This window comes from Acomys russatus, chromosome 7, assembly GCF_903995435.1.
Source record: "Acomys russatus chromosome 7, mAcoRus1.1, whole genome shotgun sequence".
Lineage (NCBI taxonomy): Eukaryota > Metazoa > Chordata > Mammalia > Rodentia > Muridae > Acomys > Acomys russatus.
The window spans coordinates 50,527,360-50,671,538 of record NC_067143.1 but is presented as its reverse complement, the minus strand read 5'-3'; the positions used below and the strand labels follow the sequence as shown (position 1 = coordinate 50,671,538).

Here is a 144,179-nt window from a genome sequence, read left to right as displayed (position 1 = left end):
TACAGAAGGCAGTGGCGTGATCTAGCCCACATGACTCAGCGTTGCACCCATATAGTCCCGCTATAGTCATCACCCACCCACTCCTCCCCCAAGGCGAGCTAAGTATGTTTCATTCTCCTGTTTTTTGGTTCTTTTGGGTGTTCCTTCTGCCACAGAGAAGGATTTGGCCCTTAAAACATTTTAGCCATAAGACCAGGGCCAAGACCATGATGTCAGATGAAGAGACCAGGTGATTGCTCAGGCCCTACATTAAGAGAGTCAGGCACAGTGTCAATTCACGTACCTGAGGCCCCAGTGGTGTCACGTGTGTGTTGAGCATCAACAGTTTGAAGCTCTGAAGTGAGATCGTTGCGGGTGGGCGGGGTTCATGGAGGAATGGATCTTTTTTAACTGTGTCCATGAAGGGTAAGACGAAGGCCTGTGAGATTAGAGGAATTCCTAGGAGGTGGCGCAGCATGAGGCTTGGAACCAGGGTAAATAGAAAATGGTGAGAGTTTCCACTAAAATAGCAAAGTCTAGGGGGCAAAGGATGGTGTTACAGACGACTAATTTGAAATATTTGGCTTCCTTTCCTCTGCCCTTAATTTAGTTTATAAATTGCTACCCTTGTGTCGTCAGATAGGGTTTGTTTGTTTGTTCTTGGTTTTTTGAGATAGTTGCTCTGTAGCCTTGGCTGTCCTGGACTCACCTTGTTAGACCTGGCTGGCCTCAAACTTACAAAGATCCGGCTGCCTCTGTCTCCCTGAGTGTTGAGATTACAGGTGTGCACTACTGAGCCTGGCTTGCAGATAGGTTTATAATAACTCAACTTGTTTAAGTAGCTAGTTTTTCATTGGGCTTCCCAAAAGCAGGCTCTACAAGTTGAAACAATCTCTTCATACCTCCCTGCCAGAGTACATGAAATGAAACTTGTCTAGAGTGGCTTGCAAATACTCAGTACAGATCGGAAGCCTCTCAGAGTGCCTGAGAGGGAGCAGAGGACAGGAAAGCAACAGCATCTCATCACTGGCCAGTGTCTGCCCTACCCAAAGGTTCTGACATTCAGTGTTTCCCTTTACTTGGTAAAGAGGAGTTGCTGCCAGTGTTGAGCAGTCTTTACTGTCTTGCTGGCTTTCAGAATGTTTCGAGGCTGGGCGTGGTAGCACTTGGGAGACAGAGGCAGGCAGATATTTTTTCTTTCTTCTGAGACAGGGTTTCTCTGTGTAGCCTTGGCTATCCTGGACTCACTCTGTAGACTAGGCTGGCCTCGAACTCACAGCAATCCGCCTGCCTCTGCCTCCCGAGTGCTGGGCTTAAAGGCGTGCGCCACCACACCCGGCTAGATCTTTAAGTTAAATAACCTTCTGTTTTGAAGTTCCTTGAAAGCTGGATCTTGTTCAAAAATGTTATCTAGCAAAACTCTTAAAAGGGAACTGGAGAGCTGGCCCAGTGCTGGAAGAGCACTGGCTGCTCTTCCAGAGGACCCAGATTCAATTTTCAGCACCCACGTGGCAGCTCACAACTATCTGTAAGTCCAGTTCCAGAGGAGTCTACCATCCTCACACAGGTAAACATGCAGGCAAACACCAATGCACATGAAATAAAAGTGAATACATTGAAGACATACATAAATAAATATAAAACCAACCCCCTTAAAACAAGTAGCAGCTTACAGACTTCCACCTACTTAGTAGTTCCAAGACAGCCCACTTCCAGAGCCTTGAACTCCTATGAGGTGAAGTCTTGGTTCCTCCATAAGTGCTTGCCACCTTTGCTCTGGCCTTTCTCATCATCGTGGCAGAACTGTGTGTTCTCCGGACCAGGCCAGGATCCCGCCACTTTCAGGTCTTATCTCCATCTTATTTTTTTACTTCATTTTGGCTTTTGTGTGGCTGTGGCTGGCTTGGAGATCACAGACATCCCCTTGTCTTGGCCTCCCAAGTGCTGGCATGAAAGGCATGTGCCACCACTCCGGGATCTCCCTTATAACACAGGTCTTGAGAGAGCTTCTTTCTGGGTTTATTTCATCCTGTCAATAGTGCTGGACTGAACCTGGCAATGGTACTCGACTAAGATCCATGTTGAAATACAAGGTGCCAGAAGTAAACTGGCCCCAGTTAGGATTTAGACACAGATTACCCAGAAGCAGGTAAGAGAGTTGTGAATTCTGATTGTTCAGCCTGGTGGGGTGGCGCACGCCTTTAAGCCCAGCACTCAGAGGGCAGAGGCAGGTGGATTTCTGTGAGTTCAAGGCCAGCCTGGTCTACAAAGCAAGTCTAGGACAGCCAGGGCTGTCACACAGAGAAACCCTGTCTCCGAAAACCTTTAAAAAGGAAAAGAAAAGAAAAACAGATGGTTCTAAGTAATTTCCAAAAAAAAGGGGGGGGGGGGACTTGGGACTTAATTTATTAGCCGAAGCCATGCCCCATGTAGTAGTCAGATTAAACTACCATTTCAGCCCATGACTGCTTTTCAAGGCTTTCCCAGAAACACTCAGCAGGGGCTGGACACCTCCAGTTGAGGAAGTGAAATTTAACTTTAGTCCAGAGCAAAGCACTTTGATATGGCTGTGCAGCACCCCTGAACCTGATGCTAGAGCAAGGGTCCAGGGAGCAGGATAGTTTCTACCTAACAGTGTTCTCTGAGTCCGCATTGTCACTGACCCAAGCTTTGTCCTGGCCTGCACCTTTCTTCGCAGTTGTCTGGGGTTCCTAGTCCTGTAGACATGGATCCAGCCATGACCTCATGTGACAGCATTTTTCCCTTGTCCCTCCAGACACTCCTTCTATTCTCTTCTAGCTTGCTGCTGATTCTCTGATTCCCTGTTGTTTGTTTCCTGATTCTGGGCCACACCCCTGGGTGTGCCTTCATTGGACCTCAGGTTGTGAAGATCCCTGAATTGTTGGTGTGCTTTTCCACTGGCACAACTCTGCTTCCTGCTTTTTTTTTTTTTTTTTTTTTTTTTTTTTTTTTTTTTGAGCCCTTTTTCCTGCTCCTGACTTAAGCTCTTGGACCACTGGGAGTAGAGAGTTCCTCAGCCTTGGCTCCAAATTATCTCCCTGTAGTGAAGAAGAGGGCTAGGGAGGGTTGATAGAGGCGCTAGCAGCCAAGCCCTCCCACCATTAGCAATGTCGGTATAACCAGTATTACCAGTTCCTCAAGGATTGGTTACCTTTGGTCTCCGGAGTCATGAAGCCTTTCGGAATTATAATATCTAAGTCCTGTTCTCCCAGCAGCTGTATTTTACTTGGGTGGGAGATCAGGCCCGGCTGTCAAGTGAGCTGGCCACCTGCATATTTTAGCTATTTCTCACGTTTAATAGTCTATGACTCTTTCATTGACCTCCCTCCATCTTTACCTTCCCTCCTATTCCACTTCGTGTCCAGTGCCCCAGGAGGAGTAGACGCCGCCTGAGAAAGACCATCACATCTCTGGTGTTGTCTACTTTTCTCCATCGCTCAGCGTCTCATCTTGCTTCCTATGCTACCTAAAGTAATGACCAAAAAAGTCACATGTTCAGCCAATCTGTGACTTGGAAGAAACATGAGGATGGTTCTGTAGTCTCCTGAGTTCTGTGAGCCATCGAAATGGTCACTTCAAGGCGAACATGGTAGTGCATACCTGCAGACCCAGCACTAGGGGGCCTGAGGCAGAGGTGTGGGTTCGGATCCATTCTGTGCAGCATAGTAAAGACCCTGTCTCAAAAAGAGGAAGAAAGAAAGAAGGAAATTCTCTCATTTGAGTAGGAAGAGTGTGGACCTACACCCTGTTTTCTAGACTGTTCCTTTCAGATCCATTTCCTGTTCTTGGTCCACCCTTGCTGTGGAGATGCCTGAGAGCATCTGGATGAAAATGACTTGAAGACACTTAATAAAGGAGTAGAGTGCTGTGGGGGAGCTGCCACTGCCCTGCACACAGTACTCAGTCTGCCTGCGGTTTCCAGATATTGTCACCAGCGTGTCTCACTAGGCTTTGGGGACAGCGTCTCAGCAAATCCCAGGTTGCTCAGTTAGCAAGAGGCTCTCCCAGCTCCTGAATTGTGTGCCCACTTACTCTGCACTCTTCAGCCAACGCCCTCCTTAGCCTCCAGGCTTTTGCATCTTATCCCAGGCAGCCATGCATCGGTGGTCTGAGGCCTTGTTCAGTCCTAGTGTTTATGCTGCAGCCTGCATCACACTTCAGCCCATATTAATGTCTACAAGCAAAGCTGATAGGGATCTTCCCGGGATCCACTTGGGCCCAGGGCAGTTGTCAGCAGACTGGGATAGGAAACATGCTATATTTTGTGAGCCTTCCAGTCTCTTAGTGCAAAAGCAGACATAGCTCATATGGAAACAGATGAGCGTGGCTGCGTTCCAGTGAAACTCTATAAATGGCTTTTGGAATTGGAATTTTGTAGTTTTCATAAAATATTTTGATTTCCTCCCCTCTAATCATTTTTAAATGCAAAAATAAAAACTTTAAATGGGGACCAGAGGAAAAGAGTGGTAAACCACATTAGCCTGCAGGCTCTAGTTTGTCTGTCCTCATCTAGTGCACATAAAGTATGTATATAAAAATGACAGGTGATTGATTGTTTTCCATTAATAATAATGTTCATGCCAAGTCAGCCTGGCATCGTCTCACAACTTACTCTCTAGAAAATGTGGCATGTTAGAAAGAGTATGAGACCAGGAAAACAAACCGAGGCTTGGCCACATTCTGATTTGCAAAATGAATTTTAATCTCTATTTCACTAAAAAATGGTATTAAACAAACTACTGTCTACACTATTCCTGTGATTTATCTTAAAACCTACTTGGCAACCCTGAAAATGATGCTGTGTTTCAGTGAGCAGTAAGGAAGAGAACTTTAGCTGTTCCTAAAATGCCTTGACCATGGGCAGCATTAGAATGCGCTTATGTGGTCACCTATTAAAATATGCACTGTAGAGGTGACACGTTTCAACAAAGTATATTTTTTGCATGCTTACTAGAACAACAACGGCAGCTATGCATAAGTATGTGGGACCAGCGCTACCGTACTTTTACATGAGTCTGTTTTGATTTCTGCTAAGCAGGTCTTAACTGTGTTGTCTTCATTGCAACTGCTTTTCCATCGCTGTGGTGGAGTTTGAGGACCGAGCAGACCTTTACAAGACTGCTTGATCAGACAGTCAGTGTTTCCCAGGAACCAGAAGGGACCAAACCCAATGGCAGCCATCTGACAGAAGAGTCTGTGTTAATTCACTCAACAGATGTGCACCAAGTAGTGCATGTGCCAGGTACTGCCCCGCACGCTGGAATACGGACAAAAACCGATCCAAGCCTTGGATTTGGCCATGTGAAATCTGATTGTGTTAGTGTTGAAATCTCTTGTCACGTGTGTTCATACTGACTGTCAACTGCATCCCTGGCAATAGGGACGACCCTTGCCTTAGGCCTCTGTGCCAGAAGTCACTATGCCTTTCCAACTGCATTAATAACTGAAGGACTGTATGTTCCACTTAAATTTTATTATCTTTTACACAGATCCATATTGGTAGAAAAAACATGCTGGCAATGTTGGAAGTGTAAATTGGCAACAGCTTTCTGAAAGGCAATTTGGCAGTATCTGTGGGGAGCTTTAGAAATGTTTGTATCCCCTGATCCTCTAAGTCCACTTCTGGGAATCTGTCCTAAGGAAACAGTCTAAATTATGGGCAAAATTTATGTTAATAATCTGAAAGCCTCACAGTAGAAGCTGGTTAAATACATTACAGTCTGACTATTGTAGGCTAGTATGCCGTCATGCTAATGAAGAGTGTTTAATGGCATAGCGGAAAGGCATGTGATGTTTAAAGAGATAAAAATTATATGAATGCACCCAAAAATGTTTTTAAGTGACTAGAAAGGATTTGTTAACTTTTGAGTCGTTGAAGTTTAATTTGGGGGTGGTTTATATGCTTCTAAAAGATATTTTTCTAAAATCAGTGCAACAATTAAAAAAAAAAAAAAAAGCATCCAGACTTGGCAGTGGAGAGATTCAGGCTCCATTGCTAGCTTGATCCATGGACTGGCTTGGTCACATGGTAGCATGTTGGCAGCCAGAGTGGGACAGAAAGAAAAAGGATCCCCAACTGCACCCCTGTAGGAGTGTGACTGGGACCCCTGCAAAAAGCCAAAGCAGTTACAAAGACACAAATGGCACACTTCTAGTATGTGACCCCAGGTAGGAAACAGGCTTTTCGGAAAGCCCTTGAGCCTCCCATAGGATGTCTTTAGTGCTAGGAATAGCTTTTACTGTGCTAACCGGTCTACTGCCACCCATAGTGGGACATGCAAGCAACATGGCTGTGGGCTATGATACTTGTTCTATATTGAGAAAACTACATAAACTACATAAAACATTTAAGGTTGTAACTTAAAGAACTCTCGAGGTTCAAGACATGTTACTAAATTGCTGTCTGTAATTCCTGTACATAATTGTGTTGTGTTGTTTTTTAAAAGATTTATTTTATTTTTTGGCTGTTCGAGACAGAGTTTCTCTGAGCAGCCCTGGCTGTCCAGGACTTGCTTTTGTAGACCAGCCTGGCCTTAAACTCACAGAGATCTGCCTGCCTCTGCTTCCCAAGTGCTGGGATTTAAAGGCGTGCACCACCACACCTGGCTTTAAGGTTTATTTTTCATTATTTGGGAGTGAGTGGATAAGTGCTTATGAGCATGGCTGCGTGTGACAGGCAGGGTGGGGGCTGAAAGGGAGGTCAGACCCCTCTGGAAGTGCCTGTAGTGGGTGCTGGAAACCAAACTCAAGTTCTGTGCACGAGAAGCAAGCGCTCTTGCCCAGTGAGCCATCTCTTCAGCCCCTATGCTGTAGAATTTTAAGTGGCAGGGTAGCTGATGTCTCCCCACGGGTGAAATTAAAATGTGCACATGCCATTATTGCTTTCGTAAAATATGAGGATGCTTGGTGTGTCATCTTAGTAAAACTCCAAGCCTTTAAATGAGAACAGGAAGTGAAAGGCTAGGGTTTAGCGTGGTGGTGGCAATAGAGTCTAGGAAGTCAGTGAGTTCCTCACTACCTGTGTTAATCCCTCTGTGTGGATGTAAGAGCGGGGCCCAGGCTTTGATTCTGGCTCCTCAGCTAGCCCTGTGACTGACTGGCGGTTTATCTGCACCCTGAGCGCAGTAACTCGTCTGTAAGAGGGGGAAAATACCGCATACCTTATGGCATTGTCCATTTCTCTCATTCAACAAACACTCAGTGCTTATATGCACTTGACACTGTTCTAGGCAGCACATATGGTAATACACAAGACAAAAAATAGAATCTGTGTGGATATACATTTAAGTGAGGGAAATTAGTCAAAAACAGCATCTTTGTGGTTATTAGCTGTGGCTCTTACACTGAGTAATATGAGGTGCAAGGCAGAAGCCCTGGCATGTGGCTCAGCGCTCCACTGTCTCACCGACAGCTCCTAGGTACTCTACACAATGGTAGAGAGCAGGAAAAAGTGGGACCCGCTCATTTCCGCCTTGTCTCCGGCTAGTTAATACCTAAGCCAGTTTTTGCTCAAGACAAACAAATTCTTTCCCGTCCTGTGATTCTTCCAGTGTTCTTCCAGAGTGACAGATTAATCCGGGTGGGACTCAAGTCTTTAAAAGCGACCTTTTCTGGAGCTAGTCGTTAGGAGTCCTTTGCCAGATGGCAGGTGCTAGGCCCGGAATGCAGTGTTGTCCTCTAATCACCTTACTGTTTGTTGTTCTTCAGGAAAACTGTACTCTTAGGTCCACAGCAGGCATGGGAGGAGCACACAGTGCTGGCAGTGTAGAAGAGTTGGCAAGGGCACTGACAAAAAGTCAGGAGAAAGAGGCATTAATGTGTGCTTTGTTTGTGGTGTTGCTTGTTGAAAATTTAGAAAGTTGAGCCAGAAGTTTGCCCCCGGCCCTGGAGCCCTCACAGCCCTGTCACTGCCTCAGTCTCCTCCCTCTGAATCATCTAGCAAAGAGCCATTCGCGGAATCTCCTTGGCCCTGGCCTATAGACACAGATGCCATAGTCCTCGTGCTTAGCTCCTGCCGACCTTTGTGGGATGGAGGGAAAGTACCAACTGTGGAAAGATGGACCCACTGTGGGCTCTTGCCTTAGAAAGCTAATCTTTCCCGAAATACAATTAGAAGAACCCAACTGTTCTAAAGAAAACAAAAAGCTGGAACTGTCACATTTAAAGTAATTGTATAAATAAAATGGATATGAAGAGGCAAAATACACAGTGAAATGATAACTGTTCATGCCATGTTCTTCTTGAGTAGAAGGGCTCCAAGCACTGGCCACAAGGAACTGGTTTGAAATGCTACCTCCTGTAAGAAACTGGACATTGGCCTTGCTTTACGAACCTAGTAAGTGGGCCTGATGAGATGGCTCATTGGGTAAATGGGTCTGCTGCCAAGCCTGATGACCTGGGTTCAATCCCCGGGACTTCCATGATGGAAGCAAAGAACCAACTCCCATGACTTGTCCTCTGACCTCTATAGGTGGGCCATGCCATAAACATCACACAGACACACACACACACGCACCTGCACACACGCATACCCACCTGCACACACACACAGAATAAATAAAAATGTAATAAACAAAATTTTAAAACCTCATAAGTCACAAATCTGAATTAGAGCCCAGATTAGATCAGGAATAGGCCCAGGGAGGTTAGACAGCATCTTGAATCACACGTCTACTTCATGGCAGAGCTGGGATAACAACAAAGACCTGAGCTTATCCCACTCAAGCCAGTGAGGTGGGTTTTTTCCCTATTATACCCTTGGTAAGAATTTCTTTTACTAAAATGTTTGTTCTTAAGGTATCTTGCATTTGACAAATGTCTAATAAGAGTGATTTAAAGATAGTTTTTAAGGAATATGGTCATGGCACAGAACATGGTACAGAGGTTTCCCACGATCCTCCGGGTGTCCAGGTCCCCAGTCCTGTCACAGATGGGTGTTTATGAGTACGGGCTGGCATTCTGTCATTCGCCTTTTCCAGACGTTCTTCCCAAGTTGTGTGTTGCATTTCCATGTTTTTAGTATTTCTCATGGATATGTCCATGAGAAATTTAAAACCTGGGCATATAAATCTTGATTAAAGCGCCCAGCTCTCTCCTCAGTACTGGCTTGTATTTCCATGTTTGTATTTATGACAAGGTATATGAAGTCCTGAATACTGTCGCATAATTGGGCTTATATCCCCCAAACTCCCAACATTGCGTTTCTTCAGGTTCTAAAAATTCTGAACACTTCACTGACAAACCCCACTATAACGTGCCACAATGTTTCCATAGTAACACGTTTCAAACAGAAAAACAGGAAGCCCCAGGAAGAGAGATGGTTTCAAGGAAAGGGAGGGAGGACTAAGGAAAGGAAGGATGAAATCATTAGAACACATGAGGAGGGCTGGCATAGTGCGGGGAGTGAGTTCTCCAGCCTGGTTAGAAGGCTCCTGCTTACCGCAGGGAGTTGGGTGGGGGATGGGGGTTAGGGGGTGGGCCCTGCGTGGTGCAGACTTCTCACTGAACCTGGAAGTCACTGATTGGTTCCTGGAGATTGACATTTGACTATCTTGGAACTCATTATGCAGATTAGGCTGGCCTCGAACTCACAGAGGTCTGCCTACATTTACCCCTATGAGTGCTGGCATTAAAGGTGCTCAGCTTACCTACTATTTACATTTACAGTGTGTGTGTGTGTGTGTGTGTGTGTGTACATTCCACAGTGCACATGTGAAGGTCAGAAGACAGCTTGGGGAAGTACGGTGGCTTCTCTTCCTTCACCATGTGATTCCTGGGGCCTGAGTACGTCGGGTTTGACAACGAGCATCTCTGCCCACGGAGCCATCTAGCTGACCCTATATACACTTTTTTTTTTACTGTAACTGTAAGTATTATTTTTATAATTATAACTTTATGCATAGTGAACACTAAAATTACTTTTTAGCAAAGAAAAAAAATACACATTTTATGACAGGAAAGTGATCTGCCCCCAAGCAGCCGATGACTTCATGGGAGGCATGAGATACATATAGAAATAAGTTTCTTACAAGACAATAAGGACGATAATGGAAATCTTACCAAGTGTGGGTGGAAATATCAATTGCCTGGGAGAGCTGTCCTTTGCTTTAAAAAAAAAAAAAAAGGTGACATTTGTACAGGGTCATAAAGACGGATAGAGTTCTCTAGGGCTTTGTAAATTGTTAAGCACTGCATAAATGTAACTTAGTCTTTGGCCTTTATTATTACTGTCAAGACTTACCTCATATAAAGATCTCTTTCTTGTCTCTTTCCCATGCTCCCCAAAGCCCAGGATTCCTGGGCCAGGAAACGGCCGAGTTAAGCAGTCACACATCAGTGCTACAGCAAGTGAACTGAGGTGCATCCAGAAGATACAGATTCAGGACCTAAGGACATAAAGTCTCAGGCGCCAAGCCAGGAAGGTCTGAGTGGGACGCAGTCACCCTACCCACGCCCCATTGCCATGCTTTGCAAAGGCCTTTACTTGGGCCTCCACCCAGACTAATCCGGACAGCTATACCTGGGGGACAGTAAAATCTAAGAGCAAGTATCACACAACAGTCCATGATTTACCCTGGAAGGAAATGACACCGTAAATGTCTTAGGTCCTCCAGACAGGGCGGAGTAGAGAGCAGGGTATGAGCCAGGGGACAGGATGGGTGGGTGACAACAAATGATTTGTTCTAGATTACTGTTTTCTGATTTAATCCTCCTGGTCCCCTCCCTAGGTTCCCTATCACATTGTCACATTTCTCTGCCTTCAGGGTGGGGATTAGAGATCTAATACCTCTTTCTTCAATTTCTCTATGGGAAAAATGATCAAAGCTTACTCTATGCCAGAGATAGGACTTGTATTAGTCCCCTGGTTACAATGTGTCGTCCTGTGGCTGTTCTTATTCAGTGACACCCTTACTATAACTGGACATTCACACTATGTTCTAGATGTAAAAATGGAGGAAAAGACAGCCAAGACCTCATGCTTGCATAGACTGGGTGTTATATTTTATTTAGTATTTTGTTTTGTTTCAAGACAGGATTTCTCCATGTAGCCCTGGTTATCCTGGAACTCACTGTAGACCAGGCTGGCGTTGGACTCAGAGATGCGCCTGGCTCTGCTTCCCCAGTGCTGAGATGAAAGGTGTGAGCTGTGCCTGGCTTTATTTGGTTTTTGAGATAGACAGACTTTCATATTTCCCAAGATGGCCTCTTATTTTCTGAATAGCTGAGGCTGATCTTTAACTCTTTTTCAATTTTTTAACAATTTATTTATGTATATACTTGCCTGCATGTATGTATATGCATCATGCTTGCCTGGTACCCACAGAAGCCAGGAGAAGGCATGAGGTTCCCTAGAGCTGGAGTTATAAATGCTTGTGAGTGGCCATCTAGGTTCTGGGAACCAACCCCAGATCCTCCATAACAACAGCACTTGCTCTTAACTGCTGTGCCATCTCTTTAGCCCCCTGAACTACTGATCTCTTGATACTCCTGCCTCTGCCTCTCACGTTCTGAAATGACCAACATAGTCCACTAAGCCTAGATGGATCAATCTTTTTTGTTATGGGAAATACAGAGTTTAAAAAAAAAAACCTATTAGCTCATAAATACCAAGAAGGAGACAGTATTCTACCATTTTTTCCTTCTGTGTTAGGGACCTTAGGGCATGCTGGCAGTTGAGCCCCTAGTCTCATCTTTTACTTATTTATTTATTTATTTATTTATTTATTTATTTTTTGAGACAGGGTTTCTCTATGTTATCTCGGCCATCCTGGACTCACTTTGTAAACTAGGCTGGCCTCAAACTCTCAGCGAGCCACCTGCCTCTGCTTCCGGAGTGCTGGCATTTAAAGGCGTGCGCCACCATGCCCGGCCATCTTTTAAAGGTGTACACTTCTAAACACCATACACTAAGGGCTACGTTTCTAGCACAGGAGCCTTTGGGAACCCAACACATCCAGCCACACCGAAGGGTGCCATGCTGTCATGCATGGGGTGCCTTTCTTTCTTTGAAATTACACTATTCTCATCTCTCAGGCTTGCCTCAAACATCACCTCTTCAGGAAAGCCTATCCTGCTTTCCCGGGTGAATGACCAGTCTTTCCCTCCCTTTTAACCCTGAGTGGGCTAGTGTCAGTAGACCTGTAATAAATTGCAACTGTCTTTACTGCTTGGCTGATCGAGACAGTCTCAGTGGTAGCCTAGGCTGGTCTCAAACCTGTCTGATGTCGGCCTTGAACTTGACTCTTCTTGTCTTGGTGTTGGGGTTATAGGCACCACCATCATGCTCAGCTTGATAGATCACTACTACTTTCCAGTAGGCAGTGGTCTCATCCAAGAGTGGTCTGAGCTTCCCATATAAATATTCAGTGTCCAGAACAGAGGCTAGCAAGGGGCCTCTGACCAGTACACATTTGTTTCAGGAACATGTGATTCCTTACATAGCACTCTTATCAGAGCTTACTGGTGGTATTGTTTTTTGATTATTTTATCTAAGTGCATGAGTGTTTTGCCTCATGCATATATGTGAACCACATGTGTGCCTGGTACTCACAGAGGTCAGAAGAGAGCACCAGACCTCCTCAAACTGGGGTTATAGGTCACTGTAAGCCATCATGTGGGTTCTGGGAATTGAACCCAGGTCTTTTGCAGAATAGCAAGTGCTCTTAACTCCTGGGCCATCTCTCCAGCTCCCTGGTGGTGCTTATGAAGTTTTGGCCTGATCAGTGCTCAGTCCTGCGCTGTGTACTTTCCAGCCTGCTAGCTCTCAGAAGCTTTATGACTGCCATTGTACAGGGTTACATACTATCCTCAGAACTCAGACCAAGGAAGGTCAGAAATACGAATAAGAGCTGAGGTGTTTTTAAAATTTTTTTTGCTTTTATTTATTTTTCTTTTATGTGTATGGATTATGGATGTATGCCCGCATGTGTATCTGCACCACATGTGTGATGTGCCTGGAGAAGGAACCGGATCCCCTAGAACTGGAGTTACAGATGGTTGTGAGCTACCATGTAGGTTCTCAGACTCAAACCCAAGGTTCTGGAAAAGCAGCAGTGCTTTTAACTGCTATGCCATCTCTCGAGCCCTCTGAGGTTTCTTTTTTTTAAACAAGTAAAAAAATTTAAGATGTGTTATTTTCTTTTTAGTTATGTAAATGTACATCTGTCTGTCCGTGTGTCGTGCATGCATATGTGCAGGTGCCCAGGGAGGCCAGAAGACTGCCCCAGATCCCCTGGAACTGGAGCTACAGGTGGTCATAAGCTTCCCGGTGTGGGTTCTGGGAACAGAACTCAGGCCATCTGCAAGGACAGCAATGCAGCAAGCAGAGGCAGAGGCAGGCAGATCACCGTGAGTTTGAGGCCAGCCTGGTCTACAAAGTGAGTCCAGGCTAGCCAAGATAACACAACAAAACCCTGTCTTGAAAAACTGAAAAAAAAGAAAACAAAACAAAACAGTGAGTGCTCTTAACTGATGAACCATCTTTCCTGCCTCTGGAAGCTGAGATTTGAACCCAGATCCTCCTGGTACCATATCCCAGTGCTTCAACTTCTCTGTGATGGGATGCTGCTAGGCACACATCAGTTCGTTTTGTGGAGACCCACCCTCTTTTCTCCTAGACAACCAGTCCCAAGGGAAGACTATATTGTACTCCGTACTGTAATCCATGTGATACCAGAGCAGTGCTTGCTAGTTAGTGCACACTCAAAGTATGTGATAGTTAGTTAGTTAGCTAGTTAGTTAGCTAGCTAGCTAGTTAGTTTGAGGCAAGGTCTCACTATGTAGCCATGACTGGTTTGGAACTAACTTTGTAGACCAGGCTGGCCTTAAATTCACAGAGAGCTGCATGCTGCTTCTTAGGTGCTGAGATTAAAGTCATGTACCACAATACCAGGATGCAGGTGAGGTTTCTGTGAGGTGGAGGCCAGTCTGGTCTACATAGTAAATTCCAGTACAGCCAGGGATACACTGTGGGACCTTGTCTCAAAAAATAACAACAAAATATTTTTTTAAAAAAAGACAGCATCACTTTAGGTGCTGAAATTAAAAGCATGTACCACCATGTTTATCTTACTTAAATCTCCAAGGAATAGAAAAGAATGGATAATCCTGCCATCATGGGATGGTGATGGGCTGGAGGCAGGGAGCTTTTGAGGGTGGGCGCCTCCCAGTTACCTCCAGGTGTCTTTAAGAAGGTTGAGGAAACCTGAGGATGCTCTCAGTGCTAAAGCACTTTAGAACTGGTACCTTTTGCTCAACTGTACGTCTCAATAGACAGGCACACAGGCAGGTCGGGCCGAGGGAAACATGCCTAGTTTCCAGTGAGTTGGGAAAATGAGGTTAGGTTTTGATTCGGATAATTATTTGTGTTTTCTAGGTCTGCATGGTCCATAAATGTTCAACGAGCAGTGATTCTGTCCCTCATCTTTCATTGCTTTATGGGACTTCAGGGAACGAAAGCATAACATCCTGCTTTCCCATAAGTTCCCTGGCTGCTACCCTGGCACCGATTAAAGACATGTCTATGTGATTAATCAAAAACCAATGTGGAAGCACTCTGGCGCTGCTCCTGTGATGTACAGTAGTTCCTCAGCTGCAGTGGTGGAGCCAGCACACAGGGGCTTTTGATGAACTGGCTATGCCTGCCTCAAGTGTTAACTATGTCATCTGACATGACTAATGAGGCTCCAGATTTGATCTGTACGGAGCGGCCCTGCTGTCTAGAGGAGGCTCCCGGTCCACAGCTAGCCTGGGAAGAGGCTGCAGCATTTGACTACACTCTCCATCATGTCAGCTGCAGTCTGGGGGGCCTCTAGTGTTGGAGCTGGGAGTTGTCCACCAGGAGGGGGAGAGGAATTATGTGCTAGGCCCTGGTGTGAACGTGACCCATTTCAACTTCTAGCTCAGCCTCCATTTATAGAAATGAAAACCAAGACTCAGTGAAAGGCCTGAGCTCTGGGCATGGAAGTAGAGGAGTGGACATACATAAACATGTATGATGTTAATGACTGGGGCCCAGGGCAAACACACCACATAGTGGGTTTGAGTGTGGCCTGCCTTATCAAGGGGTAGAGTAGGCAGAGTCCCTGTCATCTCTAGTTCCAGAGGAAGGGGTGTGAGGTCAACAGAGCTGGGTTTGAATAGCAGATTGCTTCATTTTTCTGAGCATTTCCTCAGCTGGAAGAGCTACTGCCCACCCGGCTACTTCTGAGAGCTCCGTGAGACATGGCAGAGTTAATGGGTGTGAGGGAGTACCAATCCGCATGTGTTAGTTACTACTCCATTACTGGGCGTCTCAGGAGCACTGGCTGCATGCCGGCACACAGAGCCACAGATACCTTTCTTTCTCTTCCTTGTCCTGCATCTTCCAGAATGCACAGGAAAGCGAGGGGCAGAACACCAACTGGTCACTTGCCTAAATTCTCAACAATTTTCTCAGAAAGTCCATGACACACAGAAAAAGATATAAATGCCTCAGGAAAAATACAAACCAAGGGCTTTGGGGAAAGGGGAGGGAGTGATTCGTTCCGCAAAAGGAGACTGGAGACTGGAGCATGAACTATGTGGTTCAGGGGCAAGGGATGGAACCCTGTCCACAGTGCTCACCTGGCACTTAGGAAGCCTACTTTCTACCCAAAGTCCCACATAATCTGGGTATGGTGGCGTACACCTGTAGCCCTGCTACTCTTGGGTGGAAGCAGGAAAATTGGGAGTTCAAGGCCACCCTGTGCTACACAAGACCCTGCCTCAGAAAGAAAGAAAGCTAAAGGACGTGGCATCAGAGTACAGGGAGAGGTCGGCTGAGTCAGGGGCCACAAGAAAGAGCAGGTTGGGGGAAAGGTGTGTGGATGGATAGCATCTGTAAAGTGTTGGCAGGCAAGGACAGAATAAAAATCAAGAAACTCACAACACCCACCTAAACTTCCGGTGGTTGGTGCCGTTTCAGTATCTGCTGAGGTCACCCTGGCCTCTGCCCATCAGTTAGAACCTCACACAGGCCCTTCCTTGAAGAGCCAGCAACAAATGCCCAGACCAGGGAAAAGCAATCACCATCAGATGCAGAAACTCCTAGGGAGGCAACTCCAGATGTGCCACTAGCGAGCCACCCTAGGGACTCATACCTTCCCATGTTCCCCACCCGTACTCATGAAGTGTTCTTACTGTATACACAGCACTGTGAAAAGAAAGTCACACGATAAGGCGGCCACTCGTGTGCTGTGTGTCTGCACTCCTCTTTTCCCTCCGTCGGTTGTGGCCCTCACAGCTACACACGGTGCTCTTGCTGCTCAGCATTATATCTATCAACATGGCTTTTCCTAGTTTACTACCCACTGCTAACCACTCAGGCTCAGTCCCCTGAGACTGAACTATGATACTGGCATTACACCAAGTATGGTGGACCTTTTTTTTTTTAAATAATCCTGCCACTTGTGAAGCTGAGGCAGGAGGATGGCTAGGTTGAGGCCAGCCTGGGCTACATAGTGGGGCACTGTGCCAAGAAAATAAAATGTGAGGCTATGATCCTAGAAGAGGGTTGTACTCCCATGGTCATCGTGTTCAACCTCAGCTCAGCTCCTAAGGGAGCAAGTTGGCCGCAGACTGAAAAGAACTGGTTTCTCTCTTGACATTGTTCTCAGGCATTTTGGTAACAGCCATGGAAAGTTCACTGACATGGGCCATCTTTACTGATGGCAGCATCATGTCACAGAGGCAAAGCGCTGCTCTACCTTCACACTAACCTCAGTTGGGATCTCAGCGCCTCTCCTCTGAAGCTGCCTGTTTCTAGGCAGATCATGCCATCTCTTTGAGCCGCTGGCCCTTATTTGTAAAATGAGGATGGTATTAGTGCCACCATTGTGGGATTTCTGGGACAGCTGTGACATCAGAAGGGAAGTGCTGGGGCTAGAGTGGCGGTTCGGTGGTTAAGAGCAGTCACTGCTCTTAGGAGAGGACCCCAGTTCAGTTCCCTCAGCCCACATCTGGCAGCTTGCAACCACCTCTGACTTCATCTCCAGAGAATCCCATGCCCTCTTCTGGCTTTCATGGGGACTGCACTCACATTCACACATACACATAGATAAAAATAAAAATATAAGTGCCCTCTGGTGCTCCTCACTCACCTGCCCCAGCCAGTGCCCTGCCTGAAGCTTACCCTGGTCATGCTGGCTGCAGGCCTTCTTTACAGCACCACAGCCACAGCCTCCTGAGTTTCCTGCACGCCAGCTCTGCTGTCTTATCAACTTGACTTTATTCTCATGGGGAACAGGAGACAGATGAGTTTTATGCCAGCTGGGCGACACCTAAACAAGCCAGACAGATGCCTGGGATTGAATAAAGAACTGAACCGACTTGTTGGCTATGATCTGGCCCCAAGCCCAAAATCATTGATGACACTTCGCAGGCATTCTGACAACTATGTTGATTTTGCTAGTGATGTTTGCATCCTGGAGTTTGTTATGGACAAATAGGCCCTCATAAGGAGCTCTACTTGCTTGGTACTGGGCCTCCGCACAGTGAGACTGCCCTCAGTGGGCTTCCTGACCATTACTGCAATTGCTATTAGATGGAAGTGATTGCCTGGAAATGCTTTAACAAAATTGCCTTTGAGGAACAAACCATGTAATAGTAACTTGGACTTTAATAAAAGGGAAATTAGTCTGAATGGGGGAAAACTTTCATTGGAAATGCTCAGTAGATGGGAACACCCATTGGTGGGACTAAGGAAGGGGGCCCTGGTTTTTCCTCTCTTGTGTGACTTTAATTTTCTTCTCATCACTAAGTTCAGGAGGTCTCCGGGGTGAGTCTGCTTACATTCTGAATGGCTTTCCAGTCATATTCATTGGTAAATGTGCTGCTTATCAATGAAGTGTTCCCTGATGAAATTTTGTTAATTCTTTTTTCCCCTTTGTTAGCATTTCCAATAATGATGCAGGAAACGCCTTAATGACCTGGCCCAGAAGTTAAGAGGGTTTGTCGTTCTTGTGTAGGGCACTGTGTTCTGTTCCCAGCAGCCATGTTGGGCAGCTCACAACTGCCTGTAACTAGCTCTAGAAGATCTGATATCCTCTTCCAGACTCCACAGGCACATGCACTCACATGCACATACCACTCACATGAACAGAATTTAACATTTTTAAATATTCCTTTTAAAAAGGAAGATCTTAAGCCCAGTCATTGCGAGGGTGTCCAGAACTCTGCCCACAAGGCCAGCCTCTGTTTAGCCGTCAGCCTCTGCCAATCCCGGCCAATCCTCAGCCCCTTGCCATCGGCTCCTGGAGAAGCCCTTATGATAGCATTGCTTGCTGCACCCACCTGTCTTGGAATTCCTGTATAGACACTATCCGGGGCTCTTCCAGGCCCACTAGCCAATAGCCAGCCCATCTCGCCTCTCACATATCAGGCTGTGTCCCTAAGTGTTTGTTCCTGCTCACAGCAGGCTCCAGTGCAAGACCTCATCAGGAGACAGTGGTATCGCAGAGGGCAAATCATTTCAAAGGTTATCCTTGTAATATACAAATGCTGTATAATGACATAACCCAAATGTGATAGGAGAAGATGATATCAGAGAAATCTTTGATTGTACAAAGTCAGTACATAATGTCTGAACTTAAAATCAAGAAATAGTGTTGCCAGGTGTGGTGGCGCACGCCTTTAATCTCAGCACTTGGGAGGCAGAGGCACGGGGATCGCTGTGAGTTCGAGGCCAGTCTAGTCTACAAAGGGAGTCCAGGACAGCCAAGGCTACACAGAGAGACCCTGTCTCAAAAAACAAACAACAACAACAACAACAACAACAATAATAGTGTATGTATCTCTTTTGGAAAATGAAAGTACATGCCAAAAGACAGCTGAAAAAGTTGAAAGTGGTTCACTGTCTCTGAGGAGCAAAGGTTAGCATGGAGAGGGATGGGCAGGAACCTACCATTTATTATTATTATTATTATTATTGTTTTCATTATTTTATAAGTTTTAGAATTTTGACCTTTGGAACACATACATATTACTCTCTTGCATCATTGTCATTGTCATCATATCATCACTTTAGGAGACTGCTGCAGGAATCCTGATGAGAGGAGATGACCAGTAGTAATGCTAATGAGACAGATAATCAGCTGAAAATATTTAGGAGATTGCACTAGTTTTTTTTTTTTTTTTTCTCATGGCTGTGACTAAAAAGCTCTGACAAAGTAGAGGAAACAATGGTTTAGTTTATTTCAGCTTATATGTCTACAGAATGTAGTCCAACCATTGAGGGGAAGGCTTGACAACAGGAGAAGGAGGCAGCTCATCACACTTCACACACAGTCAGGAATGCCTGTGCTCGTTCACTTCAGACCAGACCTCAGTCCATGATATGGTACTACCCACAGTGAAGGTTGCTCTTCACCTTCAATTAACCTAATTGAAATAATCCCTCCCAGACACGCCCACAGACTTGTTTCTATGGCGATTCTAAGTTCCATCCAGTTGACAGCCATGATTCCCACCACAGAGGTTAACTGTTAAACCATACGAAGGCTGGTGTAAAGGATAATGGAAGATGAAGAGAAAGAACCATACAGACTGCAGTGCCGCACACAGCTGGGGTTAGAAATGACTGCTGTTTAGGGATGAGCCCCTCTAGGCACCACACAGCAAGAATGACTAACCCCTTCTTGGGAGAACTGGAAGGAGTTCACAGAGAGACGGTGTTTGGACCGAGTCCTGGAGAAAGTTCAAACGTTCTCAGTTCCACAGAGCTGAGCTCTGAGGTGAGAGGGAATCTGTGGACCGGCTTGGCAGAAAGTGGTAAGAAGTAGAGGCACAGAAGCATGTGAGCATGATGCTGTGGGGTGAGGAGGGCCAGTCACGCCAAGCAGTCTGGGGGCTTGGGGAGGCATGAGAGGAGAGGACAACAGTGGGAAACGAAGCGGAAACAAGAGTTTGTCAGTAGATCCCAAAAGCAGATAGGTAATGCAACCCAACTGCCCTTCTCTCTTGACGTGAAGAAGCCGTGAAGAGGATTCTGGCCCGTCTGGAGGGTCCTATTCCGGGGAATGTTCCTGACTGATATGTTCTTAGAAGAAAAGATCAGCAATGTATATTAATATATACAGTATACAATGATGTCCTGCATTTGTTTGTTTTGAGACAGTGTTATTATGTAGACCTTGCTGGCACAGAACTTGCTATGTAGACCAGGCTGACCTCGAACTCATAGAGAACACCTGCCTCTGTATCTTGAGTGCTGGGTTCTTTAGTTGTGAGTCCTGGAAGTTCTAAGATGTGGCACCAGGGATATGTAGGGAGCTTCGGGTAGCTACTAACTAGCCAGAGCTGTTTCAGCTGTTTAATTCGGTTTGAGTAGCTAGCAGTCCTGTGGACATGGACTGTGTCTACATAAACGCACTTCTAGGTTGAGCTGTGTACAGTTATGATTTCAGTTCCATTCCTGTTCAGATTTTAGTTTTTTTTTCTGGAGGTAATAATGTCTTGTTTTGTTTTGCTTGGTTTCTATGTACCCATCACTAAATCTTTTCCTAGACCCTTTGACAGTACAATGTGCTAACTGAATCTGTCAGGTAGTTTATTATATTCAGTTATATTGCAAGTACTGTGCTGTGCTGGCTCTGGGGATTCATCTAGGAGAAAGACAGACATGGTCCCTACTTTCACTGAGTTTATGGTGTAGTGAGGGGCAAAGTACAAAGTATAGCATCCTCTTGGTATCCGTGAAGGATTGGTTCTAGGATCCTCCCCCCCAGAAGACATACAAACACAAAGATGCTAAGATCACTTAATTAATATGGAATAATATTTACACACAGCTCACACACATCCTCCCACATACTTCAGATCCTATCTTAGGATGCCTACCAGCATGGAAGTGCTGTGTAAACAGCTGTACTGTATTGCTTAGGGACTAATGACAAGAAAACCATGCCTGTACATTTTCAGTGCAGATGCAGCTTTGTTCCCTGTCTATTTTCAGCTCTTGATTGGCTGAATCTGTAGGGGTGGACTTTATAAACTTATAATGTGAGTGAATACAGAGACCATGTCTGCCTTGCTTGTAGCTGAATTCCCAGTGCCAGCCTTGCGTATGACTGGGAATGATAAATTACCCAACAGCTTCAGTAACCATGGTGTTCTGTCAAAGGGCCAACTGTAATTGTAATTAAGTGTTATAATGAGAGAATGTGTGGATCCTCTGGGGACACAGCAGAAACACCTCACCCAGGGAGACAGGAAAGAGTGCATAATTGAAGAGTAGATGGAAACAATTTATTCAGGCAATACAGTTATTAAGTACCACTCTAAACCCTGAGAACACAACACTTAGCAACACAAGACAGCAAGCTGCCTGCTTTTCTGGACTTAGCATTCTAGCAAGAGCAGAAGGAAAATAAGCATAGAAGATGATTTTCAATAGAAACAAAACCAGTAAAATTAACAGTGGTGTGACCGGGAAAGCTGGAATAGGATAGGAAGTGTGCAGTGAGGCTAATTTAGGCATGTTGGCAAGGTCAGGTCATGGAATGTTTTTCTGGGGAGAAGATGCTGAACGTGCTAGCTGAAGTTTGGAAGCAGCTAGCTGCATGAAGAGAAAGGGACCAGGAATACAAGATCCTCAGGTGGTGAAGCACAGTGAGAGGTGAGCAGTTAGGGCTAAGGTAAGTAGCAGTGGCTAGCCCTGCGGAACAGCATCACTGATGCAGCTCCTCTCCCATAGGCCATTTGTCTACTTATTCTAAGATTCATTCCTGATAGCTCGCGAGGTCCCATCCCTTCCAGAGGAGCTGTTGGCAGTTAATTATTGCTGGGGTTTGGGCTGAGGGAATGCCAGCAGGTCTTTTTCTTTAGTGGTATAGCCACTGGTAAGCTGCTTATGTTCATGCAAGTAACCCTAAGTAACATGGACCAGAGAGAGAGAGGGAGGGAGGGAGACATTGGGAAGAAAGGGCTCATTGGAAGTGAGAGGGGATGAGGTATAATAGATGAATATGATAAAAAAATATATGCATGAAGTTATCAAAGAACAAATAAAAATACTCAACACAAAAGAAAAACTCATTCCCACTTTTTTGCCCTCCTCCATATACAAGCAGTATAGAAAACTGGCAAATTAGAATGTTTTTCCACATCCCCTTGCTAGACGGCGGTGCTGGCAGGAGGCTAGAAGGCATATGGACAGAAGAGGCTCTGGTTTTGTTCTGCCTCTTTGGTGGCATCCCTGGAAGCAGCAGCAGCAGCAGAACAGCCCTGGGGTTCCTCCTAGGATATCATGTTCTTAGCAGTGGTGCCCAATGGACCAGTGTAATTGGAAGCTGGATGGCTAGACAGATGGCTGGATGGTTGGCTACATGGTGGCAGCACCTACCCCATTTCACTCTTTTCTAGCCACATTAAGTGTTTTGGGGTCTTTTCCCACACACCTGGCATCTTTGAAAAGAAGTTCCTAGATGAACTAATATATAGCTGCATTACTCAGTCGAATGCTCTGTGGTGGTAGAAATAGCCTGACGGCTGACCAGTACAGTTCATCATAGCCAGGTGTGGACAGCGAGCTCTTGGAACAAGTGGTTAGTATTTTAGATATGAACAGTCATAGTGGTTGCCACAGTAGAATACACAGTCTGCAATGATTTGTTGAGACAGACACTGGGTAGGCAAAGCAGTTGTTTTGCTCTGACCCACAAAGCTAGGACTCTGAGAGAGTGATGACTACACTGCCAGTGTAGACGAGATGCTGTGTTGGGGAGGAGCCTCCACCTTGTGATGATACCAGGGAGCCCCAGGACCCCAAAAGCACAGTAGTCACCAGTGGCGCAGCCTGGTAGAGCAGTTTCATTCCCTGAAAGTCCTAGGGAGCAGTATGGGAGTGCTGAGGAGCCCCAGGCCAAGAGCTCTGAAGCTTTCCTGGCAAGTCATCAATTAGCCTGTTTCCTTCCTCCAGGGGAGTGAACTGTTAGCATAGAAGTCATGACCTACCTAATTCCTTTATGCCTAATTATAGAAATGACTCAAGCATAGCGAATAGTTAAGTCCTACCCATTTGGCACACCTGGCAAGGACATATGACAAATTTGGAGCTCTGTCGAATGGCATTTGTCAACAGTGAATGGTCTATGGCCTGCAACAGGGAAGACCTGCTTAAACTACCACCTATGAGTACCTGGGACAAGATGCCCATTGGAGACAAGCCTTTGGGAGACCAAGTGATGACTGAAAGGGACTTTAAAGATAAGAACTATAATTAAATGGATTTTAAGGTGGATTGACTTCTGACTGTTGAAGGTCTCACCAAAATAAAAGTATAAGCTAAAAGTTCTAAAATCCCACTTTTAGGCATGTTCTGAGAACCAGAGTTTTGTTAGTGGCTCTGAGAACTCTGTGTGTGTGTGTGTGTGTGTGTGTGTGAGTGTGAGAGAGAGAGAGAGAGAGAGAGAGAGAGAGGGAGAGAGAGAGAGAGGGAGAGAGAGACAGACAGAGACAGAGAGAGACAGAGACAGAGAGACAGACACACACAGACACACACACACACATGGGGCGGGGCGGGGGGAGATATGTTGGGGTTGAACCCAGGGCCTTGTGCATAGTAGACAAGCTTTCTACCACTGAGTCACAAGCCTAGACCTAATTAACATTTTGTAATACCTATAAAAATCTTTAGGACTAGTACAATTGAAACTCGATCTAAACTTTGATCCTGCTGGTACGGAATTATTAAAGCTAGCAGAGTCACAGATGCCTCAGGTTTCTCATGTGAAAAGACATGGAATGGGAAAGAATTGGACCCAACATTTTGAAATGAAGGCATTCAGTTCAACTCAGCCAAACACAAGCATCTAGAAAACATAAATCCATAAATATCTAATTCATTTGTGGCAGAGCATGAGAGTCTGATATTTAAAAAAAATATGTGTATGCAGACATTCATGAGGTCGGGTATGCATGTACACAGAGGATGTGTACAGAGGACAATTTCAGGTGTTGGTCCTCAGGTACCCTCTACCTTCTGTTTGAGACAGTCTCTCATTGGCCTGAAACTTCACCCAGAGTCGCTGTCTCTGGCTCCCATATCGCCATTGTTAGGATAACAGGCACACACCACATTGCTTGGCTTTATCCATGGGTGTAGAGGAATTTTAATTTAGAAGATGTCTGCTTTGGCAAGAGATCACATCCAAAGACCTTCTAGGTCTGTGTGATCCCTCTGGAATACAGACATACCTTTAATCCCATAAGACAGACAAGCAGATCTCTGAGTTAAAGGTCAGCCTGATATAGATCAGGTTTCAGGTAAAGAAAAGCTTGGGTCCAGGCATGGTGGCAAATGCCTTTAATCCCAGGACTCAGGAGACAGAGGTATGCGGGTCTCTGAGTTCTAGTCAGATGTTCAGAAGTTCGGTTGAGTCAGTGGGTTGAGAGGCAGTGCAGTGGAGTTGAGTTTGTGGTAGTTCAGTTCATGGAATTCAGAGACAGTTTTACAGGGAGAATTTTACAGAGACAGGTTGAAGAGAGAACAAGCTGGACACAAGTGAAGATAGAATTAGAAGGAACCAGAAGATTAGAACAGATTGCTAGAGTTTAGTTTGAGGCCAAGCAGAGCAATTCAGTCAGAGGCCGAGAGAGAAGCCAGATTGAATCAGTCAGCTTGGAGAGGCGTTTGAGCTGAGTTGAACAAGACAGACAGAGTTCAGAAAGAGCTAGAAAGGGTGAGCTTATTCAGCCGTAAGTCTCAGAGGCTGGAAACATTCTAGGCCTAGATTAGATTGTATGGAGGCTAGACGCTTTCAGGACTAAGCTTAGGTAGAGGAGAGAGGCAGTAAGCCTCCGAGACAACAATGAAATCAGGTGAATAAAAGTTCCTTTAATACAGGCTGGAGAGATGGCTCAGTGGGTAAGAGCGCCACCTGCTCTTCCAGAGGTCCTGAGTTCAATTCCCAGCAACCACATAGTGGCTCACAACCACCTATAATAAAATCTGATACCCTCTTCTGCAGATAAAGCACTCATATGCAATAAATAAAATAAGTAAATCTTAAAAAAAAAAAGTTCCTTTAATACACGGGCTCTAGGGATGCAACTCAAGTCCTCACACTTGCAAAGAAAACCCTTTACCTGCCGATCACTGAAAGATGGTCTCTGCATATCAGGTGTGGCATAGCTCAGGCATAGGGACATATATAGGTGGGAAGCAGGGGGCTGTGTACATTCTAGGAACTGCAACCCCACAAGACTATTGGAATGTACAAACTCAAAATTCTTTCCAAGTAAAATGAATGCAGGTATCCTAGCTCCTCCAAATCATTCTGGCACTGTGTCCTGTCCTGTCTGGTAACTATTGTGGAGCAGGCAGGTCCATGTGGAAACACAAAATTCCCAGTCATAAATTTCAGGCTTTGAATTCTTCCCAGCTTCTTGCCAAGTTGGATTCCAGCCCTCCTCTGGGACCCCACATTTCCCCGCTCCCATTTGTTCCACACTTTTACTATTTGTTTATTGAAATGCTCCACTTGCTGGGAGAGTCTCTCCAGGAAGTAAGTCATCATGCTATTTTGCTATGGTTGGGGTTCCCGGGGTGACTCTTGGAGGGGGGGGCTCTACACAACACTGCGACTTCACTAGCAACTGCACTGTCTTGCTTCACCCATAAGGCCTCAGGCAAGTGACAGCACTTGGTCATTTCTGACCTGCCTGAGAGTAAAGCAATGCCCATGGGTTGGAGGGTGACCTTGTTCTCCGCTGAGGACAGAAGAGTTAAAGAGAGTTACAATCCTCCTGGGAGATCATTGGAAGATCAGAAACAAATTCATGGTCTTTTAGGGCCCTTGTGCTGTGTGGAGGAGGTAAAGGAAGAAGAGCCAAACCTTCATCCCGAAGGGTGACAGCAGGTTATCCAGCAGAGGACGGGGGAGGGGTTGACACTGATCCCGTAGAAGGAGGATGGGCAGAGGATGTGTAGAAATAACAGGTCACTCCACGTCACTGGAAGCTGGAGTGTTCTTCCCACCTTACAGGTGTGGCCAAAGCTCTCCGAGACAGGTAAAGTGCCTTGCCCACAGTCACACTGATCATAAGAGGTGGAGATGGACCGGTCACAGGATCTTGGCCCAGACATGGTAGTGGCTGCTGCTAAGGAGCAAAGGATGCTTTCTGCCCAACAAGAAATGAGATCCTCTCCCAGGATGCTTGGAGTTATTGGTCTCGGGATTTCAAATGCTTCAGTAAGGGAAGCAGGATTGCCTCTCATGCCCTCTAGGGGCAAGGGCATCATAACAGTGGACCATCTTATCTCTGTATCTGTCTCCCTGAGCCTCTCACAGGAAACCTATTAGATATACACAGCTGCACTTACAGGGTTACAGGTTGGCAGATTAACATGTGGAACTGCAGTTAGAAGATGTTAAGTATAAACTGTTTCTAGTGATCATTCTGTTGAGTTTTGCAGGCAGGGGCCAACCCAAGGAACCTTTGTAAGAGCACTGCAGCCTAAGTGCTCAGGATACATGTGTGTGTGTGTGTGTGTGCGTGCGTGCTAAAACTATATATAAACATATATAATTATTTCCTGAGTTATTTATATATATTTATTATGTATGTTATATATACTACAACTATAAATGTATAGCTATATATAACTATATATGTATATATATAGTTGTTGTTTTTTAAAGATTTATTTATTTATTATGTATACAATGGTCTGCCTGCACGTACAGTACAGGCCAGAGGAGGGCATCAGATCACATCATAGATGGCTGTGAGCCACCATGTGGTTGCTGGGAATTGAACTCATGACCTCTGGAAGAGCAGTCAGTGCTCTTAACCGCTGAGCCATCTCTCCAGCCCGTTGTTTTGTTTTTTGAGACAGGGTTTCTCTGTGTAGCCTTGGCTATTCCGGAACTAGCTCTGTAAACCAGGCTGGCCATGAACTCACAGAGACCCACTTGCCTCTGTTTCCTAAGTGCTGGGACTTGAGGCATGTGCCACCACTGACCAGCCTCACTTAATTTTATAGCCACCCCACAACTCAGTTGTTATTTTTGTTTCTGTTTAAAACCTTTTTAAAGTTATGTATATATATGCATGTGTCTGTGCATATGCATGGAGGTGCCTTTGGAGGCCGAGGAGAGCATCCAGTCCACTGGATTTATAGGTGGCTATGAGCTACTCAATATGGGTGCTGGAAACCAAACTCTAGTCCTCTGCAAGAGAAGCGAACACTCCTAACTGCTGAGCCAGCTCTTCAGTTTTTTTTTTTTTTTGGTTGTTGTTCTTATTTGTTTGGTCGGTTTGGTTTTTTGAGGCAGGAGTTCCACTTTGCAACCCTGGCTGTCCTGCAACTCACTCCCTATGCCGACCAGGCTGGCCTCAGGCTCCACGTTCTTCCTGCCCCTGCCTCCCAAATGCTGAGCTTAAAGGCAGTTGCCACCACAGCCGGCCCTTGGTTTTGTACGCGTTTTTGTGGTTTGAGACAGGGTCTCTTGTAGTCAAGGCTGGCCTTGAACTCAATATGTAGTTGGAGATGACCTTGAACTCCTGCTTCTCCTGTTTCCACTTTTCAAGGCTGGGAGTACAGGTGTACACCGCTACCACCAAACCAGATAATTTTATCCCCATCTTTCAGGTGAAGAAATTAGGGCCTTAGACTGATCACCAATAAGTTCACATAGTTAGAGCTCACAATACACAGCTTATGAATAATGTTTATCGCACAGCTACACATATAACAGATACTGTTGGGTTCTTTCCCAACATCCATCCTACCCGTCTCTACTGACTGGATCTTGGCTGTTCAGATATCCATCTCTTGGGCAACGCACTGGATCTCCAGTATGGTGAATCATGGCAATCCTAATCTCCCTTGTCAGTCGTTGGCTTCAAGCAAGAGTTGTTACCTCTAGCCAAAGATGTGAGGGCGAGAATCAAGGAGGGGCTTCTAGCAAAGATTTCCATGCTCTTATAAAACGAGAGAGAGCACGCGGTCATCCCCTCTGCTGCTGTGGAGTGGAGGCTCTGGATGTGATTCTTGGAACTGTGGGAATCCAGCCTAGGCGAGTTTCACACTGAGGTTAGCGGAGCATAAGATGCAAGCAGCCTTGCTCCTTGGTGAACACAGCAGTCCTGACACAAAATGTCCCTCATGGTGGTGGCCATTTAGGTCTGAGTTTATCCCTAGAAGCTGAAGATATCCTATCTGATACCTGTGCATTTTCTTATCCACCATATACAATAAAATGAAGCCTCTGAGAAGCCAGATGACTTTATCGAAAGTAACAAAGATAGGAAAGCACAGAATGCCACTCGGAACCAGTTCTTAGCCAGACAATGAAAGTGGAGCCCTACCCATCTGGCTGGCTCCCAAGACCAGGATCTTTTGTTTACATTTCATTGTTTCTCAATTTCTGGGGTAAAATTTCCAGGTTCCTGGATCTGTGATGTATGCTACTTATGATGTCCCTCCCCTATGAGAATGGAAAGGAACAGCCACAGGATGCAGTGTAGAATGGTGACAAGTGACACACCAGGGGCTTGGCCTTGGGTCCTTAGTGGCAGCAAGCTGGGCTTTTACCACTTGGGCTTGAGAACACTAGACAGAAAGGAAAAGCCTGCCCCATAAAGAGATTCACCATGGTGTCTTGGCACAGGAAACTCTTCTCTTGGTACAAGCATTTAGTTCTACCTGGATGGGCCTCACCACTCTTCCAACTGTCCTCAGGGGAAATGACTTGACACTGTGTCCTCCCTGGGGATGCTCTAAAGAGATTCTTGTCATCAAACACAAGAATGGACAAAACGACACTTAAAAACCATTCCAATGCCAAAGAGGCTGATTGCACGAGATACCAGAAAGGCCTTTTTCTAAATCTACCAAATAATTTATCAGGATGGAGGACACAAATCCACTTATATAAACATTCCTGATCATCTTTCATCTACCAGGCCCTGGTATTATAAATACCTCTGTGGCCTAGGCTCTAAAGTGTATGACTAAATAAATAGATGATACCTAGGATTGTATGTGAGTGTGTGTACGCATGTATATGTGTGTGTGTGTGTGTGTGTGTGTGTGTGTGTGTGTGTACGTATGTGTATGGTTATGTGTGCAGGTGGGAGCCATAGTTCAACATTAAGTGTCTGTCCCTATCAATCTCCACATTATTTACTGGGTCTCACTGAACCTGGGGCTCATGGATTCAGCTGAACTGGCTGGCCAGCTAGCCCTAGAAATCCACCTGTCTCTGCTTCTCTAGCCCTGGGATTACAGACACACAGAGCTACACCTGGCAAGGAAGAAGGCGGCAAAAAAGATGTGGGGCAAGCAAGCTCCTTGCCTGACAACCACAGTGTGCACCGATCCAGATGGAGCATTTGTTGTTGATAGTGGGAGGGAGGGGAGCCAATAAAAAGCATTCTGGGCTCCTCTTGGGGAACGTGCCACATGCTAACACAGATAGCTTGCTTTGAATGTTGTGGAAATGGGGAAGCCACTGACAGCATTTGAAACATGACATGTAGCATTGTGCCGCTGTGCGTGTTAATTCTGCAGGCATAAGGAGAACGGTGGAGGGAGAAGATGCGGAACAGTGACGTCAGTCTGAAGGCTGAGGGGATCTCTTCTCCCTGATCCCCCAGTGGAAGCGCTGTTTCTAGCCGAGGGGGGTCCAAGGTGTCTGGCTTTCTGCAGAAAGGCAGCCTGTGTGAGCTGGGAGGAAACTCACACTTCATTGAGGGTTGCCGCCCAGCTGGGGGCTCACACAAGTCACAGTGTACACAGAAGAGGTGCTGACAGAGCCAGGGGACTGGGATCAGTTACACGGGGAGAGGAGGCCAGGCTGCCAGAGCTGTGCTGCAGAGAATCATCGCCGAAGACAGGAGGTCCCCACGGGACCGGGGCAGCCTCCTCAGAGCAGCTGTTCAAGAGTGCAGAAGCACGTGTCCAAGACTCTAGGAGAGCTGGAGGGTTCAGATTCTTAAGACGTGAAGGGCAGTGCTAAGATGTGAGGAGAGATGGCTAGCAGATGAGTGGCCGGATCTAGTGACCTTCTTGCTGAACAGCGAGGCCAGCTCTCAAGCCCCTGCGTGTAAAGTGCACCTCAGTCTTTTGACCCTGGATAGGGCTGTAGGCGGATCTGCTCTTATATCTCCCCTGTGGTATTATTGGCTGCAGAGAACTCTGGCCATTAGCAGCCTTTGGGGCCTGGACAAGCATATTCTCTGTGTCCTTTCAATTTCTTTCAACTTGATTCATCACTTATTTTGAGAATTTTGAGATTCGGTGTTGGCCTCTCTTCCACACGCCCTGGCCAGACATGTCTCTTACACCTTTTAGACTAGCCCGCCCTGCGCATTCTTTCCTGTTGGTCTGTGAGATTTAATGAAAGTGAGGTGTCCCTGGGAAGCTATCAGGCTTTACACAGCAACCCCTGCAGATGACAGGCAAGTGAAGGGAACAGGCTTAGCATAAAAGATGCTGTCTCTCTGAGGACAGACTTTAAAGGTTCTTCTTCATGGAGACCTGCTGTTCCCCATTTCCTGAAATGCCTGAAGAGGCGGTTTGACCTCTGTGTCCCAATTTTTAGTGAGACACTGATACTAGGAAATATTTTTCTTCTTAACAAGAACCAAGAACACAAGCATGTGACAAAAGGGTGTGGTGTGCTGGCAGAGTAACAGAACATTCATGCACAGCACCCAGGACAAACAGCCCTCGGGACAATCAGAATGCATGTTTCGGGTGGTCAGACCTGGATGTGAAACACCAGCAAAACAACCCATTTAAAACCTGTATTTGGGGGACAAACAAAGCACAGAAGCCTAGGCATGAGGAAAATGTGCACCCTCTGTCTTACCCTTGTTTGTTTCCCTCTGTCTTGGCAAGCTCTTCCTACTTCCCCAACCTGGTTACAGCCCCCTAGACTCTGATGGCTCCTACCTGTACCCTCAGCATTGCTGGGCTAGGTCTGCAGCAGAGCCTCTCTCTGCCTAGGAACCTCCTGCGCAGTTTCGTTGACTCAAGTCAGACGCTTCTGGTGTGTGCCCTGCCCTCTGTAAGGTCAGGTGCTCATCATGCGGTTCTCTGCTCCTAGGTTACTCGGACTCTACTTCCCCAAGACGTCCTGGGCTCATCCTTAGTGCCTGTCACGAGTCATTCACAGTATGCTATTTGAACTCATTTGAATCACCCTGGTCCCGGAACTTCTGCTGGTAACTCGCTAGCTGCCCTAAGTCCCACTGCTTCAAACACTCCAGTTCCAACTCTGTCTTGTTTGCATTTCCATTTTTCCCGCCGTTTAAACGGTTTTTATTCTGTTGGCACATCCTCTACCGAAGTTTTCAGGTCAGAGACTTTTAAAGTCACTCCTCTCAGGGAATCTCAGGTGGGTGAAAGAGGAGACCAAGAGTTGCAGATATGGGAAAGATGTGCTAAATGCCACAACAGAGCGACCCATGGAGGCTGTGAATGCAAGGGCTCCTCCTGACTCCCCAAAGCCCAGACAAGAGAACATATATGTGGTCACACATCTGGCTAAGAACAGAACCTGGGTTAGAACCTAGGCCTTGCTCAGTTTAGGGGTGCCCTATGCTAGTAATCCCAGCTCTCAGGAGGCTCGGACACGATCGACCTGAGTCTGAGGCTAGCCTGGGCTACATAGTGAGACCAGTCTCAAGCAACATAGCAGGGCCATTTAAGGGACTCCTGATCATCAGTGGCTTTCGGCCAGCTGCCAGATATTTAGCTGTCAATCTACATATTTCTTTAGCCAGCTCCACCAACTTGTCTCTCAAAACCCCTTTCATGGAATCTGGGTACTCCTGACTTCTGCTGGGATGAGTGGCTGGGGACTCCCTTGACTGGGGTTTCCCTCTACCTTCGGAGCAAGGTTTCTCAGCTACTACTACAACTGTTTGATGTCTCAATTCTTTGTTGTTGCTGAGATTTTATTTTTACTTCAATGCGTTTGTTTGGGTATGAGTGTTCATGTGAGTGCAGGTGCCCTTAGAGGCCAGAAAAGAGTGTTGGGTCACCTAGAGCTAGAGTGAAGGCAGTTGTGATCCATCCAACATGGGTGCTGAGGACAAAACTTGGGCCCTCTATGAGAGCGGCACACATCTTTAACTGCTGAGCCACCTCTTCTGCCTCAAAGTCTCCAGTCGTTAGGTAAGTCCCACGCATCTTAACTCATCGCTGTTCTGTGGCCACAGTTGAGCAGTATGGTTTTCCCAGTGAGGAAAACAGCAGTCTGGCTTCACCAGTACCTCTGTAGCCCCGGAGCCCTGAATTTAGGATTTCACAAAATGTTGGATGAACTGGATTAAGGTTTTAGATTACCTCCAGTTCTTCATTGTTACAAAGAACATAGTGCGTGGGGGATTCGGATTTATTTACTTATTTTATATTGATATCATTTTGGTTTTTTTTAGTGTGTTGTGTGCATGCATACTCAAGTACTTGTGATTTCGTGTGTGCACACATGTGCATGCCACATCATGTGTGTGTGAAGTCAGAGTTCAATCTCTGGTGTCAGTCCACCTTCCACCTTGTTTGAGGCCGGGTCTCTCTGTTGTTTGCTCCTGTGTATGGCAGGCCAGCTGGCCCACACCATCTTTGGAGGATTCTCCTGTCTCCGCTTCCACTCTTGCTGTAGGAGTATTAGGATTACAGACATGAATTCAATTACATCCTGCTTTTATGTGCATTATGGGAATTTGAACTCAAGTCCTTGAGCTTGCACAGCAAATTTACCCACCGAGCCATCTTCCCTGTCCCTTATCTGTGGTTCTGTTTCTTTTCCTAAGATCAATTAAGGATAAAGATTAGAGACCTTTATGGCTTAGGTGCTGAGGTTTTAAACCCAGGACAGCTGTTATGTTGACTACATGTGTTCTTCATTGCCTGCAGTACAACAGATTTTTTTCCTTCTGGCTTCAGTTTTTCTCACTTTCAAGAGCTTTCTATACTTGGAGGGGGAGGATACGCAGGGAGAAAGAGAGAAAAGAAAACTCCATTCTTGTGCATTTTTATCCAAGGAATGTATTTCACTCTGTAATCAGATCAGCAGAAAAAGATGTATCAGGTTACCCTTTTGGGAATAAAAATGTGCTCATGGGAATCATGGGAATGTGCTCTGGTCTGGCCAGGCTGGAAGTGGAAGAAACAAAGACATCTGGAAATAGTGGCTCTGAGTATTTGGGCTGGATGGACAGCAATCAACTGTGAACCACTTAATTGTAGGGAAATTTCTTCCTTGCTGCGTATAGCATTCAGCACTTGTTGGGAGAATATGGGCATGTTCACTTGTCTCCTGGAAAGCAGGATTAAGTGCTATTTTGATTAAACAAACATTCAGGGAATGCCTTTCCTAAAATAATCCCCATGCTGGTTGTTGGAGAGAATCCCTTGAGACATACTCAGTTTATGTAAAGGGGATGAGTTAGAGGGCCAGGCAGCCTATCAACAGTCCTAGGAGGCCTGGGGAGGACTCAGTCAGCACTTGCTGTACAAATGTGAACACCTGAGTTCTGTCCCCAACACATACATTACAAAGCCAGGCATGGTGGCACATGTAAGTAATCCTGGCACTGGGGAGACAGAGGCAGGGGAATCTTTGGGACTTGCTGACCAGCCAATCTGCCTCATTGAGAGACCTTGTTTCAGTTATGGTGGGGAGTGATACAGGAGGACAGGGTCAACTCTTGGCTTCCACACTTAAAGGCAGGGCACACACACTTAAAGACCTAGAAAAAATGGGCCGGGTGTGGTGACGCACATCTTTAATCCCAACATTTAGGAGGCAGAGGCAGGCAGATCTCTGTAATTTCGAGGCCAGCCAGGTCTACAAACTGAGTGCAGGACAGCCAGGATTACAAGAGAAATCATCTAGAAAAACAAACAAACAAACAAACAAACAAGCAAACAAATAACAAATGATCTAGAAAAAAAAAACACAGGCAATATGGAATGCAAGATGAGGTAGTTAACATAGATAAAGTTATGGAATGGAAGAAAGACACAACAGGTATGAAGGATGGACAGGTAACAGGGACTGACATTCACCAAGCACTAAGCTGGGTTTCACAGATCAGTGACTAGAACTCACATTTACCACTCACTGACAGTCTACCCTGTACCATTCCCTGAGCTAGGCATTTTACACAGTTTATCACAGGAAATACGGTAGGGAGGTATTGTGTGACACTATTCCTGAGGAGAGATGAACAAATGTCTACTTACCTCAGATAAAGAGCAGATAACAGACCCAAAGTGAGGGTAGCAAAGCACAACTTCATGAACCACTGAGTTTTATTGGGGGTTACTTATAGGAATATGGGTGAGGGGCTACTTACAGGAACAGAAGTGACTCAAAGACAGCTCTTTCACCCATGCCCACCCCAGTGTGGCTGACAACTAAAAAAGCTGGAAACCTGGAGTGTACTGCACAACCTATAGGCAGTCAACAGGCTGGAGTGTGTTCTTTCCCAGTGGCTCAGTTGACATAAGCCTCTTCTAGGCAGCTTGGCTTGACTTCTTGGCAATTGTGCTGTTCTCTGCTTCTTCCAGGCGGCTGGGGTTGGCTGAGAGTCTATTTGGATGGAGCGTGGCCTAGCAAAGTCTCTTGCAACAGTCTTTACTGCTTAGATACTCTTAGGGATGGAGAGGAGTAGTGAAACTGATCAGTTTCAGGGACTTCCTGAAGTTATTTTGAGTTGTTACTTCCTGTCTTAATGAGCTCTGGAGGATGGAATGTTTTACTTCTCCTTAGAACATCCTGTTGTTTTACTTCTTTGTAAACGTCTTGTCATAAAATACCCTATTTCATTTCCCTTTATGTCCTATGTCAAGTTGCCCTCCCAGCCTGGTCTACAGAGTGAGTTCCAGGACAGCGAGCGCTGTTATACAGAGAAATCCTGTCTCAAAACAAAACAAAACAAAACACCACAAACAAACAAACACAACAAAATACAACAAACAAACAAAAAGAAGTTGCCCTGGTCTACAAAGCAAATCCAGGACAGTCAAGGCTACACAGAGAAACCTTGTCTCAAACAACAACCATTCCGTGGCTGGGGAGACGACTAAGTGCGTAAGAACACTTGCTGTTCTTAGAGAGGACCTGAGTTTGGTTCTTAGCAGCCACACTGGGTGGCTCACATCTCTCTGGAACTTCAGTTCCAGGGGAATCTGACATCCTCCTTGACCTGTCAGTACTGCATGCACATGGTACACATATAGACAAGCAGCTATATGCTCAACAAATTATTATTATTGTTATTACTATTATTATTTTGGAGACTTTATGTGTGTGAGAGTTTGCCCGTGTGTTTGTCTGTGTACCATGTGGCAGGCAGTGCTTGCAGAGGCCACAGGAGGGCCTCTGGAGTTAGAGCCTTTGGAACTGGAGTTACAGCCTGTTGTAAGCTGGGAACTGAACTCGGGTCCTTTGGAATAGCAGTCAGTGATTAGGAACAGTGACCCATCTCTCCAGCCCTCTCATAAAATTTTTTAAGAAGAAAGTTATTTTCAAAAGGCAGTTGAGTTGAGTGGGGTAATGGTAGCACATACTTTTAATCCTAGCACTCGGGAGGCAGAGGCAGGCATATCTTCGTGAGTTCAAGGCCAGCCTAGTCTACAAAGTTGAGCTCAGGTCAGCAAAGGCTACACAGAGAAACCCTGTCTTGAAAAACAACAACAAAACCAAAACCAAAAAGCCAACAACAAAACCCTCATAAAATCAAAGACAAAAACAAAAGGCAGTGAGTTGGACAACATTGAATGACTTCTTTTAAACACACAATTGTCAGAAACACAGACCTATCTCAGTGTCACACAAAAGAACATATACAGAAAGCAAAAAGGAGTCAGCAGGGCAATTCTTTTTGCACAAAGAGTACACCAGAGCGTAACCAGGCTAGCAAGCATGGCTGGACAGGAGGGTCACTGGCGTTTAGTTTGATTCAGGTGGTGACTGTCTTTTTCCTTCACTGGCTAGGATCCAACCTTGAAGTCTGTCTCTATTGGTTCATTTCAAAAGAACCAGCGCAAAGAAAATGAGGGGAAGTGGGAGGAGTAGGTCACTTATTTCATGTGAAGAAAAGTTTTACCTGGGGGAGGGAGGGCATTTTCATGAGTCTTAAAAGATGGGAGAGATACAAAGATTTGAACGCCTTGGCCTTGTCATTAAAAGTTTTACAGAAAAGACTAATATTTATAGTGGTTCTTACACTCAAAACGATAAGGATTCGGGAGGAGGGAAGAGGTGTGTAGCCACATGGGGGAGCAGGAAGGGCAAGGCCTGCTACAGGAAGCTTAGGCAGGGTGCTGCGACTGCGCGATGCCAGCTGAGATTTCAACTCTCATTCATTACTGCACTGATTTACCACCCTGAACAGGATTCAGAGCACCCGAGACCTCAGGCTGCCCCTCAATCTGACTGTGATCTGGTGAATAACTGTTATTACCTCTGATTGTCTTGTGGTACCTCAGGGCAGGCCGTGTGTGTGTGTGTGTGTGTGTGTGTGTGTGTGTGTGTGTGTGTGTGGTCACACACTCATGTAAACATTATTTGGTTCATTTCCTTCTCACAACCAAGTCTCAATACACACTCCCTAGGCTTTCATAAGCCCATGTTCTGTTATTACCTTAAGCTTTAGTGAGGCGTGGATTTGAACCACTGACCTTAAAGTGACAAGTTTAAAGCCCACGGCATCACAACAAAGCTCTTTCAAGCCACCAGAGGCCTGACCTGACCTTCACTAGCTCATTCAGGAAACAGCAATGTACTCTGGGGCTTGCCAGGGAACGACCTTAACTGGAACTGACAAGAGAAAGGACACCGTCTCCCAATTCTCTGCAGACTCCGCGAATTCCCAGCACCTCCTGAAAGAGACCATGCCTCCAAGCGTTCCCTCCAGCTGGCTAGAGTGGGCTTTTCTTTTTTCTTTTTCTTTTTGCATTTCATCTCTGGCAAATCATAGAAGAATGTCACAGGCAGCTGGAAACTCTCAGAGGTGAAGACAAGCTGGACAGTACGTTTGGATTTGTCATCCCCTCCCCCATGGTAGCTGATTCCCGCTTCTGACAGGGTTATTATTTCCATCTTTACGAACTACCTTGGTCCTCGCCTTGGATAATTGCAGACTATCATCAGTCCCTCACCTGAGACATTTTAGCACTTGCGTGAACCTCAAAAAATCCTCTTCCCCCAAAATGAAGTAGGGGGAAAACTCAATGTGTGAGACTATGTGTTTGTATTCTCATTTGCAATGCTCCTTGGCTGTCTGATGATCAAGCCATTAATCAGTGTCAAGTCACAGGTCTGGAGCAAAGACAGTGCTTTAGCCACTTGGGGTCCACTGTGGCTTAAACAGCAATGACTTGTGTTCTTACGTCTGGTACTCTGACATTAAGGTAGAGCAGAAGTCACAGACCTAGGAACTTTTAAAGCAGAGTCACCCCACCTCAAAAACCATCTAAGACTTTCATCCAAGGTTGTACATCTGTCTTCTGACATTCCAAAGTGCTCCCCACATTATTCTGACCAGCACTCCTAGCGAGGACTACTAAGACCCTAACATCCCCCATTTTGCCTTTTGAGGTGGCTCAGGTTTATGTCCTTTGCCTCAAGAACCCGGCTATTTGAGAGCTGGAGTGTAGCTCAGTCAGTACACTGCTTCCTAGGATGCAGTAATGTCCTGAGTTGGCTCCCCAGTATCGCCTACAGTGAATGGGGCAGCATGGTGGCACAAATAGAAATGATATCACCACTCAGGAAGCAGAGGCAGGAAGATCCATGGTTCAAGGTCATCCTCGCCTATGTAGCCAGATCAAAGCTAGACGGGCTAAATGAGACCCCACTCCAAAATCAAAACAAAATGAAATCATAAGACTGTAAGGCAGGGATGGTGGCTCAAGCCTGCAGTCTCAGTACTTAAAAGCTTGAGGCAGGAGGGTTGGGAGTCCAAGATTATTATTCTCAGCTACATATTTAGTTTGAGGCTAGCCTTGTTGGATTGGAACAATGTAGACCAGGCTGGCCTTGAACTCAAGAGATCCACATGCCCTGGCCTCCCGAGTGTTGGGGTTAAAGGGGTGAGCTACTATGTATGGCCTCAACACAACTGTCTGTGGCTACTCCATTATGTGGCTTGTTTCCATAGTAACCCCTTCTCTTTGAACTCTTCTTCAGCACACAGACCATTTTGGTTTTTAAATTTAATATCCATCATACTGATACAGTAAGAAAAGCCTGTGTTTTAAGAGTTGGAATGGAGTTTAAATTTGGGTGTGACTTAACAATTTGTACTTTCCAACTATGGCTAATACTCCTGCCAAGTCCTCCTCACATTGCAGACTCATGAGTGAAGATAAATCTTAATTGTTTTTCGCCAGAAATTTTTGTGGTGATGCTATGTAGTAGTGGATCAGCAGGTCAAATTTTGGGACCCAAAGCAGGATGTTCTACGAGAATTTAAAGTGTGGTTTGGGGACTGGTGTTAGTGCTAGCCTAACAGGCTTCACAGGGACTGTCAGCAGAAGCCTGCGGTCTCTAGAGAAAGCCATGGGTGAGAGCATAAAGGAAACGAGGAAAATCCTACTGGAAGCGGGAGGACTGTGGATCTTAAATACATAGCAGAAGAGATCTTAGTGGTACCGTTACCAGGGATGAGAGGGAAATTGAAAAGGTACCTAATAAGCTTGCTAATCTAACTTATGTTTTCCAAGTCATGTTAGAAGTGCTACCTGGCTTTTTGAGAAAGCAGAGAACAGCCCAGAGATCAGGACCAGCTAATTTTTAGAATAAAGAGTTTTTGGTTTTGACTCTTAGTTTTTTTCAGATTCCAAATGATGTTAAAATTAAGAAACAGTTTGCAGGCAGAAGTTAAAACTAGCGCTCTATCATGATAACAAAGTCTAAAGACAAAGTTGTGTGACTATAAAACCCTCTATAAGGACCTCAGATTCACCATGGTGCTTCAACAGACAACAGTGCCTTTAAATGTCTTAACAGTGTTCCTCAGCATCTTTAAAAACAGAAGCTTGGAGTGGTAGAGCACACCTGTATCCAAGAACTGGGAGGTAGATGCAGGTTCAGTTCAAGGTCACCCTTGGCCACATCCGCCAGCTAGAGGCTAGCCTGAATTAGATGGGACCCTTTTCTCAAATCAGTTTAAATTCTGTGAGTATTAAGCTTATTATCATGCAGCAAGTTTACAGGAAGACTATGACAGGGAAGGATTTCTTTGGATAAAGCTTGTTGATGTGGCTTTTTTTTTTTCTCTCTCTCTCAAAACAGGGTTTCTCTGTGTAGCCTTGGCTGTCCTGGAACTCAAGCTGTAGACCAGACCAGGCTGGCCTCAAACTCACAGAGATTTACCTGCCTCTACTTTCCAAGAGCTGGGATTAAAGGTGCGCACCACCATCACTGCCTAGCTGTGGGTGTGGCTTTTTAAAAATTTTTATTTATTTATTTATTTAATGTATGAGTGTTCTACTAACATGTACACCTGCAGGCCAGAAGAGGGCATCAGATCTCACTATAGATGGTTGTGAGCCACCACGTGATTGCTGGGAACTGAACTCAGAACCCCTGGAAGAGCAAACCAGTGCTCTTAACCGCTGAGCCATCTGTCCAGCCTGTGTTGGTGTGACTTTTAATTAATCAAACAAAGGAGAATACAATTCTTTAGGGACTTCATACATTTAGAAAGGAATCATGCATTATAAATTTAGATGAAAACAAATGGAGAACGGTTAAGAGGAAAAGAGGTTTTTGGACTCCTGAGCTTTGATGAGCAGGAAGCAAGTGAAAACTTACCTGTCATCAAAACAGTCTTTTTTTTTTTTTTTTTTAAACTGGAAAAGAATAACTGGGGAAGCCGAATTCAGAAAGCCCTGAAGTGGGGGGGGGGGGGGGGTCAGGAGCTGCGAAGAATCATGCCTCGGTCAAAAGCTGAGCCTCAATCACAGAAATAGTTTGAGAGCGGACATGCTCAGCTAGGCTCAGATGCACAAGTCTAACCCAGCTTTCCTAGTTTGTGATTTTGGCCTGTGCCACTGGTCCTGGATCTTTTGGGACTCACCCCCGCCCCCCGCCCCAATTTGGAACATAAGATTATGGTGGCCGGTCTATGCCTGTTCTATCATTGACAGGCAGGGAAACCTGTTTGCTACACTGGGAGTAAATGTACCCTAGGAAACTTAGTTAGACCAGATCAGGATGACAAAATTGTGGTCCTCAAGAATAAGACTGGGCTGGCAAGATGGCTTGGAGGGTAAAAACACATTCTACAAATGGCTGAGGACCTTTGTCTGGCCCCCAGAAATCAGAGTGAAGAGGTTACTCCTAAAAGTTGTACTCTGACTTGAAGATCTCCACATGTAGGATGCCAATACACATGTGTGGAAATACGTGAGCACACCCCCCGCCACACACACACAAACACCGTCTGTTTACTTATTTAATTAAAAAAAAAAAAAAAAAAGAAAAAAAGAAAAAAGAAACCAGAAACCTGGTTCTATAATGAGACTGGAAATTCTGAGTGAAGGATGCGACAGTGTGGGAGGAACAAGAGCTGTTTGGCGGGTGACCAGGATGTAAATAGTCGTGGGCCATGGAAGTTGGTACTTTCAAAAATGGCCGCAGTAGTCACCCAGCTGCCAGCACTATGCCTGTAATCAATCAGACCACCTGAGGCTGAAACAGGACGAAGGCCCAGAGATCTCGGCCAGGCTGGCTGTGCAGTGAGTTCAGCCAGCCTGAATGATAAGAATGCACCCTTTCTTAACTTTGCCTTCCCCCCCCCCCGAGAGTCACCCAACTAAGCTACTTGTGACTTTGTCAGGCACTACAAACTAAAAACAAAATATTTATTGTCTCATGACACTGGAGTTTGCGATAATTCATTAAGCACTAACGGTTAACAAACAGAGGTGGAAATTAAGCTTGAAGACTGTCACAGGGTGGATAGGACAGAGACAAATGGGGACTGGTGAGAAGACTGAGTTTGAAATAAATGACTGTGGGGTCCAGGGTAGAAAGTAAAAACAGGAAAAGGGAGCAGAACTGAACTGGAAGCCTGCAAACGCCACTGAAGCTGAACAGGAGGGTGAAGGAGAAGGAGCAGGAAACTGGGATTAAAACTTGGTCACTGATTTCAACGGAACAGCTTGGTGGGATGCAAGACCCACTGATGAAAGTGAGTAGCGACGATGAAAGGCTTTTACAATGGTAGAGGTGACAATGGGGGTGGAGGGTGGATGAAACTGATGACAGCAGACTGTCAAAAACCTTCCTCAGAGCGACAGAATGGATACTGCAGTTTTGCTTGATGGTGAAAGCCCCAGCGTGGGGGATCCGTCTGGAAATGTGGGAGAAAGCTAGCTTTTACTTCGTTCAAGAAAGGGTAGGCAAGACGGAAGAAAGGACTTCAAAGTGCTAGACAGTAAGACAGGGCCAAGAGGTGGCAGTGTTCTAGAAGAGATTAGAATTAGAATTATGTCAGGTCTGCTTGCAAAACTTTAGGTTGTTGGTAACTAGGAGAGCTTTTTCTGACAGCAGAGGCAGGACAGTGGCATACTGGGCCAAGTGTTCTGGGGCATCTCCACAAGAAGAGGAAAAGTCCACAGAGGCACTAAGGCCCTGTTACTCTTAAAAGCAGGAAGGCAGCAATACAGGAAGCAGAGAATCCTGAGGGGGAATGGATGCAGTTGATGAGGCAGTGGCCAGATGTCTGTTCTTTCTGAAGCTATTCTAGATTGTTCAAAGCTGCTTTTGATGCTATTTGATCACAGGATTGTTAATTATAATCATGAATTACCTTGTTTCCTTTCTTTTCAGCGCCCTGCCCCAAGCCACTTATTTTGATACAGTATTCCACAGTTTACTTGTTTTGTTTCAGTCTTAATAGTCCAGTTTTTAGTGTATCCCTTGGCTACATCCGAGTGGCAAACTTCTTAAAGGCAAGAATCTAAGGGAGGGCAGTACAGTACAACGGAAAGAAGAGTAAGGCGAAGGCCCCGTCCTGCCATTACTTCTTTTGACTCTTTTCTTCCTTAAATGTAGAAGTAAGCCAGGTCCGGGCTAGAGAGAGGGCTCAGCGGTTATGTGTTTATTGCTCCTAGAGAGGACCAGAATTCAGTTCCTATGCTCTCGATCTGGTAGCTTACAGCCACCTGTAACTCCAGCTCCAAGGAACGCCACCCTCTCTGCTGGCCTCTGCTGGCGCTGGCACTGTACTCATGTAAACAAACCCTCACACCGACACATGCACATAATGAAAAACACCCTCCCCCTCCATTTTAGATTAACTTATTTTGTGTATGTGTATCGGCTGGTGCCTGAGGTCAGAGAGGGTGTCAGATCCCCCGGAACTGGCGTTATGGCTAGTTGTGAGGCACTATGTGGGTGCTGGGAATCAAACCCTGGTCCTCTGCAAGAGTAGCAAGTGTTCTAAACCACTGAGTTACCTCCCTACCCCCATGACAGGCCTCTTATGTTGAAATCAGTTTGAATACTTAGCTGCTGCTTAGTTAAGCAAGGAATAGTTAAGGCAGGTATTCTATCTACTCCTAAGCTTTCTCCCAGACTAGGCAATTGTGATCCTTAAGGTCTAGCAGGGCAAGTCTTACTTCTCCCTTGGAAGTGGATTTATTTGAAATCATAGCTTTCTTACTTTACTAATCTGTTATCTTATGCATGGTATTTAACTTGAACACTTTTTTTTTTTTTTTCCACCCACAATACATGGCTACTTTTGGTTGTCAACTTGACTACATCTGGAATTAACTAAAACCAAGTGGCTGGGTACACCTGTGAGGGATTTTTTTTTTTTTCTCTTAAATTATTTGAAGTGGGCCGACTGAGCTTTAATGTGGACCACAGCTTCTGCTGGTAGACTATATAAAGAGCAGGAGATGAGTGCTTGCTCTCTCTGCTGAGTGCTCTTTCTGGCAAGTCTATTCCTTCCCTGGCATCACAGTGTACTTCCTCGGGGATCCCAGAGTCTCATGAAGACCAGCTGAGACATCCAGACCAAATGACTGGATTCTTGGACCTTCTGCTGGAAGACAGCCATCGCTGGATTAGTTGGACCATAGCCTATAAGCCACTCTAATAAATCCCATAGATATAAATATATATTTATTAGTTCATTCATTCTACCAGTGCTGTCCCTCTAGAGAACAGTTCCTATCAAGTTATTGTATGGATTAAGGCAGCTAATATATGGAATAGCAAGTAGAATAGAAAAAGCCGTGAATATGCTTTAGTTATTGTTTTCATTATGTGCCAGGCACAAAAGAGAATGTATCTGGTTGGTCTCTCTCCATGAAGAGCTTGTCTTTCTAGCCAGGAATTTTCAAATGAGCTCTGAAACACAGTGTGGGAGGGCTGGAGAGCTGGCTCAGAGGTTAAGAGCACTGACTGTTCTTCCAAAGGTCTTGAGTTCAATTCCCAGCAACCACATGGTGGCTCACAACCATCTACAATGAGATCTGCTGTCTTTGGCTCATATACTGTATAAATAATAATAAATAAATCTTAAAAAAAAAATAAACACAGTGTGGGAACTTACTATGGGGATGTCTGTCTCATGCTAGAGGGCCTGGGAGTCTCCTGAGATGTAAGGGAGAATCAGAGTTTGAGTCTGATCCTTAAGAGAGAGGACATTAGGCATATCAGGAACTACAAAGCAGTCAGAGATAACACAAAGAGGACATCATAGCCTCTGGCTACAAAATAAACACGTGTAAGAGCTAGGCGCAGTGGCACATACTTGTGATCCCAGCACTCAAGAGGCTGCGGAGGCAGGAGTATCTCAAGTTTGTGGCTAGCCTAGGATATATAGTGAGACCTCGTCTCCAAAACTAAAAAACAAACAAAAAACACCACTAATGAAAACGGCTAGGAGGAAGGGGGAGATGTAAAGTGTTGTGTAATTGCCAGCAGCATTGTTAGTTGGAACCTTGTTGGGAAGAGGATCTGGCCTGATATATCCGCAAACTACAGAGCCAAAAACATTGCATTTATCAGGACCAGCAAGTGCTCCTGCTGAGCAGTTAAGCTTGAGAACTACTACTGGCTGAAGGTATAGACTCCAGCACCAAGCTACCTAAATTTATAACAAAGAAAAGTTCCTGTCATTTGTGTGTGCATACACGCTGGAGGTCAGAGGACCGGTTTGTGAAGCCAGTTCTCCCAGTATCATGTGAGTGGGTGCTGAAGATTGAATTCAAGTCACCAGGCTTGCAAGACAAGTGTCTTTATTTGTTGAACTAGCCCAAGCTGCCTACATTTTTTTAAAGTGGTTTTTCGAGACAGGGTTTCTCTGTGTAGCCTTGACTGTTCTGGACTCATTTTGTAGACCAAGGCTGGCCTCAAACTCGCAGAGATCTGCCTGCCTCTGCCTCCTAGAGTTCTGGGACCATAGGCTTGTGCCACCACGCCTGGCCCAAGCTGCCTACACTTAAATCCTTGCTTTACCATTTACTTATGTGGGGCCTTAGAGATGCTTAACCTGTATCAGAGGCTTATTTTTAACCAGAGATATACCTAATAATCATAAGGCCTTACTATGCAAACGATGGAGGACTAACTCCAACAATTTGTCACTCATATTTGACTTGCTGTAGAAGTCAGGTTTTTGTTGTTGCCTTCTTTAAAAATGTATTTCCTGTGTCTGGGTGTTTTACCTGAGTGTATGTATGTCTGTGTACAATATGAGTGCAGCACCCAAGGAACTCCTGTAACTGGATTTATATATGGCTGTGAGCCACCACGTGGGTGCTGCGAATGGAACAGTGGACAGTGCTCTTAACCACTGAGCCGTTTATCTCCCCAGGTCCCTGATGTCTTTTGAGAGAGGGCTCTACTATGTAGCCCTTGGTTCACCAGTTCTTGAGCAACCCTGCCTTTCCATTCATGGGATGGTGAAGCTTAATTCGATCCGTCTCATTGAGATGCTGCAAGGGTCAAATAAAAATCTCCCATTAAGACAATTTACCACCTTACAAGATACTCTTAAGGAACTGACCTCAAAATAGGGTTCACAGGAAGGTCAGGAGGGAAGTGTAGGAAATGTAAATGGTCCTTTTCATTTCCGGCTAGCCTACAGCTCCATTCAAGAGCACAAATGGGAACTCAACTTTATGCAGTGGTTCACAATTTACAAAAAACAAAACAAATCACCATTTTTTGGGCCACCGGGCCTCTTGCAGTCTAGTCTGAGTGTGAATTCTTCATCTTCCTTCTTCCATTTCCCCAATGCTGGGATTATAAATGTAATTCATAGCGACCCACTAGGAAAAGAACTTTCAACCACGTTGTGTATTTTATATTCCCACAGGGTAGTTTTTGTCGTGTGCCCTTATCTACCATTGAGCTATATGTCCTTCCAGTGGTTACCCTAGTTTTCAAGGGAGTTTGCTAACAGAAGGATCACACTAACACTTCCTTTAGATTTGTACACTTTCACTGCATCCGATGTTACCATAGTTCTCCATTTAGAGGAAGGACACAAAAAATTTGATGGAACGTACACTACTAGAAATTAACTTTGCTTTTTCGGGTTCAGAGTAACAATATATGGGGCCCCTTTCCATCTGTAAAATAGGGGACAAGACTTGCACAACACTGTACGGTTAAATAATAACAAAGGCCGAGGGTGAACCTACCATGTCGTTGTGCCTCAAGTAAATCCCTTCTTCCCTTAAACAGATAAGCACGACATATCACTACCTTTACTACTTCGCACATGGCGTAACTCCAAGGCGAGAACGCTTGGATTCCTCTCCTCGACTTGCAACTCTCAACAGCGAGAAGGGGGTAGGGGCCACTGTGAGGTCCTCTCTCTCCGCTCTTGTAGCCTGGATACTCTTTTGAATTGTCGTCTGGGTGGCTGAAGGACGCTGATGATTGCTCCCAAGAGTCTGATCTTAATCCTCAACCGTTCATCAGAGACCAAGCTGTGCTCTTTCTAGCCCTAACCTCGCTAGCGAAAAGGTCGAAGCTCAGCCCCAATTACCGACGCCATTTTGACTGCTACGTGTGACGCCCCACGTTTAGCTGAAAGAGCAGCTGATTGGCTGGGAAAGGCTGAGGGCTAGGAGCGCGAAGATAAAGACTGGAGAATAAAGTAGATGCCAAAAGGAACTACACTCCCAGACTTCCTTGCGCTGTGACCGGCAAGCAGCGAGAGAAAGAGGACAAGAGTTTGAGCGAGGACTACAACTCCCAGAAGGCTCCGCGACGTCAGCCCTTTCCTTTTAAAACGCGAAGGAAAGGGGACAGGACAAATGGAGGCTTTTGAGCCCTCGTTTCTCAAAAGGCGGGAAAGGCGAACTACACCTCCCGGCGAGCCGCGCGCGCTTGCGCCTGCGCCCTGGTATCTGTCGCCATCTTGCCCCTTCTGAGGCACCGCAAACAAACCTAATTCCTGGTGTCCCCTAGTCTTGGCGGAGGAGCCTTTTAGATGAGCCCCGAAAGGCCGGGCAGGTGGGTGTCTCTCAGGCAGGGTCCTGGGAAGAGCTGGCAGGCTATCCAGGGTACGGGAGCACTTGGCCAGGCATGGGGAGCCCGGCTTGGAGCGGTCAGCCCCATCCTCCGTTGTTTCCTAACGGGATCGCGGGGCTCCCTCAAGTGGACTGAGGGGGACTCCGGCACGCCTGGTGATGGGACACCGGAGGTCGAGGTCTAGCAGCCCCCGGGTGACTCCAGGCCGTCTGTCTGCGCCCCTGCTTTTTCTCCGTTGTCCTCTCCGCTGTGGAGAGCGCGCGGCGCAGACGCTGGCCAGCGTTCCCGAGACCGGCTGCTGGCTGCGGGGGTGCGGGCTTGACATTGGGACCGGCTCTGAGCCGCGCGGGCGAGAAGCCGGGCCGGCTGCTCCTGTTGTGGTGCCGTGAGGGAGTGCGTGTTTGGAGAGGGGGCGGGGCGGGCTGCCTGCTGACACTTGTGCGGGGGACCGAGTCGTTGCGATCCGGGTCCCGGGAGCGCACTCTGGCTGCTGCCGCCCGGCTTTCTTTTGCTGTGCGGCCCCCGCCGTGGCCTTCGCTGGAGGGGATGCTTTGGGATGCCGTGACGTGGTGCCTGATTCGAGCGGTCGCCGGCCGCCTCCGACATCCTATCGGGAGGCGGGGACTGGCTTAGGGAGCGAGCGGATTCCTTTGGCTCTGCCCCTTCCTCCTCTCCACCCCCTTTCTTTATGTCATCCTGCCAGCTGGGGCGCGCCGTCCAGTTCGGCTCGCTCTGGGTTGGTTCTGAGCTCAGAGGACGATGGGAAAGTAGGGGGAAGGGGGCTCCACTTGAGGCCAAGAGTTGGAGTTAGCAACTCAGAGCCTGGAATGCAATAGAATGTTTGACTCTTAGGCTGGCTCATTCATTCATCCACTGTACTCCTGCTAATCCTCAATTGATCAGTTTAACATGTCTAAGGAAGGTCTACTCCGTGCTTAACCTGTTGAGTGTGAGCTACCGGTTCTGTGTCTTTTTGCCCTTAGACTAGGGAATTCTCAGTGCGAAATTCAAGACATCTAAAGTTTTGGTAACTGGTGGATTCATGACTATTTTACTGTCGAAACGTGAGAAAAGATTTCTTTGCTGAGTTCCATTTACCCAAATAACATGCTCTACCCTTTGCTTATTTTATTTCATAACTTGTTATTAAGGAAACTGGCAGAGGTCAAATCACTTGTCCAAGGTTGCACAGGTGGTAGACTCTTTATTTGACAAGTTATATGCCAGCCACGATGAAAACTTGACATGCCCTGCTTTCTAATGCTTACAACAACAAACTAGGTAGGATTACTTTTTTGTTTCATAAACATGTACACATTGGCTTGAGACGGGCCAGTTCACCAACATGAAACAACTAGTTATGTTGAAAAGCTGGAACTGGAACCAAGAAGTGTTGGACTCGGAAGCCTATGCACTTTCTTCTGGGAATACAAGCTGGACCAGTATGCTCTCAAATGGTGGTTTGATTCATTTGCCAGGAGCTGGAAAGCATGGTGATGAAGATGGTTATGAGGTGTCCTTTCAGCCTTCCTTTGTATACCGTGGGGGGTTTGTGGGTGGATTTCCAAGCGAGTGGCCTATTGCATATACTTTGTTAATTCGATTTCTTCTTCTTCTGATAGGGAGGACAAGCTCTTTGGGGCTTCCAAACAGAAGCAGCAATGCCTGTTGTGTGGCCAACCCTTTTGGATCTCAGCAGGGATGAATGCAAACGGATTCTTCGAAAATTGGGTATGATTTTTGTTGCTTTTGTTCTAAGACAGGGTCTCATTGTGTAGCCTAGGTTGTCTTCAGAGTGGTGACCACCATTCTCTGTGATCCCCCTTTTTTTTTTCTGGGGTGGGTCACGGCTGTTGATGGTTTAGCCCACTTCTTTCTCACTGTTTCCCCAGGGCCTAGAATGATTTATACATAAGATATAGGAATTATACAAGGAGCCATGATGTACAGGAAGCCTGATGTGTATTCTCTCTCTTTTTTAAAAGATTTATTTTTTTATTATGTATACCATGTTCTGCCTGCATGTGTGCCTGCCTGCCAGAAGAGGGCACCAGATTTCATTATAGATGGTTATGAGCCACCATGTGGCTGCTGGGAATTGAACTGAGGACCTCTGGCAGAGCAGACACTGCTCTTAAACTCTGAGCCATCTTTCCAGCCCTGTTGTGTGTTCTTAACGTCAGCATCTCACCTGATACTCAAGCCCCAAAGTAGAAAATTTTTTTGTTTTGTTCCCTTTTTACATATGAAATTCAAACCTAAGGCAGTACTCAAAGTAAGTCATGTGGTCAGTATTTAGCTGTAGCACAGTGGTTCTCAACCTTTTAATATTGCAACCTCATGCTATGGTGACCCCCAAACATAAGAAAAACAATTTGTTTGTTTGTTTTGGAGTCAGGGTTTCTCTGCGTAGTCTTGGCTACCCTGGACTCACTTTGCAGACCAGGCTGTCCTCGAACTCACACCAGTCTCTGCCTCCCAAGTGCTGGGATTAAAGGCATGTGCCACCATGCCCGACAATAAAAATTATTTTTGTTGTTATTTCATAACTATAATTTTGTTGTTATGAATCTTAGTGTAAATATCTGTGTCGTAGATGACCCCTCTGTGGGGTTGCTCAACTGTTGAAAGCCACTGTTCTAAATAATATGATTTCTTTTTTTTTTTTTTTTTTTTTGTCTCATTTTTGGATACTGCTAACTTTCGTAGGGGTGTGTGTGTGTGTGTGTGTGTGTGTGTGTGTGTGTGTGTGAGAGAGAGAGAGAGAGAGAGAGAGAGAGAGAGAGAGAGAGAGAGAGAAGAGAATCATATGCTTTTTCTGGATTCTAATTTAATGCAAGCTGCCTATTTCCCAGTTATATCTTTATATCTTACTGTAATTGGTAAGATACACATTATATTTAAACTTGATTATCTTATGCTTCTTTTTTTCCCTTTATAGCAGCCCTTTTCAACAAGCATTTAGGGAGAAGAGCAAGCCCTAATGCTAAGGCTTATGTTTTGTGTAAGGAACTAATGTCCTCCCCATGTGTGTAGGAGGGTCTCAGCCACATGTTGTTCCTGGAAATATTGAGAAAAAGAGTTACTCTAACCATTTGAATCTTTGGCTTAAAGTGAAAATTTGTGAAAGTGCTGTCGTAGAGTATAAGGGCCTTGTCTTATTTACCACCGCAGCCCAAGGCTAGTGTACTAAATAAGTGACAAGGTAATCTGGAAAGGATCATCAGTGTTTTGGTGGTGAATATTAATTAAGTAAAAAGCCTATTATTGTGGCTAGTATCTGAGAATATAGTGTTTAAAGCAGTTACTTTCATAAATTTGTAGGCCACTAAATCTTCCTTCAAAGGAAATCTTTGTTGTGACTTTCTATATGTAAATCAGATAGAATTGTACCTACTGTGGACCTCCTGCTAATCACTTCCGCCCCTTTTGTCTTTCCCCTTCCCCTACTCTGAGGATTTCAAACTACTTACATTGGTTTACCTATTTGAAGAGGGTTCTTTGAGGGAGACAGTCTGTTAAGCTTACATGTAAACTTTGATCATTATTTTTAAGGTGCTTGGCTGTGCACATGCACTAATGTAACTTGCTGTTGCTTATAAAACTGAGCTCCACTTCTCTCAGTTAAAAAACCAATGCTAGATGAACAGATCACAAAGACAGTAGAGGGCACTGAGGTTTCTGGGTTTTGGGAGCCTTGAATCAAGGGTTTAGGTTTAAATAAAGTTAGTAACCTTTAAGTCTAAGTTTATTCCTAGCTTTTGTCATTACTGATTTGAGGTGATGTAAGAAAATGGTTTGACCATAAGACTCTATAAAATCATGCACATCAAAAGGTTAAAGTTTTGGTGTTTAAGAGTAAACACCCATGAAACTGTGCAAGCCATCAAGGTTGTATCTGGAAGCTACCAGGTACCAGAAAGATACTACTTTATAAAAGCAGTGTGTGCCATTGTGTTGTTGCCATGATGGGGCTAATATGTATGCCCAGGCCAAATACTGGGTCCAGTCTCAGGAGCCATAGCTCAAAGAGAGTGCTAACTTTTTTTTTTGTTTTCTGTACATCATTTAAAATGTGGAGAGAAATGTTTAACCCTTGGATCTACATGTAGATTCTCAGTTTCTGAGTATATTCAGGTAAACAACTTACCCAAGATGAGCACAGACATACTAAACTTAGGGTCAGATTGACCTATATGTTGGGGCTCCCTTTCCATATCTGATTGACCATCACTGAAGAGGGTCAAATTGTTCTTAAGCTAGAAGAAGAGGTTGCACAGAAAGCGGGGGGGGGGGGGGGGGGGGGAAGAGAGATATCCCAGAAGAAACTGAAGAAATAAAGGCTTGGGGTGCAGGAAAAAAATTCTGCATGAAAAAATTAAGTAAAAGTAAAAAATAACCAGCAATAAATGTCTGTAGTTTTGTAGTTTTAGGCAGATAATGTGGGAGATGCTTCTGTACTAAAGAAAATGATTTACCTCCTGTGGTACTGCCATCTCCCGTGACACCTATGATGGTGGACCCTGACAGCAATTTGACCAAAGACTTCTTCCACCCATTGGGTTACTAGCATGGCTTTCAAACACTAGGTCCAAGTCCAAAGTCTAGAGAAGATGCCGTCTTTAATAATTGTTAGCTTAGAGCAGTGGTTCTTAATCTTCTTAATGCAACTCTTTAATATTTAAAAGTTACTCATGTTGTGACCCCAACCATAAAATTATTTTTATTGCTATTTCATAACCGTGATTTTGTTCTTGTTATAAATCATAATGTGAATTTGATATGCAGGATATCTGATATCCCACCCTGAAAGGGTCTCGACCCACAGGTTGAGAACCACTGGCTTAAGAGCTCAGCAGTCAGGTCGGGTGCCTCCCAACTTCTTGTAACTCCAGCTCCAAGGATCTCATGCCCTCTTCTGGCCTTATTGGGCACCTGCACTTACACGGCATTGCGGTCCCCCCTTTTTAAAAAAGTGTTGTTAGATTAAAACTTTGTCCCTTGAGAAACAACTATAAATGGTTTCAATGTGAGATGCTAAACATTTAAATTATCAGGAAATTGGGGAACCGAAGAGATGGCTCAGCGGAGCACTGAGCTGCTCATTTAGAGGACCCAAGTCCGTTTCCAGCACCCACACGGCAGCTCACAGTCCTCTAGTTTTGGAGATCTGTGCTCTCTTCTAGCACTAGGCATGTACACTGTTTATAGGCACACACCAGCAAAATACTCATACACACTTAAATAAAAAAGAAATTGGGCTAGACATTTATGATGCACTCAGGGTAACAGTAGCAGGCAATTGCTTGCTACTTTTTAACTGCCTCTCCCTTGCCTTATTTTTATAACTCATGACCTATAACTTAATTGACTTGGGGCTTTATGACTAAAGTTAATTAAGTGGCTGATTTGTTTAAATGGACCGGGTTTAGAGTTTTATAAAAGTAGTGTTGCGAAGGACAGGGGTGGCACATGCCTTTAATCCCAGCAGTGGGAAGGCACAGGCAGGTGGATCTCTATGAGTACCACGCCAGGTCTATAAAGTGAGTTCAGGCCAGCCAGGGCTCGGTTACACAGAGAAACTCAGTTTCGAAAAACAAAACAAAAAGCCAGGCGCGGTGGCGAGGGCCTTAATCCTAGCACTCGGGAGGCAGAGGCAGGTGGATTGCTGAGTCTACAAAGGGAGTCCAGGACAGCCAATGCTACACAAAGAAACCCTGTCTCAAAAAAAAAAAAAAAAAAAAAAGTGTGGTACACCTTTAGTTTTTTTAGGCATTTTAGCCAGATGTGGCGGCATCTGCCTCTAATCTCAGCACTCAAAAAGCAGAGGCAGGTAGTTCTCTTGAGTTCAAGGCCGGCCTGGTCTACATAGGTAGTCCCAGGTCAGTCAGGACTACATGTTAAGAGGCTGCTTAAAAAGAAAAAAGATGTTATATTGTAAATAAATGTTGTTTTTAATTTTATTTGTATGTGCCTATGCATACAAGGTCTGGCACACACTGGGGAATGTGTGGAGGTCAGGCCAAAGCTTTCAGGAATCAAGGTTTTTCCTTTCACTGTGTATGTCCTGGGAATTGAACTCTGGTCATCAGATTTGGTAGCAAGCTCTTTTACCCACGGAGACATCTTGCTTGCCAGCTCTGTTTATCCTATTTCTTCAGTCAATTATGTTTTCTTTGAAATAGTGTTTTTAAGTCAGGCATGGTAGCACATGCCTGTAATCCTAGCAGTAAGGAAGTGGAGGCAAAAGGATCAGGATTTAAAGCTAGTCTGAACCACACACACAAGACTCTGTCTCAAAACCATACAATAAAACCTGAAATGGCAATAATGTTTGTCTTTCTCAAGCCACCTTCTCCCTCTGATCTCTTTTTTTTTTTTTTTTTTTATGGCATTGCCATTCTCTTAAGCATTTTGCAAAATCTAAAATATTACTCATTTTCTTCTGCCATTTCTACAATCAGTTACTGGGTTTTAGCAAATAACTATTTAGTTTGGGTTTAAGGATTTTCTTAGTCTAATCGCTCTTTTTATATGTGAAATAAAACCTTCATAATACTTCATCTATTTATTAGTCATCTATCTAACACACACACATATCATTGTGATTTTAAACACTTTGAGAATAGAGACTTTGTTTTATAACTACAAACGTTTAAATATTTTCCCTGGTACTCTATCTTATAATAATCTGTTAGTAGTTTGGTTTGAATAGTGACTGTTGACAGACAGATAATTTTAGTTCCTTTAATGTAAAACTCTTAAAAGTAGTTACTCTTAGCTGGGCAGTAGTGGTGCACGCTTTAATCCCAGCACTTGGGAGGCAGAGGCAGGTGGATCACTGTGAGTTTGAGGCCAGCCTGGGCTACAGAGCAAGTTTCAGGATGGCCAAGGCTACACAGAGAAACTGTCTTGAAAAACAAACAAAACAAAAAGTACTTATTGTTACTGGAAGTGAAGTAAACATAAAGCATTTTAAGTTCTTTTGCCCTACTTTGCAGGAGTTTGTTGCCACAGCTCGTGTTTCCAAACCAGATGCTGTGTTTTTCATGCCTCTACCACTGTATGCAAACTGTCTTAATTTCCTGATGAGTTGTTTCACTGGTATTTTGCAGTTAAATACTTGCAGTCAGGACTTAACACTCTTCAGTGTATGTGTATTAGGATTCAAAATTGATTTGTTGAATAGAATACTTCAAATGTATTTTAATAGGGCTAAACATTTAATATAGTAAATCAGAGCTGCTTATTCCTAGTACCATTTTGTAATCTCTTCTGACTCTGATTACAGCAGAAATGTGTTTCTTGGAACCGAGTATTTGTTTCTTGCCTTTGAAGAAGCAGAGCTTTGTCTTTTGAAAGACACTCTAGCGGGTCTGCTGAGTATCCGGTACATACTCTATGCAGGCTGTTCAGTGGACTTAGACATTTCTGCTTCAATTACTCAGCCCAGTCCTCTATATAAGGCTTCCTTAAAATATTTATTTTTTATATGCATGGATGTTTTGCTTGCATGTGTGTTTGTGCACGTTGTGTGTGCACAGGGACTAGGGCAGCCAGAAAAGGTTGTTGGTTTCTAGGGAACTGGAGTTACAGATGCCTCTGAACCACTATGTGGGTGTTGGTATTTGACCCCAGGCCTGTGGAAGAGCAGCAAGTGGTCTTAACTGTTGAGCCATCTCTTTAATCCCTAACGCTCCCTTTTGGCAGAATTGTGGATACTATGAACAGAGCTATTTATTGGTTATTTATTGGTTAGCTTCAAGTCTGCAGCCTTACATCTATTATTAGTTAGCCCACATCACTGAGTTTCTGTTGGGCAGATAGCAAATATTTGTAACAATGTGAGCATGAAGATACCTCTAATTTGGACATTTATTTCCACCATTCAGTGCTTAAGTATATCTGTTTCATAGTGTTAATAGCCAAACAAACAAACAAAAACACCATTTTATTACTTTGCTTCGTTCTCTTTGTTGTTGGTTTTGCCTGACCTCCCCTGGGTTCCATTCAACCAGAAGCTAATTTGGCTGAACCTCTTCCTTTGTGACCTTTCTTTCTGGGGTTCTTCACAGCTTGTCGGTAGGTGCTATGATTCCTAGAGAGCAAGGCCACCAGTACAAGTACTCAGCAAGTATCTGCATTCCATTTGCTTATGCTCCATTGGCCAAAAGTAGCACAGAACCTAGAATTGGTATGGACAGAAAGCATCTTTTGTTGGAAAGGCTTGCGGACTTTTTTTTAATGTATGTTCTGACTTTGTGTGTGTGTGTGTGTGTGTGTGTGTGTGTGTGTGTGTGTGTGTGTGTTTTAACTTTGGCCTAAGTTAGCCTCAAATTTCTGATCTTCCTGCTGCTACCTTCTGAGTACTGGGATTACTGGACTATGTTAATCATGCCTGGCTTGCCTGTCTGTATCTTTGTGTAGGTGTGCATCCGTGCATCTTTGTATATTCCTTCACGCATGTGTAAAACAGAACAGCCTCAAATGTTGTTTCTCAGGGATCATCCATCTTTTAAAAAAGTTGTTTTATTTTCGAAAAGTCTTTAGAAAGGGTCTGTTACCTCAAACTTATTCCGTTCAGTAAACTAGGCTGGCTTAGTGCCTGTCAAGGATAGGGGATCCTCCTGTCTCTGCCTCCTTCAACATTGGGATGACAACTATCTATCTATCTTCTTTTCTTCCTTTCTTTCTTGTTTTTCAAAACAGAGTTTCTTTCCCTGGCTGTCCTGGAACTCACTCTAGACCAGGCTGGTCTTGAACTTAGAGATCCTCCTGCCTCTGCCTCCAGAGTGCTGGGATTAAGGGATGTGCCACCACCTTTTGGCTTTCTCTTTTCTTTTTTAGAGTGGATTTTGGGGACCAAACTCCGGTGCTGATGCCTCTATCGCAATTACTTTACCAACTGAGCCACTTTTCTGCCTGTATTTCTTTGACTCTGTTTCTTGCTCCATATCCCAGGTTGTCCTCAAACTCTTTCTGCCTTAGTCTTGTGAGTGCTGGAATTATAGGCATCTAACACTATATCAAGACTAATTAGTCATTTTGATGGTAGATTTGTGTGTTTTCTTTGTTTAGATGGAACTTTTTGTAGACTTAAAGATGTGGCTACCATCCTTGGCTGGGTTAAATGTTCTTCAGTAATATGGTAGAGATTTTCTTTCCTAGCCTTTTCCACCTCGACTTCCGTGAGACATGTATAGCAAAGCAATATAAATGATGAAAGTGACACTTGGCTCTTCATATTCAATAACATTTTTGAAAGGCATTTAAAATTTTGCATTTGGTTGATTTTGGATTTCTTGCCCTGAAGTTTAATATCGCACAGCCACATTGTTCAAAACTAAAGGCTTATCTTGATAAAATAATCTTCTTTTTCTAGAATTGGAGGCATATGCTGGAGTTATCAGTGCACTTCGGGCACAGGGGGATCTCACCAAGGAAAAGAAAGATCTTCTCGGAGAACTCTCAAAAGTCCTTAGGTAATTTGTCATGAAAGTTTTGGTGATGTGACTAGAAATCTCATTTTGTGGGGATTTACTTCTTTTCACTTACAAATTGAAGAACAGAGATTTTCAGTTTGTTAGGTACTTAGAGATTTTATTCCAGTTGTGTGATTGCTGCCATAAAAAATGGGGAAACTCGGTTTTTGTTGGATGAGCCAATCAAAGGGTTTAAGGCAGATGTTTTTGGTTACCTGGATGGGAGGTCCTCTGACAGATGAAAGAAAGAAGAGCTGGTGGAACTGAATTTCATGATGCAGAATTGGCCTTTAATGGAGGGAAAAGAGGGGGGATGTAAGCACGATGCTTCAACATGTAAGTGGGTGCGAGTCATACAGTCAACTTCCTTAATCTCTTTACTCCTTTCCCTGCGCTAGAGTGGCACCTGAACTCATCAGACAACTCTAGTCAAAGGGGGTCCTTGGTACTTTGTCTTGATCCATTTTTATATCTTGCACTTTCTCAGAAAATGTTCTGCTTTAACTCAAGTTTGCTTTCTACGTTTAAAGTCATTTTGTTCTAGTTTTAGAAGTTAAAATATGGAAGAGGCTCTTATTATGTAACTAACATTAATATCTGAGTGTAACTAAGTAGGTTCTTAGTCTTATGTTTTGTTGTTTATGCTTCCTCATAAGTTCTGCTTTTAGTCCTTAAGTGTGTGATGCATGCTATAAATTAGCGTCAAGGTCTAAAGAATACATGAGTGGTGTTTACCTTATTGGGTATTTGTGAATATAATGGATGTAGTTTTTAAAAACTGTTTCATTTATTGCTGTTTAATATATGCACATTTTTACCATTGGTAACAATGTAGAAAGCACCTAGGTGAAGTTGAGTCACATTTCATTGCATGTACTCACAAGAAACACATTATCTGGCCACTCTTCCTGCTTTTATTATATTCATTGAACATAAAATTATCAGACTCTTCAGCCTTAGAGAAGACCTTAGAAGACTTTCTTCTAAGTGCCCAGTCCTCCTGCCAGCAGTCATGAGATCAGTCCTTGAGCACCGGTTTCCGTGTCTGGTTAGCAGGAAGCACTGCTAGTCCTGCCGTGGCCTGCTGTTCCACAGATGGGAAGAATCTGCATATCAGGCTGAGTTTGTCTTCCTGCGATTTGCAGATAAATAGTCCTCAGTTACACAGAGTCAGTATGAAACCTTTCCTATGACTTTGAAACATTTGATGATACACATTAAGCAAAGTAATCCTCAACCCCCAAAAGATGTTGACTTAAACATTAATAAAAGTGTAGAGAAGAGCTGCCTGCTTGGCAGAGTTCTATAATGGCTATTTTTTTTCATAGCATCTCAACAGAACGCCACCGTGCTGAAGTTCGGAGAGCAGTAAACGATGAACGGTTAACAACAATTGCACATAAGTAAGCCATTAGTCTACCACCCCTGGTTGTTTAAAATGATGTAGTGTAAAGTAGCTTTGAGACAGTCTTCCTTTTGTATGGCAGATCCCTTGAGGCTTTTACCTTAATAATATCTCTGTACTCAGAGACCCTGCCCCTAGTGATTACTGTTTATTCTATTGGTTACTTTTCTTTTTTGTTTTGCATTTTGTTAGGGAAGCTTAAAGGTCAAATCCTATTACAAGGTAATCTCTGAGCTGGGTGTGGTGGCGCACACCTTTAATCCCAGCACTCGGGAGGCAGAGGCAGGTGGATCAATGTGAGTTCGAGGCCAGCCTGGTCTACAAAGTAAGTCTAGGTCAGCCAAGACTACACAGAGAAACCTTGTCTCGAAAACCAAAAACCAAACAACAAAAACGGTAATCTCTGTATAATCACAGCTCAATAACAAAGACACATGCTTCCCTAAACTGAAAGGTGCTTAGAGGCTTCTTGTAATGGTATTTGATATGTATATTGCTTTATAAATAGGCATTACAGTTTTTATATGGCTCTAATTAAAATGTTTCGAAAAATATTTAGAAAAATATAAAATTATGTATTTTAAGGAATATAAATATAACTTAATGTACTTTAAAAAGCAAACACATTAAAGAGATAAAGACTTCTTATTGGGTCATCATAACTGACGGACTGGGTAGGCATTAGTTATCGATAGTGCATCCTGAAGAGCAGAAAGGACCAGAAAGTAATCCTTTCAGTGATAGCGGAAATGTTACATAAAATGTTAAAGTATAATCCATTTGTTTTAATTTTTATGTTTTAATACGATAAACTAAAACTAAAGAAAAAGAACTCAGTGCATTACCATAATGTGATGATATAAGGCATTTGGCAGAATTTAAATTGATTACGCAGCTCTGTTGGCTTCTTGTACGTCACTGTCCCTCATTTTACTTAACACATAGAATGGGGTACTCACATCTTTAACAGTTTGGCTTGAAGGCTTTGCTGTTTGTTCTGGAAGTCTGAGATTCATCTGTGGTAGCTATGCATTGTAGAAACTTAGACGTTCTCTGTAGAGATGGCAAATACTTAGTTTTCAGTTTCAGTTGAAACATTCAAATTTAATGTGTCCCTTTTTGAACTTGCCTCAGACTTTAGGATCAGAATGCTTTAAACTGGGTCTGGATTCTAATTTGTGAGGTGGTAATAGGAACTATGTTCTAGATAATAAAGTAGGAAATGAATTCCTTAGAAGACTCAAAGGGTGTTGTGGGGCAATGAGTTGTAAGTTGATGCATCAGTGTCATTCTTAAAGGATAACATTTATTTAGTCTCCTTTTCCTTTTTTCCCCTTTTAAGAATGAATTTATCCTTATATTTGGGTGAAAGACCAAGTTACAGGTATGCAAATAGGTTATTATTATTCCAGGCTTTTTCTTGTATTTATTTCCAAATTGACGCTCTCAATTATTCAGGAGCATACTCCATTTGTGAATTAACCATGCCCCTTGCTTCCTCTCTTCCCTCCTCACCTTCCTAATACTGCCCGACTTTTAGCCATTTTTGCTGCTTGGGAATATCTCTAGTTAGAGGGGGGGAAGGGAGAGGAGGTGAAAATTTTTATAACTCATTTCACTAGTTGTTAGTTGGCCTGAAAAAAAAATTGGTGCAAGAATTTACTAGTAATTGCCAAAATAATTTTTGGATAATATGTGGATTTCTTTAATCTATTTTACCTCTCCCTTTCCGTCCTCTCTCCATTAGCATGGATAATTGAGAGTTGGCTTCTATTCCACCTGTTTCTCTGCCCTCCCCTTTCTTTCTGATTTCCTTAATATATGAATTTCTCTTTTTCAAAAAAAGAATTTACTTCAGTATATAATTTTTATAAAAGCTTCTGAGGACTTTCTGAACTCTGATTTTAATATTTTATATTGTGGTTTAGTATGACTGGATACTATTTTTATTTGTTGAGCCCAAGAGTCAGAGAATGAGGATTGGTAGCACTTTCTTGCCCTCAGATATAGCAGTGGAACCTAGTAGGCCCAAAGAGGACCTGAGGGTTTTAGTTTGTAAAAACACTAGAGGAATGCATTCCCTTCTCCCCCTCCCCCTCCCTCTCCCGACTTGAAATTGCTGTGGAGCCCAGAAGGAATGTGCTTGAAAGGGATGGGAAACCTGAGAAGATTGAGCAGGAAGAAAGGGGATCAACAGGAGGAAGGACCCAGGGCCCAAGAGAAGCTGCACTAGAGGCCTTCTGTTCCAAGGCTTGACTGGGAGGGCGCTTGTCCTTTGATACTGGATTGAGCTCTTAGTTCTACCAATATTAATGCTTCCATGTTTTGCTTAGTCCACTCCTTGTCCTCAGTGTCTCTACAATTAGACTAAAAATGGTAGTCTGGAATACCAAATCTCTGCATATCTGCCAGCTGTCAGAAGTTCCCAGGATGCTGTGTGGCAGTGGGAGGCTGCAGCTTTTCTTAACTGCTGCCCATTGTAGCTCATTAGGATGTGGCTTTCTCAGAGCAGGGATCAGTTTAGTGTTCACACCTCCCCGTGGTCGTTGGATGACTAGAGAGGCAGGAGGGTGTGCATACTGAGGGGACCTTCAGGTTCAATACATAATTTCCAAATTCACTTAGATGACTTGTTCAGCTAACACGTATTTACAACCTTATCACTAAGCCAATAGGAACTTTTGACCTAATTCTAACATGATACTTCATTTCTCATTCACTTAATATTTAAGCATGCTTGCATGAGTGGACATTTGGAAGGTATAATTCTTCCTGAAAATTGCAGTTGTGTCTTTTTGCACTGCAAGCTTCATCTTTTCAGTAGCACATGTCCATGTGTTTCATAATATTAATCTTCTATGTCTGCCACCATTTAAACAATATGCCAGGTAAGTGTAGAAGTCACTATGTATGGTAAACTCAGACCAACCAAGTTTATTAGTGACAGTCCAATCAAATAGGAGTATGCCAAGGAAACGCTAGCCTTTGGAAAGTTTTCATGTAACAGTAATAGTGGTTTTTGGTTTTTTGTTTTTTGTCTTCTTATTGTTTGTACTGTTCTTTGTTTCTGAACTAGTGTTAACGTGGAACTTATGTCACATATTTGGGAGGCGACTGGGACCTCAAGAAGTCTACCTTTTCTTCCCTTACATAGGACTGCTTTAAATTACAAAAGAATTTATATATTTTTCATAGTAACCCGACTGGGTTCTTCATCTTGAGTCCTTCTTCTTTTCCTTTCCTTCTTTCCTTTCTTTCTTTTCTTTTTGCTTTCTTTCTTTCTTTTTTCTTTTTTTTTTTTTTTGGCAATATTTTATTTTGATGTTTTGACACAGGGTCTCACTATATAGCCTTGGCTGGCCTGGAACTAACGGTGTAAACCAGGCTGACCTTGAACTTACTGAGAGATTATCTTTTGCCGAGGGGCTGCTAGGATTAAAGGCTAAAGGCCTGTGCCATCAGGCTGTTTTAAATCCTTTTAAAGTTGTAATTTATTCCCCTTAGCAGTAGTTGGCAGTAATTAGACAGTAATGCTCAATTGGTATAAAGCAAACCTGCCCATAAAACCCACTAGGAAACTTTTATTCTTTATGTTTATGGTATGACAAATAATTACAGAAGCGTGGTATATTCTTGTTGAAGGAGCCATTTATTGTGTGGCCCTAGGCAAGTTAATTAACGTTCTCTGTGATTCAGTTTCTCTCCTAGAAAACGGAGATGCTAATACTATGACTTCTTAGGATTGCTGAGAGAACTGGGTTAGTTTACACAAGATATGCTGAGCAGTGCCTGAAATATAATGTGCCCTGAGTTGATTTTAACCACACCGTCACTGTCACCACCACGACAACCTCCATCATCATGGAATTACTCCCCTGCCCACTGACAGAGGATTTGGGGTACTCTGCCTGAATTTGAACAATCACTGGGTATAGAGTCTAAGCTAGGCTGAGGACCTGTGGTCTCACTAAACTTGAAATATTTCTGATTTAGTGAAGAAAATCAGTTGTTTCTAGATTAATTTTAAACCTTGACACTAAACATTAGGATATTTCATGAGGCTAAGTTAAGAGATATGGCAGGTGTCTTCTGGTATTTTAACCTCTAGTCTGATTTCTGGAACAAAACTTACTTAATACATTTAAGGCAGACTATTTAATAATGTCTTAGAGAGAGAGAGAGGGTCCAGTTGCTACAAGTGCCTTTTGGAGTGCAGGGTACACCATACAAATAAAGTAAAGTAATGATAGATTTCTTTTACCGTCCTCAGATGTGCTTTTTTTTTTTTTTTTTTAACAGGAAGGGTAATATAAAAATACAGTGAATACTATCAGTGACATCTGCTCTTGTATGCAGCTGTTTTCCATCTTACTAACTCCTCTCGTTTACTGCCTCAGTTTTCTGTGTTTGAAAGCCTTTAGAATCTCTGGCCATGCGGGCAGTTAGGAAATTTTGCAAAGATTCATTAAATTCCATCGTTAACTATAAAGAAAAGTCTGATTCTTAACACTCCCAGTGCTGTTACTTTATTGGCATAATTACAAAATTAAGTTTTAAAAGTTAGTAGAATTGCTCGTTTTCATTCATGAAACCAATTACCTAAAATCAATACCAATTTTTATTTTCAAAGCATAGAAAATAATTTTGTAGTTGCAGTTATGTTCATTATAGGATTCAGATTATAGAGTAAAGTGTGTAAGAACATCAATGTGTGGCATTCCTTGAATTTAATTGTTCCTAAGTTTGATCTTGCTTAAAATGAAGCCTCGTCAGAATTCAGGATATTTCTTATCATTTAAAAAAATGTGTTTATTCGACTCATTTCCAGCAAGTGCAAACCCTTGTAGCAGTGTTTTCTCTTTTGTTTAGTATGTCTGGACCTAATAGTTCTTCAGAATGGTCCATCGAAGGGCGTAGATTGGTACCACTGATGCCCCGACTGGTTCCCCAAACTGCCTTCACTGTAACAGCAAATGCTGTGGCCAACGCAGCTGTCCAGCACAATGCATCCCTTCCTGTGCCTGCAGAGACAGCAAGCAAAGAAGGTGAGTAGGACACTGTGTTAGAGATGATCCCTGTCAGGGTTCTTCATCTGTTTGTAGTATGTGCATAACAATTACGAGATTGATTGTATGGCTTTGAGTCTCAAACTAGAAACTGCCAGGCTTTCAGTCTCCACTAAAATAAAATTCTTTACTTCAAAGGGAAAACTATGTTAGTCACAGAATTGCAAAAAGCTTTCTCAGATTGAGTTTGTGACATTAGTGTATCTTTTGTCTTATTTTGTTTGTTTTGTTTTGGCCATAAAACCCCACTGTAGCCCAGGCTGGACTCCAAGTTGAGGTAGTCCTTTCGTCTCAGCCCTCCTGCTGCTGAGATTACAGGCCTGAGCTCCCATGTCTTCTGAGGTGAATGGAAGGACTTAAAGAATGGCAATGTAGAATAAACAAGATGACAGAAGCACCTGTTGGGTAGAAGATGTTGAGCTGATAGCTCCAGAAGGGTAAACCTGTCTTTTTGAATCAGGGTACACGTAGCCTGTAGGGTTTCAGTCAGTGAGCACCTTTTTTCTGTTACTTAATCTAGTAATTGTCACACTTTAAAAATCCTTGAATTCTCTTAGCAAGGATATTACTGAATTTGAAAGTATGCTTGGAACAAAAGCAGCTCTAAAAACAATGCATTGCTAGATTATTCTGAGAAGTTGTCTTGTCTTGTCTAGTAGTGGGCTTTGAATAGAGTGAGACACACACACTTGTCTGGGCTTGGCCTTAAGCAAAAGGAAGCTGTATTTTCAGGGAGGCAGTTATCTGTGCAGACTTAGGTTCTACTAGACCCCTGTGTTCCTCGTGGTTGGCAGTTATGTTTCTTCTCTGTGCACTTTTGCCTTTTCCTCTTGCTGGCTGGTAAAATGGGAGGAAAGTTGGGTTGCTAATAGTAAAACCAGTGTTTGGATCTAAGTTTGTTATTTCCTAGCTTTGTGACCTTCAGCATCTTAGCATCTGTAAACTGTGTTCCTCATCATTAAAAGGGGGTGTGGTGTGAGAGCTGGTGATGATGGGAAAGACTTAGCACAATACCTGGTACTCAGTACAGATAACTCCAGGCTCTTCTTGGTGTTCTAAGTTGTGTCGTTACACTAAATGGTAAGGAGGTTGAAATTTCATGTCCTTATCTGAGTTATTGTTGCACTACTTGGCTGGCAAATGACAGATGAGTTAGTGTATTTAAAGAGATGGTAGCTTGGTTCTCCTATAAGCACTTTGGAAATTGCTGTGATTAGGGAGAAGTTACACTCACCCCACTGTTGGTGCTGATGCTGGTTTTAAAAAGTACTTCAAGTTTGTGCCTGTTGTCCAGTTTTTGCCATTATGAGAAATGGTTTCCCTTTTTCCTCAATAAAGTTTGCTTTATACTTCCATTTACTGTTACCTGTTGATAAGCTGGTAAATACTTGGGAAAGACCCAGTAAATGATGATTTTCAAAACAGCCCTTAACTCTTTGAGTCTGCTACCTTGTCCTAGCATCTAGCTTCTGATGACATGGAAATGATATAAAAGTATTTCTCTGTATGTCTGGACAGTTGTGGTGAAAGTTAACAGCAAACTTTTTTTTATCATTCCTTCAGTAGTGGTTTGCTATTCCTACACAAGTACCACGTCAACCCCAACCTCTACCCCTGTTCCAAGTGGCAGCATAGCGACGGTTAAGTCTCCACGGCCTGCCAGTCCTGCCTCCAGTGTAGTTGTCTTGCCAAGTGGAAGTACTGTGTATGTCAAAAGTAAGTGATGTTTCAGTGTTACCAGGGCCCTCCTGACTTAGTGCTGCAGTCTGAGCTCTGACTAGATCTGCTTTTCTGCTATAAATCATCGGGCTACAACTTGTTTCAGTGTCAGTTTTCGAAGGTTCTAAAGACTTCTTATCCGTATATATGACTAGGTATTTGCTTTTTCATCAGCTCTGGGATTTGAGAAATGCCATTTTTTTTTTTTTGTTTTTGCTTTGTGTGGGAAATCTGCCTTTGAACAGTGCTTTCCTTTAGGCATTGAGATCTTTTGATTCCTGCGGAACACAGATGAATAGGAACTGAAGGCATGTGCTTAGGTGACTATTTGATGTTTTCCCAGAATTCCACTCTTTGCAGTGCTTTCTTGAATTACTTTATATATCATCCAGCTCTTATATTTAGCGACTAATTCTAGGGGCTACCTTTTATATTGCTACTTGATACAATCTTAAAAATATTTTATTTGCAGTTTTAAACTGACTCTTCTCTGCTCTATACAAGGTCTTTTTTCTTTTTCTTTTCTTTTTTTAGACAGAATCTTCCTGTGTAGTTGAGACTGTTTTCAGACTTGTGATCCTTCCTGCTCTAGCCTCTGTGTGCTGGGACTACTGCAGTTACTACCAAACTTGCTTCTACAAAACAGTTTGATGTCCAGTTTTTCTTATATTAATGCTTCTTGATTTTTATTTAAAAATTGTTTTATATTTTACTTTTGTTTGCTTTGCTTTTTTATCATTAGTATTTTATTTTAATTGGTCTCAATATAGTAATAAATTATTTTCTCGTAGATTTTTGAGGTGGTATTTGCCTTTTTTAAGATAGGTTTCTAGGTCATTGCCAGTGCTGCATAGAGTCTAAAAATTGAAGCTGTAAAGACTTGTATTTTATTACCAACTCCATGAGTCACACTGTGTAATATTTTATACATACTCTGTAGAAATTTCCCATGTACATTGCTGTGTATCATATGAATTTTGTGAAATCTACAAAAGCATTGAGCTACAAAAATGCTGAGAGTCATGGACTGTTAAGTTCATCTCAGGGTTTTGTAGATTTAACCAAGGTAGTCTTTAGAAATGACTCTCAGGACCTTTTTGTTGTTGTTGTTGTTTTTCAAGACTGGGTTTCTCTGTGTACCCTTGGTTGTCTTGGACTTGATTTCTAGACTAGGCTGGCCTCGAACTCACAGAGATCTGCCTGTCTCTGTGTCCCTGAGTGCTGGGATTACAGGCATGTGCTACCATACCTGCCTCTGGACCTATTTTTAAAAATAAATTTTAAAACTACTTTTATAAATCTCAAACATTAACTATTTCACAAACATGTATTTTTAAGTCACAAGAATTATATCACTTTGTTCTCAAAGACAATGTTAGTTTTATTATTCATTCACCAACTTTGTGAAAGTCAACATACCAGGGAGACAAAACAGTTAGACTTAGTCATTCTTGTCTAAAAGCTTTTTAATAAGGGAGATGTCTAGACAGTTGTACAAAGTGCTTCATGTACTTATGCTCAAAGGAGAGGTGGGTTAGCTTTGCATCACTGAGAAGGCGGCTTGCAGGGTGATGATGGCAGGATGAAGAAGAGGTCTTCAAAGCTGGTGGTGCTCTTCAATGAAAAACACGGTACACAGACTCAGAGATAAGAAGGTGCTGAAGTATGTTTGGATAATGGTGAGAAATTTAGTTGGTCAAGATTTTAGATGGGCACAGGGTTAGGGTGATGGTATTGTGTGCCTTGAAAGATAGTGGTCCTTGAGTTTTGGTCTGATAAGGATTTTGGGAGGATAGGGAAATACAGACTTAGGGAATTTCAGGCTGTGCATCTCAGTCATGACATTTCCTGTCTTGCTTTAGCATAGAGGAGTGTAGAACAGATGTCGAAAGATGCAGGAGTGTCTGATAGCTTTATTGATAAAATACAGACAAGAGACAAGGAGCCCCAAGTGGAGTAGTAGTTTAAGGAAAGGGTGGGTATTAAGAGAGACAACTTTTCTGAGGGACTTAGTGGCAGATTGGGCATAAAAGAAAGGGAGAGGCCAAGGATGACACAGACATTAAAAAAAGTATAAGAGGCAATGTTAGTTTGTGTAAGTAGGAATACTGTCATCGTCTTTCAGGTGTTAGCTGTTCAGATGAAGATGAAAAACCCAGAAAACGCAGGCGAACAAACTCTTCTAGCTCCTCTCCTGTTGTCCTGAAGGAAGTTCCCAAGGCTGTTGTTCCAGTCTCAAAGACGATCACTGTGCCCGTGAGTGGCAGTCCCAAGATGAGCAACATCATGCAGAGCATCGCCAACTCCCTACCACCCCACATGTCACCCGTGAAAATAACTTTCACCAAACCATCCACACAGACGACCAACACAACAACACAGAAGGTAGGTGCTGGAGGGAGTCAGTCCTTCTGCCTCTGCCCACGGTGTGACGTAGAGCTAGCTGGCGGTCACCTGCCGCGTGCTTATGCTGGGAACACTCCTCTTGTTTAATTCTGCACATAGCACATTGAGATAGATATTATTACTCACTTTGTAGGGATGAGGCTCACGTGCCAACTGATTTGCTCAAGATGACAGCTAGTAGATCTGTTTCTACACTTACAATGTATTTCGTAATTGTAGTGCCATTTTGAAACAAACTAGAAAAGTTTTAAAGTCTTCATTTATGTGGCTTGTCTTAGGTTTAGGAAGTCAGTTTTTGTTCTGCTAGTAAGTAGAGCTAAGTGTTTCTTAGGAGAAAGAAGGGGAATGGGTAAATGAATAGCTGTTATGCTCCTTTTTAAAATGTATATGCTGTCATGCATTCATTTCTGACCTCAAGTCATTAGTATTCTGTTAATTTCATGTTCTTGTAACCCTCGGTCTTCACACTCGTTTGGATTCTGATGGCCTGAGCCTTATTTTACACCTGCATCTCTGTGGTTTCCTTTTTAGCATCTTTCTGCTCTTCCCTTTTTCTTAGTTTACTTTGCTAGAGCATGTCCTTTAATAGCTTCCCAGTGTATGGGTGGCTGAGAAGTTTTTTGAGATCCTTTGTGGACAAAGGACATTTTTTTTCCTATGAGTATTGAAGACATTTTTTACTTCGAGCTTCTAATATTACTTTTGAGAGACACCCAGTGCTGTTGTTTCTTTCTAGCTTCTGGTTTTGTCTCTGGAAACTTTAGAGGACTGAACCAACAAGGGCTTCAGGACCCTTAGATTCTGTTTTTAGAGCTTTGTATCCTGTACACTCAGGTCGACAGCTCTCCTCGCGGGTTACCTCTTTGATGGTCTGCATTTCCGTTGTGGATCACTTACTGAGAATTTGGAACTTTCTAAATTGATCCTTTAATTTTCTTCTACTTTTTCATTTCTGTTTTCCAAGTGTTTTCTACCCCACCCTCACCCCCACTGTAACATAGTAGCTTGAGGTATGGATTTTGGAACTAGACTTTCTTGATTTTAAATCTGGCTTGTCACTAGCTTTTTTTTACTGTGAGGAAACTAAACTCTATACCCAGGTCTTTCCTGTGAAATAGAGGGGAAAATCCCAGTGTTTGTGTAAGATCTTTGGGTATAATAAATAGTCTATGTAAAGATGTTAGAAGAGACCCTAACACAGGTAAATGTGTGTCGTCATTTTCTGTGCCCTTGATCAGTGTCTATATTACTTGCATGGAATTGTTTATTTTTGATATCATACTTTATTTTTCTTGGAGAAAGGATCTCAGTATTTAGTTCAATCTTGCCCTGGATTTACTTTGTAGCCTTAGTTGGCCTTGGAGCCTGAGTGCTGAGGATCACAGGCATGCATTAACGTTCTTGGCAACCATCATATTTTAAATTTCTAATAATTCTTCCTTCTCTTGTAGATGTTCCTTACTTTTCTTTTGAAAAATAACACTCTGCCTTTTTTTTTTTTTTTTTAGTGTTCTGCTTTTTGATAGGATGATTGTAATTTTTTTTATTTGATTATATCATAAGTCTTTTGGTCTGGCTTTCTTTTTTTCATATTCTTTATCTTACCTGTTAGTTTTTCTTTTCAGAATTTCCTTAAGTATCTGGCAGTCAGCTTACATATGAAGCTGGCACACTCACTGCTCTATTACTGTGCCACTCATCCTTAGGGTTTTCCTGAGTGGGTTTGATTCATCAGGCAAGAATCTTCAGCTTCCTACTTTGAGTATTATAAACCTGGCTGCCAGTATTTTAGAATAAATCTCAGAAGGGTACTGTGCTATCTGAGATAATAAGTGTTTCTAGTCTTTTCTCATCTCAGGGACAAGGGTTAAGTAGGATTGAGTATTTTTGATGTGACACAGAGCTTGCACCCTAGAAAATGCCAGCTCTTTTGCTTTATAGAGTGTTTTTGGAAGTCAGCATTTTACTAATTTACTGATAATAATGAGTTGTTTCAAATACATGAATCTGCCAGTTCACTAAAGCACATCCATCAAATGTTGAAATCAAATGTTTTATTATTTATACAGCGTTCTGCCCGCATGTGCGCTTGCCCACCACAAGAAGGCACTGGATCTCATTAGAGATGGTCGCGAGCCACCATGTGGTTGCTGGGAATTGAACTTGGGACCTTTGGAAGAGCAGACTGTGCTCTTAACCTCTGAGCCATTTCTCCAGCCCAAAATCAAGTGTTTAGATGGCTTCAGGGCTTATTAAACATAGTCTTTACACTTTTACTTGATTTCAAGTAAGCATTTCTGAATGTCACTTTTTACATGGTGTTGCAGTTACTCCTGTTTTGTGCATGTGTAGAAGGTTTTTTGTTTCTGGTGTGTGAGTCATGCTGGGAAATGAACCCAGGGCCTTGTATTGACTGGAAAAGTGCTCTACCACTGTGCGGTGTCAGCCTTAGCTCTTAGTTATGCTTTTGAGCTGGCCTTCACACCAACTGACTGTTACATAACTTTGTTTCAGGTTGTTAAGTCTTCACTGTAATGCTTTTAACTGCCTTCGTTACTGGATCTAATGGCTATTTTTTTTTTTCTCTTCTTTCTCTTTCATCTACTTAATAATGATTTTAGTATTCAAGAAATAGCTTAGGAAAGCTGCAGCTAAAAGAGTACCTAGATCTCATCCATATTCTTTTGTGTTTCATTTTTATTCATTATGTTTATAAGTAGTTGATGTTATAAATCACAAGTTTATTTCCTATTTCTCCTATAGACTGCTGAGGGTAGCTTTGATCTGTTTTATTCATCACTATATTCCCTAGTACTTAGACCAATGCCTTGGCATGTACTAGATGCTAATTAATATTTGTTGAATGAATGAATTAGTTAATGAACAAATCAATACACACAGTACTATCTGGTCATGTTAAGCAAGCACTTTCCCACAGAGCTGTGTCACTAGCCATCTGCTCATTGTCTACAAATCTACCTGTTTCCTTCTAAGACAAAAGTGATAATAGTACTTATGAGTTACCAGGAGAATTAGATGAGATTACTCATTGAAAATAATTATATAGTCCATACAATGCGTGTTTAGTAAGTGCCACCTAACGTCATTAGCTTTCTAATCTTTTTTGGTGACTTATAAAAATATTTGTAGCAGATGGGCTCCCCGTAAGTGAAATCTGAATGCTCTGGCTTCTTTTCCTTTTTCCTTACTGACTCTTGTTTTATCTTCAGGACTTTGAGATGAGAATGAATATTTGAGGTTGTCAGACTCATGCTTTTAAGGGGCACATTTATTTCCAAAGTCACATATAGGCCATACAGTAAATTTTCAGATCCAGAAATTTAGGCTTACTTGTGTTTAAAACAAAACAGAACAAAAAATACACAAAAACAAACAAACAAACAAAAAAAAAACCCCACAAACATTTAAGAAAAATAGACTCATTTATTCTACAAATAATTACTTAGCATCTACTGTGTTTCAGTTGTAAATCTGCGCCCTTGTCATTTCTTTTCTGCCATTTATTTTTAAAAGATTTTTGGACATCTAGTTATGGTTAGGATTAATAAATACACTTTCCATGTTTTGTTTTGTTTTCTGTTTGCTGAGGAGTTGGATTTCAAAATATTCTTATCCAAGGCCATTGTCATAATTGTATTTACCTTGGATTACTTACAATTTGTATTAAAGTCAACTTAGCAATTACTAATTGTAGGCAAATGGCCTTACATTAGGTGTAATTGTTGCTGATTTTGTAAATGGTATTCACATTTAAATAGGCTGTGCATTTTTAGTGTAGATACATTTCCACATATGTTAATATGCTTCATTTAAAACAACATTGGTACAACACTGATAAAAACAGAACAACACAATACAGCTTAATGCTTTCATGTGCTTGATTGATATTTTTTATTTTGTCCTTAGGGTGCAAGTCCCAGCACTCTTAAGGAGTTTTTGTGAATACTAGAAGGTCAGTAATTTGAATTATGGCCTGAATAAACACTGTGTGATTCACTTGGCTTCAGAACCTTTTTATCTTCCCTCTTGTAATAAGCATCTTTAAAGTATAAGTGATCTCTCCAGGGTGGATCTCTAGTTTGGGAAGCACCTTTACAGGTCAGAAATCATTTATGTACTGAAATCTCAAGTTATGTCTTATCATTTGTATCTGTAATCTAAAATGTACTCCTAAGGACTCTAGATTTAGTCTTTTCTTAATGTTAGAACCCTGCCTCCATACCCTCATTCTGAAATTTCAAATATTTGAACTGTGCACATTTGTCTTTCCCTTCCATGCACAGCATTGCTAATTGACTATAGCTTACTTTCCTGCCAAGCCTGGTGAAACCTCTTCTGTACAGCAGTCATCAGCACTGTGCCTCTTGGAAGCTGTGTTCAGGATTGGCAAAGTGAAACCCAATTGCCTTTAGTACTCTAAGTAGTTGGGTGTGGTAGCTATGATTTCTTTGTATACTCAGGGATATCAAGAGTTAGGCAGGGAAGGAAAGAATGTTTCTAATGAAACAAACACAGTATGTTTAACATGTTTCTAGATAGCTATAATGCTTCACTCATGTTTTTCTAACATTAAATAGAAACAGTAAGTTGCTAGTAAGTATCATCTGTAACTGTCAAATGTTGACCACCTGCTATGTGCCTAGTAGATGCTTCTCATGATATATCACCTAATCCTTGTAATGATTTTGTAAGGTCAGAATTATTATCCTTATAATAGAAAAAATAAACTGGAGCCTCGAGATTTTAATACATCTAGGGGCCTGTCATTTGAAAGTGGTAAGAGACAAGATGATCTAAATTCAGACTCATTTGACTCTGAAACTTAGGACCCTGTTATAGTGATCCACTTCTCAGTTTTTATAATAATATTTTTTATTGTTTTCAATAATATTGCATATTGTTGGCTAATCCAGCCTGCTTGTGATTATACCCACCAGCTCCCTATAAATGTCTGCTGGTTAATACATGTCTTGACTATTAACACAACTGACTCTTTAAAGTAATGGACAAACACTAGTGTAGTAAATTCTTTGTTACACTGAACATATGTAGCAATGGTATAGTTACAGTTCCCTTGATGTAGATAGAGAGTATGAACTCAGACAGTTTTTGACTTGACCACTTCAGACTTTCTTTAGGGCCAATGTAGAACTGAAAAATAATTTCTTCCTTAACTTTTTTGGATTTCTTTTTCCAAAACAATTTGTTCTGTCCTAGGTAGGCACAAATAGTTTTAGTGAAAGCACTGGGTATCACTATAGCACAACTTACTCACCCGCAGACCAAACTGTGGTGCATACTATTGAAGCCTAAGTAATTTCTGTATTCTCCATTGTAGAGTGGGATAATGATAGTATCCATGTCATGGGATTTGGGAACAATTAAATAAGCCCGCGTATCTATCAGCTCAGGGAGCTCTTCTTGGTTCTGTTCTAGGAACCTGTGGTTGTCATTCATCAACAAGTTGTAGTTTCTCTGCTTGTCACAATAATTCAAATCTGATCACTTCCCTTTTCTTTTTTCTAACACTCTAGCCCAAGAAACTGTTGTCACTTCTTTTCTGGCCTGCTATAAAAGCTTCCACTCTTGCCTTACTTCCTAGAACTAGAACGATCTTTAAAAATAGACATCACGTCTTGTGTTTGTGCTTAAAATCTTCCTGTGGCTTCTTATTGTTCTTAATATGAGATCCACATACTTTAGTCTGACTTTCATATTTGATCTAGCTTTTGCTTTTAACCTTCCTTGCTGTAAGTTTTCTGTACTTTTTTTTCCTCTCAGCACAGTGTAGGGTCTCTTATTCAGTGCTGTTTCCTGTGAAATGCACTGCTGGTAACTCTATGGTTTCTCAGCCTTATTGCCTAAACCTTGACATCTCTCTCTTTATATGTGTTCTGTGTGCGAGGCTAGGAGCACATCCTCCTCCTTCACCAATAAGGTGTAACTAACAACTCCCACAAACATTTCCATCACCACCATTTCTACTGGCTTGTAAGAACTTCATCTACTGTCACTGCCCTACTGTAGCTTCAGTCTAGCAGGTACCTTAAAAGGTAGATTTAGCTTTTAGAAGTTTCAGATTTATAGAAAATTTATAAAGGTTTCATACGTTACATCTCTTTCTCTGTTAATGATTCATTGTTTTAATTAATAATAGTAAAGCAGTAATATTAACTTAAGTCCATAGTTTCTTTGGATTTCCTTGGGTTTTACTTACTGTCCTCTTTTGTTCTAGGATTTCTCTCTAGGATGTCATAATCTGTTTACCTGTCCAGTCTCCTTACACACATTTCCCTGGGAAAGTTTCTCAGATTTTCCTGCTTTTTGATAACTTTGACAGGCAGGTGTTTTAGTAAGCCCACTCCTAGAATTTATGGATTATGAGTTTTATTGAGGAAGATTGCAGAGAGGTGGTGCCATTTACATCACATCATATGAAAGGACACGAACTGTCGTGGCTTTAAGTCATCTAACCCTCCATTACTTCTCAATAGCTGTGTGCCTTATAAATGTCAGTCTGTCCCTTTGATCTTCAAAGCTTCTTGAGTATCCCAAGCTTACTTTGCCTTGGGCCTTTGTTTCCTTCTGCCCATGCCATGAGTGTCCTTAAGGTGTAACAGCACATGGTTTGTACCCTGACCTCACTGGTTTCTTTCAAATGTTACCCTAGAGAGATCTTCACTGAGAACTTTATCTAAAAAGTTTAATATCTCACCATCCTCTCTTGCTTTACCCGGGTTTCCATTTGTTTCTACATGCCATATATTTTTATTGTTCTCTCTGCGCTAGAATGTAAACAAGTAAGTTTTGTTCATTCTTCTATCCCCAGCCTCTCGACCCATGGGTGGCACATAGTAGGTGCTCAATAAGTATTTCCACGTGACCAGATCTCCAGCTTACTTTCTCATGTGGTGGTGTGGACTTATCCCCTGCATGGGGTATGGTGTGCTGGGGTGCTTGCACTGACACTGCCTTAAAATACTTGCTGAAAATTGGTGTGATTATATAGTTTTGATGATTGCTGGTATAGGAATGTGTCCACATACTTCTGGCTTATTGTATATTCCTCTCTGTTGAATTGTTTTTCATATTGCAAAGCTTAGTTGTGAATTGTATGAGTTTCAATACCCTGATAGCGTATGGCAGGTGCATCAAAATGACTTGTTTTTCCTCCTTTAGGTTATTATAGTGACCACATCACCAAGTTCAACCTTCGTGCCCAACATTCTCTCCAAATCCCACAACTATGCAGCAGTCACTAAACTTGTACCAACATCAGTCATTGCGTCCACAACTCAGAAGCCACCTGTTGTTATAACTGCATCACAGGCCTCTCTGGTCACCAGTAGCAGCAGTGGCAACAGCAGTTCTACGCCATCACCTGTTTCTAGTACAGTTGCAGTAACAGCTGTGGTATCTTCTACACCATCTGTGGTCATGTCAACAGTAGCACAAGGTGAGTGGTGAGCCACCATTTAATTCTTTCCATGTGTGGAGGAAAAACAAGAGAGGCAGGAAGAGGAGGGGGAGGGAGGGGAAAGAGAGAAAAGGGTAGTGGAGAAAAGAGGAGATATGTATGGAGGGAGGGAGGGAGGGAGTGTATATGTTCTTATCTTAAGATTGAGGAGCTCTGCTGTTGGGTCAGTGCTGACTTGTCTGCTCACCTTCTCTTAGCTTGAGAATGTGAAGTGTTACCAATTGTCTTCTCTCTGTAACTCCTATGCCTTGCCCTGTCCTTCTGTCCTTGGAACCCCATTACTTTCTAAGTTCTTCCATTTGTAAACATGTAAGCAAATTTAGCCTTTGCTGTAGATAAAGTTAGCAGCACATTGTACATGCTGTTGTGCACTTTAATGTTTGGAAAGGAGAATCTGTAATTTGGTGTTAAGTCCGGTGCTGGTGTCACAGAGAGAAGTGTTCATTGGCACGTTCTCTGTGTATGTAACAACAGCTTATTTTTAGACGATTGCTTCTTATTTGGTTCTTCTAGTCTTTGCTCAAGATTGGAAGCTGTAAGTAGCTTTTGATTCTGTCTCTAGTGTCTGCCCTTTTGCCTTCCATTAACCAAAGAATAGGCCATTGCTAATTACTTAGGTTGATGCTTTTTTTGTTTGTTTGTTTTTCGAGACAGGGTTTCTCTGTGTACCCCTGGCTGTCCTGGAACTCGCTCTGTAGACCAGGCCACAGAGATCCGCCTGCCTCTGCCTCCTGAGTGCTGGGGTTAAAGGCGAGGTTGATTGCATTTTTATTCTATTGCTACTATCTCTTATTTGGTAAGAACATTTTTTCTTTCATTTTATCCTTTTCCTCATATTTTTAGTGGGCTTCATGAATTTCTTTCATGATAGTGTGACAGTCTTCTGCTGACCTTAGTTCTACACTGTCTCAGCTTATGTACAATGCTGCTTCCAGTTCCCTTGCTGCTTTCATTTTATTTAGTCTAGTTCTGAAGAAATTTCTGTTCTCCACTCTTACTCCATGAGAGTCTGTCCTTGTCAAATTTCCCTGTCCTATCAGTTTTGTGATGGCTCACATTTAGCATCTAAGCAGTTTTTTGTTTTTTAGGTTTTTAAAACCTGAAACCAGTGGATTCAAGAGTTTTAGGGAACAGTAAAGAAACTTAAAAAGTCCACCAATTGCCCACAGCCATATCACAGCGCCTTCCTGTTTAACAGATTAAGTCTTTTCTTACACTGTAGTGCTGTTCTCTTTCTGTAGTAAAAACATCCCTACTCCATCCATATGACGGCATTTTCTTATGGGTGTATACCTCTCTTAGTTATTTCATTATTGTTTAATTCTGTTACCGTTGGGCAATTTCTTACTCACCATTATCTAGGTTATCTCCTGGCTTTAGTATTCTAGATCAATATCCTTGATACTGTGCCGCAGGAGCAAGAGTTTTCAGTGGAATAGGGAGCTTCTGGGAGTTGTCTATGTGCATACTTTACCTTCTTGAACCTTCAGTATGCTGGGCTAATATTAAGCCCTTGTTGTTTTGCTTATAAAACAATGCAAAATAAAATACTATGAGGGAATAATTTCTTTTTAAGAAAATTATTTTCAATTTTTTATATTATAATTTAAATTATTTATTTATTTATTATTTATACAGTTTTATGCCTGCATATATGCCTACACACCAGAAGAGGGCACAGATCTCATTATAGATGGCTCTGAGCCGCACCATGTGGTTGTGGGAATTGAACTCAGGACCTTTGGAAGAACAGCCAGTGTTCTTAACCTCTGAGCCATCTCTCCAGCCCAAGAACATTATTTATATTGTGTGTAACTGTGGTTTTTTTGTGTATGTTTGTGTGAACATGCACATTCGTGGCGCACATGTGGAAGTCAGAGGATTACTTGGTTCTCTCCTACCATGTGGGTCCTAGGGATTGAGCTCAGGCATGGTCACAGTCCTTTTTATCTGCTGGCCCGTTGTGCCAGTTTTCAAACTGTTTAACTAGTATGTTGTCTTATTCTGGATTCCCCTCCTCACCCCTTTCAGTATCTTCCTAAACATATAAAACATGACCAGTAACTTTTATGTCTTATCTTTCTTCACTTGCACTTTATTTGTATCATTGTGTGTGCATCCAAGTGTGCCTGTGCCACAAAGTATGTGGCAGTCAGAAGACAACTTCATGCAGTTGGTCCTTATTTCCCACCTTTATGTGGCAAATAAATGTTTTGTTGAACCATCTCTTTTGCCCAATTTATACTTCTTTACATAAATAGGGATTTTGGGCTTCATTCTTTCTCTAAGGTCATGTTACAGTTTTAAACTTTTATATTGTAATTAACCCATATTTTTATTTGGTATAATGAAGTATTTTAGGCTGGGTAACTTTATAATGGAAAATGATTTATTTTAGCTTCTGGTTTGAAAATCTAAGGTCAAAAACTTGCATCTAGTGATGACTTTCTTGCTTTCAGAGCTTCAAGTCACATGGCAAGAGACCAGGATCGCACATGTGTGCCTTCTCTGAGTTCTTTTCCTCTAAAAAGCCACTGATATTTCATCATGGGATTCCTTCCTCATTATCCTGCTTAGTTTTAATGATCTCTTTAAGGCTCTACTTCTAAACTATAATTATTAAGTCAGATGAAGTTTCTAGCTTTTTAAGACTTTACATTGGGGATTGAATTTCAACACTTGGGCTCTGCTATATACCCAAACCATAGCATATCTTTAGTCAAAATTAACAATGTAGCTTCATCCATAATTTTTCCAAAGATAGACTAATATGTTTTATTTAGTGGTGTTCCCTGTATTCTTTTGGGCATCCAAATGTATAATGAATTAATTGTTCTAGAGTCTGATTGGATTAGTGCCTAAACTTATTCGTAAAATGTGATGTGTGCTTGAATGAATGACTTCACATAAATAATCATTGATTGACTGATTTTTAACTGAAAGTTTATTATTTCAGAAATCTATAAGACAGAAGGCTTTAGTTAAGTTAGGAAATCATTCAACCATCAAGGAATTTTTTCCCTCTTTGGGTAACTTCATTATTGGTTAGATGAGTGCATTGTAGGTATCATAGCCAGTTATGAAAGTATCCAAAGGAGGAAGAGAAAATTCCTTTTTGTGTATCCTTTCTAGAAAAGAGAAAAGCTTACCTAGATGTTCTTCAGCTCCAGGAAGAGATTCCTCTCATATCATGTTGTCTGTAATTAGCTTTACCTTATTCTTGGAAAAAGTAGTGGACTACCATGGCCGTTTACATCAATTGAGAATTGCCCTCTAAAGCTGGCTTAGGGACTAGCCTCCACAGAAGGGTATGCCACTGCCAAAAAGTGTGGACTCTCAAGGGGAAAAAACATAGTTTTGTTAAGAAGGAAGAAAGAAATTAGACTAGCAACCAGTAATGAAGCAAGACTATATAACCACGAGTGGGCACTGTAACTAGTCTACTTTGTAGTTTTTTTTTTTTTTTTTTTACAACATTTGACTTTTCATTTGATCTTTTGTATTTCCAAGACATTAGTTTGCTGATGGCTCAAATCCTACTTTGACCTGCCCACCCTCCTTTTTCCTAAATCTTCTTTACTTTTCTATAGGTGTATCTACATCAGCCATCAAAATGACATCGACAAGACTGCCTTCCCCCAAAAGCTTAGTGAGTACCCCTACCCAGATTCTCGCACAGTTTCCTAAACAGCATCAGCAGTCTCCTAAACAGCAGTTACATCCAGTGCAACAGCAGACACAGCAGCCAGTGGCCCAGCCTTCCTCAGTGTCTCAGCAGCCGCAGCCGCAGCCACAGCCACAGCCACAGCCACAACAGCCGCAGCAGCCGCCACAGCAGCAGCCACAGCAGCAGCCGCAGCTGCCTCAGCAGTCACCGTTGCCACCTGGGATCAAACCTACCATCCAGATCAAACAGGAGTCAGGTAACTGGGAAGTGTGTGTGGGGTCTGCTGGGAGTCCTTAGTCCACAGTTCTCCTGGTCCTGCAGGTCACGCGCATAATGTGACTTCCCGTTTATTTAGCTCCTTTTATTTCTTTCTTTGGTGTTTTATGGTTTCCAGTAGGAAATGCCCTACTGGATTTTCTTAGAGTGACGCTGAATGGTGTTGTGATTTTAGTTTTTCATTTTACATGTTTATTGGTGGTGTGTCAACATGTTGCTGAACTTGTATTCTTCTAGCTTGCTGAAGTTTATTATTTCTGGAAATATCTGCATAGATTTTTTTGGGATGCCAGTGTCTGCAGGATGTATTCCCTTAAGTCCCCTATAAATAAGGACAGGGCTTTTCTTCCTTTCCAATCAGTACTCTTCCCCGATTGCCTTTCCTTTCTTTCCTGTCTTATTTCACTAGCTAGGATGTATAAAAGAAGGAGTGAACGAAACAGACATTCTTGTCTTATCCCAATCTTCAGTGGAAGGGATTGGGTCTTTCAGCATTGAGTGTGAGGCCTGTTATGCGATTTGTGTGAATGTTGCTTTTTAAAGATTTACTTATTATTATGTATACAGTGCTCTGTCTGCATGTACACCTGCACGCCAGAAGAGGACATCAGATCGTATTCTAGATGGTTGTGAGCCACCATGTGGTTGCTGGGAATTGAACTCAGGACTTGTGGAAGGGCAGATAGTGCTCTTACTTAACCTCTGAGCCGTCTCTCCAGCTCCGCATGAGTGCTTTTTGAGTTGAGTATGTGACACGTGTACTTTGATGGAGCTTTCATTATGCCTGTGTGTTAGGTTCTGCCAGATGTTCTTCCGTGGTCAAGTGATGTGACCAAATACCTTTTCTCGTGGCTAGCTGCTGATGTACTGAGTCACGTGGGTTGATGTTGTACTGAACCAGCCACTATATGAAATGAGCCCTATTTGATCATGGCACATGATTCTTTTTATACACAGTGGTTTCAGTTTTTATCTCTGTCCATGAGAGGGTGAGTTTTATATGTATGTTCACATGTGATACTCATAGATGTGTGTGAAGGTTTCTGTGCACATGTGTACAAGTACACATGGAGGCCAGAGGTTGATGCAGATGTCTGTGGTCACTCTTCACCTTCTAAGCTGAGGCGGGGAGTCTCACTGGAACTCAGTGCTTGCCAGTTTGCTTGATCAGTTACCCAGCTTTAGGATCTCTCGTGTCTGCCTCTCACCTCCAGAACACTGGGATTACAGGCAGGACACCACACCTGCCTGGCGTTTATGTGGACCTCAGTTGGAACTCAGTTCCTCTAATCATCTGCTGAGTTGGTAGATAGTCATCTTATTTTGTAGTGTCTTTGTCTAGTCGGTTATCAAGGGACTAGTGGCCTCAGAGTGAGTTTGAAGTGTTCTGTTTTCTAGAAGAGATTAGGGAACATTGGTGTTAATGCCTTAAATATTTAGTTGACTTCCCCAGTGAATCACTGGGCCTGGAGATTTCTATTTTGGTAGTATTTAAATTGTTATCTTACTTTCTTTAATGGTTGTAAAACTGTTTGGGTTAGCTGTTTCATCAAACTTAGGCAGCCTATTCATTTCTAAGTTGTCAAAGGGTTATTTATCACTAACAGTTCCTTACTATCCTGTAAGTGGCTACAAAGTCTAAGGATCTTTTTCTTTGTTAGGCTTTCTAGGGATTATGAGAAAAAAATTTTTAATAGAGTTTTGCTTCATTGATCATTTTTTGTCTTTTGGTTTCATTTTCCCCCCTGTTTTCTTTGGCTATATTTTGCTTTTTTAGCTTCTTGCGACTGGAATGTGGATTGTTGATTAAAGACTTTTTTTCCCCTATGCATTTAACATTTAGCTTTACATCTATTTAACCATGCTTTGATGGATCCTCCTCAGCACTATTTTGTCAGCATCTTGTTATGTTGATATGTTGACAGTTTTCTTACAATTTTTCTTCTCTGGGACTTCCTCTTTGACAATTTATTTAGAATTATGCTATTTTATTTCAAACTATCCAAAGATATATATATTTTTGGTAGTCCTTTTGGTATTGGTTTCTAGTTGGATTCTACTATGGATTAGAAATATTCTCTGTGGTATTTCTGTTGGCATTAAGTATCTGAAGAGGATAAGCTGAAGTTCTGTTTTCTCCTGAAAGGGATGTCCTCTGGCCAGGAGCTGTGCAGAAGGGACCTTGCACTCTGTGACTGTAGCAGTCTGGAGTGGAATCACCAACTTACTGAGCAGAAGGAGGGAAAGAGAAAAAGTCCAGGCTCAAACATCACAGAGCTTGATTTGAGCTTTTATAGGTTTGGTTGGGTAGGTGTTTCTTTGTTTGCTATTTGCCAAATGACCCCTTTCCAGAGGATTCTCTCTTAATGTTTTGTTTTGGTTTTTCCTCTCAAGGAGGGAGTTTGACAGGGTTCTATGTTATAATAGCCTTGGTTGTCCTGGACTTACTCTGTAGACCAACCAGACTGGCTGCAAACTCATAGAGATCCACCTGCCTCTGCCTCCCAAGTGCTGAGGTTAAAGGTGTGCACCACCTCCTTTTATTGCATTTTATTTGTATTTTGTGTGTACATGTGTATATGTGCACACGTGTTGTGTGAGAGCGTATGTTTTGAGCATGCATGTGTGCCATGGTGTGCATGTGGAAATCAGAGTACACTTTAAAAGGATGAGCTCTCTTTTTCCACCATGTGGGTCTTTGGGATGGAACTCTAGTGCTCAGACTTGATGTACGCGCCTTTACCTGTGGAGCCATCCTCTGGGCCCCAGGGCGTTTCAGTGGTGGCTGTTTTAAAACTTTCATGAGTTCCACTGAGGGATTGAAAAGTTCCTCATGCCATCACATCCGGCATGGCTTTCCAGAATGTTTTAGGTGCATTGAAATGACTGTCTTTTGGACGGCAACTTTCTGGGCCTGCCACCTGCTGAGAGGGCTAAGTTCCACAGAACTTCTTTGGAAATTTGTTTACTTGATTTGCTTTCTTTTTCATGGTCAGTTTTGAGAAATAATGTTTTTCACAATGGTATTTATTTGATCCAGATTATTACCAGATTATTATTGGTTGATTTGCATAGAACTGAGTAGATTATCTGTTGAGTCTGGGAATTTTTTTCTGTGAAGTTTATTTCTAGGAGCTTCTTTCTAGCATGGGAATTATGTGGGATTATGGCTCATTAGTAAAAAAGTGCTAGAAGTAATTTTTCCGTATATAACCTCACTGTTATTTACTTGATCCTCACAATAGCCTTAGGAGGTATATACTAATTTAATTTTTATTTTGTAGATTAAAAAATAGTCAGGAAAGTTGTTTAAATAATTATACCCAAATGCTATAATTTCAATTTCTTTCTTAGCTAAAGGAAGTTTAGGATTATTTAAAGCTACTAATTACATAGGTCTATTTCTTTCCTTAATGTCTCAGCTTAAATCATCACTGGTATCAGTTACTTGCTTGGCGCTGTGACAGAAGCTATGGGGAAAGGAAAGGTTTACTTTGTCTTGAAGTTAGATCCTGATGGGAGGGAAGAAATGGTGGCTGGAGCCTGAGGTTGTCGGTCACACTGAGTCCTCAGTGAGGGAGCGGTTCAGGGTCAGAGCCCAGGGATGCTGTAGTTCTTTCCTCCTTAGCCCAATCTAGAAAACTTCTCCAGACATGCCCAGATGTTTGTTTCCATGGTGATTCTAAATTCTGCCAAACTGACAGTCCTGATAAACTATCATGCCATGCCATTCTTAGTTTTCTCTATGAAAATGTTTTGTTTTATGTATTTTCTTTAAAGATTAGAGTGGAGAAATGGCATTACATTTTTCTTCTTTAGTTACCACTGATTTAAAAGTGTAGTGAGCATAATATCTCATACATTTTAATGAAAACTTTGTGTTTGGAAAACCGATATAAACATCATAGCATCGTAAATAAAATAAAATAAAATAATTAAAATGTATGCTGGGTCTGGTGGCTCATGCCTATGATCCCAGCACTCTGTGAGTTCGAGGCCAGCCTGATCTACAGAGTGAGTTCCAGGACAGCCAAGGCTACACAGAGAAACCCTGTCTTGAGAAACAAACAAACAAGATAGAATAATTGTAACATAACTTTCTTAACATTTTTATATTTATTGTACATTGCTTTGTGTTCTTTTCACATTCATGTTTTATGTAGGTGCGGTACTGATGAGGCCGTTTTTGGCAGTCTGTATTTGATAAAGTGAGGTATTAAAATACTTTTTATAGAAAGCCACTTAAGGTCTTCAGGTAGAGCACTGGCTTAGCATGTATGAACTCCTGGGTTCAACAGTTCCAACAACAAACAAAACAAGGAAGCTTTTGTTCATTTGTTTGTTTTAAGCTGAGCATGGTGGCACACATCTGTAATCCCAGTACTCAGGAGACAGAGGCAGTAGAATCTGTAGTTCCAGGCCAGCCTGGACTACTCAGTGAGTGCCAGGCCAGACACTATCGCATATGAAACAATGAAAATTGAGACAGCCACTTAAAAAAAAAAACAAACAAAAATTGTTCTTAGTCTATTAAGTTTTTATCAGCTTATTATGTCAGTTCAAAGAGTCATGAAAAATCTTGGTTGCGGAGAATCTGGAAGGGCTATGTGGACTGCTTTTGATGTCTTATACCAGTCCTTTTTTCTCAAATACTTGTTTGGAATAGATTGCTTGCTTTTGCTAACTAGTTTGAAAGCTCATATGTACACTACCATGTAGAAAAGTCCAGGTTTAGCTTTCTTTAAGAAATCTTTTAATGTAATATAGCTGCATTCTTGAATTGGGAGAATTAAGGAAAAGGGATTTGAACAATGGAAGCGTAAAGTTCCATCAGTGTTACAAAGGCATCTATCTCTAGGGTAGGACTCAGTAGGTGTGTGTGACTGTTGCCCTATTGGGCTAAGTGACAGTTTTAAAACATTATTTGTACTGAGATTTATCTTTTTTTTCCCAAAGGTGTTAAAATCATCACACAGCAGGTTCAACCAAGTAAAATCTTACCCAAACCAGTGACTGCAACTCTACCCACCAGTAGCAATTCCCCAATTATGGTGGTTAGCAGTAATGGTGCAATTATGACAACTAAACTGGTAACTACTCCTACTGGTAAGTTTCACAAGCATGAGTCCATTCATTCATGTCATCAAATAATTTCCCATACTAGCAGTGTGTGTTACATCGCACATCTAGAAACTCAGACAATTCTACAAAGAAGTTTTTTTTTTTTTTTTTTTTTTTGTTTAGAGACAGGGTCTGTTGCCTAGAATTCTCTATGTAGCTGAGGTTGACCTTGAACTCATTCTTGATCCTTCTGCCCCACCTCCTGAATGCTGGGATCACAGGTGTGCGCCACCACACAGGTTTGTAAGTTTCTGGGGATCAAACCAAGGGCCTGGTGCATGCGAGGCAAGCTCTCTACCAAGCAGCTTTCAAAAGATCTTTCTTGACTCCCTCTCTTCCTGTCCCGATCCTGAGGTTAGTTCTCTTTTGATAAATATTTTTCAGTCTTGTCCTTTTTCCTTACTTCGGTTTCTACCTACCCTGTTGCTTGTTGGATTGTTTTATTCATATTAGACAATAAGTTTTATGGGATTAAGGGAACGAATCCATTATTCACCACATATAGGTGCTCATTCAGGGTTTGTTGAGTAACTGAAAACATGGCCCAACGCACAAGGTTTTTACTCATGGGGTTAAGAGTTCATGCTGCATTACAGTGTAATAAGTTGCCTAGGCTGATGGAAACATGTTACTGTTTTAGAGAAAAGAGCACAATCAGCCTGTGCTTGAGGTGGTAACAATGTAGAATATTTTAAATTACCACCCTTTGTAAACTTTAAGTATTAAATGATATCAAGTCTGGAGCTAAGGAGATAACTCAGTGGATAAAAGCACTGGTTAAGACGTCAACGTTAGTGTAAGGAACTGTGTTCAAATCCCCAGAACCTATATAAAAGCTAGACCCATAGCAGTACTGACTCATGTTTCTGTGTTTACAGTGCAGCAAGTGTTAAAATCATTCAAAGTATTCATACTTTATATACCCTTATACCATGTTTACTTTGCACTAGCTACCCCCCCCCCCCCCACCCCCGCCTCCTCCCGGTTCAGATGTATGCTGTGTTTAGTCTAATTCTTAGTGTTCTTCTCAAGGTAGTAATGGCTATAAGTTTTTAAACTTCCTAAACTGGGTATTTTGGAAATGTCTGTCATGTGGTCTCTGAGTCTCATTTCAGTGTAAGCAAATGCCATCTTAGTCTTTTCTGGTTTTCCTCTTCATTTTCCCTGAGGGTAATTTTCCCTTTAGGAATAGTCTTTCTGAGTTCCTAGGTTTTTAAGAAACTGCAACAGATACATCTGATTAGTGTTTAATCTCTCCTTGGGAAAGAGAAAGCCGTAGAAGTAGTGGGGAGGGGTATACAATCCTTTGAGAGAGACGTAAAGATAAATCTTCTAACGGGTCAGTTAAAGTTGAAGAAATGTGCAAATAGAGATATTTTAGGCTAACAACTGTTTCTGGCAATTCTTGGCAGTTTCAACAATGATGGCCTGATCCTTTAAAAGATGGAAATCTCTTTAGAAAGTAGCACAGAATAAAACAGAAATGTCGTAAAATTTATGTAAATAATATTGCCTTATCTGCTGCATGGTGACGTTGGGTTTGGCTCTGGGACAGCATCAGACAGATACAGGGACCTTACTATCTATAACGGAAACCCTTACAATGCTTTGGCAGGAAGATGGTTACATTTAAGCTTTGACATAAAACTAGGGGAAGAAGGGGAGGGCTCTACCTTTCCTTGGACTGGTAATTTGACACAACACATCCCAAAGTTTTATGTGTAAAGTTAATTTGAATTGACTTGGTATTGCTTCTTGCTATTCATGTTGAAAACTGCTGTAAAATTGTAAATGAATGTCTTGATATCTTGCAATTCCATTTTCAAATTAACGTGATATAGCTGACGTTGAACTATAATGAAGTATACGATTATCATTCTTTTTATAAGTATTGACAGATTTTTCTTTTCACTGCTTTCTTCCTGTAGGTACTCAGGCAACCTATACCCGGCCAACCGTGAGCCCATCCTTAGGTCGTGTAGCCACAACCCCTGGAGCTGCAACTTATGTGAAAACTACCAGTGGTAGCATCATTACTGTAGTACCCAAGTCATTAGCTACCTTGGGAGGCAAGATAATTAGCAGTAATATTGTTTCTGGTAGGTATATTTAGAATATGTTAAAACCGTGGTAATATTTGGTTAGAAGAAAAGCTGTGCTTCTCTACAGCAGGACTCTATTAATAGCAGTTTTTGCTTCAAAATGTGATGCCATGTTTTCAGTCCTTATATGTATGATTAAATAGTTTTTCGTTTTAGTATTAAAGCTTTTGATAAGTCTGAAGTTGAAGGGGCATCTAGTTTAACTCACAATGTGAAGATTATAGTTTGTGTTTGCATAGTGATTTTTTTATTTAAAAAATAGTCTCCCTTTAACAACCCTGTTTGACTTGTATAACTTGGTATTGTACCAACACAGGAGACGTGGATTTAGAGGTCACATAAAGATGTCCAATGCCTGCAAAGGGGATAATGGAATTGTATTTGCATCTGAATATATTTCAGGAACATAGTTTGGATTTTTCAGTTACTGGTGTCACTTTAGCTTATTAAACAAAAAAATATTTGATTATCTTACTTTCTTTTCACCATTTATGCTATTTGATTTTTAAAAATATTTTAACTTAGATAGTAAAACTAACCCTCTGCCTATTTATTGGTGTGCTGGAACAGTACCTGGTTTTCATTGGCTCTTTACTCTTTACAGTATGTGGGTTATAGATTCTGAAGTGGAATGTTAATGTGGCACTTGCTTTCATTGATTATTATTTTTAATTAAAATTATATAAATGATCTGATTAAACAAAACTTGTGGACTTTAGCTGTCTACTATTTTTGTAGACTAGTCATGTTTTGTCTGTCCTGGGTGGGTTCTAACATTTTTAAAGTGAAAGGAATAAAGTTCCTGGCAGTAATTGGATGTTGCTGATAACTCAGAGAATGGAAAAAAGCAGAGCGGAGCTTGGTGTTGGCATAAAGCTCTGTATTCCAAGCTGTTAATTTTGGCTCCACTCTTAAATGTAAGTAAGGGAAACCTAGTGTTTGCCAACCAGAGGAGGGAAGAGGTCATTGTGCAGTAGCTTCTAAGTGGACCTTTAAGTAACACAGTTAATACTCTAATTTACTATTGGATACTAGTTTTCTTAGTATAAAGTTCTTTCTCAAACATATTTCAGAAAGTTGACCTTCCTTGGAGGGTAGCTTTTTATGAGCTTGAACAGCTTTCTTACATGTATCTGCGTCCATAGTACTGTATAGTTTGCAGGTGTGTCTAGGTGTTGTGACATCTTTTTAGGATCTTATTCATGATGTAGCTGCTGGGTGCTAAATTAATGTAAGTATGCACAGCCTAGAAGCAGAGATTTGATCTGATACCTACCTGTGCGCACACGCATGCACACCCACATGCGTGTGCGCACACACTATTTACCTTTGTATTACAGATGAAACTACTCTTGGTTAGTTGCTATTTCATGTGAATACGTGGCATGAGAAGAATTACTAAAGTCCTCCCAGCTTTCCAGCATTGTAGGATATACTGGCTTAGAGTTAAAACAGTTTAACTTGGGGCAAATACTTTCACTTACCGAGCCATCTTTCTGGCTCCCCTTTCACAATCTTTCCTTAAAAAAAAAAAAATAGTGCTTTTACGTTATATTCTTGCTGTCCTATGACACTGAGATTATAGTATAGTAATTTAAAAAGTCTATTCATCATCAACTTTAGCAAATTTAGATACATTTCCACCATCTATGAGCAGCTGGTGGGTTCTGATTTCCCTCTCCCACACAAATGAAGTATTTTTGCCAAAACATTTTCAGACATTTGACTGTAAGAATAGAAGATTTTAGAACAAAAGAAAAAAAAGAACTCTCATTATGTGGGACTTTAGAAAGGTCCAAGAGAAAGTAGTCTATAATGTTTTGTGTAAATGCTTACATGTATATTTTAAATTTTATTTTTTATTAGCAATTTATATCTTTTTCCATACCGGTAAATGCATTTGGACTAACCCATGGTTATGTGATATTCTCTTGCATGCCATAATTTAGTCATATTCTTACTATTGAATGATTCAGATTGTTTATAGGTGTGGGTTTTTTGACTTTCAGTTTTTTTCTTCTTCTTTGGTTATTGTAAATAATCCTGTGGTGAACATATATAAACTATTTGTGAAGCTCTTGCTTCCTTTGCATAACACCTTAGAAAGCAGGTTATATTTCCCATAGTATTTTCTAGAAAAATTGTATTTTAATTTTTATTAGAAACAAATGGAAACTATGTGATTTATATGCATATATATCAGATAACTCTCAGATTTATACTTTTTTGTGAACATTCTTAAGTGTTCATTGTAGAAGTATACTCACTTTATGCCCAGGTTTGGTTCCTTTAGAAATGAACTCATTGTCTTGCCTCTAAGGGCATTTTGAAGACTTGGGACAAGACTTAATGGTGACTCCTTTAATCTTCCCAGTGTCTAAGCAAGGAGCTGTTGTTTGTGTACTCTGTGTACTTTTTTACTTATTTATTACACAAAAACCAAGATTTGAGAGTCTGTGGTTAGTAGGATCTAAGCCAATAAATGTAGTAAGTCAACACACCATAATGTTGTAACGGTTTCCCCTTTTGGGGTGCTCTGCAAACACTGCACCACTAAGCAGAACTCCTTAGTATGTCTTTCCCCACACCATTTAACTTTATATTTTGAAGCGGTTCTTGCTGTGTTGCTCAGGCTGACCTAGAGCTTGTGATCCTCCTGCCTGAGTCACTAGGGTAGTATAGGCCTACACCACCAAGCCTGCCTATAATCATTTGAGGTTTTCATAGTTTGAGACAGGATCTCACTATGTATTCTAAGCTGGCCACACAGCAGCTATGTCGCCTAGGCTGTCTTTGAACTTGCAGTTCTTTTGCCTCTGCAGTTTACAAACATTCTAAAAAAAGAAAAAGAATCTATGGGATGCATCATTATTATCAGAGTCCATTGTGATCCAAATTGATTTGTGTTTCTATCCTTTCTAAGTATAACCTCCGTAGGTAGGTTCTCTGAAATTCCAGATTCTCTGTGTGGTGCTGTGATACATAAACATGTACGTGGGATTCAGTGTGTGCCCTAAAGAGTGAAAATGGACTACAGAGGAAGCTCAGCCAGGACACCTGCCTAGTGTGAGCCCTGGGCTTGATTCCCAGAACTGTGAAAAGGAAACATCAACAAAACAAAACAAGCAAACAACTAAAGATGCTAACCAGCTTTTGCGTGTTCTGTTGTATTATAAAACTGTAGACCCGCTACAATGAAAGCTTAGCCATGGCCTTCTTTTCTTCTTTTTGAACACGTCATGCTTCTTTGGATACATTTCTCCTTAAGCGAAGCATGTACACTGGAATTTCAGGCATCTAGTATTGGTCATTCTAGAAAAGAGTGATGTTCTATTTTAATATAATGTTATGCTTGTTATTTCCTCATAGTCCTTTTTCTCCCATTTTGTATTATTGACCCTTCCTCTGCTGCCCCACCCCATGCCCTCCCATTGCTTAATTTGGTTAAGCTGGTAGACTTGATTTATGACTGTCTCCGAATTGACAAACCTTTATAGTGGGAGAGATAGATATTTTAGTACATACAAATAAAAACAGCTGGAAAAATGGCTCAGTGGTTAAGAGTGGTGACTACTCTTCTAGAAGACCAAGGTTTAATTCCCAGCACCCACATGGCAGTTCACAACTATCTGAAACTACAGTTCCAGGGGATCTGATGCCCTCACAAGAGACATAGATGCATGCAAGCAAGACACCAATTCATAGAAGATACAAATAAATTAATCATTTAAAAAGTCTTATCTTAAAAAAAAAAATGACCCTTATGTTTTGGTGTTAACTTAAAAGCATAGTTCATGTCCCTTTGCGGTAGTTTTTATAAAAACACTTTCATTATCAATATTTGATAACTTTCTAGTGTCTAAAATGGCCTACATAATCATATATGAGGAATTAGAATTAATCAAGAGTTAAAGTTGGTTTAAGTGAAAAATGTGGTTTATAATTGTGTACTTACTCACAAAGTAGTTGAAGCAGTTGTAAAGCCATTGTAAAGCTAGTTGGTAGATGCAAGTGCTTTCCTATGGGCCTCCTGAGTGGCGACTCGGACTGATGAGACCCTGGGCAATATAGTAAGTGTACTGTGAAGATTTACAACACGATTGCCCCGCTTTAATTGTTTCTTCATTCTTTAAAAATATTTTTTAGATTTATTTTATGTATGAGTGTTTTGACTGCTTGTGTGTGTGTGTGTGTGTTCAGCATGCATGTGCCTGATGCCTGCAGAGGTCAGAGGAGGGTATCAGATCCCTTGGAACTAATATTGCGGATGCTTATGAGCCACTCTGGGTGCTGCAGCTGCCCTCTGATCCTTTGCAAGAGCAACAAGGCCTTGACCTCTGAGCCATCTCCCTGGCCCCTTCTAACTCGAATCTTCTTATTCTTGGTGTAAGATTATTCCATCTGAAATTTTAATAAGAAATGTTACTGTTTTTCCAGTGGAAAATATAAAAATTTATATAATATTTTGAGAATTTATTAGGCATGTTTTTATTGAGTGCCCGTTCTGTACTTAATCATTTATTGTAGAAAAATATGATCTGCTTGCTTTCTTAAGGCACAGAAATTTTAGGAGCAAAAATAGAATCAGGCCTAATATGCTTAATATGAAATCATCCCACTCATGGAAAGGTGTATATTGGCTAATCTTTAAAAATCTGTCAGAACTGGGTGTGGTTGGTGCATGCCTGTAATCCCAGCATTTGGGGAGATAGAAGCAGGCGGATCGCTGAGTTTAAGGCCAGCCTGGTCTATAAAGTGAGTATGGAATAGCCAGTGCTACACAGAGAAACCAGTTTTTCAAGACTGAAAAACAAGCAGACACACAGATCTGTCAGAACTTTGGAAGTTCCATACAGGAGTTTGGGCTTTGTGGTATAGGCAGTGGGATGCCTCAGAGTTTGCCTATAGTTTATGATGTTTCTTGGGAGCAGGAAGAACTAATTTGGTTAAATTGATAGACTAAGGGCCTGAACCAGTATAAGCTGCTATTTTTGTTTATTGGTTTTATTATTTATGTGGGGGGTGGATAGGAGTGCCGAGGCCAGAGGACAACTTGTAGGAGCTAGTTCTATCCTTTCCCATGTGGGGCCTAAGAACTGCATTTACTCATAGGGCATGGTGAGCACCGCTGCTACCTGCTGCTCCACCCTGGCAGCCCACATGTAGGGTTGTGACAGTCAGGGGAAAGTTGAAAACAGATACAGTCGGGGTTAGGAATACTTAATTTAGTCTGTTTCAGATTCTTGCTGCAAAAGGTTTCATTTAGAATGTTGAGTTTGGTATGGAATGTCCAAACTGTAAGATAGAGATGTTTGACGTGGAGGAATTGGGAAGCAGAGGAGAGCAGTGCTGACTACACTTTGCATGGATATCACTTTTTAGATCATTTAAAGATGTTACTGATGAACTGAGATCATTCACATACGCAATAAAAATTACCAAGTAATTGCCACCCTCTCTGCTAAACAGAGGAGTCAGTGACATGAAACATGGTGAAATTCTGTCTCAAAAACCTTGAGTAGAAAACAAAAACCTAGTCAGTTCTTAAAATGTATCATTCCAGGATGATTTAGAAGTTACTATTCCAAGTCTTCATTTTTGTCCTTAGGACTGCACTGAGGTCACCTAAAGTTGACTTTGTTTAGACATGTATTACCTGTATACATCATAAACAGAAACAACCAAGTGTCACGAGTCCTTAACTCAGGCCTCCTTTTCTTCCCCCTTCTCTAAGGAACGACTACCAAAATCACTACAATCCCAATGACTTCCAAGCCCAATGTGATTGTTGTACAAAAGACTACAGGAAAAGGAACGACCATTCAAGGCCTCCCTGGCAAAAACGTTGTCACAACATTGCTAAATGCTGGAGTAAGTAAGACCTTGAACACACACAGTAATCCACTAAGCAGTTTAAAGGCCATCTATACAAAATTTCCCTTAGGACATCAGAACCCCACAGTGGATGGAATGGCTTGATTCTCTACTGCGGTGATAAAATAACGTTAATCATCAGCTGATGCCATTTTCACAGTGATCTGAAAACATGTGCTCATACTAGTTCATAGCAAGGTGGCTTGTGACCCTGAGCTGAGTGTTTAGTTTCCTTTAAATGGAAAACTCTACTGGCTTAGCTACAGGAAGCCTTGGAACAATTTTATTCCTGCTTATGGCCAGTTAATTAGCATTTGGCTTAGGCTGCACAAAGAGAAACATTTGCATTTAAAATAAAATTAATAGATGGGGATTTGTTACTTAAGGAGATTGGTTTGTTGTTATTTTTTTTATTTTTCCCAATTTAGGTTTTGAAGGCAATGTTAAGGGGTTGGAGGCAGACACGTTTAGGTTTTGCGTCTCATTGTTGTAGTTTGACCTCTAGTGACTTATTTAACCACTGTAATCTTTTATTTCTTCATGTCTGTATTGGGGTGACGATAGGTTTTTTCGAAAGTGCTTAGAGCAGTGTCTAACACATGGGAAGTTCTGTCGTTGCTTTCTTACTTATCTTGGTATTTAAGCACTCTGACTTAGCTTCCTTAACCTTTCCTGACCTCCCTAGAAGATAGAGATCTTTCATTTTAAGTAGACCATAAAAGCTTATGCATCACAGTCTTTTGTAATGCTCAAAGAAGTCCAGATTAGGCCTTCCCTGAGTTCACATTAGCAAACCCAACAGGAAAGCCAGGGTTCTGTAGTACTTGGATTTAGAAAAGAGCGTGTTATCTGCTGTGGGAGATCAAAGAGTCATGTGTGAATTTTGCTAGTAGATACTTGACTAATAGTTTGGCAGGCAATGCTAATAAAATGATCAGATCAACCATCATCTTCAGCATGTGCTTATACCCCACCCCACCCCCAGCCCCCCCTCATCCCCCCGCCTGCATCCTGTGCAGGCCCAATACACATGAGAATTCTCAGATGACATCCCGAAAGCTGGTTTTGTGTGGATCATAGTACTTGGACAGACTGGTAAGCCATTTACAGATCAGCAGGATGAATCAGCTCTTTCCGGGAATGCTGCTGCTAGCAGTATGTAAGAGTTGAAATAACTACCAGACCGGAGACGCTTTGCCTTTTGATAACTGTAGTTGGATTTAGATCTGAATTCTCAGTGGCTGTTTTTTAGACAGTTCACCTGATTGCTTTCAGTTTACCAATTGCTAAGTTTGAAAGCCACACATCTATGATGATAACTAAAAATTAAGAAAACCGATAATGTAAAAATTGCCAACTCAAACCAGGTGGTGGTGGCACACACCTTTAATCCCAGCACTCGGGAGGCAGTGGCAGGTGGATCGCTGTGAGTTCGAGGCCAGCCTGGTCTACAGAGCGAGTCTAGGACAGCCAAGGCTACACAGAGAAACCCTGTCTCAGAAAAACCAAAATAAATAAATAAATAATAAATACATTGCCAACTCTTTTTTAATTTTATGAACTTTAATTAGAAAATAATAAAATTACTGTATTTTAAATTCAAATAAAACTGAGGTTAAAAATATGACCAGAAGATGTGGAACTTCAGAAGAAAACAATGGGCTGAGGGTGCAGATCGATGGTGGGACATTTGCTCAGCATTTATTAGGCCCCGGGTTTAGTCTCCAGCAACATAACATGTGCGCGCGCACGCGCACACGCACGTGCACACGCAGACAGACAGACAGACAGACAATAAAGCAGGTGAAAATTCAGAAAATGGTGAAAGGTTAATGGGTGTGAATCTGTAGTAGACTAAAGTGGTATTAGTAACGTACTAGGAAAACATGAGAAATGCTTTAAGTTTTCTTCCCTCTTTCATCCATATAACCTTAGGAAGAATGTTAATATTGTTGCTTTTTTCATTTTTCCCATACTTATTTATACAGACATCCTGCCATATACATTTACAATATATGTCTGACATATTTTCTATGTCTATCTTTATCTGCTTATATACTGCAGTTTTTTAAATTACATATTCACTTCAGATATATTAAAAGGTAAAAATGAGTACGAGAGATGACCTACAGTCTCAGACCTAACAGTTGTTAACATTTTAGTTATGTTCTTCCAGAAATTTCCATTTAATACAGGTATTCTATGAATGGGATGGTATAAGATTTTAGATGTTCTTAGATGTTGTGATTTTAAAAAACTTACTCATCAGAAATAATTTCTTTTTTGGCTAGAAAGTTGGTCATATGACTTGTAATATTATTTCAACAAAGTCCAGGATTTTATTTTTGTTTGGTTAATTTTGTTTTGTTTTTTGGTTATTTGAGACAGGGTTTCTCTATGTAGCCTTGGCTGTTCTGGACTCTTTGCAGACCAGGCTGGGCACGAACTCACAGAGATCTTCCCGCCTCTGCCTCCCTGAGTGTGGGGATTAAAGGAGTGCCACTGTGCCTGGCTAAGCTTAGAATTTTTTAATCACTTAGAAATCTTGTACTTTGTTGCATAATCTACAGTCCTTTTCCCATCCTGGCAAAATCTGTGCTTTTTCAGTTAAAAGGCAGTTGTGGTGTTTTTTTTTGTTTTTTTGTTTTTTTTATCATCTAAATGCATATATGTATGTATGTATGTATGTGTATATATATATTATATAACTCTTAAATGATAATTGACTTCAATTTAGGGAGAAAAGACTCTTCAGACAGTGCCAACTGGAGCGAAGCCAGCTATAATTACTGCTACAAGACCCATCACCAAAATGATTGTAACACAGCCCAAAGGAATAGGTTCCACAGTCCAGCCAGCAGCTAAAATCATTCCAACAAAAATTGTCTATGGACAACAAGGGAAAACACAGGTATGCTGTAAGATGTGCTGACTTTTCTTGGCTTTTGAATGCTTAAGATTCCTAGGTAGAAGTTTCTTCCCCTCCCCATCTCTATCTCATTTTTGTCTGTCTGTGTGCCTGCCTACCTACCTATTTCCTGTCTGACTGACTATCTATCTATCTATCTATCTATCTATCTATCTATCTATCTATGCTGTGTTGAACTCACAGAGATCAGCCTGTGTCTGATAGAACTAAAGGCTTGTGCCACTATGTTGAGCCCAGGTAGAAATCAAGGAAAAGATCAACGGGTTGATAAGAAAAGATATAGCTTTTTTAAAAGTTAAGACTGAATGTATATTTATTAATCTGTTCCCAAAGCCTGTCTTTTCTTCATTACTTTTTAATATATCTGCATATACCTGTCACATTATGAGCAAAGGTAGGAAAGTGAATTCCCTTGGGATAAAGTTTTCTGAAAATGCTTGTGACTTTAGACCTGGGTAGCTGAGGAAGGAAGGAGCTCCGGAAGCTAGGACCTTCCTGTGAGCTGATAGGCCTGCATGGGTGCTGTACATTAAAAAAAGTTAGCTGTATTCCAGCCTGCGGATTAGGAGATAGTCTCACATTGGTAGGCTACTCTTTACTTTGTAGGTGCTTTGACTACTTTTCTAGAACTATCAAAGAAAGCAATATCAGCTTTTGTTGAGAAATAGAATCCTAGAGGTTTTGTAAAATTAATTTTTACAAAATTAATTTTATATTAATTTATCTAAACTCATAGTTGGTCTTTGGAATCTGTTCCTTTAAAATTATAGCCAAATTGCTTATAAAAAATTAGTTTTGTGATAAGTTCAAATTATTTATTGACTTCAACAGTCATGACTTCATTTGTCTCACCATGTAAAGTATAACAGAAACCATATTTTTATTTTTAAACTCATGGAAATCAGTGGTTTATAATCTCATATGTGAATCAATATTATTATTTTTGTTGGTGGTGGTGGTGGTAGTGCTGGGGATCAGTCAGTAGTCTTATTCCATGAATCCAATTAAATTCCTAGAGTCCAAATTTTGAAGGGAAATGTTTTAGTATGAAAACTTTTCCCATTTCACTATTTTGATGTCTGGGCTTTTAACTTTGCCAGCAGTTGACCTCTGGCAGCTTTCAATAGCACTTTACATCAGTTTTCTTCTGTGGCTTCCTAAGAGATGACTTAGATCTCCTGCAGTTTGCTTTTTGCAGGCGTGCCAGGAATTCATTGTTAAATGGATGGTTCCTTATTAAAAGAAACTTGACAAACAGTGGCTTGGACAAATTATAGTCTTAGTTTTATTCTGTTAATACAGATTTAGAGAGGAGGCTCAGATACTTTGGTTAGAAAATTCTATTGAGTCAGTTTACTTGTTGTTTTATTTTGTTTTGTTTTTTGTTTGTTGTTGTTGTTTTTTTTTTTTTTTTAACTTTAATTTTTTTTCTACCACTCAGCTTGTGGTTGTTACTGTGATAGATAGTGCTGGAAATGATTTCAGAAGTTAGATAAGAAAACCTGAAAATCTTGTCAGAATCATAGCTTTGGGAAACCAAGATGGCTCTGTGGTCATGAGTGCTTGCTGTCCCTGCAGAAGACCAGGGTTTTATCCCATGCACACCTGCATTGGGAAGCTCACCACTGTTCTTACCTCCAGCTCCAGAGGATCCAAAACCCTCCTGTGACCTCTGAGGGCACCCACTTACATGTGCACATATGCATAGACAGACGCAGACATTAAAAAGCAAAGAATTGTAGCTGTTGTGGTCTGGCCTATACCACTTACAGTATTGTACATAGCTTAGCTCTAGTTCATCTGTGGGTTGAATTAGTCTTTGGTAAGCAATACTGTGCCAAAGCCTAATAATCAGTATGCAGAATGCTAAGTTCTAAATTTGGAAAATGATCTGGGAGTTTAGCTTTTGTTGTTTGTTTGTTTGTTATTTGAGGCAGGATTTTTTTCTAGCCAAGCCTGGCTTCAAATTTGTGGCAGTCTCAAAGCCTCTATCTCCCAAGTGCTGAGTACAGGTATAAATCACCATGCACTGCTAGCATGTAAGTGTGCTCTGAAATTTTATCTGAGTATGTTTCTGCTTTTCTTCTAGGTCCTCATTAAACCCAAACCAGTGACATTTCAAGCTACAGTTGTTAGTGAACAAACAAGGCAGCTGGTAACAGAAACATTACAGCAAGCATCCAGGGTAGCAGAGGCCGGGAATTCATCTGCTCAGGAAGGAAAAGAAGAACCCCAGGGTTACACAGATAGTAGTTCCTCTTCCACGGAGTCTTCCCAGAGTTCCCAAGGTAAGTCTGATTGTACTTCTGATTATGCGAGCACTGATCATGTTGAGCCTCAGCTCCTAAAGAGTTGTTTCTTCTAGGGACTACAAACCAAACATGTGTGCTGGAAGCTCTTTTGATTTGCCTTGATTTTATTTTATTTTATTTTTTTAATCTATTTCATAAGTGAGCTGAAAATTTATTTTTGGTATAGCTTACCATTATTACTTTGGATCAAATGTTCATCAAATCATTGATAGATTTCTTTTTTTTTTTTTAGATGATGGTATTTATTACATAGGCAGTATCAAGCAGAAATGTAATTTCCAAATGGTAAATTTTATGTATTTTTCCTGTTTGGTTTGGGTAAATAGAGGAAGAAGTATACAAGAAAGGGAATGTGCTTTTAAAAATGATTATTGCTGAACCTTGAGAAAGAGTCAATCTAGGTGGCCAGATGTGAGCTCTAAATGGGTGACTGTACATCCCAATTTGTATGGGCATGAGTTTCTATCTGTTGTTCTGGCCTAATTATTAATAACATTTTCTTTAACTCTCAAAAGTATTCCAAATGATAATCAATGGCTATCCCAGTTATTAGAAGCTAGACAACACAGCAGGAGAGAATCTTCATTATTGTTATCAATATGACATTTTTCTAGGACATCTTTTCTAATAGAAACTCACGGTCTACCCCAAAGCTCTGACAGACACATTGTCTTCTGTTCATGTGGCTCGGTTATCCTGACTGCCCTTGTTGGGTGCCACAAACTGAGGATCCTGTGTCTGAAACGCTTGTAATGAGAAGTAGCGTGGATTTCAGATTTTGTATTTGTGTGTGAGAGAGACAGAAAAGGGGGTGGGGAGAGGGAGAGGGAGAACACGCTTATATGAGATTCAAGTTCTAAACATGTTATTCATGTATGTTTCATATAAGCCTTATACACTTAGTCTGAGGGTAAGGTTACAGTTTTTGGTTTTTTCCCCTACACCTGTGTTTTCACTGTGACCATTGTGTGAGGTCAGATACGGGATTCCTGCTAGTAGGGTCACTTTGCTCAGAGCGTTTCAGGTCGTGGAGTATTTTGGATTAGAGCTGTCGGTCCATGTTTATGTCTGTGCTTATGCAATCTGATGCAGCTGCGCAAAAACGTTCTTTTTTCTACTATTCTCTCTTCTCTTTTCCTTCTCTCTGCTTCTATATCAGCCTTGCTGGTATGCCTGGTGCTTTTTTAAAAAGCACCGTTAGAAAGCACATCCCCCCCATATTATACAAACACTTCATTGTTTTAATTCAGTGATAACTTCACATTAATTTTATATGGTTTACATTGCTGTTTGTTATTTGTTAACCATTATTTGTTGGTTTGTAATGTGTACTAAGAATTATGTTAGACCGTATTATGGTTGAGTAACAGTTCTTGCCTCTCCCCCCACCCCATTTCCTTAAAGATAAGGCTTCATATAGCCCAGTCTGGCTTTTAACTCTGAGGATGGTCTTGAACTTCTAATCTTCCTGTCTTCATCTCCCAAGTGCTGGCATTACAGGTGTGCTGCACTACACTTGGATAGTTCATGTGCTGTAGGAGCTTGAAATCTAGACTAGGATATTAGAAAACATTCATATACAATTGCAGTATACAATTATTTAATAGTAGTGAAGAAAATAATGGCAAAGGCTAAAAGTCCACACTATAAGAAAATGAGAAACATTCATTCACAAAGCAAGTAGACAATATAGCACTTATATTTAGAAAGTGAATAGTTTTCCTCCGTCTGCTATCAGGTATAATAAGTACTATTTTGGAAATTATTTTCCTAATATTCATTTTCTCTTTCTGCTGGTTGTAAATCAGTATGTAAACTACTTATGATATGTGACTCTTACTACCAGTCATTCCTATTTGTTTATATTTTGTTCAGCCCAGTTATTGTTGATTTCATTTTTTAAAATTTTAGTTACTTTTCATGTGTATGGGTGTTTTGCTTACATGTATGTATGTGTACCAACATGCCTAGTTCAGGAAGACACCAGAAGAGGGCATCAGATCCTCAGGGACTAGAGTTACAGACAGTTGTGAGCTGCTATGTGGCTGCTGGGAATCAAACTTGGGTCCCCTAAAAAAGCAGTTAGTGTTCTTAACCATTGAGCTATCTCTCCAGCCCTGGTTTTAGTTTTGTATTTTAATTTTTGGTTCTGAGGCTGAAACATATAGCCTTATACGTGGCTAAACACACACTTCTGCCAGTGAACAATGCCCACAGCCATGCTTTATTGCTTTTGTCTCTAGTCTCACTTCTCTTGTATCCATTGTCTGTGTGTATAACATTTAAGTTTTTTAGACAGTTAAGAGTAGTTACAGGTACTATGTTCTTTGACCTCTCAGCAATTACATTTTTAGGTCTATTTCTTATGGGTGGTTATTTTTATAACTAAATTGTTATTATCAAAGTCAAGAGATTTAATGTAATTAATAATGTTATCTACTTTCTAAATCATCTGGATAAACTACGAATTGATAAGTGGTGTTCTTTTTTTTTTTTTTTTTTTTTTTTTTTTTAGGTGATGTTCTTTATTGCTTTGTCTCCTAGTCACTTTCCAACTCAGGGTCACACGTTTTACTCAGCTGTATTACACATAACATCACATTATTGTCATCATGTTCCTTCTCTTTTTCCTCCCTACACATTATATTATTATCATCCTTTCACTCTTCTCACTCTGGAACTTGATATGTAGACAAGGGAGGGCATGAATTAAAAAACACCTGCCTGCCTCTTCCTCCTGAGTGCTGGGAGTAAAGGCCTGGTGCTCCTTTTGAGTTGGATCTCATTTCATAGCCCAGGCAAGGGTGAAACTCATGGAGATCTTTCTGTCTTAGCCTCACTAGTGCTGGAGCTACATGTATGAGACATCACTCTGATACCATCATCATTCTTTATTCTTTATCCCCTTTGACTTGGATATTTTTGAAGAGTTTAGGTTAGTTTGTAGAATCTTCTTCAGTTGGGTTTATCTATGCTTCTTTATGATTTAATTCAATAGGAGCCGCACATGTGGATGATGGGTGTCAACTTCCTCAGGAGACACATGATGTCCATTTGCCACATTGCTGAGATGAGCAGTGGTCACTTGGTTAGGATGATTGCTTCTGGTTTTCCCCACTGTGAGGTTAACACACTCCTCTTGGAGATTAGTACTAGTTTGGGAGGAGGTTCTCTGAGACTATAAATACAGTGTTCCTCCACAAGTTTTAGCATGTGCAGATGAGTTTCTAAAGTTCTTCATTCTTTGTTCTATTCTAAGGAAGAATCAATCTTTTTTGACCTAAGAATCTTTTTCAAGGTTTTTTTCCTATATATGCTGGATACTTTATTTCAGGACAGTGCCTTGGTTCCATTTGTGGTTTCTAAGGTTCCTTGGTATACCCACCCCACAAGGAAGCATCTAGGCCCCATGTTTAAAAATTCCTGAACTGTCTCTTCACGGGTAGAGTAGAAGCCTTGGGCATCTTCCTGGTGTGAGACTTGACCACTCTACCAGAGTTCATCACACCATATTATGTTTCTGATACTGGTTTTTTAAGTTAGCCATTTTGTTTTGTACTTTTTGTTATTATTTTCTTCTCTGTTAGCATTTCAAGAATAGTAATAGCTGGAAAACCATTAAGCTTCATGCATATAAACTCATTTTTTGTCGCCTCATTCCAAAACATTATTTTTCCTCTGCAATGTCTCCTCACAGATCTAGACTGTTGCTTGTATGTCGATAGACAGTGAGTTAACCAAGACTCTTAGATCAAAGTCGGCTTTGCCCAGGTCACTCACTGAGAATCAGACCATGCGTTTTCTGAGGCTACTGTGCTTTGTTCCCTGTTTCCTTTCTCACTTGGAAAGGGTTGTCCTTATTGGTGTTCAGAGTTTTGTTTGTTTGTTTGTTTGTTTGTTTGTTTTCGAGACAGGTTTCTCTGTGTAGCCTTGACTGTCCTAGACTCACTTTTGTAGACCAGGCTGTCCTTGAACTCAAAACAATCCACCTGTCTCTGCCTCCCAAGTGCTGGGATTAAAGGTGTGAGCCATCACCACCCAGCTCAGATTTTTTTAAAGTATTATCATTTTTAATTTTATACAGCTTTATTTCTAAGAGGGTTTTGTTTTGTTTTGTTTTGAGACAGGGTTTGTTTAGCCCTGGCTCATTGGAACTTGCTCTGTAGACCAGGCTGACCTTGAACCCAGGAGATTTACCTGCCTCTGTCTCCCAAGTTCTGGGATCAAAGGTGTGTGCCACCACTACCCATCTAAAAGGTATAAGGTGGATTAAATGCAAGATTGTATTAAGCAAACCTGAAGACAACAAGGAGATGAGTTCAGAGTAAGATTTAAAGGAGCAGAGCAAGAGGAACATTTGAAAGTCAGTATCATAAAGACATAGTTTAACTCAGAACTCCCTTTTTGGCATTATTTTTCCTGAAATTTCATAATCTTAGGAGGTCAGAGTGAGGGTGATTTAACAGATCAAACGTAAGTTATGCAAAATAGTTGCAGAATTTCATTAGCTAATTTATTGGTAATTTATATTGTTAAAGATGAAAACTAGGATATATAATACATAAAATAAAGTGTTCTGTTCCCTAGTGTTTTTGACTACAGAACTGTTTTTTGCAGAAAATTTTTTGGAATTGATGTTCTCTAGAGCCTTGGGAGAATGCTTCTGAGGAAAGGGTTATATTGTAACATGGAAGGAATATAGACAACTTGAGATTAGCTTGGAAGAGGTGGCTTAGCGAGTGAGACTACTGGGAATCATTTTCTGTGAGGATAGTGGAGATGGGTGGGTGAGAAGGGCCTGAGACTGTTAGTCATGCTCAGGTCTGTAATATATAAAGGAAGTGAGTTGTCTTTGTAGATAAGTGGACAGACAATAGTACTGTTGTAGAGATGACAAGAAAGTCTATTTCCACTTTACGTAGAAAACTTTGTATATCACAGCTATGCAGGCTGAAATGAGAAGGAACCATTAGAGAGCAGTGGGTTCTCTGATGATGACACTTGCATGTGGGAGTAGTGCAGAGTGGATGGTAACATGGACCTTTGAGGTTCCTAAGAAGTCTTAAGACTATGAAATTGTGATCTAGGTAGTTTTGATAAAGGCAGGAGGTGTTCTTCCATAAAGATGTCTGGGTTTGCCTTTGAATATAATAAGAAAGTATGCTTTTCTGGTACTTAGCACGTAGTATACATCCAGTGAATGATTGTTAAGTAACCTGTAAGGAAAATCTGCAGCAAGCCACTATCCCTAAGGAGTATGAAAGTCTAGTTTAAACCTGCCAATACATTGTAGACCACATTGTCATGTTAAAACATCAGAAGACCAGGCACCTCTGAATGAACGCTGCAGAAACAGATAGTAATAGTCATATCAGACTCCTGGTGTCCTGCGATAGAAGAACTGAGCCTAAGCCAAAGGGTAGAAGAGGGCTAGACCATCAGAGAGCTTCCACTCGGGTTCACATTCTCATTTTTGTATCGTAGCTTTGGGGTTGGTGATTATCAGCTGCTCTGTGTGGACAGAAAGAGGTGGTACAGTCTCCCACTTCCTATGGAATGGTTTTATTTGGAGATATATTATATGGTTAGCATTCTTGCAAAGAAATTTGCTACCCTTTTCTGACCTTTTCTCATTTTATCTAAATACAGTTCCTACTCTAGAGATTCAGTGTATCTTAGAGTTGGGTTGAAGAGACTCTTTTTATCAATGAGCATTTGTGTTTCTGAGACAGGTCCAGACCAGTCTGAAACTATATGGCCCAGACTATATGGCACCCAACTTTTGATCCTTTCAGGTGCTCAGATTACAGGCTTGTGTGCATCACGAAACCTCTTATTTTTAAGTTACATAAAATAGTGCTTCCTAGTATAACCATTTCTCAAGTTAAAATTGTGCATATTTGGACACTAGGGTTGTATCTCAGTTGGAAAAGCACTTGCATGGTATACATGAAGACCTGAGTTCAATTCTCAGCACTGTATAAATCAGGCATGGTGGTATGTGCCTACATTTCCAGCACTTTGAGAGGGAAGCAGAAGGATCAAGATGTCAAGGTCATTTTGGCTACATAGCAAATTTGAAGCTAGCCTGAGTTACGTGAGATTCTGTTTCTAAGCAAACAAAATGTTCTTAATATCTTCTTAAAGTATGTAAAGAAAAACTGCAGTATTCTTCACATGGCACTTTGCATTACTGGCTAACAGCCAGTCTTTCATACATGGTTGGAAAGCTTAATAGAAATTCTGTGTCTCTGGTGTGATGTGTTCTACTTAAGGTTTTTGTTTGTTTATTTTTGCTTTTGAGGTAGTCTGTTTTGGGGTTTGTTTGGTTTTTGTTTTTCAAGACAGGGTTTCTCTGTGTAATAGACCCTTGGCTTTCTGGACTTGGTTTGTAGACCAGGTTAGCTTCAAACTCAGAGATCCACCTGCCTTGGCCTCCTGAGTGGTGGGATTAAAGGTGTGTGCCACCACTGCCCAGCTTGTTTTGCTTTTTGAAGACAAGGTCTCATATAGACCAATCTGGTCTCAAACTCCTATTCTTTCACTTTCCAAATTCTGGGCTTATAGGCCTGTGCCCACATCTGACCTATTTGTTAATGGTTATTAAACATTCTGAACTTCTTGTATATTGATTTTTGTTTTGTTCAGGAAGATGGTTTCATTAGAAGAGTTGTTCCCTTTGCCTCAACATTTTTAGAAAGCCTCTAGGCTTTCAAAAATATAATGTTTTTGGAGGGTAAACAGGATCTTTTTTCATGTATTTTTGAGCCACCACATACTTCTTGCTCTTGTGCTTTAAGTAAGCAGCATGGTTAAAAGCAGCCTCTTTCCCTGTTTCAACCATTTGATGTTTCCCCCACGATGTGAGACGCTATTTGTTTCTCCCACTACAATCTAGATCTGAGCGTTAGGGATCATGTCTTTGTGTCCTCTCCCATTTTCTTACACAAAGTGGTTCAACCTGCTTGCTTTATAGAGAACTGTTAAGTATGTGTTGCTTAACATGACATTATATTTCTATATACAGGAATTTATTTTCAAACCAACCAAAAGTGGTAGAAGTGAGTTTTCAGCCACACTCTCCAACAACCACATTTCTACTGACTTTTTACAGTTTATAAAGTGTATTTACCTATTAACATGTACCTTATACTAATGTTTCAGTCAGCAATGAACTGTATGTGTATGCGTATATACATATGCATATATGTGTGTATGTATATCTATACATACACATATACAGGTGTGTTTGTGTATGTGATGACAGTTATAGGGTGTGTCATATAGCGTACCTGTAGCAAGGTATTTCTTGTGAGCGTGTTAGGAGACTCACAACGACAGCATTACCTAAGGTGTGTCTTGGACCATATTGTTGTTAAGCAGCACAGACTATCATGCATTATATCTGCATCTTGTTCTTATTAAGCAGTAGAGCCAGGACCCAAAGAACCAGCTTGCTAATAACTGACAGGGTTGAGGCTCTCGCCTGGCTTTGTTTTCTGTAACTTTTTGGGTTACATCATGATGTTTCTAGACTGTCTCTCTTTTCTTATTGTCAATACTTCAATGAAGTATTCCTCCAAGTACTCACGCTGTATATAAAAACCTTTTCTTGTGCATTGGGGAAAACCAGTCTCCTATAACATTTTGTTTTTAGTAAACACAAACAAGTACCTACATAGATGCACACCTGTGTAGCGAGCAGTTAGCCTATTGAATTATACTTTGTCTTTTTACATGTTTGTCTCTTCAAACTGACTGTGTGCTTCTTCAGCACTCTTGGATTATTTTGTGAGTTCCTTTACGTCCTTTAAATATGGATCCTGATACACAGGAGTCTAGTGTAAAATGAGTGGGTGAATAAATGAATTCAGAAGTGAGAGACAGTATGCCTTCTGGGAGCTTACAGTCTTCCTAGGTCAAATTTGACATTTACATTAAATACAAAGATAAACAAAAAAATGCTTTATTTTAAGAGAAACTTTGTTTATAGGGTTTGTTTTTTTTTAACTAATATAAAACAGATTCCCAGCCTGTAGTTCATGTAATTGCTTCCCGGCGTCAGGATTGGTCAGAACATGAGATTGCAATGGAGACTAGCCCCACCATAATATATCAGGATGCATCCAGTGAATCACAGTCAGCTACTTCAACAATCAAAGCCCTGTTAGGACTCCAACAGACAACAGGTATGAATTCACATGCTCAACTGAGTGAAGCATGTTTTCTCTAGAGATGGGTTGCTACAACATACTGCTGTTACATAGTTTTGTACATTTCTCCCTCTCTGGATTTGTCTAGAGTCATTGGTACAGTTTATTGTTCTGTAAGATGTATATAGGGGTATGAGGCATAAATGGAGTGTTGTCACTAGAACAGGCAGAATAGACAGGGCTGCCTCCTACTTCAAATGGACAGTCCTCTCATCAGCAGAAGGAAATGGGCTTGTCACTTGGAAGCACAAGCATAGAACAAGCATAGGCACAGTTCAGTTGCTGGATATATTTAAGTATATTAGGACACAAATCAAATGGCCCCTGCTGTCCTCGCTGATACTATCAGAGTTATTTTGTACTATAAAACACCATTAGACTTGCTTGTAAACATTTTCATTTGTTCTCACCATATTTTCAGATTTATGTATTGATTTTTGTGTAGGTTATCTGCTAGAGCATCTGTGTGTACTAGGGCCCTATCAGTGTTCCTAGTTACTAAATGTCTGTGATAGACTCTAGGACAATTCCATGTACATTATACTGAGTGCTCTGTTATAAAGGGCAACAATTATGCAAATATTTTGGGTTAGAGTAATTATCTCATCTAACCCTTTTGTGGTTTGGAGAAGTTAGCTAAGACTGAGAAAGGTTAGCCTAGTGGTTAGTGGCAGAATGGTGGCCAGGGCCATCTCCGCTTGTGGGATCATAGCAGGACTCTTCAGGTTTGGTTCCTTTGTTTAAAATGATTGTTTTGCTTTTGTCACATTCCACACTTGGTAGAAGCAGTCTTTTAGTGGACTTAGGTACTGAATGCTGTTTATTATAAATTCCATGCTATATCCTACACATCATACATTTGACATAAATATAAATGATTTCTTCTATTAATATTATTTTTAGCCTTGGGCACTTTTTCCAGATGCTTGTGTTTGAAAAATTCAACCATTTCATCAATCGTTTATATAATTAGGAATGTTGAATGAAGAGATTTTGTTGAAGAAGTGGTAAAAATATTTTTTAAAAGTAGATCTATACATATACCATTATTAATTACAGGCTGTTTTATCAGACATTCTAGACATATAGAAGTACAGCACCTTTTCCCTCAACACTGAAAAGCTATATGTTTTATTCTTTAAGAGTCATTAAAGACTTGTAACGTTTTTTGGCCACATCTTAAAACGCATGGCAGCATCTCACTTCATAGCCCAGGCTGGCCTGAATGTAGGTCACTCAGATCAGCAGTGATCTCAGCAATCCTCCCTCCCTCAGTAAAGCCTACGTGAATCCCCCACCCCACCCACCTTGTGTTGGGCATCAACTCAAGACCATGCATATGCTTGATGAGCACCCAGCATTTGGGTAACATTCTCAGGCCCTTGGATTTTTAGTAAGTCAAATGAACTAATTGAGGGGAAGCGCTGCTCCGGGATATGATCAGATCATGCAGCTGTGAGCTGAGGGTACCAGGGATTACTTTGAATACAATGGAGATAACATCCTAGGAGGAGTGTATCAAGAGAAACACCTGGCTGGCCTGGAGTAATAGGGGGGCTTGCGTGTGACTGCATATGAATTGTTGTAGGCTGCTGGGTATGGTTATGCAGGTTGTAGGCTACACAACCATACACAGCAGTCAGCAGTTTTCAGTTCAGGGTCTTCTTAGTCACTGCCAGTGTGGCACCCCAGAGGTCTGACTCATTATTCCCATAGACAGCTCTGGTTTTAGTACTTGTTTATAATAAAAGTTAACTTTTCCCTGACTTTTTTATGCAGTAAAGGAAAAATTGGAATCTAAACCAAGACAACCCACTATTGACTTGAGTCAAATGGCAGTACCTATTCAGATGACCCAGGAAAAGAGACATTCTCCTGAGAGTCCATCCATTGCTGTGGTAGAGTCAGAACTAGTTGCTGAATACATCACCACTGGTAGGTGTCCTCTTAAAACATAGTATTAAGGTAGTGCTACCTTTGTGGATATCAGGGGGTGCTCATTTGGGGGAGAACATATCTTTATATTTCTAGCTGTTTTCCTGTTTGTTTTCAGATCAGATTGACATCCTCTTTGGGGTTTCCTTGTTTAATCTCTGTCTGTCTGTCTGTCTGTCTGTCTGTTTCTCTCATTTCCCTGACTTTAATCTTTCTCTTTCTTTTTCATATATGTGCACCTGTATACACATACACACACGCGCGCGCGCACGCACACACACACACACATAGCAGATTAGATATTTAAGTGTGGTCCAGCAACAAAATACTAATGAGATTTTGGGGATGGTACCTATGGAGAAGTGAAATTCTCTTACATTCAGGTGAGGCCACACCTGGAATACTGCTTTCTGTTTTGGATACTTTATTAGCTTGAGATCTGAAGGATCAGAGGATAGTGATGTGAGTAATTCAGGGTGAGGAGAGGTGGCGTATGAGGTGAGCTCCTGTCTTGTTTTATAAACATTGATTAAAGGAGAATGTAAAGTCTCAGGCATTTGAAAGCTCCAGATGCCACAGAGAAAAAGGAATTCTTTAGCATTATTTGAGGAGATATGAGGACTGTAGGATTAAAGGTGCTCAGAAAAAAAATCCAATGAAGACAATAGAAAACTATGGACTTCCCAGACGCTTAGCAGAAAGGCAGCTGATGCAGAGGCCAGTAGAACTGAGTGTTTGTCTCTGCAGTAGCCTGGACTAGAATACAGTAAACAGATGAAAAGACCTGTGATCTCTCCCCTTACTTATCCTTTTCAGAACGCACTGATGAGGGGACAGAGGTTGCTTTTCCCCTTCTAGGTAAGTGGTGTGCATCCATTTGTAGTATAATAAAGGTAGATGATGATGAATTTTGGGGGAACCACTTAAATGGATGCACCCTGCTCTGCTCTGGTAAGCACCACTAGTGAAGGGAAGGAAACGATATTTTGCAAAGTGGGAAAATGAGCACTTTGCTGGAAAAAAAGAGAGAGAGAATTGTTTAAAGAAATAAATGACTTTATGGGGCTTATGTGGGCCAGCTAAGGTCACATCACCTGTTTCACAAATGCTCTTTCTGTGACCTCCTTCCGTAGTTGCCACGTCTTACACACACAGCCACACCGCGCATTTGCTTTGTCTTTAAAGCTAGCTGCTCTAAGCCTTGTTTTGTTCTGTGGTAGATGTTGGGTTTCCCTGAACTTTGGTCTCCTACACTCTGGGCATTTGGTATGAAGAAATTTATAGGATCTTGAAGGAGAATTATTTTTACATATCTGATCTTATTTATCTGATCTTTTGTTAAGTCCAATTTGTCTCATTAATTTAAAAGTCTTACTATTGGGGCTGGAGCGATGGCCCAGCAGGTGAGCATGGATGCTGCTTTTCCAGAGGTCCTGAGTTTGGTTTCCAGTGTCCATATGGTTTATAATAACCTGTAACTTAAGCTCCAGTTTGTCAAATACCTTCCTTTGGCCTCTATAGGCAACCAGATATATGCGGTATGTCTGCCCATACCTACGCCTACCCACACCCACGTGTGGCCACTTGTAAAAGGAAATGTGATAAAACAAAAAACTTACGGTAATATAGGTATCAAAATAGCCTATATAATCTGATAATTTCATCAGAAATTTATTATCTTTCAGATGTTACTTATTTTTGATGATGCTTTCATTTAAAAATTGCATTGATTTGTTTGCTTGAGTTTAATGACATAATTTATTTCTCTCCTTTTTAGTCCTGTTGTAAATTATTTCAGTAGATGTTTAAATGTAAATCCTGGCTCTTTATTTTCAGTTTAGCTGAAAGTATAGGGAAGATTTTATTAGCTCATCTAACTTTAAAATGCAGTGCAAAGGCATACTGTGAGATGCAGTGAAGCAGTGTAGCGCAGAATGAAAGGAGTGCAGATGACACTGTCTGTAACCTCAGGGCGCGTGTGGCTAGAGAGAAGCCCTGCATTTGTGAGTGTGTAAAGAAAAGAGTGTTATAATCGTAGTTGTAGCCAGAGTTTAGTCCCTGAACCACCACACAGCTACTTTGACCTGTAGGTGTAACTCACTCTCGGGCATTCAGCTGTTTCTAAGCATGGAACAGTGCTGCTTGAAACTGAAGATAAGCTACGTTAACCTTACAATTGTGGGTTATTGGAGGAGTTTTCATAATCTCATTTACAGATGTTTTTCTTTTTTACCTGTTCTTGATTCAAAGCTTTCCTTCCCAGTGGCCAAAGACATTTGAGTGTTCTGTGGGTAGATGTGGCAAGTGTTTGTACTGCTAAAACTTGACATTGAGGCTGGTAAAAGATGACACAGATTGGAAGGGGCTGCCATAGGTGTGTAAAGTGAAAAAAAAAATAGAATAGAATGTATTTTAAAAAGAAAGAAAAAAAAAAGATTGGCACCTACGTGTGAGTGAGTGAGTCCTGTGGCAAGAGAGGACGAAGTGGGTTGATTCCTAGAAGGTCACTCTGGCTGGTCTAATTGAGCTGTCACTGGGCTGACAGAGCAACTTTTTTTTTTCCTCTTGACTCTTTATTTAAGGACCATTTTCAACCCATTTGCCTCTTGTAAGAAGAAACAGCAGGTTTTTATCACCCCATCCAAACACAGGCAAACAGTGCTAGACTCCGAGTCCAGTGCTGTCACTGAAACAGGTGGCTTCAAGTTCCCAGGTGGCTGGAACACAGTGGGACAGGATTCTGCCTGCAGCGTCGCTTGTCCAAACCCTGGGCTGGAAAGCAGTGTCTCTTCATGTAAGGAGCAGTGCTAGTGTTTGAACTGCATTGTTTTCCCCACTTTCCCTAATATGGCTGGAGTTGTAGAAATGCTTTGTTCCCCTGTGACCTCAGGGGTTAAAAGTCACTGGAGAAAAGCCAGTAGTTCACAAGAGGGAGTCACCGTAAAGGCATGTTCCTCCTGGGTGACAGCAGTTTTCACAGTGCCTCTCTACGTGTTCCCCCTCATCATTACAATAGCTCTGTTGTTCCCAGTTTGCAGAAAAGGAAGCAGTTTCATAAGAGACTCTTAGAGTCCCACAGTTCCTAGCGGACAAGTTCTGGTCTTCTGCTTCTTAGTGTGTAGTACCACCCTGTGGGATACCAGCTCATATGCGTGCTTAAAATGATTGGTCACTGGTTACAGTTGCTGTGGTGATTTCTGAAGAAACATCACCACCTCCTCTATTTTCAGTCAGCCATCGCTCCCAGCCCCAACAGCCTTCCCAGCCCCAGCGGACCCTGCTCCAACATGTGGCTCAGTCACAGACTGCAACACAGACTTCGGTGGTGGTAAAGTCCATCCCAGCGTCTTCCCCTGGAGCAATCACCCACATTATGCAGCAGGTTGTATCTCTTCTTTTTCTTCTTGTGGCCTATAACAACTTTTCCCCAAAAATAAGGTTTAATTTTCTCTTTGGAAAAGAAGACATACCTGAATTATAGACTGTATGTATAACTCCTCTGTCTGTTAAGAATGAATAGAGGCTGAGTTGAGGGTCTGAACACCAGCAAATAATTAGAAAGCAGTATTTTTTTAAAGTTACTAACTACTATGTTAAAAAAAAAGAATTTATTATTTTTATGCATATGAGTGCTCTGTCTGGATGTACACCTGCCCGCCAGAAGAGGGCCTCAATTTCTAGTATAGATGGTTGTGAGCCACCATGTTGTTGCTGGGAATTGAACTCAGGACCTCTAGAAGAGCAGGCAGTGCTCTTAACCACTGAGCCATCTTGCTAGCCAGCTATCTATCTATCTATCTATCTATCTATCTATCTCTATTTTTTAACATTCTGGAAACTTAACATTTCAGAAGAGTTGGGTTGTCCAGGTGAATCTCATAACATCAAAACTAGTCACTGTTTCTGTGTCTCTTACTATTTCATAAGGATTTACTAATGGAGTAAATATGATTTTCAAAAGGAAATAACATTTGACTTGTTGTTTGTTGCTGAGTTTGTTTTTGCCTTTATTTTATACATTATAAGTCCTATGAGACTATTATGAACAAGAAGGGAAATATTGTACTCCCTTAATTATATGTGACCAATAAAAGAAGACTCAACAGGAAGGGAATGAACCAATATTAGATAGAAATGTCTGGTATTAAGGATAGTGAGGAAAAGAAAGCTGCATTGTTAAGCTGATTTGTATAAGATACCGTGCTTTGAACTGTAAATACATTCATTTGTTTGCCTTTTGCTATGATCCTGAAAAGTGGGCGTATCGTCCCACTTACTTGCCAAAGTCATGTAACTTGCTCCAAGTGCAGAGCCGTAATTCAAACCCATAGTGACAGTTCTACCACATAACTTCATCCTGGGTGTCAGATTGAGCTATGACTCTCCTTAGTATTCCCTTAAGTCTGTGTCACTGCTGCCAGGGCTTAAACCTGACTGTCTGTGACCTACTCAAAGACAGTGAAGAGGTGTTGAATCAAAACTGTGCGTGTATCAGGCCATTAAGATACCAGGGCAAGTTCCAGTTTTGAAGGTAGATTAGTGTTGTGGTGTCTGACAGGCCAGCAGAGGAGTTAGGAGCAAGGTGGATTTTATTGTGTCCTAAAGGAAAGCCATGTGTCTAAAGATTTTTCTGGGTGACAGAGCTTAGTCTCTCCTTTATTGGTAGGTCCTAACATTGATCTCTCTCAAGATGCACAGTGGCCAGACAGGCTGGCTCTAACGGTGTCACTCAGAATGATCTCTCCTGTCAGTGCCAGCTGACCCCAGGCAGGCAGTCTCCTTTCCCATGAAGAGGGATGTCTTGTCCTCTGGCTCCACCTTCCAGGTCCCAGGTCTCTAGGAGGCTGTGGCCTGGTGAGCCTGGACTCTGAGACTCACAGGCCTTGGTGGCACAACCTGTCCTCAGGGAGGCCTGCTCTGGGCCCTGGGGTGGACACATCTCCCAGACAGTACAGCTGGCCTTTGGGACTAAGGGCATGCATGTGGTCAAAGTGGGCTCTCCCGAGCCTTGGTTTTGCTCTGGCTGCCTCACTCCTCAGTTGTTGCTTCTGCCTTTAGCCAAGTGAGCGTCCCTCAAGCACAGGCTGCAGCATGGCCCCTGAGCTGGGAGCCTCTTTGCTCTTCCTGAGCTGTAAGGTCACCTTATTCCTCCAATCTGTAGGTTCTGGGTTCTCCAGGACTTTCCCTACACTAATGAGTGGACTGGGTGTTGAAGTACTTACTGTCTGAAAGTTCACATTAGGAGTTTTGATTACAAGTTTTGAGATTCTGTGGTCTTTTTAGGCTCCTCCAAAAATATCAAATATTTTCCAAGTGAAGAAAAATGTGACACTATAAGTGTTTTTATCTTATTTTATTCTTACTTTGTGTCTCTTACTTAGGCATTAAGTAGTCACACTGCTTTTACTAAACACACTGAGGAACTTGGAACCGAGGAGGGTGAGGTTGAAGAGATGGACACGTTGGACCCTCAGACAGGTCTGTTTTACCGGTCTGCCCTGACTCAGTCACAGTCAACTAAACAACAAAAACTTAGCCAGCCCCAGCTGGAACAGACTCAGCTGCAAGTGAAAACTCTGCAGTGCTTCCAGACCAAACAGAAGCAGACCATCCACCTGCAAGCAGACCAACTCCAGCACAAACTCACGCAGATGCCCCAGCTCTCCATCAGGCATCAGAAACTGACTCCTCTCCAGCAGGAACAAGCACAGCCCAAGCCAGATGCACAGCACACACAGCATCCTGTGGTGGCCAAAGACAGACAGCTTCCTACCTTAATGGCTCAGCCCCCGCAGACTGTAGTACAGGTGCTTGCCGTGAAAACCACACAGCAGCTTCCTAAACTGCAGCAAGCTCCGAACCAACCAAAAATCTACGTGCAGCCCCAAACTCCCCAGAGCCAAATGGCGCTCCCCACCTCATCAGAGAAACAACCCACAAGCCAGGTAACAGAATTTTGATAGCATGCAAAGTTAACTTCTGTGTTCATGGGGATTGGGGGTTGGGGGTAGGTGAGGGTTTTTAAGTTGTCACCATAGCTGTAACATGCCAGCAGGGCTTTTTCCAGGCAAGAAGAACCTGAAGGCCTCATTATGCTGACATGTATTAAGAGAAAGGTGCACGTACTGATACAGAGGAAAGCACAGCTCTCAGAGGGTGTTTTCCTTGGCGGTTTCTAAAGAAATCACTTTTAGCAGTAACTGGCAGTGCATGAAAACGATAGCTCCATATCCCATGCTTATAAACTCCTTTCTGTGGCAGTGATGCTAAGTAAACTGCAGTCTTTTAAGGAACGTCATTGGCCATCTATCTTCCTTTCTAGTTTACATCTTTACTATCTGGTTGATGAAGTCACCCTCTAGATGTATCATCTAGATAACAGAGGAAACATGTGGATAATCAAAAGAAATTTTATTTGCCAAAATTGGTGATTCTAGATTGATTTTATATATGTGTGTATATGTATATTGAAAATACATATATAGAATATGTTTGTACAGTTGTACTTTGAAGCAAAAGATTAAGAAATCCAACTCACTTTTAATTTTAAAAGCAGATTATGTGAAATCATTTGAGGGGGTTGAAGGTGTCTAGGGATTTAAATCTTAAAGGAAAACTAGGCTGCTGTGTTTTTTTTTTTTTTTTTTTTTTTTTTTTTTTCCTTTACTGCCTCAAAGCTTGGCTGGCTGAACAAAGGTTCTTTCAACCCCTCCTCTTTCCCTAGGTTCCTTAAAAGAAAACAGCTCCTTCCCATCCAGCCCTCTTACTAAAACATCGAGCTTCAAAATGTCTCCCTAGCATACCGCACGAATGTTTTTTACCATATTTTCTGGAGTGTTTGGTTAGTTTTCCTCAAAGAGATTAGCTATAATACACACAACCCAATTTGTTTTCAGGTGGAGCAGCCAATTCTAACCCAAGGATCCTCTGTTACAAAGATAACATTTGAGGGGCGCCAGCCTCCCACAGTTACAAAGATAACTGGTGGCAGTTCTGTTCCTAAGCTGACTTCACCAGTTACAAGCATATCTCCCACTCAGGCCTCTGAGAAGACAGCAGTGTCAGACATTTTGCAGATGTCTTTGATGGAAGCTCAGATTGATACAAATGTAGAACATATGGTAGTGGATCCCCCAAAGAAGGCTCTAGCCACCAGTGTGCTCACTGGCGAGGCCGGAGCTCTGCCCTCCACCCATGTGGTGGTGGCAGGGATGACGAAATGTAGAGAGTCCTGTTCAAGTCCATCCGCTGTTGGCCCTCCCCTAACGACCAGAAAAATCGAAGCGGCAGGAGTGCCCACGACAGGCCAGTTCATGCGTATTCAGAATGTAGGCCAAAAGAATGCTGAAGAGAGCCCAACAGAAATTATCATCCAGGTAAGAACTGGAAGGAAAATGAGACATCTTGGGTAGATGGGGGGCTATTGTGGGTTTGATACATTTTGGTATGTCACAGGACTAGTCACTTCAAGGTGGTAACAAAATATAGTGGTTTTTTTTTTTTCCTTTGAGTTGATTTCAAAAACTATTACAATCCACAAATTTATGTTTAGTTGTTGTTGTTTTGAAAACAATCATAGAAACTTGATGGGTGTGGTCAAAGAACATACACAGTGTGTGACCATAAGGACCATTCCTGGGTGCGCCAGCTTGCTTTCATGTCCATACCATAGTTTCAGTGTATTCACTTAGTGAGTTCACTCAAAAGATGAATGATTTCCTGAGCTCAGGCTTTAGGCTCCTCAGTCTGACAAACTGGAATGTAACCACTTGCACTTCTGTTCAGCTGAATTTCAGGGACACTTTGTAAACACTTCTTGTTCCTCCTCTGACTTTGTGGCTCCTAGAGCTGTCACACTTCAGCCAACTGGAGCATCTGCAGAAACCTGCTCTCCATGTGTTTCTAGACTCCTTGTACATTGAACTTGCCATTAAGCATAAGCTTCGCTTCTTGTGTCAGTTGTCATTTGATCATCTTGTTAAGGTGTTGTCGCCACAGTGGACAGCTCATCAGCTACCCACCTTCTTGACCTTTGCCGCCTTCGTTCTAAAAGCCACCAGTCATTGTGTGTTACAGATTAAGTGACGACTAAAACTGAGTCCAGACTAGCACTTTGGAATTGTGTTTTATTTCCATCTCTCAATGCGAGATGTTAAGGTTTTTTTTCTTGATATTGGCAGTTTTTATTTTCCCCAAAGCAGTACATAGCTTGCAAAGAATCAGAGCAGCCCATTTTAGTTCATTAAGAATTCCTACTTAGGGACGGGTAGATAATTTGGAATTGGCATAGAGCCTCTGCTGTGTGCTTCAAAGTTCATGTGGTAGGATTTCCAATTGCCAAGCTGTGAGAGAGTACAAATTGATTGTTGTTAAATAAATTGAGACATAATTAAATACAAGGGCTTGAAAATTAAGGCTAGCCAAAGAAGCCATTGAGTTGTTCAGATATTTTGATTCCATCTATAAAAATGGATTTAGTGAATTATATAGTTCTTAAAAGGTTTTGTTGTGATTGCGTTTTTTGTTTTGTTTGTGTTTGTTTGTTTGTTTGTTTGTTTTTAACCTGAAGAGATGGACTATTTTGGAAAAGGGATGGGTTTCTGGCCTGGCCATTCACTACTCTAGGCTGGACCACTAATGCCACTCTTGCCTCGGTTTCCTCATCAATAGTGAGAATAAATAATGCCTAATTTATAGAATTTGTGTAAGGGTTAGTAAACATAAGTGACTGCCTCATTGTCTGTCCGGTGGATGGAAACTGGTACTGATTGTACTAAAATGGATTGTGGCAATTGGGAGTCTCCATTGCCATCTCATTTGGGGTAGCTTAGTTGAAAATTATTTCTATGTTGTATTAGCAGGAATGAAAATATAGTTCATTCATGTCAAGGATTAGGGGCAGAGGTGTGATATAACTGATATTCCTTGTTAAAAAGTTTCTATAGCTAAGCATGGTAGTGCATGCTTGTATCTCCACAGATCAGAAGTTTACGGTCAACTCAGCTACGTAGTCAGTTCAAGGCCAGCTTGGTACATGAGACCATGTCTCTACCACCACCAACTCCCCACCTCCCCCCCTTCCCCAAAAGTTATAAAGAAAAAAGAATCCAGTAGGACCATAAATCTTACCAAGAGGTCCCAGTATTCACCTAGTAATGTTTTTCTAGTTGTTTAAATGCCAGATTTTTTTTTTTTGCATTTTCTTATATTTGAATACTTTCACTATTGCAGGTATATAGTCATAGCTATAACTAAAAAAAAATGATTCCTCTTTGAACCACCAAAGAGGCTTAAAATATATTATGTCAGCAACGAATCATTTATCTTCAAGATGAAGAACAAAAACATGCTACAGGCTGGGTGTTATGGTACTTTTACTCCCAGAAGGTGAATCTGAGTTGGAAGCCAACTTTACCTATATAGTGAGTTCTGAACTAGCCAGGACTGCATAGTAAGATCCTGTCTCAAAAAACCAAAGCAAAACTGGCAAAATTTACTTAATGATAAGATGAAAATATTCTTTAAAGCCTACCCTCTGAGCAGGGCAGTGGTGGCACATGCTTTAATCCCAGCACTTGGGATACAGAGGCAGGTGGATCTCTGAATTCAAGGCTAGCCTGGTCTACAGAGCGAGTTACAGGAAAGCCAAAGCTGTCTTCTCAGAAAACAAAACAAAACAAAACAAAACAAAACACCTGCTTTCTGGTTTTGCAGTAGACTTTAACCTTTGTTAGAAGAGGACCCGTAAGGGAAGGGAAAGACCCCTTTGAATTGTTTGGGACTAGAGGCTGGATCCCGCATTAACCCCGACATCTGTGTCACCTTGAGGACATCTCTTACCTCATTTTTCTTCGCGTGTAACATGGAGTGATAGTGTCCACACAACATGACACGGAAGCAGTAGAATGCTGTGTGTGAGATCGAGCGCAGCACTTGTCATTTGTCATGGAGGTTGTCCAGTACATGCCAGCTTTCTGTGTTCTGTGCCTGGGGCAGGGGGACACATTATCCCGTTACCTTTCTCACTATGAACATACTCCTCTTCATCTTCTCTTTCAGGCCATTCCCCAGTACGCTATTCCTTGTCACTCCAGCTCCAACGTGGTGGTGGAGCCCAGTGGCCTCCTGGAGCTGAACAACTTCACCAGTCAGCAGCTGGATGACGATGAGACAGCAATGGAGCAGGATGTAGACAGCAGCACAGAGGATGGAACTGAGCCCAGCCCTTCTCAGAGCTCTGCTGACCGGTCCTAGTGTTCAGACACCGGAGTGCACTTTAAAGCCTGCTTGGTTACCAAGTGTCCAGGGAACCTTAACATTTGTTGTATATAAAAAAAAGCACTTTGATCAGACTTAGGCTGGGGACCTAGAAACACAGTGTTTCCGTGATGCTGCTGCAGGAGCAGTTTTAACAAGATAAAACTCACAGAGGAATGTACTTTTTAAAAAAACAGACAGAAAAAGGAAAAAAAAAAAAAAGGCAAAGGAAAAGATGCACAGCTGTGGAGACCGGCACCTTGTTGGAGCTGGGCAGAGGGAAGTTTGTCTGGCAGTGGAAAGAGACTTTCCTGTGAGCGGTTCTCCGCTGCTTTCTACTGAGCAAATGCCACCAGGAAAGCAAGGAGAATGTGAAGAGTGTGGTTTTTAAATGATGTATCTGAGCAGTTCTTTTAGAATCGTGTTTGTCTTTGCATAGCCCTGGAAGTTGATTTGCTTAACATTTTACATTTGCTCAGTTCATGAATACCTAGGAAAGTTTTAAAGAGTCCTTGCTGGAGGGTGAACAACAGCTCCCCAGCCAGGACGTGTTTGGGGCGGCTTGTACATGTGCTCCTTGGTTCTATGCTAATTTATTGTGGTGTTCCACACTTGCTTATTTATTTAATGTAAATGTTTCCAAGCAGGCTGGATCCCTTTTCCTACATGTCCTGGGAAGCGGGATCGCCTGGCCTCCCCTCCCCGCTTTTAGAGGTTTGGTTAGGAAGCAGAGGAAAAGACATTTTTAGCTCAAAGGAAATGCTTAGTTGTGTCAATGAAAATGAACTCTTCACTCATGTGACGCTCTCTTGATACCGAAGTTGCACATCCATGTTGGACTGAGACTTTGAAAACAACTTTTACTTTTGTTTAAGCCCCTTGAAATGTATGAAAAAGTTCACTTACGGTTCTAAATGTAATGTTTTTAAGTTTTTACTTTTTTAGGGTGCAGTTTGTTTACGTGCTATTTTGGTTCCGTGATTGCTGTCTGTCACAAGTAGAGTGAAGGCTAAGGGATGGGAGGTTAAGAATTTTGACAAACTGTGGCAAAGGAAACTATACTTTTCATTTTTAAAAAGTGTAAATAGAAAAGTTTTTAACGGTTTTATATGAATTTCACTATAAATAAGCATTTTAAGACTGACAGATGTTGAACTGTATGTATATACATTTATCAGCATAACTGCCCAATTTTTTGGTGCTGAAGTACTGTAAGTAGAATTTATCAATAGCCTCCTAATTTTTGCGTCTACATCTGGGAAGAAGCTGTGATGCTATAGTTAATAAACTCCCACTAGAGTGACACGGAAGGCCTCATCAGGAGCATCCCTGAGACATCTTGCTCCTGGTGCTTGTCCTCATTTCTACCAGGTGATCGTTACTCACCCATAGATGGAGCTGCTGTACAAATTTGTTTCAACCACTTTGTGACTGTTTCTAGCTAAGAAAACGTTTAACTTCTCTTGGGTCATAGATGTCTTTAAGAATCTGACTAACCTATGAATTCTCTCACCAAAAAGATGCACATGACAGTACACGTGTTAAGGTTTTGCATACAATGTTAGGGACTTGTGGGCTCCCAAGACCGTCCATGTATTCCAGGTTAAGCCCTCTGTTATGGTCAATCTATTATTTACAGATTTAAGTTTTTATAAAATAAAATATCTTTTGAATACATATTGGATCAGGACATAAGAACAAATTTGAATAAGTTATGTTCCCTCTCTACCATCAGCATGGTATACTCATGTCCCCTTACTGTGTTCCAGCAGTTAAAATACCAAATGAGTCTATTTTAATACACATTTAAAAATTGTATGTGCACATACGCACACAGGAATTATCAAGTAAGATTTAATTTTTTTTTCCTTTTAAAGGTTCTAATACCATTTAAAGCATGAATTTATGAGCAAATTGTATTCATTCCTCTTTAATGCCAAGTAAGGCTCTAATCACCAAGGATGTTAGAGCAAGCTCACAGCTTACTTACAGCAAGCTTACAGACGGGGCTGTAAGAATGATTCTGGGGTTCTTTCTCTTTTTTTAATCAGCACATATTCAGTGTATGTAGCTGTGGGCTTTGTCTGTGTATGTGGAGGGCAGAGATCACCCTTGGGGTTGTGGCTCAGAAGTACCTTCCTGGTTCCTTTCTTTTTAAATTACATTTTTATGTATTTTATATATGTGTATTTATTATGTCTATATACATCTGGAGGCTGATAGTGGGAGTCAGCTCTCCCACCATCTGGGTCCTGGGAATTTGACTCCGGTACTCAAGCCTGGCAGCAGGTGGCTTTATCCACGAAGACATCTTGCTGATCCTTGCCTTGTTTTTTGAAGCAGGAACCTAGAGCTTGCTAACCAGTCTAACTTGCTGCCTAGAAAGTCCCAGGAGCTGCCTGTCTCCACGTCCCCAGTGCTGGGTTTATAAACACAGTCATGGCCTGATTTCTCATGTGAGTGCTGGTTTTCCTGTTTGTGTGGCAAGCACCTTACTGACTATCTCCCGAGCCACAGCACTGGGTTTCTTAGACATTTTTGTGTATGTAATGTTCTTTGACCATATTCTCCAGGTGTCTTCCCCACTCCCTTTGTTTTATTTAATTTAGCCCTTTGGGCTACATTTATTTAAATGTAATTTAAAAAGAAAGGAACCAGGAAGGTACTTCTGAGCCACAACCCCCAATGTGTGAATGTTTTACCTATATGTGTGTATCAATGTACATGCATTGCCCATGAGCCCCTGGGGTTCGACAGTGTGAGGCACTATGTGAGTGCTGGGGATTGAACCCTGGCCTTCTTAGAACAGCAGCCATAGCTGTAGATGACTCTTCTTACCTGCTGAGCCATCTTTCCAGCCCCCTTTTCCCTAGGTTTCTTAAGTGGGCTGATAATGACACTGATGGCGTGTATGGATCTGTCTTTCAACACGCTTTTGCCCACATGGATAGATTATTTCTTTGTTTCATGTTTAAGTTCATAAAAGTGGTTGTAAGCTATCTCTGCTGAATGATATTTAGAGATAATGTGGTAGAGTGCTTGCCTAGGAAGCACGGAGCCCTGAGTTTGATCCTTAGCACCATAGCAAAACTAGGCAAGGTGCTGGATGCCTATCATTCCAAACCTTGGGAGGTAGAGGCAGGAGAGTGAGAAGTCATAGTCACCCTGTACCACGTCATACATTTGCCCTCAAACGCATCACCTCAGAAAAGATTTGGTTTAAGGTAAACTCTTAATAAATACCTACTGCTGCAAGTGTAACTTATGGTGAATTTTAAAGACTCCCTTTATTTTTTATTTTTGCGACAGGTCTTCCTATGTAGCTCTGGCTGACCTAGAATTCACTATGTAGACCAGGCTGGCGTTGAACTCACAGATATCCAGTTTTAACACGTAATGGGTATGGCCCAATAGTTTCTAGGATTTTTCAGATAGGGCACCCATTTTTTTAAAAAATCAATTTTACAACATTCTCATCAGTCAACAACAACAAAAAAGAACCCCAAACATCATCACCACAGCCACCTCTCTAGCCCTAGGGGCCATCCTCTCTCGGTTCCTATGGACTATCAGCTTTGGATGCCTGGTGTGACTAGAACACAGTAAATGGTCTTTTGTGACGCCTTTAACTTGGTGTCATATCTCAAGACTTGTCCATGTTGGAGCAAGTATCAGTGCTTCTTTCCTTATGGCTGTTCCCACACATGGATGTATTGCACTTTAAAAATCATCAGCAGGTGAACTCGTGTTTTACTTCTTGACTGCTATGAGCAGTGTTGCTGCAAACTCATGTGCACAGATTATGCTCAGGTTTCAATTATCCAGAGTAACTACCTTTGACCTTTTAAGGACCTGCCAAGAGTGTTTGCCACAGAGACCAAGTGTTTTACATTCACTGTAGCTGTGCATGAAACTTCTTGCTAATGCTTGCTCTTTTAATGGAGCCGTCCTAGGATGTACCTCACTGTGATTGTTAGTACACATTGCCCTGATAGCTAGTGATGAACTTTTTTCATGTGCATCTTGGTCATTGGTTTGTCTTTGAAGAGTTATCTCTTTGGTCCCTTTCCTTCTTCTTAGTGGTATTATAGCTTCAGCTGAGAATTTGTGAACTGTGAGAAATATTACTACCATTCGAAGACAAGCAATTCTTCACCTTCACCGTTACAATCTTTTGAATCAGCTCTAATTCTTTCTTTCTGATAGAACACTGCTTAGCATTCTTAACTGCATAGTCTTTTTATTGAAAGCTTGCGCTTTAAATGCATTGCTTTCTTAGGTCCCCACGATAGGCACTTGGGTGGAGGGCAGTAAGAGACAGGGTAAGTACAAAGGAAAACAGTGGCCTGGATTTGAGCCCCTGGCTCTTCTGGTTGGTCGCTTATGTGAGTGAGCCTGAGTCAGTCACATTCTCCATTTCCATACTATAAAGTCTAACCTTGGGACTCTTAAAGGCTGGGCAGTGTAAAAGTGCCATGCAAGAAGGTAGGTGTTGCATGTGTTTTGAGCGGTCATGCCATTCCATTAGTCACAGGCAACAAGGGCTTGAGAAGTTAAAAGGTAAGAGAGCTCGCAGATTAAATGCAAACGGAAATAGCCCTGAGGCAGGCCTTACCACCTTCTCTATAGGAGCATGGTTGTGCCATCCAACAGGGCTGGCCTGTGGCAGGGTGGGAACTTGGGCTGTGTGACATTCATCAGCCATAGGCAGCTTCCCACAGAGGTCCTTGACTCAGTGGTTATTTTGTTTTTAATATTTCACAAATCCATACGAGGAGGTATGCACAAGACCTTTCCCAGAAAGGCTGGGGAGAAGTTGGCTGCCTCTGCTTTGTGGGTTTGCAGGCTTCTGTGTCGAACTGTATATTGAAAAGGAAAGAAACAGGCGCAGATTTGGAGTTGCGGGAAGGCTCACTCTGTCTTCTATGCTTACGAGTTCAGAGTTTTTCTTTAAGGCAGGCGGGCCTGGGCTTGCGTCCTGATATGCCACTTGAACTTAACGCTCCAAGAGGTGGAAGACTGTAGAGGCTGGAGTCCTTGCTCTGTGTTACCTGATTTCTTCAAGAAGACTTTGCTACATACAGAAGTTGCCACCCAGTTACTACTATGGGTGGTGGAAGGATTCTGTTTCTTCCTCTTCCATGCGTCCTTGGCATACATTTGCAGATGTTGAGCTGCAGGTGTTCCAGACTAGAGGAGTTTCAAGCTAATAAAGGGTACATGTGAATCGAAGAACTACAGCTTAGTGCAGTAAGTGCCAAGAATGCTGAGGGGAAATGCTGAGTGCTAAAGAAGGCTGTAAATGGGGCTGCTAGAGAGTGTCCCTCAGAGAAACATGTCGCTACAGTATAACAGAATAAGAGTTACACAAGAAAAGGAGGAAAGCTGTCCAGGAACAACCAAACCCAGAGTGGTAAGAGGAGAAAATGGAAGTGGAATTGTGTTATGACAAAAGTTGTGTGTGTGTGTGTGTGTGTGTGTGTGAGAGTGAGAGAGAGAGAGAGAGAGAGAGAGAGAGAGAGAGAGAGAGAGAGAGAGAGAGAGAGAGAGAGAGAGAGAGAGAGAGAAGATCCTTATCTACCAGAGCTGGTAAAGTGAACATTTGGTCGTAGTCTTTAGATGTTGGTGCATAAAAACAAAATGGCATTTCTTGATGTCACTCTCAGTTTCTTACATTGTTTTAAGAACCTCTTCAGTTTATCCCATTTGCTGCTTCCATGCTCCGCACTTGCTTGGAGTCTCTCTCACTCAGGCCTCAGAGTACAGCTGAATGCCCCCTCCTCCATTCTTGGTGTCTTGTGTCAGTGCTCCGTTATTGGTTTTAGATGCCTACTAATCTTTATAAGACTCAATAACTCAGTAGTATTCCCACTGGTTTCTGGCTTCTTCGAATGCTATGTTCATTAGGATTTGTGCTCAGCTTATGGTCCTCATGCAGATTTCCTATGCTGTAGCTACAGCCTCGCCTCTCAATGCTGTGTGGACAAAGGAAATCCAGTCAATTTATAGATGAGTGTATCATTTGTTTTTTAAATCAATGAAGATGAACGTGTGATTTTTCTCCTTTTTGTTCTATTAATGTGTTACTATGCTGGTTTTCTTATGTGGAGCTAACCTTTGATTCCTGGGTTAAATCCCACTTGGTTATAGTGTTGATACTTCCACCGTATTGAACTAAATTTACTAACATTTTGTTGAATTTTGCTTAAAGGTTGTTGGTCTGTACCTTTTTTTTTTTTTTTTTTTTTAAATGTCTTTATCTGAATTGATAGGAATATTGAGCTTCATCAAATGAGTTAGGCACTTAGTTTTTGGACCAGTTCGAGAAGGATTAGTGTTGGTTCTTTTAAGTGTTTCATAAAATTCACCAATGATGACATCTGGTCTTAATTTTTTTCTTTGGAGGGGTTTGATTAGTGAGTCAGACTCTTTATAGCTACCCTCAGCCCCATCTCCATCAGTTTAGGTTGTTTGTATGTTTCTAGAATTTTCCCATTTCATCTGTAAAAAGCTTGTTGATGTGCAATTGTTCCTAGTTTTGTTTTGATCTTTTTCACTTTTGTAAGATTACAGGAGTGTCTCTACTTTCATTCTTTCTCCCCCCCCCCCACCCCTCCCACTCCCCCTCTTCCTCCACCCCCAGCCCCCCACCTCGACACAGGGTTTCTCTGTGTAGCCTTGGCTGTCCTAGACTCACTTTGTAGACCAGGCTGGCCTTGAGCTCACAGAGATCCGCCTGCCTCTGCTGTGCACCACCATACCCTGCTCTACTTTCATTCTTTACTTCAAGCATGGCTTTTGCTGTATTCGTGTGAAATTTGGCATTTTGTGACTCCATTGGCTGTAGGTGTTTTTCCAGTGTCCTCTGCAGTGGTTTAGGGTGCGCTGCTTCATCTCCGCATGTGTGGACTTTCCAGCTTTCCTGACAGTGACTCCTAACTTGATTGCCTTGTGTAGTCGCAGACTTCTCAACTTGTTTTGAGCTCTGTCCTCTAGCCTAACGTGGTTTATCTGGGTAGTTTTCCATGTGAACTTAAGAATATGTCTCCTCTGATGAGTATTGCATCTTTTCAGAGCTAATTGGTCTGTAGAGCACGTGTCCTCTTTCCTCATTGATCCTCTGTCTAAACATCTTGTCTGTTCCTTGTGTGGGGGTGGGGAGTGTTCCAGACATGGTCTCGCTACATACCCCTGCCTATCCTGGAACTCACTCTGTAGACCAGGCTGGCCTCGAACTCTCCTAGAAATCTGCCTGCCTCTGCCTCCCAAGTGCTGGGATTAAAGGTCTATGCCACCACATCCAGCTCTGTTTCTTATTAAAAGTGTTTATTGGCATCTCCACAAATCTTCACTATTGTAGAATATCTTCCTTTAATTCCATTAATATTGACTCATTTTGGGGCATAACACCATACAATGCTGCATAGTGCATATCCACTAACAAGCCATTTACCAGTATACATTGTCCTTTGTCTCTTGAAACAGTGTTTGACTTAAAGTCTCCTTTGTCTCATTTCATATTGTAGCCACTTTTGGTTAAAGTTTATATGTACTACTTGTTTCCATCTTTTCACTTACAGTCTGCTGGGTCACAAGTGGACCTTTTGTAGACTGTAAATTAGATTGTGGTTTTAAATGTTATTCTGATTTTGCTTTCTCCCCTCTTCCACATAAGGAGCAGACCTAGGACCCTTGGACATACTGACCAAGGGCTCTACCACTAAGCTGTACTCCAGCCCTAGCTTTAAGACCAGAGGTTTTAGCTTGTTTATGCTTAGTGATTACCAGTGAGGAACAGCTTCTACCATTTCGTCTGGGTTCCACTTGTCTTACAGCTTCTTTTCTCCTTTGTCTCCTCTATTTTAACTGACTTCTTCATTCAGTTGTTTCTTGTGAACTGTCTTCATTCCTCACTCATTTTTTTGTGTACATTTTAAGGCTTTTTTTTTTTTTTTTTTTACTTCTAAAATTGTATCTTTCTCACAGAGAGAGGCGAGTGCATGTGCCATGGTGCACCTACAGAGGTCAGAGGACAACTTACATGTTGTTCTTCCAACATCTCCTTCCACCATGTGGGGCCCATGGATTAAACTCAGGTTGTAAGGCTTGGGGAGCAGTACCTTTGCCCACGGAGAAATTTTTTTTTTAGGATATTTAGTTTCCTTTTGGTCACTGTGGGAATAATATTGAATGTTCTAAATATGTAGTGGTCCAGTTTGGATTGATAGCAATATAACCTCAGAACTGCTATTCCCATATAGCCTTCCCTCTCTTTATGTTGTCACAAAGTGTATTTTTATATACCCAGTAACACAGATTTATAATGGTTTTCATACATTTGTCATTTAGCTTATGTAAATCATTGTCTTTTAAGCCTCAGGTTTCTCGGGGTGTTTGTTCGTTTTGGAGACTGGGTCTCACTATGTAGTCCTGGCTGGCCTGGGATTCACTTTGTAGACCAAGCTGGCCTTGAACACACAGAGATCTGCCTGCCTCTTCTGGGATGAAAGGCATTTACACCCAGCCAGGTTCTTGTTTGTGCCTGCTAGCTGTTGGGAGCGGTAGCAATCCATTCGTCTAGGGCCTTTCCTGTGCTTCTCATGGATTGTTTTCTTCCTCATCTTGTGATTACTGAAGTCTTTGTTTCTAGCTGGTGTTCAACTGGTGTTTTGCATGTTTTCTTGGATTCCAGGGGCTAAACAGTCAAAACTCTTTGTAGATTGCTTCTCTCCTCTGGCCTTTCAAGCCTTACTCATAGACTTCCACAAATCCTAGGAACCTACTTAAGGTGACAATTTCGGTTTTCTGGGATGAGTGTGTTCAAGTTCCCTCTCCTGGGAGGTGTTTTTGAGTGTCTGCCTCCCCAGGAAACACCCCTGCCTCTTCATCCTGGGCTCAGATTGATCTGTCTATCTTAAACTTGAACCGGTTTCCCTTTGGCACCTGCGGGCTGTTCACAGTGTGGCAGGACACTGCTGATGGCGTACTACAGGCGAGCATGCCTGGCACCTTTATTCTGCTTCTAGAGCTGGAACTGAAGTCCTACAGTGGGGACATCTTTCCTGCCCCCTCCTTGTAGCAAAATATACATAACTTGAAATTACTTACCATGTTGACTGTTTTAAGAACATTAATGGGCTGGGCATGGTGGTGCATGCCTTTAATCCCAGCACTCAGGAGGCAGAGGCAGGCAGATTGCTGTGAGTTTGAGGCCAGCCTGGTCTACAAAGTGAGTCCAGGACAGTCAAGGATACACAGATTCTGTCTCGGGGCTGGAGGGTGGGGATATTTCAGTGGCATAGTGCATTTACAGTATTGAGCCATTACCATTGTCCGTCACTAGAACTTTTCCATCAAGCTGTCCCCTTTACACAGTGGCTTCCCTCCCCACCCCCCAAGTTCCTGGTAAACACTCTGAAGTTTTGAAGTTGTCTTCTTCCTTTACTGGGTATTTGGCTGTTGCTGTAACTCACTGTTTTCTCGAACTCTGACAAGGCTGCTTCTCACATTCTCTGCCTAGTTTCTGATGCATCCGTTGGGGGATGGGAGCATAGAATATCTTAATGGCAGCACTCAACACCAAGCTATTTGAGATTGGCACCTTGGAAAAAGTAGAATGGCCATGGAAACAGGAAATGATGGCAGGTTCTTCACCTTGGGGAGTGAGGACAGGGCTAAGTTTGACCTCCATTCAGGTCAAGGTGCTTACTAGACATCAAATGCAAAGGCATTTGATGGACAGAAGGACAGGTTGAATGAACCAACCGTGGGATAGTGCAGCACACGCGGTCAGGGTGACTCAGAACCAAAAAGATGGGAGGGACAGCCAGAAGGGTGGGAGATACAACTGGACCTTGGTGTCCTGGACACATAAAGAGGCAGTTTGTTTCCAAGTTATCTTTACATTTGGAGAGACAGAGAACAACTTTCAGGAGATGGTTCTCTTTCTCTACCTTGTGGGTTCTGGGGATCCAATAGGCCAGCAAGCTTGGTGACTTTTTACTAGCAGCTAAGCCACCTCACCAGCCCTAAGGGAGGAATTTCTATAGTTACATCCAATACAATGATCCTTGGAGTTGGCCCTCAGGAAGTCATTGATGACCTTGGGGGAATTAGTTCTGATGAAACTGGGGACAAAAACTGTAGGACAATGGAGAGAATTGGAGAGTACAGACAATTCCGTGAGTAGTAAGCAGACACAAAATAGGTCATTGCTGTAAGGGTGAGTGGAGTCGAGAGGTTTTAGAAAACAGTTTGTTTAGTGACAGTTTCCCTGTGTAGCCCAGGCTAGTCTCAAACTCATAATCCCACCACAGCCACTTCAGTGCTACAGATTGGAGGTGTGTGTCACAGCATAGACAGCTGCTTTGGGGTGTGTGGTTGTGTATTTTGAGGTGAGATCTCACTCTTGATTCTCCTGCCTCAGCCTCCCAGACAGCTGGAACTACAGGTGTGCACCATACCCGGTTCTATCATTTTGCTTGGCCTTGTTTTGGTATAAGGAATTGTTTCAGGTGGGATCGGTCCAAGGAGCACTTGTACTGAGCTGGCCTTGGATGACCAGAGAGGATCTAGCTGGTACTGGGCTGTCAAAGAGGAAGCTGTACAGGGTTAGTGCACTGCTGAGTGGACGCATTGGCTCAGTTTTCTGGTGACTCGAGTACTTATCTGCACGATGTCTTCTGGGAGCAAACCCATTGCCTTGCGGTATTGCCAGCGGATTTCCTAAAAGTGCTTCTGTCTTAAGCTGTCTCATCTGAGAGCAGCTCCTGTCCTTCTAACTCCTGCCTGTTAACCCTTGACCACAGCATCTCATCTGTGCTGACAAAGAGTCAGTATTTTGAGTCAGGGTGGGGTACTTCAAGAAGAGGCCTCCTTGGAGCTGAGACAGCAGAGGAGGCCGCCATTTCCTATGTGAGCAGAGGTGTGGGGTATGCTACAGCCACAACAGCTAAAGGTAGAACGTAAAACTGGGCTTAGATGGGTGCTGGGGAACAGTGGCTCCGAGCAGTCACCCAGAAACTGTCACACTCTCCACTTGCCCACAAGACATCATCAGAATCTATGGTCGAAAGGACTGCTTGTCTAGGGTTCTAATTCCAGTGTGCTGGTACATCTTTCTGGAAGAATCTGAAGGCCCTTTCCCTCACGTGCTTCTTCTTCATCCAGTGCATCCACTTTGTTTTTTGAGGCAAGAGCTCTCACTGGGAGCTTGCCAGGCCTCTCTGACTAGGCTAGCAGGCCAGTGAACTCTGAGGGTCCTCCTTTCTCTACCTCAGCGCTGGGATTACAAATACATGCCACCACACTTGGCTTTCTCACATGAGTGCTGGGGATCCAACAGGTTCCCAGGTTCGCACGGCAAGTACTTGGCAGGCTGAGCCATCTCCCCAGCCCTGACCCCTAGCTGATGATGAAATCCTCTTTAGTCTTGCATTGCAAGTCACCTCCCAAGGGACTTCCTACTCTTAACCCTTAACCTCCTCATCCTCATCTCCTTTCTGGCTGTTTTCACCTGGGACCACAACTTTCACCGTGAGAACTGAATTCATTTTCCTGCCCTTAGAGCAGGGCCTGCATAAAGAAAACACCAACAAGTTAATTGATTGACTGTACAAAGCCCCACAAACCATCTTGGGTTTTGGTCTCTGCACACAGGTGCACAGTACTTCCTAACTGAAGGGCACAAGCAACGGCAGAAACAACATCCTTATTTCAGGTTGTTTTTAGATGAGGATGTTATTGTTGAGGTGATGTTTATGTAGCATCCATTCTGGACTCGGGGGGACAGTGCCCATCTCTGCTGTCATTTGTTCTGTCACTTCAAAGGACAGGAAGAACATGGGTGGTGATTTTAGGATTATATTCAGAACCTCAGGGAATGAGTCATTTGGGGCTTGACGACTTTTCCGGTGACTACAGCGCAAATAAACGAAGCAACAGGGACGTTGTTGATGTTGTTATGGTTCATTTTATGCACAGCACATAACTTCCAGAAACACATCCTCGTGCTCTCTTGACCATGAGCCCATCATCTGGTATTTCTCCAGAACCGTTACACTGATCACAGTTCCCATCTCAGCAATGAGAAGACAGCCTCCTGACAGGAAGTAGGATCCAGTGCTGTCCCCATTTAAAAAAAAAAAAAAAAATCTGGACTACAGTCCAAACCTAGTGAAGGAGAGGTTGACCCTAATGCTTGCTTCAGTGTGCTGCTTCTGGTTTTTTTTTGTTTGTTTGTTTTTTTGTTTTTTTTAGTCAGGCTATCATACAGTAGCTCAGGCTAGCCCAAATGTCAGTATTTAGGCCAGTCTTGCTCAAACTGGAAGCAATCCTGCCTCACCTCACAAGGGCTAACAGGGGCTAATATGACTAGCTTTTCATGTGCCGTTCTTTGAATCACCTGGTATCTCTTATTTTTCTCATTATTGTGTGCCTGTGGAGGTGTGATGGCAGGAGTGTGAGGTGGCAGGACTGTGGGGTAGCTGGAGTATGGGGACAGGAGTGAGATGACTGGTCATATTGGATCTGCAGTCAAGAAGCAGAGATGAACATTGGTGTCGTTTGCTTCCTCTTTATCTGCATCTGTGTATGCTTGCACGGGTGCACACGTGTGTTGCTGTGTGTGGAGGCCAGTGGTCAACCTCAGACAGTATCCTCTACAATCCAGTATTGATTTTTTGTGTATGTGTATTTCTGTGGGTCACACACATGCATGTTCATGTGGGGAGGTACACACGCGTGTGTGGAGACCAGAGGAAAGCCTTGAGTGTCATTCTCATCTACTTCCTTTGAGGCAGGGTCTCTCATTGGCTTGGGAACTCTCCAGTTAGACTGGACTGAGCTAGAAAGTGAACCCCAGGGCGCCTGCCATTTACCCAGTGATGGGATTCCACTACACTCAGCTTTGTATTGCTGGTTCTGAGGATCGAATGCGATCCTCATACTTGAGAGGATGACACTTTACTGACTGAGCATCTTGCCTGTCTTTTGAGGCAGGATTTCCTAGTGGGAGTTGAAGCTTGCCAAGTAGGTTTGACTGGCTAGTCAGTGAGCTCTGGGATCTACCAGTCTTCTCTCTGGTGTGAGGATTGCAAGCACTGAGAGACAGGCATGCCCGTTACTCAACCAAGAGCTATTGCAAGCTGATAGGAAGTTCCCTTGGCGCTCAGGCTGGGCCATGCTAAGGCGTTCGTACCCACATCAGACTTCAGGCACGCATCTGTGACTCCTGGAAATGTTTCCTCTGTTTGCTTCCTTCTCTTTGCTGCACTTCTCTACTGCAGAAGTGTTTCCTGGGGGCTCTTCCTAAAGGAACGACTCATACTCACTAGCTTGTCTGGAGCTTTGCCGGGGAAACCAACTTAAGCCACTTCTTCCAACCCTTCTGTCACTTCTCTGACCCTACTTACAGCTGAACTCACATCCCTAACTAACGTCACGGTGGAAGAGTGTCCTGTTAAAGTCACACCCTGCACCACCCATCCCTCCAACCTGCTCAAGGAGCTCCCTCCTGTAATTGTTCCTTTTCTTTTAAAGAGATAGTACTTTCACATATATGAGGGGTTTTCCTGCATGTGTGCCTGTGCATCATGTGTAAACAAGTAGAAGAGGGCATCAGATCACCAGGAACTGGAGCTCAGGCTGGTTGTGAGTTGCCTCTTGGTGCTGGAAACTGAACTAAGGTTTTCTGCAGTAGCCCAGTGTACATCTTACCAGCATCAAATGGTCCCTTTTTGGTTTAGTATGATCTCCCTCTCCTCTCCTTTCTCCTCCCTCTCTCTCACTGTCCCACTCCTTTTTCATCTCTGGTCTCTGCTAATGTAGTTTTTATTCATCAGATTTAATTGTTGTCTCAGAGGTTTACAGGCTCTGTCTGCTAACCTAGGCCTAGTTCTTGAAGCTTCTAGCCTCCATACAATCTTTTTTTTTTTTTTTTTTTTTTTAAGGTCTTCACTTTTTAATTCTTTATGTACAAAGGTTACGTGATCAGTCTCACTGGGTAGACAGTCTTGAATAATCCACTCAAGGTTGCTCAGTCCACCTTAATGAAGCCTATATGTCCTTCACATACTGAAGGAAACACTGACGGCACATGTTGAGCCTGTATTTCCAGATCAGACCTTGGTGGCAGGAGCGAGAATCCTGGCCAAACTAACGTGGGTGACTCCAGTAAAGCTGCTGGTGACCCATCTTGCCTTCAGACAGCTAACGAGGAAAAAGGAGCGAGCTGGCTCTCCATACAATCTTACTAACCAGGCCTAGAATGTTTTCATCCTCTGAGACTTACTGCTGAATAAGCTCACCCTTACTTGTTCTTTCTGAACTCTGGCTGGCTGGTGCAACTCAGCTGTTCTGGATCAAACGCCCCTCCAAGCTGATTGATTCAAACTGGCTTCTCTGAGCTTCTAACTGGATTGCTCTGCTTGGCTTCACAGCAGCTCTAACAATCTGTCCTAACCTCTGGCTCCTTCTCACTCTCTGGCTTCAGCTTCATCTGCTGACCTGCCCTGAACTCATGAACTCCGACCTTGATGCTTCCTTCTACAGACTAATTTTACCCTCATTGTTTAAGGTTAAGGGTGTGTCTGTATTCCAGCAAGAGTAGCCATGTTGCTTGATTATAATTCCTCTACAGGTCTCTTTTCCAGATCATTCTACCGTATAAACTTGCCTCAATATAATCCCCGGAGTCTTTGTCTTTTAATTGTAATCAGTGCAGAGCAATAGTGTATGGATTTTCTCTTCTGCCTGAGCCAACAATGAGTGGTTTTCAGAACCTTGGACATCAAGCAACAAAGGCCGGAACTCTTGACATCCATAATTGCACTAGCATAGTAGAAAGCCTCATTCCACATCACAAAGCCTAGCAGACTCCATTAATGAAACAAAACTGCATGTAGGGAGACCCAAGAAAGGAAGAATGTTCAGGTACCTAGGGCTCCTGAGACCTGAACACTTCTTAAAAGCTTATCAGGGCCTGTGTGTCCATATAAGGAGGTGTCCCAAAGCTAGGGAAAAAAACATCACAAAGGGTTAGAGGGTATTGTAACTGGCCAGGATGATACCTGTTCCTGCCAGTCACCTGAAAGCTTCATGTTTCACAAGGCATAGGGCTAAAGTGCTCTGAGGTTTGCTGCTCTGGTCCAGCTGAACAGATCTCAAAAGAAATGCTTAAAAGGATTCAACTGTTTCCAAGTAGGTATCCCAGAGCAAAATTCTAGAATATACAAACATACATGCGTACATGTGTATCACATGGTAAGATGCTGTTGACAATTGTTACCATTAAATCTAAAAAATGTTGCTAGAGAGATGGCTCAATGGTTAAGGGCACTGGCTGCTCTTCCAGAAGACCCTGGTTTGATTCCCATCACCTACAGGGCAATTCACAACTGTAAATTTCTCCAGGTCCAAGGGATCTAGTGCCCTTTTCTGGATCTGCAGGCACTGCATGCATGTGCTGCACAGACATAACATGCAAGAAGAACATACACAAAAAATACACCACCAAACAAACAAAATCCAAAACCATTAATCTTGAAAGGAAGCAAAAAAAAAAAAAAAAAAGCCACACACAACTTATGATGAGAATAATGTATCAGAACTAACTCAAAATTGACATGTGAAAACTGCAGGCAGGAGGAAGGGAACCGTCACTATGGCTGTGTTAACTGTGTCCAAAGTTAAGTAGAGGTGTGCCCGGAATAAAAGGAAGGTCCAAATTACACACCAGTGAAGACTACAGCATACAGCCTACAGAGACGTGCAAAGAAAATTAACAGTGTTTCAGACTAGTGGACTTACTAGTATAACAAGAACTATCAAAAATGAGGCAAGAAGAATATTCTTTTAAATGAACAACTATCGGTTAACCAGGAGACAACATCAAGTAATCTGGCATGTGTGGCATTGGGTATGTTAGGTAAATAAAAGATTTGGTATGCCAAGATACCTCATAGCTCAAGTCTAATGATAACGAGAAAATCTTAAAGGCACTCAAGTTTCCTTTTGGTTAATGTCTTATGACGTAACTGTTTGTATTCTTTTACTTTTTGTTTGTTAGTTTGAGACAGGGTCTCCTATTGCTCAGGCTGGCCTTGAACTTTATATAAAGCCAAGGATGACCCTGAATTTCTTATCCTTCTGCCTCCCCCTCCTGGCTGCTGGAATTCAGACATGCACCACCACCACACCCAGCCTATGGGGGTGCTGGGAATGGAACCCTGGCCTTTGTGCATGCTGGGCAAGCACTCTACCAATGGGGCTATTATCCACAGTCTTCTGTTCCTTTGCAGTTAACCTATCTATATCCTATGTCTAAAGTGAGTTTCTTGCATACAACACAGGGTTGAATCTTGCACTTTCATCCAGTGACAGTCTGTATTGATTATGTATTTAAACTACCTATACTTATTGTAGTTATTGATGAGATCGGATTTAAATTAAAGCTTTTTGCTGTAGGTGCGCATGAGACTTCAGAGTGCTCAGCTCTAAACGGTACATCTGTATCACAGCCCTTCCTCACTGGCATCAAGGATCAGTAAGGAAGAGAGGGACAGAAGGATTGTAAGAACCAGAGACAGTGACCAAAGTGCCAGCTGTTGCACACATGAACTCACAGTGGCCGTGACTGTAGGCACAAGATCTCCACAAGGCCAGGCCAGCCAAATCCCAGCAGAGGTCAGGCAGGGGCTCGTGAAGTCCCATTCCTATCAGGGGAGCTGTTGGCAGTTGTCTTTTAGGAAAATATAAGCTGGGTGGTGGTGGCGCATGCCTTTAATCACAGCACTTGGAAAGCAGAGGCACGTGGGTCGCTGGCTTAGTTCAAGGCCAGCCTGGTCTACAGACCGAGTTCCAGGGCAGCCAGGACTAGACCCAGAAACTCTTGTCTCAAAAAAAAAAAGACAAGGAATGTAAAATGTATATTTTATATGTATAAGTGTTTTTCCTCCATGTATATGTGTGCCCGCAGTGCCTGTGGAGGCCAGACAGGGTATATGATCCCCTGGCACTGAGGTTATGGGTTGTTGGACCTAAACCCTGGTCCTCTGGAAGAGCAGCAACTGCTCTTAACTGTTGAGCAATCTCTCCAGGCCAGGAAGTTGTCTTTTATTTAGACTGGTTGTCACAGACACTGTCTAAATAGAACTGAAGTAGACACACAGGTGTGTCTCCTGTTCAGTCAGACCCTTGGTGTATGTAGAGAAGTCACTTCAGTGAAGAACTGAGTTGGGCCGGCCTTGCCACTGTGGTCACCTTCAATATATCTCACACTTGCCATTCCTCTAGGGCCATTAAGAGTGTTGGGGGAGGCTTCTCAGTGACTCCTGGTGTCATCCCTGCACTTCTGCAAGGGGCTGAGGTTGTGTGGCTCAGTGGTAGAGTACGTGCTTAGCATTCTCAAGGCCCCAGGCTTGATCTCCAACATGGTGTATCATGTTCATGATGGAGCAAAGCTGCTCACCTCATAGAGACTAGGAATGATGGAGGGAGGAGGAAGATGGAGGAGGACGTATCCCTAAGGGCGTTGCTCCCCTGGCCTACGTCCTCCAACTTGGCTCCATTTCCTTTAGTCCCCATTGCTCCCAGTGGCACCATCCCTCAGGCAGCCAGCCCTCACCACACATGCTCGGGGAGGCATTTAAGGTTCAGGCTATACCACTGGCTCTTTCTCGTTAGAAGGGCAGCTTTCTACATCCTGAGCAGTAGCTAGCTAACCCCTTCCTGTGTTCTTAGAAACCCATCTGCCTTCTTTTGCCAGGTCCTCCCCCCCAACAAACCCCTGACCCCATCCTCCTCTGTTCTGGCTCCTCTCTGCCCACTCTCTCCAATTCTCCATCTTCAAAGTGAAAGATGCCCCCCCACCCCCAGCGTTGTGGTACTTCTTCCCCCCCCCCCAGAAGGGAAAGGATGGAACCAAGAAGAAAGTTGGGCAAGGCCAGGATGGATGGAAGGATGGCTCAGTGGTTAAGAGCACTTGCTACTCTTCCACAGGGCCCAGCTTTGGCTCTGATGCAGCATCCGCATTGGATGGCTCACAGCAACCTACTTCCAGGGGCTCTAACACCCTCTTTTGGCCTCCTTCAATACCCATGCGCACATGTTCTCCGCACCCCCACAAACACATATGAAACATAAAATCCTAAAAATATGTCTTTCAAATAATAGTAGTACCTGGGATAAGACATGGCTGCTAACACAGGGCTGTCTGCCCCCGTCTGGCAGCTTTCTCTCTACTTTCTTTACTGCTAGAGGAAAGGCCACGTCCACAGCAGAAAATGCTGCAGGAGAGAGGATGACGAGGGGTTGGACGGAATTTTCCAGGGAGTTGAGAGAGAAACCAAACTAGGCAAAGGGCTGAAGTGGGTGGGAGAAGTGGGTTCTTGGAGTGTTGCATAGGCTCTGTGTGCTTAAATGCATTCCCCCCGCCCCCCGTCCCCCGCCTCCCGCCCCTCTTCAAACGGACGGCTGTTTCAATGGCTTCCTTTGGATATACTGTTAAGTTCATCGCTGTTATGAGGCTTCTGCATGTTGTCACAGCCTCAGGAGGTTTACACCACACGTTTCCTAGGGAGTACTGAGGCCAGACAGGGCAGTGGCTTGTCCCCACGCCACATAGCTAGTAAGTGACAAAGCTTGTACTAAAACCCTAGCCAAGTCTGACTTTAGCTCAAGAATTTTTAGTATTTCTGCTCAACCACTATTCCCTGGGCAGCCACAGAACCTAAACTCACCCTGACCCCTCTCTCCACTGACAACAGGGATAGGAGACCCTGTCTCAAGGTCTAGCTGGATCTCCGCCCTGACGAACTCTAACCCCCTTAGCCTCTAATCACAGCTCCTGGCCCCCTCAATGGAGAGAGAATGCTCTTAGCTTCTGACAGACCCCAGACAGCCAGGCCTTAGGGCTCATAGCCAATCACGTCCCCCTGGGTACCCCGAGCCTGGGCCCCCAGTGTACACTTCATCACAGCCCAGGAATGTGGACATCCAAGCACCAGCAGTCAGCCAAGCTGAGGCCCCTGATAGCTAACAGAAGCTGACAAACCATTAAAAAGAAAGGCTGGGCTGAGGGTTGGGTCACAGCACCTGGAGTTTTCAGTCACTACCTGACAGATCTTGCCGTCTCCATCCCCATCCGTGGGGCAGGGATATCTTATCTGCTGGCTTCACCCGGCATCTGTGAGAAACCCCACATTGCATTTCCTGATTGCATTGCCTCCCTCACCCCACCTCAGGGGCCATTGGAGGCTCCAGGAACACAAGCTGGTAAGAGTAACCAGGCTCCAGACCCTTTTCTGGAGTGAACACCCCCAGGAAGGGAGGATGGCTTCCTGCATGGGGAAGACCAGGAATGTGGCTACTCTAGTTCAAGGACCCCTGGATGGGGCTTCCAGGCTCAGGGCCATCACGAACACAGTGGCCAACAGGACAGAGGATTCTCTTTTCTTGCCCTTGGTTCCCAAGATGGAACAGTCACTGAGAGTGGAGTTTCTCTCATTGTAGTGTACTGGGAACTCACAGGCCCTGTCAATATTCAGACTCTTCCTTGCAAGCTGGGAGGAGGCTTGAACCTGTATGTCTAACAAGCTCCGAGGTATGAACCAGCTTCCAGATCAGACACTTGATGGCTCGTGGGCTCTGAGTACCTCCCTTCCTCATCTCAATCTCCGTTGTTCTAAGGTTCTCAATCTCGTTGGGAGCATGGCCTTCATTCTCTGGGAATCTCTTTCCCTCCTGCTTCACCTTCTGGATTAGGAACTCTATGGAAACTTCTTGCTTCAAGGGACCATCCTTCCTCTTTGATTATATATTTATTTATTTATTTAGTTAGTTCTCTATTTAGTTGGTTAGTTTTGAGACAGGGTTTCTCTGTGTAGCCTGGGCTATCCTGGACTGCCTTTGTAGACCAGGCTGACCTCGAACTCACAGAGATGCACTTGCCTCTGCCTCCTTGAGTGCTGGGTTTACAAATGTGTTCCACAGAGCCAGCCCAGCCTCCACTTTGATTATTTTTATTGTTGTTGTTAGTGTGTGTGTGTACATGTAGGTGCACATGTGCATGTGGAGGCCAAAGATAACCCTTGAGTATTGCTCCTCAGGAGCCATCCACCATTGCTTTTTGAGACAGAATCTCTCATTGGCTGAAGTGTTAGGTCGGCTGGCCATTATGTCCCAAAGGTCCACCTGTCCCCATCTCACTGGCCTTGGGATTATACACACTCTCCTCCATGCCTGGTTTTTAAATATGGGTCCTGGAGATTGAACTCAGATCCTCGCATTTGCACTTTGCTGACTAAGCAATCCTCCTTACCCTCCCTGTCCCAAACTCCCTTCCTGAACTGCTTCTAGCAGGAGACAGGGCCCCATCGCCACTGAGCTTCTGGGAGCTCAGCATACACCTTTCTGCCTTATGTGCAGACAGGCTGATGAAAGCATTGCTTGTTTTCATGTCTCCATCTCAGAACCTGGCTCTCTTTGCTTCCTTTCTCCCACCATGCCTGGCTACACCAGCTGCTGCTGGAGTGAGATTTATGGGTGTGCCGTTGGGGTTTTGTAAAGAAAAGAGGGTGTGTGTTTATAAGGAAGGAAGAAACTAACATTAAGGGTCCATTGTGTGACAGGCACATTGGAAAACATCACTTCTGGGCAGCCCTGGGTCCTGTGAGATGCCCTGTAAGCACCCCAACACGTGTGTGTGTGTGTGTGTGTGTGTGTGTGTGTGTGTGTGTGTGTGTGTGCGCGTGCGCGTGTAGCAAATGTGTGAAGCTCCTGGATGGCTGGCTCAGGAGCAGTATAAGCAGTGCAGAGACCAGCCTGGCTTCAGAGAAAGCCACGGTATGGGTCTAGTTCAGGAAGGGCCCACAGACTCGGGGGTGGGGGGAGAATGGATGAGAGAGCAGAGTCTTCTTTCTGAGAGCAGTAGGAGGCAGGTAAAGGATCTGGTGAGTTTGGGACCAAGTCAGATCAGCTGTGCCCAGAAGTACAATGTGTGAGTGGAGGAGAGGGGCACTCTCGTGCCAGTCAGAGGGACCCACGGAGCTTCCTTCCTCCTCTGGCTCTTAGTGGAATAGGCTATGTGGCTGGACCCTTCTTTGTCTTCACAGAGTTGACAAGGACATTCATACTGCCAGCTTCCCCTACCGAGATCCCCAGGAGAGGGCAGCAGAAGCCCCGGTCTCCCTTTGGAAGATCAGGACTAGGGAGCATCAAAGGCATCCCCAAGAGCACCCCAGGACAAGCCGCTGGTTTGGTCTGGAATCGCAGAAGCTGTTAGAACTCTTGAGTCCCAGTGTGGGGTTGGGGTTGGGGGTGGGGTGGCGCGAGGCCATAATAGGGGCCCAGCCTGGGTCAGCCGGGGTTCATCGCCGGGAGCACCGCCCAGCTGGCCTGGCTCAAAATAGCTTTCCAGATGCAAGGACATATTTTATCTCGTTCTCTTTTCCCCCCCGCATGCACGCACACACACAAATAAATAAACATCCCTGCATCTCAATGGGGCCAGACTCGAGTGAGTGGGAAGGGGGCTGGGGCATAGGCCACCGCCTACGGAGAGGCCCAGGCTTTAGCCTTTGGTTCCTTTCTCGGGGTCAAGACTTTGTTTCCTGACATGAGTATGGAAACTCATGCTGGTTTCCCAGAGGCCACCGGCTTGTTCTCCGGGGTCAGGCTGCCCTTTCCCTCAGGGTCATACTCCTCAGACATCATGACGCTGATGGGACAATTGAAGAAACCATGCATGGGGAAAATAGGAAAAATACAGCACAGTTCTGCCTGGGCACGGATGGGGGAGGGGCTTCCCAGACACAGGGAGACCCTGCCAGATTCCTCTCTTCCCAAGAAGGTCCTGAAAGCCTGGGGACTGCGTGGTCTCTTCCTCACGCACCAGCACTTCCACAGATACCATCCGCTTAGCCTTCACTCTGAGATCTCTGGGCATGGTCTGTTTAGGGTTTTTTCATCAGGACCAATTTAACATCCTTAGCCCAAAGGCGGCAGTGTGGTCATGCTGCCTTACTAATGTCCACTTGGAGACCGGTAGGTAGAGTTGCTAAGCCCAGGGCTACTTGTGCACCGCAACTCAGTGTTGCTAAGATAAAAATGAAGCTAACGTGTAGGTTAACTGGGTCTCCCCCAGAAGACACATTTGAGTCTTACCCACTGGTACCCGTGCACGTGATCTTGCCTGGAAACAAGGTCTTTGCACAGGTAAGCAAGTCAAGGTAACAAAGGGGAGCCCTAATGCCACATAAAAAGTGCTATTTTGTGTGGACATGCGTATGTGCGAGTGGAGGCTAGAGTCACTTGTTCCTCCTTGGCACTGTCTAACTTGTTTTTTATGAGACAGGGCCTCTCACTGGCCTGGAGCTGGTTAAGTTGGCTAGGCTAGTTGGTGAATGACTTCCAGGCGTCTGCCCGTCCCCCACCTCCCCTGCCCTGGCATTATGAGCATGGCCCACTGTGCCCTCGGCACGTCTATGTAGGTTCTGAGATTGAATTCAGATCCTTATGTTTTAAGGCAAGAGCATTACCCATTCAGACCCCCCCCCCCTGCTGTCAATAGAAACACTTTTGCAACTGAGTCATCCCCATCCCTTTCCCACCCCTCCCCACACCCCTCCCCATCCTGTTTCACCCCTCCCCAGGCCTAGCAATTGCGCCCTTGTAAAGAGAGGAAGCCTGGTGTGTAAGCCTGTGGCAGGCGGCACAGGCCTGGGATCCCAGCACTCAGGGAGGCTGTGGTGGACGGATCTATGTAAGTTTAAGGATAGCTTGGGCTGTGAGAGCCTGTCTCAAAAGCACAGAGAATACAGAGGAGAGAGACACTTTTTGTTGCTTTGAGCTTCCCGGTTTGGGGCACTTTGTTACTGCAACTAGGGAACCCACAGGGCAAGAGGGCCGCAGCTGCCCTGAGCGTCTCCAGAAGCAGGCAGAGTTGGACCCACGGAGGCCCAGGCAGCACACCAGCTCAGCTCAGTCCATCTGCTCTGCCTCTGGGTGAGTGCAGCACACTTCCTGGGATGTACGCATGCTGTGAACTTCTGGTTTTGTTTTTGAAAATAACCTTTTTCACCCCAGCACTGAAAGAAAGGCAGCTATCTTTTTGTTAAAAATATCTGAATGCTACTTTTTGCAGCCGTCTTTTATTCACCTGGAATGGATTTTTGTGGAGGTTTGGGTCTGCTTGTCTGCTGAGGTAAGGTGTCTCTGTGGGCCCAGGCTGGCCTGGAACTTTCCATCTGCCTGCCCCATGCCAGGAGCTGGGATCACAGATGAATGAGCCCGACCACCCGGCTTCCTTGCAGTCTGTGTTGCTGGAGCTTCGGTTACTTTATTAACTTTCACCTTAACTGCTGGAAGAACAAAGCCCTCCCACCTTCATCTTGCTATTCTGGGATATAATACACACACACACGCACGCACGCACGCACGCACGCACGCACGCACGCACGCACGCACGTTTGTATGTATATGGTCGTTTTCTCCTCTTTCTTTCCTTCATTCTGATGAGCATAACCAAGACCTCCCACACACTAGACAAGTGCTCTGCCACTGAGCACTGCATCCCAACTCTAAAATAATTTCAACAGTTTTCTTACATGAAAGTTCTCTCAAAATAATATTTATATCACTATTAATTTGAATTACTTGCTTTAAAACTTGTGAACTGAAACAAAAGAAGATTGATAGTTCAGTACGTATTCCTGTGAAAATGTACACAGCAGTATATACACAATGTATTTATAGCCAATTGTGATGTCTTGTGTCTCATACTGTTTTAACTTTTTCATTTGTGATACATCTTAAATTATCCATGCCTGTACACCCAGCACTCAAGAGGTAGAGCCAAGAGGATCTGGAGTTCAAGACCATAACAAGTTCAAGGCCAGCCTGGGCAGGCTACTTGGCAAACAGAACAATATCTATTTACGTGGTGGTGGTGGGGGAACCCTATATTTGCTAAGATTGACACCCTAGATAAATACTCTCACACACTCAAACCAGTTCCTGGGGAGATACTGTGGTGTGTTTCTCTGGCTCATATTTAAAATAAATTTTGTTTTTGATGCCTTCTGTGGTGGTTTGAATGAAAATGACCCCATAGGCCTCTAAGGAGCCTTGTTGCCATAGGTGTGGCCTTGGCATAAGCGTGGCCTTGGCGTAGGTGTGGCCTTGGCATAGGTATGGCCTTGGCGTAGGTGTGGCCTTGTTGGTGTAGGCGTGGCCTTGTTGGTATAGACGTGACCTTGTTGGAAGAAGTGTGTCACTGGGGGTGGGCTCTGGGGTTTCAGAAGTTCAAGCCAGGCCTGCTGGCTCACTGTCTCTTCCTGCCGCAGATCCAAATGTAGACCTCTCAGCTACCTCTCCAGAGCCATGTCATCCTGCACGCTGCCACGCGTGCTACTGTGATGACAATGACTGACTAAACCTCTGAAGTGTAAGCCAGCCCCAATTAAATGCTTTTATTTCTTACGAGTTACTGTAAGTCAGGCAAAGTAGTACACGCCTGTAATCCCAGCACTCGGGTAGACAGAGGCAGGAGGATCTCTGTAAGTTCAAGGCTAGCCTGGTCTACAAAATGAGTCCAGGACAACCAAGGTTACACAGAGAAACCTTGTCTTGAAAAACCAAAAGGAGAAGGAAAAAAAAAAAAAAAAAAAAAAGAGTTGCTGTGGCTATGGTATCTCTTCACAGCAATAGAACCCCTAACTAAGATACCCTCCAAAAGACTCTGCTCATTTGGCCTCCCACCGGCATAGCTTTACACTGATCACGTGAGCACAGGCACCGTCCCTCAGGAAGCAGCAGAACAGTTGCAGTTAAAGGCATAGCAAGGAGCGAGATAAGCACATTACTCACACCCTTACTACACTAGCTCTCTTTCTCTGCGAATAAACAATTCATTTTCAGATTCTCCTACTGTTGAGTTCTTTTGTTGGAAATGATGGCTTAGGTGACACTGGAGTTTGTTCAGGTTTTCTCTATAGCTTAGTTCACCATCATGTGCTAAGGGGTCTCTGGGTGCTTTGGAGATGCAGCAGTATGCGTGGCATAGTGAACCGTGGTCATTTAACCTCCGCAGTTACGTGGGTCTCTCGTGTTCAGGCTAGAACCCCGCCCCCGAGGCCTGAATTATTATTTTTAAAGATTTATTTATTATTATGTATACAGCGTTCTACCTGCATGCACACCCTTAGGCCAGAAGAGGGAATCACGTCACATTACAGATGGTTGTGAACCACCATGTGGTTGCCGAGAATTGAACTCGGGACCTCTGGAAGAGCAGGTGATGCTCTTAACCACTGAGCCATCTCTCCAGCCCCTCTGAATTATTTTTAAAACAAATGATATTAACCATCTCATCTCACTCACTTCCCACAAAAATACTTCACCAACTCTCTCCAAAAGATAAAGACTATTAAACACCCCCCAGATAGATACATAATGGTTACACATCCGATACATCAAATCTCCGTGGCTGCCTTTACAAAATACTGTTGGGGAGATGTCAGGAAAGGTTCGAAAACTCCAGTCAGGCAAGAATAGCTCTTTCTCATCAGGTCTTCAAGCATTCATTTGTTTTTTGTTTTGTTTTGTTTTGTTTTGTTTTGTTTTGTTTTTGCAGTTTTCTTACTGTCTTCCGCCTTTCTCAGGGATGGGGGGAAGGGGGAGGGGTTTGAAATCTCTTGCTAATATTTGTTGTGCTGCATTGGGCATCCCAGCTTGGCCTGGTGCAGGGCGGGGGTGGGGGTGGTGGAGTGGGGTTAGGGGATGGGGTAGGGGTGGGTGGGGTGGGTGGGGTAGGTGGGGTGGGTGGGAGGGGCTTCAAGCCGACTTCTGCATCCCTTGAGGAAGTCCCATCACTCTCTGAGAATGACCTTAGTCTTTTTTATTTTTATTTTATTAATTTATTCATATTATTCTCGACATTGATATTCTGAGCTAGCCTCGTACTTTATTCTTTATTTATTAGCTATAGTTCCTTTATTAAAGAAAACAACTTCCTTTCCACAACTCCAAGTTCATTTCCTCCAGACTTGCTTTAAATAGCGAGTCAGGGTGAGTGTTGTCTTTCCCTTGACTCATCAGTTTTTATAGTCATGAGTAGTTTTTCACTGTCCCCAAAGGTGATCGGTAAGTTTTCTTTCAGTGTTATGACTCTAGTCTTTATACCAATCTGTTTACCACCATTCCTATTGATGCTCAGATTGCCAGGTCTTTGGCCAGGGAAACCTGCTTTGGACGTTTGCTCCTTTACACAGGTCCTGAAGGAACAAACCCACATTCAGTTTTCTCCCAATATGAGATTCATTGGAATCTCCTGTGGGCTGCATAGACTCTGTGGGTCTCTGTAGAGAGAAATCACGTATTTAATAGCATAAGGCAATCTGTTCACGAAAATGGTATACATCCCTGCTTGTCTGGGATGACTTCAGTGGCTCCAGTGAAGTTTTTTTTGGTTTGTTTGTTTGTTTGTTTGGTTTTTCGAGACAGCATTTCTCTGTGTAGCTTGACTGTCCTGGACTTGCTTTGTAGACCAGGCTGGCCTCGAACTCATAGTGATCCACCTGCCTCTGCCTCCCTGAGTGCTGGGATTACAGGTATACACCACCACGCCCAGCTTCATCTATCCATCTTAAAGTATCTTTTTAAGTAAAACAACAACAACAACAACAACAAAAACAAAACAAAACAAAAAAGAAACAAACAAAAATAAAACTGGTATTGTATAGGAGAACAATTGTCTTTTTTTTTTAGTTTTTTCAAGACAGAGGTTCTCTGTATATCCTTGGCTGTCCTGGAGTCCCTTTGTAGACCAGGCTCGCCTCAAACTCACAGCAATAAGCCTGCCTCTGCCTCTGAAGTGCTGAGATTAAAGGCGTGTGCCACTACCCTTGACCCAGAACAATTGTCTTTTTTATGTTTTGTTTTTTTTTTTTTTTTTTTTTTTTTTTTTTTGTTTTTCAAGACAGGGTTTCACTGTATATCCTTGGCTGTCCTAGACTTGCTTTGTAGACCAGACTGGCCTTGAACTCAGCAATCAGCCTGCCTCTGGCTCTGCAGTGCTGGGGTTAAAGGCGTGCGCCACCATGCTCGGCCCAAATTTTAAGTTTTTAATGTTACTTACTTGCTGAAATTTTTCACTATTAACAGATATTAATTTTTACTTAAAATTTAAAATATGTTTTGATATAAGTTATAGTTTTGCCCTCCTAGTTTACTCTCCCAGTTAAAAAAAAAAAAAAAACAATTCATTTTCTGAGTTTTCTACTCAAATTCTCATCAGTAAGCACGATTCCCATGAACCTGGGTCCTTGGATTTCCTAGGTTTGCTGTAGAGCTTAGTTCATTGTCAATGTGCTGAGGAGGTCTGTGTGCATTTTATATAAATCTGGCTTCATAGAGGGCTGGAGCTACT

The 144,179-nt window shown here is 42.6% G+C and overlaps 1 protein-coding gene across 1 annotated transcript; it reads left to right on the top strand.

The window, feature by feature from the left end:
* The first annotated feature begins 46,273 nt into the window (after positions 1-46,273).
* Positions 46,274-116,943, top strand: Emsy (EMSY transcriptional repressor, BRCA2 interacting). Its single transcript, XM_051148998.1, has 22 exons — positions 46,274-46,475; positions 48,116-48,224; positions 55,876-55,975; positions 57,304-57,378; positions 58,723-58,764; positions 62,250-62,425; positions 64,010-64,162; positions 66,291-66,550; positions 73,772-74,048; positions 77,660-77,835; positions 77,905-77,992; positions 82,969-83,118; positions 85,062-85,232; positions 90,970-91,106; positions 93,847-94,020; positions 96,128-96,326; positions 104,375-104,539; positions 106,343-106,498; positions 109,729-109,880; positions 111,880-112,443; positions 113,395-113,874; positions 116,558-116,943. The coding sequence occupies exons 2-22, from the start codon at positions 48,155-48,157 to the stop codon at positions 116,750-116,752; spliced, it is 3,960 nt and encodes a 1,319-aa protein (XP_051004955.1). The 5' UTR covers positions 46,274-46,475; positions 48,116-48,154; the 3' UTR covers positions 116,753-116,943.
* The last annotated feature ends 27,236 nt before the right edge of the window (positions 116,944-144,179 follow it).

Coding starts and splice junctions, on each gene's coding strand:
- Emsy (XM_051148998.1), top strand. CDS start 48,155: ATGCCTGTTGTGTGGCCAACCCTTTTGGATCTCAGCAGGGATGAATGC. Junction 66,551..73,771: donor CCAACACAACAACACAGAAG/GTAGGTGCTGGA, acceptor TTCCTCCTTTAG/GTTATTATAGTGACCACATC. Junction 74,049..77,659: donor CATGTCAACAGTAGCACAAG/GTGAGTGGTGAG, acceptor ACTTTTCTATAG/GTGTATCTACATCAGCCATC.